This window comes from Symphalangus syndactylus, chromosome 20, assembly GCF_028878055.3.
Source record: "Symphalangus syndactylus isolate Jambi chromosome 20, NHGRI_mSymSyn1-v2.1_pri, whole genome shotgun sequence".
NCBI classification, from domain to species: domain Eukaryota; kingdom Metazoa; phylum Chordata; class Mammalia; order Primates; family Hylobatidae; genus Symphalangus; species Symphalangus syndactylus.
In genome coordinates this window covers 25192618-25322892 of record NC_072442.2, presented here as the reverse complement: position 1 = coordinate 25322892, position 130275 = coordinate 25192618, and the positions used below count along the sequence as shown (strand labels likewise).

The window sequence follows — 130275 nt, the reverse complement described above, 5'->3', positions numbered from 1 at the left end:
TAAGAAAGTCATCATCTCTCTGGGCCTCAGCTTGCTCATCTATAAAATGAGGGAACTGATGTAGAAGGGTCCTTCCGCCTCTGCCCAGCCTGTTCCGCCCGGGAGAATTGCTTATTTATGTCCTGGCAGGAAGAGCAGGGGAAGGGGTGGAGAGGGGAGAGAGGCGGAGGAGGAGAGGAGGAGATCATTAATGGCTCCCAGGTTCTTGCCTTTGATCAGGTTGTCTGGAGCGAGGTAAGCGGCCAGGAGATGGGGTGCTGAGAGGAAGCAGAGGGCCAGGTGAGGGGTCAGGTGAGAGAGGCATCGGCCTGCGCTGGAATGGGGGAGGTCTTCCGCTCTGCCTCTCTCCACCTGGGAAGGAGCGCATGGGGGCTGGCCCCTGCCACCGCTCCATTATTCTAAGGGGGAACTCAGCGTTGAGACAGGGATATTCCTGTTCTGCGGGTTCTCCAGTCCTTGCTGCCAGAAATTCAAAGGCAAAGTGAGGGTTGATGTGCCTGGAGGAGAAGAAAAACTGGGCTCCCCTGGCAGACACCTGGTTGCCTGTCCATCCTACCTGTGAAGAGGAGGGGAGAAAGGAAATTAGCGCACGTTGAAATAAGAAACGGGCGGCCTTTTATGAGAAGCTGGCTTTGCGGACTGAAGCATATCACTGAATTAGTGGCCAGGAATTGGGAATTGTCCTCTCTTTAGGGTGGTAGGACTCTCCAGTGGGGAGACAGCCCTGGATATGGGGTCAGAAGGTTTCCAATCCTAACTGCTGGGATATGTTATTTCACTTCTCGAAGCCTCGGTGTCCTCATCTGTAAAAGGAGACCCAGGACACAATGATGACTGTGAGGAAGAATGAGGCCATCCCTATGTGTGAAGACATCTGGCAGATAATAGATGCCCGAGGCATGTTTAGGAGCCCTCTGAAACCTGTGTTTGTGCCCTGGTCCTGACAGTTGTCCTCAACCCAGGGTCCTAGACTTCAGGCGAGGAGGGGGCCAGGACCCTTTGATCTCCCGACAGCAGCATCAATGGAGGGCTGAGTGGGCTGGGCGAGGTGGGGGCACTGGCGTCTGGGCCTGATTGGCACAGACCCAGGAGTCCAGATTTCAAAGGCAAGCTTCAAAGGCAGGGTTACGTGAATGTGGCTTCTTTTGTACCTGCTCAAGGAAGGAAAACAAGCCAGTGCCCCCTCCTGCCCCAGGATGGCAGCTCAGATCCTGGGAGATACTCCCTACCCCGCCTTCCTGCCCCAGGACGGTTAGTTTGATCTCTTCATCCATCCGCAGGGTTTTTGTCTCATCAAAGCAGTAATAAAGGAGCCAATTGTGGTGGGCCCTGCCTGGTCTCACCTGTGGCCCAGGGCACCCCACGGTGGGGAGCCAGCACCAGCACCGGAGGTTATGGTGACATGGGGTGGGGGGAGGAATGAGAGAAGGAAGTCCAGGAGGTGCAGCTTTCACGGAAAGGGGAGCCGCAGCGGCAGTGAAGCAGAGCTAGCAGGGAGAAGTTTGAGGTTCAGGAAATTGACTGGGAATGTGGTGTGGGCAGTGCCTGTGGGTGCTGCTGGAGCCTGTAGGCAGGGGGGAGGCTGAGAGGCACTCCCCTCACCCTCTTCCTTCCTCCAGCTCTCAGAGTAGGCCAATTACCTGTCACCAGTCTGAGAGGGTCCCACCTCCCTCTGCTGGCTAGACTCACCCCTGCTGGCCCAGGATGGGGGGCCCTGCCAGTTCCTGCACCCCAGGGGTCAGCCGCCCCAGCATCTCTGTGATCTCAGCACAGCTCAACACTGCATCTAGGTGACCCCCCCGCCCACCCCCTCCCGTGCCTTGGCTGGGCCCCAGCAGGGGAGAGGGGTGAAGGGATGGAGAGTAGTCCAGCCCCTCCCACAGAGGAGCTAAAGCTCTTCCAGTGGAACAGGCCGGGGCAGGAGGCCGCTGGAAGATGAATGACACACTTATTCTTGTCAAGTTGCCCACGCCTTGGCCTGAAATCCTGGGGCCTCAACCATGTGGATAAACTTTGCCCCTTGAAGAAAAGCCTCCACTGCCTCACCTGCCTCCACCCTTCCCAGAAGTTTCAAAAGCCCAGGAAACTTGGATGACCAGGACTCTCTTGGGTTTGGTTTCCCGATCTTAGGTGTCAAAGTAGAGCACCGGGTATAAATTCATTCACTCATTCATTCACTCATTCACTCATTCATTCATTCAGCAACATTTTACTGAGCACCTCCATGTGTTAGGCATCCTTACTGAAAGTCTGCAGTTTAGGCTTTTTTTTTTTTTTTTTAAATTTTTGACTTTTTTTTTTTAATGAGGCCTCACCATGTTGACCAGGCTGGTCTTGAACTCTTAAGGCTCAAGCGATCCATCTGCCTCAGCCTCCCAATGTGATGGGATTACAAGCGTGAGTCACCGTGCCCAGTCTAGGCATTTTTAAATACTTGAGGAAATGGAGATTCCGAGAGGTTAAACCACTTGGCCGAGGTCACACAGCGGCTGAGGGGCAGAGCTCTTTGCACCAGTTTTTGCCCCTGCCCCACCAACTCCCAGCTGGAGGGTGAGGGAGGAGGGCTCTCCCAGCCCAGCTGGGAAGGGGCCTTTGTACTCCCTCTGCACCTGCGCCTGAGCTTGGTAGACCTGTTAGTGCCTGGAGTCTGTTGCGCTACCTAGGCAGGTGGTAGTCTGGGCTGTGCTGTGAGACACTGAGTGAGCCCTTCTTATGGGGTGCAGCTGTGTGTCGTTGTTACCTGGGCCACACTTCCTCATCGGCAGTGAGGTGGGTAGACTGGCTAGGTGGCTGCACTTGAGTATTTAAAAAATACGAATGCCTCTTCCCCTACCACTCCCACCTTTCCCAAGAAATTCTGATTCTATTGGTCTGGGCTGGGCCGCATGCCTCTGTACTTTCGAAAGTTTCTCTAAATGAGTTAAGTGTGCAGCCAGGACTGAGAACCTCTTGAACTAGATGATGTCTACTTCTGTGAGCTAAAAGTGGCAGCCCGGCCCCTTCCCCAGGCTTGAGACCATGGGCACAACTCTTCGCCATCGCAGCCACCCATGGCCTCTGAGTCTCTGTTCTCAGGGTCTCTTTAAGGAGTTGTGTGCTGGGAGCCAGCCGAGGGCCACACCTGCTGGGTTCTGATGGTCAGAGGGACTGGCCCTGTGAGGCAGGTGGCCTGGAGGAGGCTGTGGGGAGCAGGCGCTTTAGTAGGAGTCGGGGGAGGAAGGAGGAAGGGAAACTGTCTCAGGCCTGGGGCAGGCAGCAGAGGGACTGAGGTCCTCCTTATTCTGGAGAGAAGCTCCTTGGTCCGACCCCTTGGGGCCAGCAGGGGCAGGGACGGGTGTCAAGACCATAGTGCCTCTGGGGAAGGTGAACCTGGTGCCTTTGGCCACCTGCCTTCCATCCCTGCACACAGCATTCTCACACTCATGTGGGAGGGGAGGGAACTAGGGGCACCTTGACTCTCCTTCCAGAAAGATCTGCTGACAAAGACAAGCCCCCACCCCCACCCTCTCTGGCTGAGGCTGGCAGGCGCCTCAAGCGGTTCAGGTGAGGGAGGGCCCCTCCCTCCCGCCTTACCCGTACCCACAGCCACAACCTGTCAGGCCTCAGCTCTCCCAGAGTCTGTGTGCGCTGCTCAGATTTGGGGGCCCCAGGCAGCGGGAGGAAGGGGCCTTTGAGACCTGGGCCTGTCTTTCCTCTTCTCAGATTTCAGCTGGAGCAGGGTTTCTCAAACTGTGATGGGTGGACACATCACTCCCAGCGCCTGTTCAAGCAAATTCTGATTCAGAAGGCAGGGCCTGACACTCTGCATCCCTAGCAGGCTCCGCTGGGGTGCTGTACTGCCAGTCTGTGGACCATACTTTGGGCAGCAAGGAGCTAGAACACCCACACAGATGTTCTCTGAGCCTAACCCTCTCATGGGCCTGGCAAGCAGCTGGCACCCACCAGGGTAGGGCCAGGCTGGGCCAGGCTGGGTGGACAGCCACCATCCCCTGGTACTCCTAATGAACAAGTGGTCCTCACCAGCCTGGCATGTGGCACCATCGACGGCTCAGTGCCCAGAATGGGGAAAACATAAAATCTCATTTCAAGCCCCAATGATGGTTTGGTTCAGCTTTCCTAGCTTTTTAGGAACTTAATTCCATGCGTTTTTCTTAAATGCAAGGCTGCAAGGCACCTGCTTAAAATGATATTTTCCCCTCTACATTTGAGTAGAGACAGGCAGAGGGAGGGAAATGCTTTTTCTCCCTTTTTCAGGGCTGTGCGTCACTCTGTCTCTGCTGTGTCTGTTTTGAAGTCTGTCCATGTGGGCTTCTCTTATCTCTGTTTCTATTTTTCTCTGAAATAGTGCAGGGTTTTGCATCTGTACAGACCTGAGTTGGAGTCCTTCTTTTGCCACAGTTGATTAGCTCTGTGACTTTGGGCAAGTCTCTTAACTTCTTTGAGTCTCAGTTTCTTAATCTCTAAAATGGGCTCATTGTTAGATGGTTGTTGGAGTGGCTGTGAATATTTTTATTTGAAATCATACACACGAATGTCCTTTGTAAGGTGAAAAGGATTGGCCAAGGATACAGGATCATTATAAGGCCATGATTAAGAGCACATGTGAATCCTGACTTTACCAGGTATTAGCTGTGTTGAGTGAGTGACCTAACTGCTCTGAGCCTCAGTTTCCCCATTTATAAAAAGAGGATAATTATACTATCACCCCACAGGATTACGAACAGGGGTACACAAGATTACCTGTGGCTACTGCTCAGCACAGGGCCTCACACACACACACACACACACACACAGACTCCAAGTTGGGCTCATACTGCCTTTCCCCTTTAACACTATATTACGGACATGTCCCCATGTTTTTATGTATTGTTGACGCATATAGCCTATCAGATGAATGGATGAAAATTAGTGGACTGCATGCTTCATTGTTGGTCATTATGGTTGTTGGGCTGAGGGTCTGGAGTAAATATTTACAAAAAGAAAGAGAGCCTTATAACCATTTCCTTTCCCTTCTTTTTGGCCAAACAGACAAAAGGCCACCTCCCTGGACCAAGAGCCCCTCACCCAAGGCTTTGGCCAGTTGGCCTCTTCAATCAGTACATCCTGCTAGTTAGGAGCACAGAATCCTTTTCCTTCAGGGGGTTCCTTGAAGGAAACTGGCTGCAGCGCTGGCATTGGATGTTACAATTTGCCCATTGCTGTCAGAACTGGACAAGTGACCCAACAGGAATTCTTGGCATACTGAGGCAGACATGCTAGCAAGAAGGCCTTCTTGACATTGAGAAAAAAAGTGCAGGTAAGGATGAGTGACCAGGGTGCCCCAGGTGCTGGCAAGCCCTCGCTTCTGTTTCTGCCGGAGAGGGGCTGCCCAAAGGTGGAGGAGGTCCTTGGGGCATTAGGGTGAGCCCCAGCTGAGCAAGGAAGGCAGGTTCCCTTTCCACTCTTCCTCTCAGGAAGTCCCACCACTTACTAGGTTGGAGGAGACCTTAACTCATCTATCCCTCAGTTTTCTTATCTGCTCTAGGAGCATAAAAGAGCATCTATTTCATTGGGCAGTTGGGAGAATTTCATGAATCCACATCTTAAAACAGCACTTGCTGGCTGGGCGTGGTGGCTCACGCCTATAATCCCAGCATTTTGGGAGGCCGAGGTGGTGGGTCACTTTAGGTCAGGAGTTCGAGATCAGCCTGGTCAACATGGTGAAACCCCAACTCTACCAAAAATACAAAAATTATCTGGGTAGGGTGGCGCATGCCTGTAGTCCCAGCTACTGGCTGAGGCAGGAGAATCACTTGAACCCGGGAGGTGGAGGTTGCAGTGAGCCAAGATCCCGCCATTGTACTCCAGCCTGGGCAACAAGAGCAAAACTCCATCTCAAAAAACAAACAGACAAATAAAAAAAGCACATGTCCTTCAGTGAAGGTTCAAATAATACAATATTAGAAAATTTCGTGGTTCCCAGTCAGTCTATCTGTGTCCTCTCTTTGCCTCTTCAGCCTTCCCAGCATCTCATGGTCACCCACACCCCTACAGCCTTCCGCTCCAGGAAATCTAACCTCTCCAGGGAAGCTTCCTGAGCTGCAGGGCTTACTCTGGAATTATGTAAAGAGTCGCCACAAACCTACAAAATGCCACCCCACCCCTGCTGAAGCAATGTGTCCAGAGGCCACAGGGACACAGGATGGGGTGACAGAAAGAAATATGTCACGGCGGGCAGAGTCCCAGAAATTGGAGGTTCCCCAGCTTCAAGAACACAACCTTTGTTGTCGGGCGTGTTGTTTCCTGAAGGGCCATATGAAACAGCCTTCTACATCCCTAAAAGACCCAATAAGAGTCGGTGGATTAAATTAAAGCAGCAGAGATTTGAGTGGGATACAGGGAAGGCTCTCTTGATAGCCAGGGATAACACCCAGGAGAAGCTAGGGGAAGATGGCTGTGTTGCCCTGTCCCAGGAAGGGGGCCTGGAGAGGATTAGGTCTCAGAGCTAGCATGGGTGCTCAAGAAATGCTGGTCAAATGAAGAAACTGGTGCAGGAGGATGTGCGATCTTGTCTCTCCTGGTCTAGAACTCAATAATTTAATTTTGATGTGATTCCTAAATTTCCTTTAAGCTTAAAGAAAAAATAATCCATATGAGCTTGAAGGTGGCATTCGGCAAAGGGCTTCACTGACAGGGTCCCCCACCTGGACCCTCCAAGCTTCCCAAAGGCACGTTTGGCTAAGAGACAAGGTTCGAGGTGGGAAACCTGGCTGTCGATACAGTCAGTCTCTGCAATCAGGCAGAATTAATTGTGTGAACACCATTGATCAAACCACTTAATACTTACAGGGGCTGAGAAAGAGCTGAAATGTAATTTCATTACCAACCTGCTCACCCCTAATCAAACTCCTAATAACTCTCTAATTTTTCTTTTAGATAAGGGCTGATAGGTGGAAGTGGGAGTGGGGCGGGGGATAGACATGGAAACTTATTTTCTCTTCTTTGCTAGACTCTGTCTAGATAGATCCAAGTTAAATGCCTACTTCCAGAGCACCTTGTCGAAAGTCGCTATACGGGTTGTAGCCAACTTTGAGATTTATGCCTGGGATGGGGTGTGGGTGGGTGGCAGGGTGGAGGATGGGTGCAGATATCCTGAATTGCGAGTGAAGTTCACAAAAATCAGTTCTTTTTTCTTTCTCTCTTTTTTGAGATGGGGTCTCACTCAGTCATTCAGGCTGGAGTGCAATGGTGTGATCTTAGCTCACTGCAACCTCCACCTCCCAGGCTCAAGTGATCCTCCCACTTCAGCCTCCTGGGTAGCTGGGAACACAGGCATGCACCACCAAGCCTGGCTGCTTTTTTTGTATTTCTGGTGGAGATGGGATTTCACCATGCTACCCTGGCTGGTCTTGAACTCCTGAGCTCAAGCGATCCACCCACCCCAGCCTAACAAAACTCAATTCTAATTTGACTTAGGGTGATTATTCAGTGACTCAAGATCAGCAGATACCTTTTTAGGCAGGAAACAAAACACATATAGGCTCCCTTGGCCCACAGCAAGAGGTGGAGGTGGGGAGTGCAAGCAGAAGTAGTCACAGGTTCAAAAATATCCAAGGATAGTAATTCCAGGAGAATGATTGCAAGGTAGGAGACTTGTCTCAAGTCCCGAGTGGGCTGGCGAAAGCTCCGTTGCAGGGCCCTGCACAGGCACACACAGACGCATGTGCACACTACACAGACATGTATCACACGCCCACACACATGTACACAGGTGAATGTCATGCTTGCTGTTTTGTCCTGTGTCCATAGGGTGTTTGAAATGTAGCAGACCCTCAATTGATATTTGGAAAATATGCTCAGAGCACATAGGCATACATACATATGACCTGCACACATACAGGTGTGTACACACATGCGTGCACATGTGGTCTCCCACTCTTTGCTCTCTGGGAGGGCAGGGAACCTGGCAGTTTTATTTGCCCCTTGTCTCTGGCACATAATGGGCACTTGGAGGCATCTGTGCAAAGAAGAGCTGGAAGCAACAGGCCTGGGGCAAAGCTGCCTCCTCCGCTGCCACGGTTGGATCATCCCTTAATTTAAAGCTCTGCTCAAGGTTCTCGTCTCCTCAGAGGCCCTGCCTGCTCTGCGGCATTCTCCGGGACCATCCACACACTTGCATGATGCATGTTCACACCGGTGCTGTGGGCGTCTTTAGTGTGTACCTCCGTCATGTTCACGCCGGTGCTGTGGGCGTCTTTAGTGTGTACCTCCGTCATGTTCACGCCGGTGCTGTGGGCGTCTTTAGTGTGTACCTCCGTCATCAGACTCCTGTCTTCCCAGACCACCTCCCGTCCCTCACTCTATGTCAGGAATTTCTTTAGAGGAGGGACGCTCTTCCCTATCAAAGTGGGAGCCCCTGGATGGCCCTCCCGTCCCCTATCAGACCAGAAGTCCCCCTATTTGAGAGTTCCAAAGGCCACAAGCCTCCCTCATCAATTCTTATGAGAGGTAGGTGCCTCCCTTCATTTTTCTGGGTTGGTGAGATGACAGCTCCTTCTTGTTTAGTTTCTGCCTGACCCCCTGAAGTCCCCCTGTGCCCAACAGATGCCAGAAAGCCTGCCCAGTGCCCAGGTGCCAGGGCTGAGCTCACAGGGTGTGTATGTAGGCAGGTGAGGGGAAAACAGCATAAATAACTCGATCTGGAGAAGTGTACATGTGTACATTTGTGTGTCCGTGTTTGTTCCTGCGTGCAAGAGTGCGTGTGTGGAGGTAGGTCCTGCCTTCCTGGACTCAGCCAGTTTGGGCAGTAAAATCATTTTTTATGACCCAGCCCACCATGCTCTGCCCAGGGCTCCCCCAGCCCAGCCCCAGCCCACCCCAGGGAATTGTGGCCTTGCAAGGATGTAGGAGGGCATCCCCCGCCAGCCAGGTCTTCACTCCCACCTCTCCACAGCCTTCTTTCCTGTCCCAGCTACTTTACCTGGCTTCTGAGACCTGTGAAGGAGGAAAGTAGGCAGGGAGGGGTGGGGTGAAAGGTGGGGGCAGTGGAGGGTAGTTATTTACAAAGCCTGTGCCCTGGGGACCCTTGTCCTGGACAACAATTACAGCCTCTTAATTAACTGAAATGCAGTCCGCCTGTCGATGGAGGCCTGTCCCCCACTGAAGTTAGCTGTGCCTGCCGCTGTCTAGTACTGGTTAATGAATATAAATCAGATAGTTTATAGTTAGCGAGCACGGAACAGGCTGGCAAGGGCCTGAATTCCAATGCAGAATGCCCGAGGATAGGAACATGGCCTCCGTGGGCATGGGGGCCTGGACACCCACGGGGGTGGCACCGGGTGGGGAGGGGAGTGGGCAGTAAGCCAGCCTACCTTGCACTTGAGCTGTGAGTGCACACACAAGTATGCGGCGCACACATGAGGCACACAGCACAGGCTTTCTTTGCATATGCAACATTACATACCCACAAAAGTGAACAACATAGGCCCTCTACAAGATACACGGAAACACGGAGTAAGCACAGCTCCCAGAAAACCCTGGCTCCTGCCTCTTCTGAAATCCGCAGAGCCTTGGCTCTGAGCAGCTTCTCTCTTGCATGCTAGAGCCTATGCTCACTGCCCCCTGCAGGAGACAGATGCAGTCTGACCCCCAGGCCAGCTCCCCACCTGATTCTGGGGATCAGCCCAGGTCCAGAATGCTGACTCAGTTTCCCCTCCCCAGGCTGGAGTCACTGGGCTGACTGCTGTGGTGGGGGTGGCAGTGGCTATGGAACCCTGGTACCAGGCAGGGAGGCTTCTAGAATGTGTGTGGGGATTTTACCCAAGGTCTTCACAGCTGCAGAGGAAATAGATTGACAAGGTCCTAGCCCAGGGCCAGGTTCATGGGCTGGTGATCTGTGTACAGAGCCCTGCGGTTAGAAGGTTTAATGGTTTAATGCCCTTCTGTCGCTATCTTGAAAGCCTTAATAATGTCTGAACAAGGGGCCTGCACTTTCATTTTGCATTGGGAACTACAAGTAGTAAAGCTGGTCCCATTCTCACTCCAGACATAGGGCCAATGGGAGAAGGCTGTGTGAAAAGTGTGGGTGTGGGGTTGTGGTGTTTACAGGGTCTCTGAACAGAGATCTAGCAATACAGGTCACTTGTGGAAAGCACACTTTACCCAGACCTGAGGGTTCCTCCTGCTGGCCTTGTCACCTGGGGAAGGTCCCTCACCTCCCTGGGCCCCAGGTTCAGCCTTCCAAGGAGATGGCCTTTCAGCTCCCTTCTAGCTCAGCCTCTCCTCCCTGGGAAGAGTCCAGACCTCCTTGGAACCTTGGTTCACACACACACACGCACGCACACACGCACACACACGTACACACGCACACACATGCACACACCCGCACACGCACACCCGCACATGCACGCACACGCACACACACGGGTAGACACGCACACACACGCACACACGCACACACACATGCACACACACGCACGACGGAGCCAAATCTGCAACATAGAGTTGCATTATTGCCTCTGGAGAGATGGAGTGGGGGTGTCCCCACCCCCAGACAAGTCCTCACAAGCAGCTTCTAAAATCCAGAGACCAGCCACACCTCTCCCTGGGTGGGTTTGTTTACTCCTCTCCTATCGGAGAGGGAGGGGATGGGGGTCCAGCAGTGGGGTGGGGCGGGGCGGGGGGGAGGTAATGGCTTGGTGGGGACAGATAAATAATTGTCATCCAGGGCTCACTGACACCCCTGCGTTCTGCCTGGCTAGTCTGGGCTGGGAGGGGCGACAATTATTTGCTTCTCCTGGGCTCCCCTGCTGGTAGAGCTATGGGGAGGAGGGGAGGGTGTGCAGGTTCTGGAGACAAAGGAAAATGATCCTATGACCATGGTGTGAGTGGTGGCGAGTGGGGCAGGGCCCAGGATGAGACAGTGTGGCCTGGATACCAGGCAGGGTGGCTGGGGGCAAGGGGCGGGGGGGCGGCATGCACAAGCAGAGCCCCCAAGTGGCTGAGGCTGGGTCCTGGTGCTGCGGACACAAATGAAGGCACCTGTCATGTGGTGGGGGGGGGCTGAACGTCTGTCGCCAAGGGGTCCTCTCACACCTTGGGTGGCAGCAAGGGCCCCGCAGCAGGCTAGCTCAAGGCTGCCCACAGCAGAGGTCTCTGGGTGGTGGCATAGGGCACTTCAGCCTCTCTTCTTGTCTGACAGCCCAGGAGAGGAGCAGTCACTTGCTCAGGCAGCTCTTCCATCTTGATGGCGCCAAAGCAGGAGGAGGGAGGTGGTGGATGCTCAGCTAGGCCAGAGCCTCAAGCCTCACGGAGTGGGTCCTTCAAAGAAGCGTCTCTCAGTCCTGGCTAAGCTACTGTGAATACACCCATTCCATAGACGGAGAAGTAAAGAAAGAAGGCACTCACTCCCTGGAGACCTACAGTAAAATGAAGGTTAAAACCCAAGTGACTCCTCCCTGACTCCAGATTGGGGCCCTGCTAAGAAAGTAAGCACCCCAAATCATGCCCAGTCCTCCCCAACAGACTCATCACATACACATCACATACACATACACACATACACTCATCACATACACCCAAGATGTGGACAGGAACTCCTTGTTCCTATTAGACTTGAGAGAGGAGCCTGGGAGCTCCAATTCTTTGACAAGATTCCCCCTAACAATGTGTCCTGATAAACCCTTTCCTGGGTGCGGAACATCTGCTGATCTTCACAGCCCCTGGGTGAGGAAGACTGGGAGGATGTCAGGAACTGAATTCACAAAGATTGCAGCCAGAGAAGGGGCCCGAAGGGGTTTGCGCTGTGACTTCATTGGAGGTGAAATCCACCTTGACTCCCAGCCCAGAGCACTCCCATACCTGAGACACCCAGAGGATGCCCCAGCTTAGGAAGCTCAGCTCCCCGAGTTGGGAGTGGGGGCAGGCACAGGCAGGAGAGGTTTTTGTTTGTTTGTTTCAGCGAGGATCTGGCCACCCTCCCTTCTGTGATAGAAAGGCCCAGTCCTCAATTTGGGGACACCACCTAAGATCAATCTCTAAGACACTCTCAGATGCTAAGGACTCTGTGGTCTTAATCAGGGAAGGCTTCTCGGAGGAGGCAAAATTGTAGGATGCTTTGATCAGGGCAAGGACAAGCCTGGGCAGAGATAGAAGATGTGTGCACAAGTGGCCAGCCCCTCGCTTTCCGCAGTCTCTGGGCTCAAGGGCAGCAGGCATGAAGCAGCCTCTTACCTTGATGTGAAATGAGGAATTGGGAGCTCAAGAAACCCGTGATCCTGTTGAGGATCACTGACAGCCGCCCATCAGACAGCAAGACGGATAGCATGGGAGGCCCGTTCAGGCTCATCCCTGGCTCAGACTAGCAGACACAGGATGCCTCGGACAGGCTCCACCCAGGGCATCTGTGGGCACTGCCCCCTGGCTGAGGGCAAGCCAGCTTCGGTTCAGGCCCTTCCATTCTTCTTGGGAGCGTGGCTTGGCGCTCACTTCTTCCCCAAGGCCTCCTCAGACAACCCCAGAATCCGCCCCCCACCCAAGCTTCCACTTCGTCTCCTCCTCCCAGGATGCAGGGAGGCCGGGGGTACCACCAAGACTCCCAGGCCATATGTGAATTCATCATCTTCTTCGTGTCCTCTGTAGAACGTGGGAGAGAGGTGACGGAGAGAGAATGAGAAAGAGGAAGGCGCTCGTCCACCCAGGTGTGCCAGGTAGAACTTGACGAGCCAAATTCCCCACCTGTGGGCTGGACAGAGCAGGACAAGCAGGACTGGAAAGCAGAAAGCCTAGGTTGATGTCCAGCCCAGCCACCCTGTCACCCGGAAAAAGCACCGTGACCTCAGAGGCTCTCAGTTCGCCCCACTGTGCTGAAGCCCCCTGGGCAGGGATGTTGGGAACCACAGAGATAATATAGGGGAAGAGCCCGGCCATGGCCCTGGTTTATTATTAATTAGTTCTAATCGTAGAAGCGTCTGCTTACACATGGCGGGAGTGAGGCCCTTCTTCGGGCCATGCAGGTCCACAGTGCGATGCCAGCCCAGCCCAGCCCACCCTGCGGAATGTGTGTTTGGAGAGAGGCAAGGGAAGGGAAGGAAAGGTTGACTGCTTTTTTTCCCCTCCCTCCTTTAGCATGGGTGACACTGGCGAGAAGCGAGCAGCTGACCCGGGTTTGAATTTAGAGTGTTCATTAATACGATATTATGCCATATGCTCCGCACACTGTCTCCCTCGAATACAGCCGCCAATTTGCTGAGCAGCCCTAATTAGTAATGGTATAATGAGAGTATTCAGAGGGTAATGTGGTGGGTGGGGATGGAGGGACGGGATTGAGCCTGGCCACTGGGGGAGGGGCAGGTCTGGCTGCAGAGGGCTGGGGGACACTGCAGGAAGGTGTCAACTTGATCCAGGGCTGGCTGAGGCCCAGGAGATGAGATACCTCCCCTTCCTTCCCAACACCCACTCCGTTCCTCGGGGAACAGAGGCTCAAGGTTGTGGAGTGGGGTGTGTGGTGAGGGGGTGGACAGGGTAGAGGGAGAGGTGAGAGAGCCTGGGTGAAGGAGGAGGCCATGGGTGGTCCTTTGTTTTCAAACCAGAGGTGGATGACAGAGGAGAGGTGATGGTGGGGCATGTGTGTGCCTGTGTGCGTGTGTATGTGGTGTAGACTCTAAATCCCCTGAGTCTTTATCATGTGCCAGGCATTCTGCTGGCCCTTCAGAATTACCCAGCCAGGTGGTATAACTAATGCTATTTTTCAAATGGGGAAACTGAGGTTTAGGTAGGTTCAAAGGTCAGTCAACTGGTGAGGGAGCAGAGGACTGGCAACAGGACTGGCAGCTTCCAGAGCTGGCTAAGCTTGCCTTGGCCGTCACTGGCTGCTGTGGCCACGGAGGGGAAGGGCGGAGAGCACAGCGTGGGGCTGGGGATGGGCACGGGGCAGGAGCGAAGTGAGCCTCATGCTCCTCATTCCTCCCTCTTCCTCTGTGCTTACTTGTCCCTCCCTTCCCTTCTCAGGCTGTAGCTTCCCAGCCGCCGTCCCCAGGGGGAGACAGTTCCCAGGACTCTTATTTGAGAGGCCACTATATGTGAGGACCAGGACATATTCCACACCTGCAGCCATGTCATGCCAGTGGCACCTTCGGCCTGGACATCTGAGTGTGGGTTCGTGGGTGCGCAAACCTCGGAACCTCAGAACCCTGGTATAGTTCTGTCCCCTCTCCCTCTCAACCTCCCTAAGCCTCATTTTCCCCATTTTTCATGCATCTCTGGGCTCAGGAAAATGTCTACGCCTCGCCACAGGTGAACCCCAACGAAGGACTGGGAGCCCCACGGGGCACAAAGTATTCGTGCTTCAGATTCGGGCTGCCCCGACCCCTCTGAGCCTCCCAAGGCCAAAAGTGTCGGCAGGAGCAGGTGGGTGGACCCTAAAACCTGCCTCCTTCAGAGCCTATTGCCAGTGCCCCTCTCAGCCCCCCTTCTTTCCAGGCACAGCTGGGCAGCGCCCCCTCCCTGGGGGATCACAGCTCTCCCGCAAACCCATGCTCAGGAGATGAAATATTCATCACATACATATTGGCTCCTCCAGCGGCTTTTAGGGAAAGCAAATGAGACTGACTCCGGGAAGGAAATGAGTGTGAGGTGTGGGGGTTGTAGGGGGTGCGGCTAGGACAAGGATGGGCGGTGCCTCCTAGCCTCCCTTCTCTGGAATCCAGCTTCTGGGACTGGGCTGCGCCTTGCATTCCTGGTGCCCCCATCCTACCACATCCCTGCCTTCCAACCACCACATCTCTTCTCCTGGAAGACAGGAGGTTCATAGTTTTCCTCTCTAACACACCCAGGCAAAGCTGCAAGGCATGGATCCATCCATCCAATAGTCACTCTCAGCCAGGTCGTTCCAGAGACCTGGCTTATAGGGCCAGACAGGCAGCCAGGAACCCCTCAGGGAGGACACAGGCAACCAACAGGCCACAGACATATGAGACCGTGTCAGGTGGTGTCTGAGGGAAACGAAATATCTATTTTAGCTTGGTGGGCAAGGAAGGCCTCTGAAAAGGTGGCATGGGAGCTGAGATCTGGATGGCGAAGACAAACTTTCCAGGCGGAGAAAATAGCAGTGCAAAGGCCTGGAGGAGGGAATGAGCTTACAAGTTTCAAGGGGCAGCCAGAGTCCAGTGTGGCTCTGATCCAGGGGGGCGAGTGAGTTTGAACAAGATCTCAGGGGCATGATCACACAGTCTCACAGGCCACAAAAGGCTTGGGGTTTATTCTAAGAGCAAATGAAAGCATTTGGGGGCAGCAGAAAGAGCACTGGATTTGAAGCCAAGGACCTTGGTGTGAGCTTGATCAGGTCACTTAACCTTCTAGCCTCAGTTTCCTCATCTGTGAAATGGTGATGGGGAAGTGCAGGCCGCAGGGCTGTTGCGAGGATTAAATAACATCACTTATGTGAAAGTCTGTCACTCTTCAATGTTAGTAGTGAAGCAGTTCCTTCTGCCTGTCCCTGGGTAATCCCCCAAATGTCTGCCTGGACAATACCAAGTTGCAGAATCTCAGAACCCTGACATAGAGCAGGACTTTAGAAGTCTGTCATTCAGTGAGTATTTATTGAGGAACTATGTGCCTTGTGCTGTGCTTGGTGCAAGATGCAGCGTGAACACGATAGATTCAGAATGTGGACTGGAGAGATCTGGACCAGCCCATTTCATAGACAGGCAAGGTCAAGGCCACATAGTACTGACCAGAAAGAGAAGCCAGGCCCCCCGATCACCAGTCCAGTGTTCTCCCCAAGATGCAGACAATGGGTGCCCTTCCTTTCCTTTGCCTGACATTTTCTCCCACACTAGGGCTTGCCTGGGAGAGAAGGCACCTCCCTGTCCCCCGTGGCTTTGCTTGGATGAGGAGGAATTCTGAAGGGCCCAGGATCGGCTGTGATGGGCCTTGAAGGATAGATGTGATTTGGCTGTGAGTAATGGAAGGACACTGGGCAGAAGGGACAGCAAAGCCCTGGAGACAGAAAAGTGTTGACCTGCACGTTAAATAGCAGGCGGGTCTCTCAGAGAGGAAGAAGAGGCCAGTATGCCAGATCTGGAAGGGCAGGTGGGTGCCATTTCTCCAGCAGTGGGGGCCGCTGGAGCTGTAAGTCAGGGAGTGGTGCTGGCAGGATGCTCCTGAGACAGCGCTGGCAGCTCAGGGCGACTGCATCAGAGGCAGGAAATGGAGGTAGAGGGACCTCTGAGCAGCCTAGTGCAGTGGCCCACGTAAGTGCTAGCAAGGACTCCACTAGAGCAGCAGCAGGGGCAAAGAAGAGAAAGGAGCCATTCGAGAGGCTTTCCAGAGGAGGAGGCCACCAGCCGCCCTGATGGAGTGTGGGGAGCAGGAGGGAGGGAGGAGACAAAGAGCTTTCAGAAGATGGGAGATTTAGCTATCCTTTATTGATTCCACGAACATTTCCTGAGCACCTGCAGAGGGTCAGGCCCTGTGCCATTCAGGTGGGAAATTGAGCAAAATTGTGCAAAACCTGAAGGCTCGTGATTTGTGCTCTTGTTGGGATGGGGGAAGGGGAAGTGGGGACGAGGGGTTGTTAGGCAGCTGGCACCACTCTCAGAGCCTTGATTTTGCTCTCTGTGAAATGGACAGCTCTGAGGGCCAGGGAAACACCAGCAGGGCTGGGCGCTTCAGGAAGGTGCTTCTGGATAGATACTACCGTGGAATTCTGGGGATTCAGCTTATGGAAAGGAGAAGGGAGTGGGTGAGGAGAATGGGGCTCCCCTTTGAGGCTGGGGAAGCAGACTCACGTAGGGGAGGGAGGAGCCTTGTTGGGGGTTGTGTTCCTCTCAGGATTGTGGGGATGGGGTCTCAGGGCCTCTCACTTCCCACCTGGGGAAAAAGACCCAGAAAAAGAACACCCCAGGAGCAGGGAATCTGGCAGTGATTCCTTCAGTGACAGCAGCAGCAGCAGTAGCTAATGTTTCCTGGATCTGTTACATGCATTAGGTCAGCCAATCCTCACTGTGTCTCTGGAAGCAGGTGCTGATAGCGTTCCCATGTTCCAGACGAGGACACTGAGACCCAGACTGCTGAGAATATTCACAGAGCCAGAACTAGAACTCAGGCTGCCTGACTCCACGTTAGGCACATTAGCTCTTCTCAGATCCCCTCTTCTTGTTCTTTTTTTTTTTTTTTTTTTTTTTTTTGAGACGGAGTCTCCCTCTCTCACCCAGGTTGGAGTGGAGTGGTGCGATCTCGGCTCACTGCAACCTCTTCCTCCCAGGTTCAAGCAATTCTCCTGCCTCAGCTTCCTGAGTAGCTGGGATTACAGGTGCCCACCACCATGCCTGGCTAATTTTTGTATTTTTAGTATTTCACCATGTTGGTGGGACTGGTCTCGAACTCCTGACCTCAAGTCATCCCCCTGCCTTGGCCTCCCAAAGCACTGGGATTACAGGCATGAGCCACTATGCCCAGCCTCAGGTCCCCTCTTCTGATAACCCATCCAGGACCTGCAGCCCACCTGCCCTGCCATCCTCTTTAGTAACCATCGAGCCAGTAACCGCACCTTCCCACTGCAGTGAGAGGGCAGCAGAATCCAAGGCGCCTTTCTGGGAGCAGATAGCTTTGAGGAGAATGCTGCAGGAGAGGTCAAATGTGAACTGGCCACGATGGGGGCCGGGAGGGGATCCCAGGAGTGCCTTTGCACCACCTGAGAAAAAGTGAGAGGTGTTCCCTCCCTGTACACTGGGGCTGGGGGCTGAGCCTGAGGGGCCCCCTTTCTTCTCATCCTGTTACCAGTTTTCCAGGAAGTTGGGAGTCTCCCCCTGCCCTCCCCCACCTACCAGGGTGAAGGTTTGTGGGGAATGTTCTCCCGCAGAACTCGGCATGAAATAAATTCCATTCTTACTCTGCAAATGACACTGCACATAAATATTCAGTAAATTAGCAGCATGCTTTTATAGATTTATCAGTCATTGCAGGCACAAAATGACAGGCAATGTTGTAGCTGAAATATTAATGCTGACAAATTAATGATTTCTGAGTAAATGATGTCATTTTTGCACCGTTTCATTAAAATTTACTCACTTCTGCTTCATTTCTGGACCTAAAAAAATTAAAATCATTTCCTTCTCTCTTTCTTCTTTCTTTTTAGTGTGGGATTGGTTCCCAAACCTGAGAGGGATATAAATTTTCCCCAGCAGCACCCCAAAACAGAGGTGGGGAGCCAGGCAGGGCTAGCATTCCTTACCCCAAGCTCTAGGGAGGGGCTGGGGAGGGACCCCCTCTGGGTCCCAGAGATGGTTCTTGGGCCTCCACCACTGTCTAGCTGGAACATAGCAAAACAGTGTCTTTGGGTCAAGCCTGGATTGGGGTGGGGGGTTGTAGGGGGAAGTGGGGAGGAAGCTTGGGAGGGGGTGTGTCCTGGGAGGGCACCTGGGGGAAGAGGGTGTGGAAGGAAGTCATGCTCCTGTCTTGGAAGCTCTAAGTGCCTCCATCATCCTCATCATACTTGGCCTCCTTCTTGCAATAAATGTGGAGAATAATCGATTCTCGCAACCTCCCATAGTAGGTAAAGGGGAAGTGCCAATTGTGTAAATATGCCCGACAACCCCCCTCACCGAGGCTCTAGGGAATGGACAGATGACCACTTACTCGCAGCGTGACCTTGGGCGAGTACTGTCGCCTCTCTGAGCCTCAGTTTCCCCTTCTTTGCCGATCTCATTTCTCGGGGTTCTTGGGAGGATGAATGTAATGGCATGGACGAGGCACAGGACAAGTTCCCCAGTCGAACAGCCCCTCCAGACGCAGCTCCCAGCTGCTCCCCGCACACGGTCCCCGGGAGGGCGAGAGGGGCTGCCCGGGAGGAGCAGCGAGGCCCCTGCGCGCCAGGATCGGCCCAGGTGACCCGGCCGGACCCTGAGGAGCTGGGGGCACCAGGAGCAGACGGGTCCTGGAGCCCCGCGCCCCCGGCCGCCTCGGTGTGCTCAACCTGGCCAAAGGCAAAGCACTTCGCTCTGCCCGGGCCAGCGCCGGGGGAAGGGAGCGCTGCGAGGCCGAGAGGCGAGGCGGACACAAAGGAGAGGCGAGCGCACGGCGCCGGCGCCCGGGCCGAGGCGTATCGGGGCAATCTCCGGGCTAATTCGTGTCAGGGCCGGCCTCCTATCTCCCGCCCGGCTCCCCGGCCGCTGATAAAATTGAAGTGGAAATGAAGTTGGATGCTCTGGAGCACCCGCGCGGCGGTGGGGGTGGCGAGGGCTCCGTCCGGGGCAGCTGCGCCCTCCGCGGGCGCCCTTGGCGCTGCCCTTGGCCAGGCCGCGGGGATGGAGCGGGAGAGCCGGGCGGGGAGGGGAGGACGCCGCCGCGCAGACCCCCTACTCGGCGGTTCCCGATCCTGTCCCCGTCCAGATGAACATTTACCCAGCAGCGGGAGCGGGGTGGAAATGCGGGGAGCGGCCCGAATGCGGGAGACGGCAAGGCAAGGACACCCTCGTTTAATGAGCGCTTATTAAGTGCCAGGCTCGGCGCCAGGTGTTTAAAGTGAGTTATGCGCTCAGTTACCCCTCCCCCCACCATATGAGGTGGATCGAGTGATTACTTCTGTTTTTACGGGTGCTGACTTGGAGACCCAGAGTCTCAGGCGGCCCAGGGACAGCTAGCAGAATGGCTGCATTCGCACCCAGGCTCTGGCACACTGCAGCTGCGGCGCGTGACCACCACACTAGCCCGCACGTGGGAGCGCCCCAAATAGGCAGAGAGATGACACAGAAGCGGGGCGGGGCGCTGGCTGTTCTGCAAGCCCGTTAGGACGCAGGCCTTGCAGCCATTAGGTCCGTCCCCTGAGCTCAGAACCGCCTGAGGGGTGGATCTTACTCCCAAGTGAGGAACCTGGGGCTGAGAGGTGGTGGAGGGAATCGAGCTGGGAACCAGGGGAGGCGGACTGCACTGGCCCGCTGAGTTATCTTTCTGACCCCCAAAGTCCAAATCAGCCCGGGATGAAGTCTCTGCTGCGCTGTACTTTCTTGAGGGAGGCCAGTGGGGGCCTGGAGGTGATGACTGGCTCTTGTAATGCTATTCGGTTTTTATTCACGTATATTATTTTCCATTTTATTTATTTATAAATTGGCCTCTGCCTACTTCACCCCTATCAGTGTCTGCCTGCTCCTGCCTCTCTCTGGCTACAGCCTCACCTCCAGTCTAGGCTTTCAATGGCTTCTTTCTGCCTCAAAGCCTTCACACGTTTTCTTCCTTCAGCTTCTCTCCTGGGCAGCTTTTTCATCTCTTTATTCTCATGTCTTTTTAATAATCCTTTTAATGGCATTGATATACATTGATATACCAAAATGCATAGACTTTATTTTTATTTAGTTGGACGTGGAATGGTAGCCCAATGAGGACAATTATTAGGTCACAAGAGACGTCTTAAAAACATTCCAGAGAATTACCATATACAGAACGTTATGGTTCTCAGCCCATAATGCAATAAAATTAGAAATCAACCACCAAAAGAGAGTTACCAAAACCCTACATGTTTTGAAATGAAAAACTTCACCTCCGCCAGGCACTGTGGCTCAAGCCTGTAATCCCAGCACTTTGGGAGGCCAAGGTGGGCGGATCACAAGGTCAGGAGATCGAGACCATCCTGGCCAACATGGTGAAACCTGTCTCTACTAAAAATGCAAAAATTCGCTGGGCGTGGTGGTGGGCGCCTGTAATCCCAGCTACTCTGGAGGTCGAGGCAGGAGAATAACTTGAACCCGGGAGGTGGAGGTTGCAGTGAGCCGAGACCACGACACTGTACTCCAGCCTGGTGACGCAGCAAGACTCTGTCTCAAACAAACAAACAAACAAACAAAACTTCACCTCAACATTATCTGTGGGTTAAAAAGAAATCAACAAAAATTATTAAATATTTAGAGTTGAATGATAATGAATGCACTTAATGTCAACATTTACAGGGTGCAGTTAAAGCAGTGCTTACAGGGAAATATATAGACTTAAGTGCATGTGTTGTGATCATTAGAGCTGTTACTAGCTCTGCATTCTGTGCAAATCTAGAGTAGCCTTCTTCTGTTATTTTTTTCTTTCAAAGCTCTTGTCACACGTACAATTCCCCTTGGTATCTGTGAGAGGTTGGTTCTAAGACTCCCCTCGGATACCAAAATTCAAGGATGCTCAAGTCCCTTGTATAAAATGGTGTAGTATAATATTTACATATAATCTATGCATAACCTCTCTTAGACTTTAAATCAAGTCTGACTACTTATAACACCCAATACAATGTAAATGCTATGTAAATAGTTGTTATATTACATTGTTTTTTAATTGCTGTATTATTTTTATTTACTTATTTATTTTTGAGACAGAGTTTCACTCCATCGCCCAGGCTGGAATGCAGTGGTGTGATCTTGGCTCACTGCAGCCTACACCTCCCAGGTTCAAGTGATTCTCCTGCCTCAACCACCCCAGTAGTTGGGATTACAGGTGCATACCACCATGCCTAGCTAATCTTTTTGCATTTTAACTAGAGACAGGGTTCTACCATGTTGGCCAGGTTGGTTTTGGACTCCTGACCTCAGGTGATCTGCCTACCTCGGCCTCCCAAAGTGCTGCGATTACAGGTGTGAACCATTGTGCCCGGCCTATTCTTTTTTTTTTTTTTTAAGAATATTTTTGATCCATGGTTAATTGAATCTGTGGATGCAGAACTTGCAGGTACAGAGGAGCAACTGTATGTATTTATTTATTTATAAGCATACTTCTTAGTGTCTGCCCCCTGACTAGACTGTACACTCTATAAGGGTAGGAACTGTAGCCGTTTTGCTTGTGACTGTATTGCCAGCATTTAACACAAAGCTACACACATAATAGGTGTTCAATAAATATTTGTTAAATATGTGTTTGTCTAAGAAATATGTGTTTATTATTAATGAAGTCACACCCTATTCTCTTTAAAAATGGATTTGAGATTGTCTGTAATAAATACATATAACATGTTAGGCCAGGCACAGTGTCTCACACCTGTAATCCCAGCACTTTGGGAGGCCGAGGCAGGCAGATCACCTAAGGTTAGGAGTTCAAAACCAACCTGGCCAACATGGCAAAACCCCGTCTCTACTAAAAATGCAAAAATTAGCCAGGCATGGTGGCAGGTGCCTGTAATCCTGGCTACTTGGGAGACAGGCAGGAGAATCACTTGAACTCGGGAGGTGGAGGCTGCAGTGAGCCGAGATCGCACCATTACACTCCAGCCTGGGTGACAGAGCAGGACTCCATCTCAAAAGAAAAAAAAAGCCATATAGGATGTCAGTTAAAAGGACAGCTTAGCAGCAGGATGAGCAAATTGGGAGAAGAAGTGGGAGAGTCTGTAATTGAGTGTGGATTGTGGGGTCGGGGGGCAGCAATGGGAATGCTAGTTCCCAGGTAACCTTCACTCCTGCCAGGGCCAGGCTTGGAGGCAGCTGAGAAGGTGGCAGGAGGAGGGGGATAAGATACTGGTTGAGAAGTCAGACTGAAGAGGTTGAGTAGGTTCCCTGCAGATAGTAGAGGAGGGATGTTGGGGGTTGACCTTTGGGAGTGGAGAACCAAGTAGGTGGGTGGTGGGGAGAAAGGTGGAGGTGAGCAGCAGAACATTTTTGTTCATTAATCAATTCATTAATTCATTCCACAGTCTGAGGGACTATGTGAATAGAGGCTGCAGAGCTGGGTTAGAATGGACCAGTGGCTGCACTGGCTTTGAGCTCCCAGCACCAAGGTCTGGTGCCCTCTGGGGTAGCTGGATGGGCCCCTTCTGTGCTCAGCAAAGGACAAGCGTCTAGTTCCACAAAACACCCAATTCAGTTTTAGCTTAGCTCAACCGTCCACCTAGCTTGACTTTCTGGTCCTCAATTTCTGTGTTCATAATAGCTCCTTCTTGAGAGGACACTTGATACTATTCTTCTCACTGAGCGGGACAGCTTCGATGAGCCATTTTTATGGCTCTTTTTAAGTGCATTGCCAAAGAGTTATTTTCAAAGAGAGGTTTACATGAAGAAACCTCCACCTGGAGTGAGAAAACTAGTATTGGAGTCCTGGCTCTGTCACTTTACAGTTGTGTAACTTCGGACAAGTTCCTTTCCCTCTCTGAACCTCCGTTTTCAACTGTAAAAATGGGTATAAAAAGAGTAATATCTGCCTCACAGGGTAAATAGCATAAATATAGGTAAAAAACAACGAACTTGTGTGTGTGTGTGTGTGCTAGGAGGGTGTGTAAACTATAAAATCTTACACAAATATCAAATTTTAGTATTATTCAAGGTCTCCCCTTTGCCTGTAGTTCCTCCCTGTGTCCACCCCCTTGAGATCCTTTATGAATCCCACCATAAGCTTTGCATACCCTCTTCTCCCCCGGCTGAGTCTAAATTAATTTCTCCCAATGGTGTCTTCCAGCCGCACTATGTATGGACCTCTCTGGGGCCCTCTCACTAGGTGCCTTGTATAGGAATTCCTTGTGCTTGGTCTGCCCTTTCTGAACTACATATCCATGACATTTAGAGTTAGAAACTGAAGAAAGTGACCTTGACTTAGCATTTCTGGATCCCTAAGATCTAGCATGGTGCCCTACACATAGCAAGAGCTCAAAAAGTGTCTGTTGGCCGAGTGTGGTGGCTCGAGTCTGTAATCCTTGCACTTTGGGAGGCCGAGGCAAGAGGATTGCTTGAGGCCAGGACTTCAAGACCAACCTGGGAAACATAGTGAGATCTCATCTCTACAAAAAAGTATAAAAAATTGGCCAGGTATGGTGGCATACATCAATAGTCCTAGCTACTTAGAAGGCTGAGGCAGGAGGATTGCTTGAGCTCAGAAACTTGAGGCTGCAGTGAGCTATGATCATGCCATTGCACTCCAGCCTGGGCAATAGAGTGAGACCATGTCTCAAAAAAAAAAAAAAAGGCTGTATTACTAAATGCTCTTAAGCCTTTGTTAATTTATCCAAACCAATATTTTCCAGGATAAACAATTTTTAGAGTTTTGTGAATTACAGAAACAGTAAAACACATTAAATACAATTTTGAGGTGAGAAAAAAAATTATCTAGAATCCTACCACTAGTAGTCAATGTTTATTTTCATTCTTGTTTATTCTTTTCCAGTCTTTGTTTTTGTGCCTGAAGATTTTACATTGCTGCTAATATCACATGTGTTTCGTGTTCTTTTTTCCATTTCACATTATCTCAAACATTTGTGTACTTTCTACATTTTCATAATGATGTTTTTAATGGCATAGAGTAGATGTACCAAAATTTATATGTTTTTCTCCAATCACACATGGAACTGTTACTAGAATTATATATTAGATCACAGAGGAACTCTCAAAACATTCCAGAGAATCAACATTATACAGAACATGTTTTCAGACCACAATGCAATAAAATTAGAAATCAGCCACAGAGAAAGCAAGCTAACAAAACCTTCTACGTTATGGAACAAAAAACCCCCCAAACTTCTAAATAATTCATAGTTAAAGAGTAAGCCAATGACAATTAATTAAATATTTAGAATTAAATGATAATGAGGCCAGCAGTGGTGGCTCACGACTGTAATCCCAGTACTTTGGGAGGCTGAGGTGGGTGGATAACCTGAGGCCAGGAGTTCAAGACCAGCCTGGCCAACATGGTGAAACCCCATCTCTTCTAATATTACAAAAATTAGCCAGGCGTGGTAGTGTGCACCTGTAATTCTAGCTACTCGGGAGGCTGAGGCAGGAGAATTGCTTGAACCTGGGAGGCAGAGGTTGCAGTGACCTGAGATTGCACCATTGCGCTTCAGCTTGGGTGACAGAGCAAGACCCTGTCTCAAATAATAATAATAATAATGAAAAGGTTAGAAATTCGAAACCACTATATATGTATACTGGAATTGAACTTTTTTAACCTTTATTTTAGGTTCGGGGTACATGTGCAGGTTTGTTATATAGGGAAACCCATGTTATGGGGGTTCGTTGAACATTTAAGTAAATGGATGGGACCCAGAGTTTCACTGCCCCCAGCAAGTGGTTGTAATGGGAGGTTATACATAATTAAAGCATTGAACTTGAACTTGAATGATCCATGTGGTAATGGATGAGAGTTGGAGACATCAGATGAACTTATGCTTAGCTTAATAGAAATACAGATGATTACATATAGAATTTTGTATAGATATGTGTGGATAAATGGTCAGTATACACACATATATTTCTTCGCCTTGCCAACTGAGGGCCTAGAAGCAATGACCACCAGTAGCAACAATCACACCTAGTGCTCAGATCTTGGTTTCTAATACCATTCTCCAGTGAAAAGAATCAGGGTTCTTGGAAAAACGTCTGATTCTAGGACTAGACAGGAAATATACAAGATGAGACTGGAGCATCTTTTAGTGCCAAAAAATAAGGAAATGTTCAGATATAAAACAACTCACATTGATGAGGGTATGTCTAAGACACACAGGAGCCCACCAAAAGTGCTCCCAGTGGCCAAGGCTGGAATAATTTGAGCAACAAAATAAATAACACAGTATTGGATTATAATCCAAAGTAAATAAATATCCATGAATCCATACTGATATAAATACATGGTTGAATAAATAAATTAATGGGGAGAATAGACAAGCCTCCTGTGCAGAGGAATTTCAATTATGTAGAGGCTCTGCCTTCCAGAAGGTGGAACATAACTTCCTATTCCTTATGTGTAGGCTTAGCATAGTGATTTTCTTCCAAAAAGTACATTATGGGCGGGGCGTGGTGGCTCATGCCTGTAATCCTAGCACTTTGGGAGGCCGAGGTGGGTGGATCACTTGAGTCAGGAGTTCAAGGCCAGCCTGGCCAACATGGCGAAACCCTGTCTCTACTAAAAATGCAAAAATTAGCTGGGCCTGGTGGCAGGTGCCTGTAATCCCAGCCCCTTGGGAGGCTGAGGCAGGAGAATTGCTTGAACCCAGGAGGTGGAGGTTGCAGTGAGTTGATATCGCGCCACTGCACTCTTGCCTGGGTGACAGAGCAAGACTCTGTCTGAAAAAAAAAAAAAAAAAAAAAAGTGCATTATGGAAGGGGTGATGGAGGAGGAGTAACTTTATGGTACAGAAACCTGACAAGCACTGCCTCAGCTGTGTGATCAAGGTTAACATCAATAGCGATATCCTGTCGATAGTATAAGCCCTTGGTATGACGTCATGAGAATGGCACTTTACTTCTGTGATCTCCCTCTCAAAAGAACCATAACCTTGTGGCTCACACCTGTAATCCCAGCACTTTGGGAGGCCGAGGTGGGCGGATCACCTGAGGATCACCTGAGGTCAGGAGTTCAAAACCAGCCTAGCCAACATGGTGAAACCCCATCTCTACAAAAATAGAAATATTAGCTGGGCGTGGTGGCCAGCACCTGTAATTCCAGCTACTCGGGAGGCTGAGGCAGGAGAATCACTTGAACCTGGGAAGCAGAGGTTGCAGTGAGCCGAGATCATGCCATTGCACTCCAGCCTGGGTGACAGAGCAAGACTCCATCTCAAAAAAATAAACAAACAAATATAACCTCAGTGTAAACATGAGAAGAATATCAGATGAATCCCAGTTGAGGAACATTCTACAAAATACCTGACCAGTACTCCTTAAAACTGTTAAGGTCATGAAAAACAAGGAACACCAGAGATACTGTCACAGACAAAAGTGGCCGAAGGAGACATGATGATTAAATGTAATGCAGCATCCTGGATGGGATCCTGGAATCGAGAAAGGACATTAGGTTCCTTCAATCCCATCCATGTTGTTGCAATTGACAGGATCTTCCCGAGGCAGGAGGGTCATTCTTTTTTGTGGCTGAATAATGTTCCATTGTGTATATATAATACATTTTCTTTATCCATTCATCTGTTGATAGACACTTAGGTCGATTCCATGTCTTGGCTATTGTGAATGGTGCCACAATAAACATGCAACTGTGGATGTCTCTTTGAAATACTGATTTTCTTTCTTTTGGATATATACCACTAGGGATTGCTGGATTTTACATTGCTCCTTTCTCTCCTGGATCTCATATAATAAATAAAATAATAAATATTCCAAAAAGAAAAAGGAAAAGGACATCAGGTAAAAACAGAGGAAATCTGAATTAAAGTACGGGTTTTAATTAATAATAATGTATTGCAGCTGGGTGTGGTGGCTCACGCCTGTAATCCCAACACTTTGAGAGGCTGAGGTAGAAGAATCACTTCAGTGTAGGAGTTCAAGACCAGCCTGGGAAACATAAAGAGACCCCATCTCTTAGCCAGGTGTGGTTGCATGTGCCTGTGGTCCCAGCTACTCAGGAGGCTGAGGCAGGAGGATCACTTGGGCCCAGGAGGTCAAGGCTACAGTGAGACATGATTGCACCACTGCACTTTAGCCTGGGTAACAGAGTAATAATAATAATAATAATGTATTGTGGTTCATTAATAATGACAAATATATCATACTAATATAAGATGTTAAGTAAGGGAAATTGAGAGGGATTATATGGAAACTTTCCAGCTCCTATCTTCACAATTTTTCTTTAAATCTAAAACTATTACAAAATGAGATGCTTATTTTAAAATGATAATGAAAGCCTTGGGTAAAATTTCTAAGGAGCAGTTAAAGCCATATTTTGAGGGAAATTTATAAACTTACAATGCATGTGTGTTATAGTCATTAGGGCTGTTCCCCAAACATTCCCAGCTCTTTGCCTTCTGGCACATGATAGGCCCGCATTTCCTGGTCTCTTTCAGTTACATGAGGCCAATGAGTTGTGAGCTAAAGTGATGTGTGTCACTTCTAGGAGGACACATTTAATGATTGGTACAAGACCATCAAGCGCTCTCTTTCTCTCTGCCATGGCAATCACCAACATTTCAGATAGTGGCTGCTCCATTAGCTGAGGTCCTAGCATGGACATGACAAAGAGCACAGCCCCTGGTCAACCTATGATGGGCCAGCAGCATGAAGGAGAGGCTCCACGGAGCAGAGCTCACCTTGCAAGGTTATATGCATAAAATATAAAATATAAACTTTGTCTCTTAAGTCACACGATTGTTGGAACTCTCATAATAGCAGCTTGAGTTCTTAACATCCTAATTAACACAAGAATAGATAAATAAACCAATAAAACAGATCAGAAAACCTAAGAACAGATTCCTATCTATCTATAAGAACATAGCATATGTTAGAGCTGTCACCACTAATCATTAGGGAAAAGAAAGACTATTTAATAACAGAGCTGTGACATGTCATTAACAAATGTAAAATATAGATGTTTTAGTGACCTAAACATGAAAAATAGTCAGAAGAAATTATAGGAAAATATTTTTCATGACCCAGGATAGAGAATGATTTCTCAAACAAGAAAGACACAGTAAGAACATCCTCCCTTCCTTCCTTCCTTTCTTCTTTCTTTCTTTCCTTCCTTCCTTCCTTCCTTCCTTCCTTCCTTCCTTCCTTCCTTCCTTCTTTCCTTTCCTTCCTTCCTTCCTTCCTTCCTTCCTTCCTTCCTTCCTTCCTTCCTTCCTTCCTTCCTTCCTTCTTCCTTTCTCTCTTTCTTTCTTTCTTTCTTTCTTTCTTTCTTTCTTTCTTTCTTTCTTTCTTTCTTTCTTCTTTCTTTCTTCTTTCTTTCTTTCTTTTTTTTCTTTCTTTCTTTCCTTCTTTCTTTCTTTCTTTCTTTCTTTTCCCTCTCTGGCCCAGGCTGCAATCTACTCGGCTTGCTGCTGCCCGCGCCGCGAACTGCCTGGGACTGCCGGCGCGCGCCACCGCTGCCCACCTTTTCTCCTTTCGCTGCAGGCACGCGTTCGCCATCTTGGCCACGCTGGTCGCCAGCTCCTCACACCGAGTGCTCTGCCCGCCTCAGCCTCCCAAGGTACTGGGACTACAGACGGAGTCTCGCTCACCCAGTGCTCGGTGTTGCCCAGGCTGGAGTGCGGTGGCGTGGTCTGGCCTCGCGGCAGCCTCCGCCCCCCAGCCGCCTGCCTTGGCCTACCAGGGTGCTGGGATTGCAGCCCCTGCCCGGCCGCCGCCCCATCTGGGAGGTGGGGAGCGCCTCTGCCCGGCCGCCCACCGTCTGGGAAGTGAGGAGCGCCTCTGCCCGGCCGCCCACCGTCTGGGAAGTGAGGAGCGCCTCTGCCCGGCCACCCCGTCTGGGAAGTGAGGAGCGCCTCTGCCCGGCCGCCCACCGTCTGGGAAGTGAGGAGCGCCTCTGCCCGGCCACCCCGTCTGGGAAGTGAGGAGCGCCTCTGCCCGGCCACCCACCGTCTGGGAAGTGAGGAGCGCCTCTGCCCGGCCGCCCACCGTCTGGGAAGTGAGGAGCGCCTCTGCCCGGCCGCCCACCGTCTGGGAAGTGAGGAGCGCCTCTGCCCGGCCGCCCACCGTCTGGGAAGTGAGGAGCGCCCCTGCCCGGCCGCCCACCGTCTGGGAAGTGAGGAGCGCCCCTGCCCGGCCGCCCACCGTCTGGGAAGTGAGGAGCGCCTCTGCCCGGCCGCCCCGTCTGGGAGGTGAGGAGCGCCTCTGCCCGGCCACCCATCGTCTGGGAAGTGAGGAGCGCCTCTGCCCGGCCTCCCATCGTCTGGGAGGTGAGGAGCGCCTCTGCCCGGCCGCCCCGTCCGGGAGGAAGTGAGGAGCGCCTCTGCCCGGCCGCCCCGTCCGGGAGGAAGTGAGGAGCGCCTCTGCCCGGCCGCCCCGTCTGGGAAGTGAGGAGCGCCTCTGCCCGGCCACCCACCGTCTGGGAAGTGAGGAGTGCCTCTGCCCGGCCACCCACCGTCTGGGAAGTGAGGAGCGCCTCTGCCCGGCCACCCACCGTCTGGGAAGTGAGGAGCGCCTCTGCCCGGCCACCCGTCGTCTGGGAAGTGAGGAGCGCCTCTGCCCGGCCACCCGTCGTCTGGGAAGTGAGGAGCGCCTCTGCCCGGCCTCCCGTCGTCTGGGAGGTGAGGAGCGCCTCTGCCCGGCCGCCCCGTCCGGGAAGAAGTGAGGAGCGCCTCTGCCCGGCCGCCCCATCCGGGAAGAAGTGAGGAGCGCCTCTGCCCGGCCGCCCCGTCTGGGAAGTGAGGACCGCCTCTGCCCGGCCACCCCGTCTGGGAAGTGAGGAGTGCCTCTGCCCGGCCACCCATCGTCTGGGAAGTGAGGAGCGCCTCTGCCCGGCCACCCACCGTCTGGGAGGTGAGGAGCGCCTCTGCCCGGCCGCCCCATCTGGGAAGAAGTGAGGAGCGCCTCTGCCCGGGCGCCCCGTCCGGGAAGAAGTGAGGAGCGCCTCTGCCCGGGCGCCCCATCCGGGAAGAAGTGAGGAGCGCCTCTGCCCGGGCGCCCCGTCCGAGAAGAAGTGAGGAGCGCCTCTGCCCGGCTGCCCTGTCCGGGAAGAAGTGAGGAGCGCCTCTGCCCGGCCGCCCCGTCCGGGAAGAAGTGAGGAGCGCCTCTGCCCGGCCGCCCCGTCCGGGAAGAAGTGAGGAGCGCCTCTGCCCGGCCACCCATCGTCTGGGAGGTGAGGAGCGCCTCTGCCCGGCCACCCATCGTCTGGGAAGTGAGGAGCGCCTCTGCCCGGCTGCGCCATCTGGGAAGTGAGGAGTGCCTCTGCCCGGCCACCCATCATCTGGGAGGTGAAGAGCGCCTCTGCCCGGCCACCCATCGTCTGGGAAGTGAGGAGCGCCTCTGCCCGGCCACCTATCGTCTGGGAAGAAGTGAAGAGCGTCTCTGCCTGGCCACCCCGTCTGGGAAGTGAGGAGCTCCTCTGCCCGGCCGCCCCGTGTCTGGGTAGAAGTGAGGAGCTCCTCTGCCTGGCCGCTCCGTCTGGGAGGTCTACCACGGAGGCCAGAAGCAATGTGGGGGCTGGACGTGGTGGCTCACGCCTGTGGTCCCGGCACTCTGGGGGGCGAGGCGGGTTGATCACTTCGGGCTAGGAGTTCGAGACCAGTCTGGCCAACTTGGCGAAACATGAAGAATACAACAGACAAACCAACCAACCAACTCAGTGACAACAAAACAGGTCTACCCTGGAGTCATACTCTAATTTTTTCTATTTTCCTCCCTTTCTGATCCTTTATCCCACTTTCTTTTTCTTCCTCTTCCTTCTCCCTCTTCTTTGTCAAATAGAGGATTGAGTTATTATCACTGATCCATATAAAGTCCCTCTCTCATTTATTTTAACTCCCACCCCCCATTTCTATTCCCTGACTTCCCATGTGCAACCTTCCTAATATGTTTGATACGCATCTTTTTGTTTGTATGTATTTTTAGAAAATGTTTATTGTTTTTGTATGCAAAAATTAATAAAAAAAATTAAAAAAAAAACATCCTGTAAAATAAAAAAAAAAAATAGATTACTTAACTTTGCTAAAATTAAGTCTTGTCTCAGGCAAAATATACCATGTACAAGATTAAAAGGTGAACAATTTACTGGGAGATATTTGCAATATATAATGTATCTATCAGAATATATAAAGAATTTCTATAATCTGTAAGAAAAAGACAACCCAACAGAAAAATGAGAAACATATGAACAGACAATTCATACAAAAGAATATTCAAATAGCCACTAAAGCCATGAAAAGAAAAGTGAGGTATTATTTTTTACCCATCAGATTGGGAAAAATTAAAAGGCCTAACAATATAAAGTGTTGCCAGATGCAGGGGTTCATACCTGTAATCCCAGCACTTTGGGAGGCCGAGATGGGAGGATTGCTTGACCCAGGTGGTCAAGGCTGCAGTGAGCTATGATTGATTGCACCATTGTACTCCAGGCTGGGCAACAGAGCAAGACCCTGTCTCTAAACAATAAATAAATAAAGTGTTGATGAGGGTACGAAGAAAATGATAGCATTATTACAAATAAGCAGCATCTAATAACATTTAAAAATGTACATCCTTGCCGTGATCATGCCACTGCATTCCTGCCTGTGCGACAGAGTAAGACCCTGTCTCTAAAAAAAAAAAAAAAGAAAGCAAGCACATCCTCTATGAGCTATTCAGAAAATCCCGTTTCTAAATATATTCCCTGGAGAAATTCTGTCATACACATACGCAGGATGTATATTGCGTCATTATTTGCAACTGGCCAAATATTGAAAACAATCCAAATGATCATTTATAGGGGAATGAATTAATAACATACGATATGTTTATATGATGGGATATTATACAGCAGTTTAAGAGAAATTAACTAGATCTATACATATCCACATGTATAGTTTCAAGTTATATAATGTTTGGTAGATAGAAAAAAGATTCAGAATGATATGAAAAGCATATCACTCATATACATTTTAAAATGTAAAAACAGCATGTGTTATTTGTAGATACATATGAATGGATGGAAATATTTTTAAAATATAAGGATTTACCTCAAACTCATAATAATGGTTCCCTCTTGGAGAAAGGGTATAGAACCAGGGATGGCCATTAGAAGGGACTTTAGCTATATCTGTAATGTGTAATTTCCTTAAAAGAAAAAAAAACAAACAGCAAGCATATGTGACAAAAATATTAACTTTGTTAAATATATCAGTCAAGGTCCAGTCAGGAGATAGAAACCACACAGAAAAAAAGTAATATAAAAAGCAATTAACTGAAAAAATTAACTAATAAAAGGTGGTTACCAACTAAGAGGGGAAAAGGTAACTTTAAAGAAAGGTAGCAGACATCGGGGGCAGTTACTACCTCTAGGGCTCAGGAAGCACACCCAAGGAACCATGGCACTTGGGAGAAACCCCCAACCCATGCCTGGGAGTCAGACCTTAGAGAGAGTGGGGCTGTGGACTATGTGGAGAGGTTCACCGAGGTGCTTCAAGCCAAAGCTGGGCCACAGCTGACAGGCCAGGGCTGGCAAGCAGAAAGCCAGCCACAGGGGTGCCAGTGTAAATTGCCAGAGGGTAAGCACCACTGGGCCTCCCATACGCTGCCAGCAGCTGTGTCCCGGGAGCAGGAATTGAACTCAGGAACCAGGAAGAGAAGCCCATTCTCCTGCTGTGCCTCGTGATGTTCCTCTAGAGCCCTCTATCCACAAAACCAGTGTGTGTGGAGGAGAAGTGTTTACAGGGTCCAGCTGCAGTAACATGAAGCAGGCAAATGATCGCAGGTTTGGTGCCAAGAGGCAATACATCGATTACCGGCACATTAATGATAAATGGTAAGAATATACGTGTTGCTTGTATTATTGTTTATTTCTTTAGAGCTCAAGACTCTCAAAATAAAATGTTAAATGATTACAAGTTAAAGAATATTTTTTAAAAATATTCTTACTGGTTAAAAAGTTAACCAGTAATGGAATAAAAACTTCTTCCAGGCTGGGCATGGTGGCTCACACCTGTAATCCCAACATTTTAAGAGTCCGAGGCGGGTGGAACACTTGAGGTCAGGAGTTCAAGGCCAGCCCAGCCAACATGGTGAAACCTTGTCTCTACTAGAAATACAAAAATTAACCAAGCGTGGTGGTGCACGCCTGTACTCCCAGCTACTTGGGAGGCTGAGGCAGAAGAATCACTTGAACCTGGGAGGCAGAGGTTGCAGTGAGCCAAGATTGTTATCACTGCACTCTTGCCTGGGCGACAGAGCAAGACTCTGTCTCAAAAACAAAACAAAACAAAAAACTTCTTCCAAAACACTAGAGAAGAAAGGTAGAAGGGACAGCAAAGATTAGAAGATCAGAATCATTGAAAGCAAGATTAAAAGTCAACCAGGAGGTAAAACTAAGGGTCGTTTGTTTCTGCCAAAGGAATTCTTTCCCTCTGTCTATCAATAAGGCAAAACCAGTTAAATGCAGAAAAAAATGTAAATGGACAAAACCTACATATTAAAAAAACAAAGACTTAAAGATTGAGACAAAAAACTAAAGTCAAATCTTGTGATATTTGTAAGAGACACCCCTAAAACAGTGACAGAAAAAATTTATCCTAGTAGGATGAATCTCTCCATGACAAGTCTATCTTCTTTGGTGCCCTTTCTTTCTTCCCTTCTCCACCTATCGGAACCCTTCTAATAGATAGATGTATTTGTACATGCCTGGAACCTCTCTTGAAGAATAAGCAAGAAGCTGATAACATTGGTTGACTCCAGGGAGGTGAACTGGGTGACTGACTGGAGGATAGAGGTGGGAGGGAGATTTCACCTTTTGAATTGTGAGTTATGTATGTGTATTACTTTTTTTTTTAAAGAACAAGCCAAACAAACTAAAAATGAAACCAAACTGTATGATCCTTAAGTGAAAGCCATCCCCTTTCCTCAAAAAATTAAAAATAGAATTATCATGTGCTGCAGCAATTCTGCTTCTGGGTATATGCTCAAAAGAATTGAAAGCAGAATCTTGAAAAGATACTTGTGGCAGGGCGCGGTGGCTCATGCCGGTAATCCCAGCACTTTGGGAGGCCGACGGGGGCAGATAACTTAAGGCCAGGAGTTAGAGACCAGCCTGGCCAACATGGTAAAACTCCATCTCTACTCAAAACACAAAAATTAGCCATGCATGGTGGCAGGCACCTGTAGTCCCAGCTACTCGGGAGGCTGAGGCAGGAGAATGGCTTGAATCTGGGAGGTGGAGTTTGCAGTGAGTTGAGATCGCGCCACTGCACTCCAGCCTGGGTGACAGAACAAAGCTCCATCTTGAAAAAAAAGAAGAAAAAGAAAAGATGTTTGTACAGCCATGTTCACGGCAGCATTAGTCACAATAGCTAAAACGGGGAAGCAATGCAGGTATGTATCAAAAGACGAATGGATAAGCAAAATGTGGTAGGTGCATATGATGGAATACTATTCAGCCTGAAAAAGGAAGGAAATCCTGACACATGCTACAACATGGATGAGGCTTGAGGATAGTGAAGTAACTCTGTCCCAAAAGGACAAATACTGTATGATTCCATTCATATGAGGTACTTAGAGTAGTCAAATTCATAGGGACAGAAAGTAGAATGAGTTGCCAGGGCCTGCGAGGAGGGTGGGGAATGGGGAGTTGTTTAATGGGTGCAGTTTGGGAAGACGAAAAGAGTTCTGTGGGTGGATGATAATGATGGTTTTACCTAATATGAATTTACTTAGTACCACTGAATTATAAGCTTAAAAATGGTTAAGATGGTAAATTTTATGTTATGTGCAATTTTGCCACAACAAAAAAATTGAAAAAGAGGCCAGGAGTGGTGGCTCACACCTGCAATCCCAGCACTTTGGGAGGCTGAGGCAGGCAGATCACTTGAGGTCAGGAGTTTGAGATCAGCCTGGCCAACATGATGAAACGCCATCTCTACTAAAAATAAAAAATTAGCCAGGCATGGTGGTGGGCGCCTGTAATCCTAGCTACTTGGGAGGTTGAGGCAGGAGAATCACTTGAGCTGGGAGGTGGAGGTTGCAGTGAGCCAGATCATACCACTGCACTCCAGCCTTGGTGACAGAGTGAGGCTCCGTCTCAAAGCAAGAAAAAAAAAAAAAAGGAAAGAAAGAGGCATAGTTGCCACCTTCCAAGAGGACCCCTTCCCACACATCTCCCTCTTCTCTGACCCTGTGTTGCTCTTAGGAAAGTTCAGCCCGTCTCTAGGCATGTTAGTTTCCTGGCAAAACCACAGACTCAGATCCTTGAGGACAGGCCTCTTTTATTCTTTTTTTTTTAAACAAACAAACAAACAAACAATCAAACAAACAAACAAAAAACTATCCCTCCATACTCCTGGACAGCAAAGTATTTAATGAATGCTTGATGGAATTGGCATATTTAGCTTCCTAGGCTAAATCTACCCTTGGAAAGCATACTTTCTGGGGTTCTGGAAATAGGAACACTGCCAACTTGACCACTGTGCTGTGGTGGAAAGAGCTCAGGCTTTGGAGTCAGCTGACTGGGATTGAAATGCCAGCTCAGCCACGGTGGCTTCCGGCAAATAAGTACACCACCCCGGCCTCAGTTTTCTTCACCAAATAATGGGATAATAATGTGTGCATAAATACAATGTGGTTCTTCAGAAGGATGGGTTTGGTGAAAAATACACATAATGCAGACCATTCTTATCTGTTTTCTACATGGAGAGAGCTTGTGGATCGAGTGCTTATTCCTCTCCTGACTGTGCCTTTTCCTATCTCTATGTCAGGAGACAGACAGAACTCTGCTGAGGGAACAAAATGCTTTTTTGTTTGTTTTTCCTTTTTATAACTTTTGTCTTTTGAGGTCATTGTAAACTCACATGCAGTTGTAAGAAGTAATAGAGAGAGATCCCATATACCCTTCATCCAGTTTCCCCCAGTGGTAACATCTTGCATAGCTAAAGTACAACGGCACAAGCCAGAGATTGACATGGGTACAACCCATTGACCGTATTCAGGTTTCACCAGTTTTACATTCACATGTGTTTGTGCGTATGTGTTGAGTTCTATGCAGTTTTATCCCACGTGCAGATGTGCAGATCCTCAGGCTACCCTTTTATAGCCACAGGTCTTAGTTCTGTTTAAGGGCTCCTGTTTCAGAAGGATATTTATCCTACATGCATCATTGAGGTTTCCTTCAAAGACTCCAATCTTCACAGCTCCACGACTGCCTTTATCTTTCTTTTTCTTCCACATCTTAAAGCTTCCTTAGAGAGTTGGAACAGGCCGGGAGTGGTGGCTCGTGCCTGTAATCCCAGGACGTTGGAAGGCCAGGGTAGGAGGATCACTTGAGCCCAGGAGTTTAAAATCAGCCTGGGCAAAATAGTGAGACCCCACCTCTTAGAAAAAAGAGAGAGAGAGAGAGTTGGAACAAGTAACGGGTGCATCAGAGAATTCCCAACTCGTCTTCATTAAAATGTGTCCTACATCCCCTGGAGCCCCCTAGACTTGAGAAGGGCCCCTATTCCAGTAGAGGCCTTTGGGTGGCAGGCCACCCATATGTCTTCGGACATGCACTAAACTTGCCCCCTCCCGTTTCACCGTGACCCAGTGGCACTGAAGAGAAGCCATCATTCCTGTTAACTTATTTGAGGGCCAGTAGGCTCCTGAGAGCTGGATTTACCACCTGATTAGTGGGTGAGGTCCTGCCTTCCAGCCTGGGCCAGTGTGGGCTCAGTGTTCCCACCTTGGTGAGCTCCAAACCTCCTGAATTACCTTTCTCTCCCTTCGCGGGGGTCTTCCTTGGAGCTGCAAGTTCCAATTCTGGGTCTTTTCATCCTTATAAGGCAATACAGTCCTTGGGTGCTTGGGGGTGTGCCAAAGGAGCAGCTGGCGAGGTCAGGGACCCAGAACTCTCAACATGTTCCCATCAGTTGGACTTGTGCTCATTGAAAAGTGAAAAGTGGATCCTATCAAAGGTGCCCCTTTCTTTGTTCCCTGGGATCCACTTTTCAGATATGTGCTTTGTGGCCTCAATGATACTGGTGATCTAATCTCTCTGGGCCTCAGTCTTCCCATCTGTGAAATGGAACCAATAGGCCCTCCCAGGGCTCTCATTGATGCTTCAGTGAGATAACGGCTGCAGCAGGCCCAGAGCGTTGAAGGCAAGTGCTCAGTGAAAAGAGCTGTCAGATGCCATCCTATTTGTCATGCTTCTCCTCTCCCCAGTCACCCGCCGTACGTGTCACTCCACAGGGCTGGGTATGCCACCCTCATCCTCCCATATCTTTGTCTAGATTAATTGTCCTAAGAATTGAGTCTCATCTCGAGGGTGGGAGGAGAAACCAAAACAGGTGATGTGTAATCAGGGACTTAACGTGACTCAACTGTACCCTGGCTGCATCCCCTGTTTCCCAGGCTTAAGCCGCTTCCAATTATACAAGATTAACTTGCTTGCTAGGACTCCCAGAGAAACCTGAGGTCCCAGTCTCTGTCTCTCTCTCTGTCTCTCTCTCTCTCTCTCTCTCCTCTTTCTCTCTCTTCTTCACGGCCCAGGACAGAATAACTCAGAGCTTCCCTTGAGAGGGTGCTCAGCACACACAGCGAGAGGCAGAGCTCAGATCTTGCTTCTTTTCTTCCTTGGCCTCTCACACCCCTGCCGCCAACCCATGAAATCCTGCACCCTGGGGCGTCCCTGGGGGGGCAGTGGCCCATCTTTCTTTGCAGGGAGGCAGGATTGGCAGGATTTGGCTAATAAGAACCAGCTGTGTTGTTGGTGGGTTTTATTCTGCCCCTCCCTTGCCCTTGCTCTGATAGCTGTGAGAAACTGATGACAACCTGTTTGACCTCTGATCTCCGAACTTGACCCGCTGCTAATACCTCCAGCTGCTGATTGCTGGCTGAGCCCTTTGTCTCCGGTTGTTTGGGAGCCAAGACAGACAAATGATTTCTATTTGTCCTTTGGTGCCGCGGACAGAGCTGATCGATAGGAACCGCGAATGATGTCAAGGATTTGTCACCATGGCTTATGAATGACAAAAACGCTCCTCGACTCCCCCCTCTACCTTTTCCCCCTCCCCAGAGAAACACCTTTTGGGGGAAAAAGAATGAAAGCCAGAGAAGGCATATTGATTTTTTTTTTTTTTTTTGCTTTCTTAAATAGCAGCTCGAGCCACAAAAGAGAGAAAGACAACACTTTTCTGTGCTAAAATGCAGCAAAAAGCTTCCCAGAGAACGAGACTAGTGATTAGATCAGCTATTGCATTTAAGTACCACAGCCCGCCTCACAGCACAACTGCTCAATTTCGTCTGCTGAACGCTGTACCATTTCTCCCCCATTTCTGATCATTCCAGACACAAGGGAGGCTCCCGGCAAGAAGGCACTTTGCTCTCTCTCACTTCTTCATCTGCCGTCAGCTTGGTGACCATCTCTCTCCCTTTTTCTCCTTCAATCTCCTTCTTTTTCCCTGGTTGGGCATGGGTTGGACACCCTGGTGTGTGAGTCTGAGCTGTTTCCAGCCTTTAGCTAGAGCTTATCACAGCCTTTGAATTTGGATGCTTATTTGGAAAAGAAAAGACAGAAAGTGGAGATGTGATCTCAATGGCAGGGGACACACAGCTTGGGAAAGCCCCTCTCAGTCTCCCACACAGGGGTGGGGGCAAGTTTCAGAGGGAGGCTGGGGAGGCAGCCCATTCCTCTGGAAAGGTGGAAAGCCCCAAAGCAGGGAGGGCAGCAGGGCGCCCCCTCCTCCCACTTCAACATCTGATGCCTTCAGTGAGAGCCTCTCTGTGCTGGCACGGGACCACAGGGAGAGAGAGATCTGTCTGCTCATCCTTGGGGAGCTCACCCTCTAGGACAGATGAGCAAACCATGGCAGGGCAGCCAGATGGATGCATGCTGGGGCAGAGGGGAGCAGGGAGTGGGGAAACCTGATGTGGCAGCAAGGGTTTGTGGGTGGGGGTTGGGATCACTAGAGGAGGGGACACCCTTATTGAGCTCGGACAAATAAGCAGCAGTAGAAAGAGGGCCACTGCATTCCGGGCTGTAGAGACCAAGGACCTCATCCAGCCTGTGGTGTGGACTCTAGGCTATGCCTTTTCAGAGTCCCCAGAGTGAGCAGCCATTGCATGAATGACTCAGAGACTCCATTTTCTCATCTGTGAAATGGATATGGCAATGACATCCCCCTCATAAGGTTGCCAAGAGTATTACATGGGATAATCCACGCAAAGTGTTGATACTGTCTTGCTATACATGTGGCTGTTCCTGTTTTTATTCTTTTTAGCAGTTAATATTTGAAGACTTGCTTCCAATCTGGAGATTCCTCAGTCAGGCTGACTAAATGAGGGTGGAGAGAGACAGCTCCTACTTCCCACACACCCTAAGTAGAACCACGACCTGGGTGTAGCGGGGAAGCCAAATAAATGGGGCTCTGGCAGGACGAGGCCGCTGACCAAGGTCAGAGCATGGCTCTGGAGAAGACCAGAATGACCTCTCTCCTCAAGCACAGGCTCTGGGCATAAACAGCAGAGAATGCCTGCTCCCAGATGAGGCTTAGACAGAGTAACTACAAGGGTGCAAGGCTATGTAGGACTCAGTACTGATTGCTTGGACGATTGCAGTAGCCACCTACCTGGCCTTGGGTCTCTCCCATCCGCTGTCTACACCACCATCAGGTTGACAGTCCCACCTCAAACCTGGTCATGACACTTCTCTGTTTGGATCCCTCCAGTGGCTCCTCATTCTCTCTAGGATAAAGCAAAAACGTCTAATATCAGCATTCAAGGCCACCCTGTAGTCACCTGTTTTGCATCACGCTAACCACAAGAATCATACATCCTGTGTGGCTCTACTACCTGGCCTTTGCTCAAGCTAGTTCCTCTACCTGAAACGCCTCCTTCGCCTCCATTTTAGTAGGAATTCTCCTTTCTTTCTCCATTTCTTCCCACAGCACACTGTTCTTCCATTCTAGTACTTACAGCCCTTGATCAGAACGATTCTGTTCACTTCTGTCTCCTGCCTAGATTGAGGACTCTGAAGGCCACGAACCATGCTGTGCAGAGGCCATCACACCAGATAACTGTGTACTGAACAGAATATTTGGAAAGTGCTTGAATCTTAGAGAAAACTTAGGAAGTGGTGAGGGGTGGTGGCATGGGAGCAGGAGGTGCTGCGCTTTAACAAAAGACAATGGTAGGCAAAGTATTTACTTTTCAGATTGATAAATGTGAGGTGATTAAAGTCAGGGTGTTTGCCATTGGTGACTCACTAATAGCTGCTCAATTAAAATGTTTGCCGGGTCCGGTGGCTCACGCCACTCAACACTTTTTTGGGAGGCTGAGATGGGAGGATTGTTTGAGCCCACGAATTCAAGACCAGCCTGGGCAACATAGTGAGACTCCATCTCAACAAAAAAATTTAAAAATTAGCCAGCCTTGGTGGTGCACGCCTATGGTCCCAGCTACTCAGGAGGCTGAGGTGCAAGGATGGCTTGAGCCTGAGAGGTCAAGGCTGCTGTGAGCTGAGATCGTGCCACTGCACTCCAGCCTGAGTGACAGGGCAAGACTCTGTCTCAAAAATTTTTTTTTGTAACACTGAAAATACAACATACTTATTATGGAATAGTCAAGCAATATGGAAAAGTAGGTCAAGTTCAGTGGTTCATGCCTGTAATCTAGCACTTTGAGAGGCTGAGGCCAGAGGATCACTTGAGGCCAGGAGTTCAAGACCAGCCTGGACAACATAGTGAGACCCTGGTCTCTAGAAAAAATAAAATAAATGTTAGCTGGGTGTGATGGCATGCACCTGTAGTCCTAGCTACTTGGGTGGCTGAGGTTAGAGGATCACTTGAGCCCTGAGTTTGAGGCTACAGTGAGCTATAATTGGTTATGCCACTGTACTCAAGCCTGGTCAACAGAGTAAGACTGTCAAGCAAGCAAGCAAGCAAGCAAGCAAGCAAGCAAGCAAGAAAGAAAGAAAGAAAGAAGGAAAAAAAGAGAAAGAAAGAGAGAGAAAGAAAGAAAGAAAAAAGAAAGAGAAAGAAAGAATTAAAAAATTTTTTAAATGAAAAAAGTATAAAAAGGTAGCAAAATCCTCTTAAAATCCTCTTGTATTGATTAGAACTATTTCTTCTACCCGTGGTAGAAAACAGCTCAAACTAGCTTAAGTATAAGGGGATTATTGGCTCTTGGGACAAAGGAGCGTGGTCAGGCTCAAATGATGCCCTCTGGATCTGCTCTCTCTCTCACACTGTCTCGCTCTCACTCTCTGGCATCCCTTGGCTCTCCTCCATGCTGGCTTTATAGGCAGGCTTCCCCTTCATGATTCCAGGGCAGCTACAGCTATTCCAAATCTCACATCTCTAAGCTTTGGGTCCAGCAGGGAAAAAAGACTGTCTATGACAGATTGTCTTTTCTGTAGAAGGCCACATGATATCTCCATCTTACATGCTCTTCTGCAATGTGACCTTGTAACTTCCCCATGAAGAGGTGGGGTCTAATTCCTCTCCTCTTGGATCCAAGCTGGCATGAGTGACTCATTTGCAACCAAGAGAATGTGGCAAAGTGGTGCTGACATGGTTTCTGAGGCTAAGTCAGAAGCCTTGCCCCTTTTGCCTTGGCCTCTTAAAATACCCTCCAGAGTCTTCCCTCTTAAAGATGCCACCCCTGGGAACCGGATGCCAAGCTGTTAGAAGTCCAAGCTACATTCAGCCCACGTGTAGGTGCTCCAGTCGACAGCTCCAGCTAAGCCCAGCCTTCCAGTGACTCCAGGTCTGAAGAGCTCTCCAGCTGATTCCTGGTCAAGTCATCTGTAGCTGGAAGTTGTAACTTCCCAGCTGAGGCCCTGGATATCATGGGGCAGAGATAAGGCATTTCCAGTTGTGCCTTCTCCAAATTCCTGACAACAGAACTGGTTATAAAATGGTTGTTGTTTTACACCATGTACTTTTTAGACACCTTTGCTATGCAACACAGTCTTTCTCAGGATCTCTAGAATAATCCATGCTGATGTCCCCTGGTCAATCCCCCTGAGCCTATCCAAGAGCACAGTCAGTCATCCTAATCCCAGGGCAAGTCAGCTCCGTCAGAATGAGAACTGGGACCACGGGGCACACCCAGATGGCCACTGGGCACTGGTTACCTATAGAAGGCACAAACCACAGAATCCACTTCCTACCACCTAGAAATTTTGGAGACTACTCTTCCAGACTCCTTCCTGGGAGTACCCACTTAGGTATACAATTCAACACAAATGAAGCATACTCTACATGATCTTTTGTAACCTTTTTAAAATTTAATGGATTATGGGGCTCTGTTGACGTCAATGGATACATACATCTTTTTTGTTTGTTTTTTTGAGACAGGGTCTTGCTCTATTGCCCAGGCTGGAGTGCAGTGGTGCAATCATAGCTCACTGCAGCCTCAAACTCCTGGGCTCAAACGATCTTCCCACCTTAGCCTCCTGAGGAGCTGGGACTCCAGGCATGTACCACTACGCCTGGCTAATTTTTCTATTTTTATTTTTTGCAGATACAGGGTCTCACTATATTGCCCAAGCTGGTCTTGAACTCCTGGCCTCAAATGATCCTCCTGCTTCAGCTTCCCAAAGCTCTGGGATTACAGGTGTTAGCCACTATGCCCCAGGCATCATTTTTAATGGCTGCATATGATTTCATTATATGAGTGAAGCATAATTGATTCAACCAGTTCTCTATGTATGGGTTATTAAGTCATTTCCATTTTTTCCTATTATAAATAGTACTGAGATAAACATCATTGCACATATACCCTTGGGCACATCTTTCCGTGTTTCCTTAGGATAAATTCCAAGAAGTTGAATTGTAGATTCTAAGGTTATACACATTTTCCAGGCTTGCCAAGGGTTTCCAAATTGCCTTCCAGAAATGTCTTTCTTTCCTTCCTTTCCTTTCCCTTCTTTCTTTCTTTTCCTTCTTCGTTTCTTCCTTCCTTCCATCCTTCCTTTCTTCTTTCTCTTTCTTTGTTTTTCTTTCCTTTCTTTCTTCTTTCTCTTTCTTTCTTGCTCTTTCTTTCTTCTTTCTTTCTTTTCTTCTTTCTTTTTTCTTTCCTTTTCTTTCTTTCTTCTTCCCTCCCTCTCTTCCTTCCTTCCTTCTTTCTTCGCTCCCTCCCTCCCTCCCTTCCTTCCTTCCTTCCTTCCTTCCTTCCTCCCCTCCTCTCTTTCTTTCTTTTTGAGACAGGGTCTCACTCTGTTGCTCAGGCTGGAATACAGTGGTGTAATCATGGCTCACTGAAGCCTCAGCCTCCTGGGCTAAAGTGATCCTCTCACAACAGCCTCCTGAGTAGCTGGAATTACAGGCATATATTAGCATGCCTAGTTAATTTTTAAATGTTTTGTAGAGATGGGGTCTCACTGTGTTGCCCAGGCTGGTCTCAAACTCCTGGGCTCAAATGATCCTCCCACCTCTGCCTCCTAAAGTGTTGGGATTACAGGCATGATTCACTGTGCCCGGCCCAGAAGTGTACTTCTTTACACTGCTGTTGTCCCACCATCAAAGCACAAGACTGGCCATTTCTCCTCATCCTCGGTAACATGAAATATTTGCCAATGGGAAAAGTGAACAAATGATTCCTCATTGCCGCTTTAATTTGAATTTATTTGATTACTAGTGAAGTCAAGTACCTTCTCATATCTATTTCTTCTTTTGTAATATTGCCTGTTCATGTCCTTTGACCAATGTTGTTGTTGCAGTGTTCATATATTTTATTGCTGATTCATAAAAACTTTTTGCATATTAGAATGTTAACTTTTGTTGCTCATATGTCTTAGAAACATTTGTTTGTCCTATAAGTTTGTATGGGGGAGGCACTTCTTTTTTTTTTTGAGATGACATTTTGCTCTGTTGCCCAGGCTAGAGTGCAGTGGCACGATCTCGGCTCACTACAACCTCCACCTCCCAGGTTCAAGCGATTCTCTTGCCTCAGCCTCCTGAGTAGCTGGGACTATAGGCATGCGCCACCACACCCAGCTAATTTTTGTATTTTTAGTAGAGACAGTGTTTCACCATGTTGCCCAGGCTGGTCTTGAACTCCTGACCTCATGATCCACCCGCCTTGGCCTCCCAAAGTGCTGGGATTACAGGCATGAGCTACCACGCCCAGCCCAGCACTCTTAAACTAATAAGCAAAGCCCTCAAACAAGACAGAATCTAAGCCTTCAAAAGCAGTTGGCACCTGGCAAGAGACTTAAACCATTCTTGTCAGAGGCATCAGCCGCCTAGAGAAGAATCCAGGGTGGGGGAACTGGAAAGGCCAACAGAATTGACCTTCCTGAGAAGAGGCTCCAATATGTACACCAGAAGGAGGCAGATGTCCCAGGAAGCTCAATGCCAAAGCAGCAGACAAAAGTCAGAACTGGGGAGGAGTGAGGCAGAGGAAACCAGGAGGCCAGGGACTCTGCCCTTGTCCAAGACAGCCCCAGGCTCCATCCCAGTGCAAGGCAGCTCTCTCTGGTTGGCTCCTGCTTTAGGGGCCCTGTGGGAGCAGGGGTACCCTTGGGAGCAGTGCTAGAAGTAGGAGGCCCTTAGGGTCCCCCAAGCTTGGAGAGGCATTGCTAAGCAGCCAGAGGGATATAAAGATGATTTAGCCCTGGGATCATGGAGGGAGTCAGGCCATGGCAAAGGAAACAATGGAACTGAGTATTCAATCTGAAGGGCAAGGCAAGGAGCCTGTAGCTGACATTCTGCCCAAACCCTCCTTGCTGCTGGGCATGTTAGCCATAATGGCTCTCAGCTGCCCCCATCTCTGGAGAATTGCACTGGCTGAATGGGAGCTGCCTACCCTGAAAGGTTACACATTCCTGGGAAGCCCATAACCAATGACTGATTGACATGAGGGGAGGAGAGTGCAAAAGGCTGGCCCCCTTGCCTCAAGGAGGGACCAACTCTCTGGTGCAGCTGATGCTCCAGAGTGCCCCGTGATATCACGCTGAACCTGGCTGAGGGTGCATCCTCGCTCATCTCTGCCCTTGCCTAATTCTGCTTCTTTCATACCCTTTCTCCTGGGACCACACCCCTGATGAATCACATGTGCCCTAATCCTTGTCTCAGACTATGCTTCTAGGGACCCTGTCCTATGATGGAGCCCAAGCTGCAAGTTCAGGAGCAGGATGGGATGAGATGAAAGGAGAGGGGCAGAGAGGGTGACTCGGAGCCAGAGCTGGGCTATTTGAATGGGGACTGGGGCTCTCCTTGTTGGGGTGGGAGGGATATTGTTGTTGATTGCCCAGCACTCACTGCCCCGTCTACTAAAAACTGAAGCCCAAATTCCTTTTGGGAAACTACTCCTTCTCCATTCCCTAGGTGATCTGGTGGGATTATACCACCCACAGCTCCAGGGATGGGCTCTGGGTTTATTCAATCTTCACGTCCTCCACCCTCTCCTCCAGTCATAGTGAGAGCTCCAGAGCATATAAACCAATCACAGCCAGTGAAATGCTGGGGCTTCTGGGAAGGGAAATTCCCTCTTTTCCACTGGAGTAGGCGAGTACGTATCTTAGTGTGGCACAGCTATTTCTGCCAGTCACAGAGCTGAAGAATAGAGATAAACATAAGCAACTGAGCTGAGAGATGGATTCTGGTGATGTCATTTGGGCCCTGTATCAAACTTTACCCAAAGCCAGACTTACCCCAGAACTATTCCATTATGAGAATCAATAAACCCTCCCTGCTTTCTGAAGCTGAGGAAGGTTTTCTGTCACTTGCAACCAAAAGTCCTAATAGACATGTATGGTGTGCACTGAATGGTTCTTGCAGGGATCTAAAGGAACCCAGAAAGCCCATGCAAGTTAAAGCCAGGAGAGTGACCCCTAGTCTGTCTTTCTTCACTCCTATTCCAGGCAGCCTGCTCCCTCCCCAGGGCCATGTTGATTAGGGAAAATTGGCCGGAGTGAGGCCAAGTCAGGACAAGCCCAACACTGTTGTCATCATTCAGCATCCGCGGCCAATTCCTTCCACAGTGGGCCTTCAGATTCTTTCTGCAGAACTGCCTCCCCCAGGCAGTTCATTGCTTCTTCTCCCCTCTCTGGAATGGAGCAAAGGGAGTCTATTCTAGATGAGGAAGAACGAGGCTGTTTCCAATGCCACATCAACGGGGTGGTGAGGGAGCTTTCTTTGTTGAGTGTTTCCGCTTCAGACTAGGAGGCAGGGAGGTAAGTGGGTATGGGAGAAAGACCATGTGCTTTGGAGCTGGATAAACTTGGGCTCTGGTCCTGGTGCTTCCAGCTGTGTGGCCTGTTTGACTTCTCTGTGCTTCAGGTTATCCATCTGTAAAGCATGGAGAAGCATGTCACCCTTACAGGAGCTCTAGAGCACAGAGCTGATGAAGCAGCTGACTAGGTCCGGGCCAGGCCTCCCCGAGGTGTACCATCAGGGGTCGGGAGAGGGAATGCAGATCCCTAGACCCGAGAGAGGCAAGGATAAGTTCAGTTCCTGGGATTCGCAGTGGGAATGCCTGGAATTTGGCCAAGAGATAAGACAAATTGGGGCCCAGTGCACCCTCTCCCCAAGCCAGTGCAGGGTCCGGGGCTCATGGCACCTGCAGTGGGAGTTTAATGGCACCCTCTGGGGATGGGAAAGTGGTCCAGGCAGGCTAGGCACTACTCTTTGCCCTCCTTCTTGATCAAACCAGTCTCCCAGTCACCTCTGATCCCAGCAGCTATAGTATCAAGTCAGAAGGAACAAGGCCCCAGGGCTGGAGGCACGGCAAAGTCTTCCCTCCACCCCATACCTAGAGGGAGAGCCCAAAGTGGCCAGGACCTCAGCTGGAAGAAGGGGCCCAGTACAGCCTCCCTGAGTAGTTTCTGCTGCCCTGGGTGGAGTAGGTGGACGCTTTCAAGCAGATCTCCTGAAAAACATAAGAGAAGGCCCTCAAAGGACAGTCCCAAGGGAGAGGGGGAGGATGTGGAGGAAGCAGGAAACTAGTGTTTACTGAGCATCTAGTAAGCACCAGGCCTGGAGCTTCAAGTCTACAATCTTAACTAATGCTCATGGCAAGCTGGGGAATAGAGATTATTCCCCTTTTGCATATGGGGAAACTGAGTCCCTTTGTCCTGAAGTATCTTGCCTGAGACCAGCTGAGGGGTGCCAAGGCCAGGATCCCAGAATCGGTGGGTTAGGCTCCCCGGAGCTCCTGCTTTCCCAAGTGGCACAGCGGCACCTCCATGGTGGCCCTTGGAGGAAGCACACTGCCCTTCCTGGAGGAACCCCCTGCAGCCTTCTGAAAGCCAACGCCTGATGTGACATCTGGAATTGGCCTGGAGCCAACTGGACTGAACCCAAGAGACAGCCCTGGCTCAGCTGCTGCAGGAGAGGAAGAGGGGAGGATCCATGGGAAGTCAGGAAAGGCCCTCAACCGCGGTAACCTCCCTCAACTTCAGCACCAGCGCCTCTACTCCCTGGAGAGCTGGGCCTTGTGAGGGACTGGGTAGGGGAGCTGGCCTGTGAGGAGATGGAGGTGTGCCTCCTTCCAGGGACCACTTTCTAGGGATCTCCCTCTGAATTCCTGAGTCAGTCAGGTTGAATGGAAAGAGAGCACAGAGATGGAGTCACACAGATCTGGGTTGACCCTCAGTCCCACCATTTTCCATCTGTGTCCACAGGCCCACCACACAAACCTCTCTGGGCCTCAGATTCTTCAGATGAAAAATGGGAATGATGCCTACCTCCTGGCATCCTTGTGAGGACTGAATGAGGAGAAGCACATGGAGATGCCGAGTACCCTGCCTGGAACAGAGCGGCTGCTCAATAAATGTTAGTTCTTCACGGAGCCAGCCATGGTGGCTCACTTCTGTAACCTCAGTGCTTTGGGAGGCAAAGGCAGGTGGACCGCTTGAGGCCAGGAGTTTGAGAACAGCCTGGGCAACATAGCAAGACCTCTGTCTCTACAAAAAAAATGTTTTAATTAGCCAGCTATGGTGGTACATGCCTGTAGTCCCAGCTACTCAAGAGGCTGAGGCAGGAGGATTGCTTGAGCCCAGGAATTAGAGGCTGCAGTGAGCTGTGATTGCACCACTGTACTTCAGCCTGGGTGACAGGTGAGACCTAGTTTCAAAAAAATAAAATAAGAAATAAATGTTGGTTCTCACTCTCCATCTGAAATTCTCATGACAATGAAATCTCATCTAGCCCATTTACGTAACTAAATTATAAATAATATCTAACATTTATTGAATACATACTATGTGCCAGACATTGCTCTGAATGTTTTAATCTGTTACTTCATTTAATCCTCAAAGAGTCCCATGAGGCAAATATTATCCCTGTTTGACAGATGAGGAAACTGAGGCACAGATGTTAAAGCAACTTGCCCAAAGTCACACGGCTAATGAGCCGTGGAGTCAGGATTTGAATTCAGCTCAGCTTGGCTCTGGATTCTGGACTGAGAGCATGCCCCCTCCTGCCTTCCCTCTTCCCATGCCCACTGCATGCTCCTAAGCCCCTTCCATGAGTAAGTGCCATGCTGGGGGGCAGGGGGAACTAAATGAGATACTCAAGGAGTTCCTGGTCTAGGGCAGGAGATAAAAGGCACAGAAACGCAAGGTAAGAAGGGGGCAAATGTCACAAGAGGAAAACTGAGTTGCAAGTTGAGACGAAGGAGGGATCAATGTCAGAGACCAACAGGGTGTGAGGTAGGCATCCCAGGCAAGGGCAATCTTCTCCCCCCACCCCTGAGATGGAGTTGCACTCTTGTTGCCCAGGCTGCAGTGCAATGGCACGATCTCGGCTCACTGAAATCTCCGTCTCCCGGGTTCAAGTGATTCTCCTGCCTCAGCTTCCTGAGTAGCTGGGATTACAGGTGCATGCCACCATGCCTAGCTAATTATCTTATTATTAGTAGAGACAGGGTTTTGCCATGTTGGGCAGGCTGGTCTCGAACTCCTGACCTCAGGTGATCTGCCCACCTTGGCCTCCCAAAGTGCTGGGATTACAGGCGTGAGCCACCATGCCCAGCGGCAATATTTCATTTTTTAAAATAGAGATAAGGTCTTGCTCTGTTTCTCAGGCTGGTCTCAAACTCCTGGCCTCATGTGATCCTCCCACCTCAGCCTTCAAAATGCTGGGATTACAGGCACAAGCCACTGTACCTGACCATCCCAGGCAAAGGGAACAGCAAGAACAATGGAGTCGAGGTGGGAAACGTCTTTGAGGTATGGGTGCTTAAAGGGGAGTTTTGTGGTCAGATTTAGGAGGGTAAGTTGGGGACAAATAGTGAGCGCCTGCTTGGGAGTTTAGGCTGTGTACCAGCGGGGAGAGGATTGAAGGCTTCTCTGAAGATAAGTGACACCAAAATATTTGTGCCATATAAACACAGCTCTGCCAGCAGTGAGAAGCTGGCATGGGACTGGATGAAGTTAGGTACAGAGGCAGTTTGGGAGGCAGTTGTAATGGTTTGGTTGAGCACTGATGGGGGTCTGCACTAAGGTGGAGACCATGGATGAGATACTCCATATCTCTCTCCCTGGGGGAGCTGTGGCTAAGAAAGGTCATTTTTATCTGGACAGCAGCTGGTGCCTCCTAGCTCCCACTGGTCAGCTCAGTCTTGGCCACCTGTTCCCACCACCCAGTGATGTGGGCGGCAAGGATCATTAACACAAGCCGTGGACTCACCCTCCCTCCCAAAACATCTGGCCAGATAGATGTCCCTCCTCTACTTCCATCCCCCACTCAAGGGTAGGAAGAAATGGCTTTCAGACCAGCTGAGCATTTCCCTCCCTACAGAAAGGCCAGAGAAACACACCTACCACCATCATTATATTAATACTGCCCACTAGAACCACATACATGTACCTCAGCCATGTGGCGTCACAGAAGAAGTGCTGGACTAGGAGTTAGGAGGTCTAGGTATGGATCTCAACATGGCTGCCCATGAGCTCTGTGACCCTCAGCAACCTATTTATGCGTTCTGAGCCTTGATTTTCCCATCTGTGGCATGGGGATAAAGTGCCTGCCTTCCAGGATTGCTTTGTGGACTGAAAGAGTATACATGAACATCTTCTGCAAACCTCTGGAGTGCCATTTAAATGTTGAATTTTGTGTATATTCGTTCATCCCACCAATCTCTGTTGGGCTCTGACTCTTTATAGGTGCCAGAGTGTGAACACACCTTTGTACTGCCACATTCATGGTCCATTCCAACCTTGTTGCCTTCCTGTGATGAGGAATAACTTTGCTTGAAACACAAGCTGTCTTCACATCCGGTGTATGACAAATGGGAAAATGGCTTAAATTAAAGGAGGAAAGATTTGATCAGGACTAACTTCCCAATGCAGGAGGCTAGTTGGTTCCTGGAAATCTTCCCAGAAGAAGAGAATCAATTAAGTATTTTGCCCAAAGTAGACACCAAATCAATTGTTGAGTGGAATTGACTCTGTCATATCATTTGCCAGGAGACAAGAAAGTTGATCCAATGACTTAGGACCCACTTTTCTGTCTGACTTTCCATGCACCATATATACATGCTTGCATGTTTGGTGCAGCGGAAAGAGGCTTAGGCTGACACTTAGCAGACCTGCCTCAAACCAGCTGTGTGACCTTGGAAAGATCTCATGCCCTCTTTGAGTCTCTATTGTCTCTCCTGAATGCCAACCAGAATAAGAAATACATCGAACCTCCTAGGATAGTGGTAGTGTCTGCCCTTGACATTCCACCACAAGTGTTTGCTAAATGAATGAATGAATGATGAGTGAATGAATGAATGGCACTCAGGAAGGTACATGATTCATGAAAGATCCTCTTTCTTCTCCTAGGCTGAGTGTGCCAACCTGGCAGATGTGGGCATTTGGTTGCCTGTTTCCAGGTTCCTTAACAGTTCAGGCTTCTGTGATCTGCCTCTGTGCTGGAGGAGGGCAGCTGGGGGATTTGGGATTTACATCTTCACGCCCAGCAGCTCAGGCTGCCCTCCCGTTTCAGGGCATGGACAGCAGGTATGTGCTTCTGTTCCCACGGGGCTGCCTGGCTTAGCCCGATGCTGCCTTTGCTGGGAGAGTAGCCTGGGCTGCAGCCCTGCACTGACCTGCTCTTAACCTCCAGGAAAGTTACACAAATTCCTCCACGCTCCACTGAGAGCTGGGTTGCACAAGGTGGGGGCATGAACAATGCTTCCCCTTGTGCCCTCCGCCTATTCCACTTCAGCACACATGGAGGAGGAACACAGGAGGCAAGCTGGTGGGGGCACCCAGCTCCGGTTTCAACCATGCATGGAAATTGGATATTCCTCCCTGGCTGGAGCTCTCTGGGCCATGAAGTGGGGCTGGAGCTCAAGTCTCAAGAGAAACCCACTCTTTCCTCCCTGTGGTTTTCCCTCCAAGACCAGTCCTGTGCCTCAGTCTGTGCAGATCTGTGCAACTCCTTAGCACTGCTTATCCTTTCGGTAAACACACCCCAGTTCTGAGATGTACTGCATGAAGATGGTAGGAAGGAAAGGGTCTACCCTGGGAACTAGGAAGCCTATGTCTGGTTCTGCTGTGGCCCAGTAAGATACCAAGAATTGGACTAGCCAGGGGCTGAAAATACAGGATGTGGAGCCAGGCTACCTTGGACCAGGTATCTACTACTTTGACACTCCATTTCCTCATCTACTATGATGGCACCTATCTACCTATCTACCTGGGTTTGTTGTGGGGAATAAATGAGTTCTTATGCACAACATGCTTGCTTAGAGCAGAGTTCAACAAATGCCAGCTGTATGGTTTGCTCTCCACACAGGTTTAGTGGGAATTAAAGGCATGTGCAGTCTTTCCTCAACTTCCAAGGGGAAAGCAAATTGTTCAAATTGTCTAAAACAGAATAGAACTACTTGAAGTACACGAAACTAGCTGTCAAAATTGTGAACCATAATCACAGTTTTGATTGCTTTCTGACAGTGTAAAAATTGCAAATTTTTCATCAGGCAAGAAAAGAAAAACAAAGAATAACTACAGTCAACCCCATTCCCCCTCCCATTTGTGTTCTCCGTGCCCATCTGAATTAGTTTGCTCATGTTGACACATGCACAGCTTTGTATCATTTGAGACACACGTTTCTTATTCTTCCTCAGTCATTTCATATTTAGGCTATAGTTGTAGAGTGGTTGGTTTCTTTCCAGGCAACCGCCATTGTTTGAAAACAATGTCAAAACAAAAGTCTCTCTTCTTCTCCCTGACAACTTGTCACAGCTATGCCTCTGGACAGCTTCTGCCCCTGTGCCCCTCTCTGTCAGTGACCTGTCTTCTGCCCCATGACCCCCTCTCCTCTTCCTTGATTCAGAATTCCTGGAAGAGAACAAACAGGAATCATCAAGGTCCCAGAGAGAGAAAAATAATGACTTGGAGTGTGGGAAGTTTCAGGACCATGGACAACAGCACACACGCCCTCAACTTCTTGTTTCCCCGACCCCCAAACATTTCGTTTATGTTATGACAATACCTCTCTGAAACTTGTTTGCCTCTTCTATAAAAAGGGCATGGTGAGGGCTGGGCACGGCGGCTCACGCTTGTAATCCCAGCACTTTGGGAGGCCGAGGTGGGTGGATCACTTGAGGTCAGGAGTTTGAGACCAGCCTGGCCAACACGGTGAAACCCCATCTCTACTAAAAAAAAAATACAAAAGAAGAGGGGACAGGGGAGGTAACTGGGAGCGTTGGAGGTGGACAAGGTCATCTCTAAGACTTCCTACAGCTCTGTGACCCTAGGGATCTTTCTTTGGCTTTATGCTTGCCTTCCCTTACCTTTCTCCCTTTCTCCCTCCCTTCCTCTCTTCCTTCTTTCCTTCTTTTATCTTTTTTTAAAATAGGGACCTTCCATGCATTTTAATGGGCTGATAGCCATCACCCAGGGAGAATGGTGAGAGACAGAGCTTCTTGTGAGAGGAACAGCAAGCTGGCCCTCAGAAACCCTCAAAACTCGACATTGAGGAGTCACTTGATTTTCCCCTTGTGTTCATTATGGCAAAAGGCTGTGCTGTTGTAAGAAAGGGTCCACTGGCAGAAAGAACAGAAAGGTTTACTTTGTTCTCATGTAACAGGGTGGGTATGAGGGCTGCTCCACCCCACACAACCAAACAAGAGCCTGGCTCCCTCCATGAGCTTTCCCCTATTACCCCTTGCTGATGCTCTGGTCTACATGGTCACACTGGGTCACAGGCCTGCCCACGTCATGTCTTCAGAAAGAATCAAAAGTGGGAGGAGCATATGAGTTGTGTTTTAAGAGCCAGGCCTGGAAGTTGCAACACATCACTTCTGCTCCCATTCCATTGGTGAGGACTTTGTAATGTGGCCACCCCGAGCCACAAAGTGGCTGGAACATTTATTTCTTTATTTAATTTTGACTTTTAGGTTCGGGGGTACATGTGCAGGTTTGTTATCTAGGTAAATTGCATGCCATGCGAGTTTGGTGTACAGATTATTTCATCGCTCAGGTAATAAGCATAGTACCTGATGGAGAGTTTTTCAATCCTTTCCCTCCTCCCAACCTCCACCCTCCAGCAGGCCCCGGTGTTTGTTGTTCCCTTCTTTATGTTCATATCTATGCAATGTTTAGCTCCCTCTTATGAGTGAGAACATGCAGTATTTGGTTTTCTGCTCCTGCATTAGTTCACTTAGGATAATGGCCTTTAGCTCTATCCATGTTGCTGCAAAGGACATGATCTCTTTCTTTTTTATGGCTGAGTAGTATTCCATGGTGTATATGTACCAGGCTGGAGTGCAGTGGTGTGATCTTGGCTCACGGCAACCTCTGCCTCCTGGGCTCAAGCAATTCTCATGCCTCAGCCTCCCGAGTAGCTGGAACTACAGGCATCTGCCACCATATCCCGCTAATTTTTCTGTATTTTTAGTAGAGATGGGGTTTTGCCATGTTGGTCAGGCTGGTCTCGAACTCCTGACCTCAAGTGATCTGCCCCCCTCGGCCTCCAAAGTGCTGGGATTACAGGTGAGCCACTGTGTCTGGTCTACATTTTCTTTATCCAGTCTACTGTTGATGGTTGTTTAGGTTGATTCCATGTCTTTGCTATTGTGAATAGTGCTGGAATAAACATATGTGTGCATGTGTCTTTGTGATAGAATGATTTATTTTCCTTTGGGTGTATACTTAATAATGAGATTGCTGGGTTGAATGGTAATTCTGTTTTAACTTCTTTGAGAAATTGCTAAACTGCTTTCCACAATGGCCAAACTAAATTTATATTCCCACCAGCTGTGTGTAAGTGTTTCCTTTTCTCCACAGCCTCGCCAGCATCTCTTACTTTTTGACTTTTAATAATAGCTATCTGACTGGTGTGAGATGGTATTTCATTGTGGTATAGATTTGCATTTCTCTAATGACTAGTGATGTTGAGTAGTTTTTTGTATGCTTGTTGGCTATGTGTATGTCTTCTTTTGAAAAGTGTCTGTTCCTGTCTGGGGCTGGGAAATCTAGTTCCTAGCTGGGCAGCCTCTTGCTGGGCTATGACTTCACTACTTGGGTTCAGCATTCCACCACAAACATTATCCTCCATTTAATGGATGAGGTAGAGACGTGGAAGTGGGAAATTTTGCTCAGGGAAAGAGAATTTATTGAGTCAGATACCATGCTAAGTACTTTCCTGTACACTTAAAACACCCTGGGGTCTCATTGCCCAGATGCCCAATCTCATCCAGTTACTTCCCAGCCTTTGCTTGTGCTGTGTCTTCTGCCTGGAATGCCTTTGTCTTTGGATGAGTTGGTCCCACCTTTTCCTCAAGCTCAAGAACTACCTCCTTGATCATAGAATTTTAGAGCCAGAAAGAGCCTCAAAAACATTTAGGTCAGTTGGGTGCCATGACTCATGCTTGTAATCCCAGCACTTTGGGAGGCAGAGGCAGGAGGAATGCTTAAGGCCAGGAGTTCAAGACCAGCCTGGGCAACATAGCAAGACCCTGTCTCTATATAACAAACAAAAAACACATTTAGGTCAATGATTCATTTTGTAAGTGAAGAAACTGAGGCCCAGAGGGAAAAATACTTGCCCAAGGCCACATAGTACGGCATCTATATATTAATAGCTGCATGGCCCATAGCTAGGGCTCAGGACTTCAGATCTGGTGCTCCTTTCAGCCCTAAGAAACCACTGCCTGCCCCACAGGTCTCTGCTCTGCCTTCGTGCCTTTTGCTCTGTGACTTTGGACACATCTCTCAGCCCCTCTAACCTCCAGATTCTTAAGCTATGAAATGAAGAGCTTGGATCAGATTATCCCTAGGGGTCCATCAGAACATAGACCCAGTTCCTTCCTAGACTTTCAAATCTTGGCCCCTCTCAACGATGCTGAGACATCACCCAGAAAAAATGGTGCAGACCCATGTTCACTTCCTCCTGTGGGCAAGTTCACAGTTGAATCAACAAAAGGCCTCCTTTTTTCTCACCCCCCTGGGAAGCAGGCATGGGGCTGAGCACCTTACATGCTGTATCTTGTTTCATCACAAAGATCTCCCTGGAAAGTGGGTATTATTATCCCCCATTTTTTTTAGATGAAGAAACTGAGGCTGTAAAAGGTTAATGACTCTTTGGAACAAACAGATGAGCCTTGATCCTGGGATCCCCAAAGTGGGGAGGTAGGACAAGTAGGGGAGGATGCAGGGAGACTTGGCTTGATGCAATAAAGAACTTCCTGCTGGAACTTCCTCCAGAGAGACAGGCTGTCTTGGAAAGGGGTGATTTCCTGGTCACTGGAGGTGCGCACACACTGGGTGAAAGATCAAAGGATTTTAGCACCAAGGTAGAGGTAAGGGTGAGGGAGTGGACTAGATCAGTGATTCCCAAAGTTTCTTTCAGGTGCTACGTTGACCAGCATTCAGTAAGATTGCTTACACGGAAAAAAAGTTACTCCTTGAATTATTTTTCAAGCTTTCTGATTTTGACTAGGAGAAGGTCTTGGTTTGAGGCTGGTACAGCTTGCATACCTTTCTGCCACTTGTTAGTTCTTTTTCTAACAACAGACATTAAGCCTCAGGCTCAGAGCTCAGAAGCAGGTGGCAGGACTCAGCTAGGATGGAGTAACACTGGGCTTTTTTTTTTTTTTTTTTTTTTTTTTTTTTTTGTCAGAGCAGAAGAACTTGAAACATTGGGCGCCTTATTTTTAAATTTTTATGGTTACCTTCTGCTTTCCCCATTACCGTTGTGATATGAAGTTTCATTTTAACGTGAATACAGTATATTTTAAGAGAATGAACAGACAAGCCACAGACTGGCAGAAAGTACTTGCAAAACACTTATCTGCTAAAGGGATTGTTTCCAAAATGTACAATGAACAACTCTTAAAACTCAACAATAAGAAAACAAACAACCCAATTAAAAAGTGGGCAAAAGATTTGAACAGTTACCTCTTCAGAGAAGATATCCAGATGGCAAATAAGCATATGAAAAGATGCTTGACACCCCATGTCATTAAGGAACTGCAAATTAAAACAACAATGAGATGGCACACCCCTATTAGAATGTCTAAAACCCCAAATACCAACAACACTAAATGCTGGCGAGGATGGAGAGCAACGACAACTCTTGTTCATTGCTGGTGGGAATGTGGAATGGTATGGCCACTTTGGAATACAGTTTGGGAGTTTCTTACAAAGGGAAACATAATCTCACCATATGATCTAGTAATTGCACTCCTAGGTATTTACCCAACTCAGCTGAAACCTTATGTCCTCACAAAAAAAAAAACTGCACACAAATGTTTATAGCAGCTTTATTCATAATTGCCAAAACCTGGAGCTAGACAAGATGCCCTTCAATAGGTGAATGGATAAACAAACTGTTGTAAGTCCACACAATGGAATATTATTTGGTGTTAAAAAGAAAGGAGCTATCAAGCTATGAGAGGACATGCAGGATAGGGTAGAGAGGACATGGTAGGGCATGGTAGGCAAACTAAGATGATATTGTTAAGTGAAAGAAGCCAGTCTAAAAGACCACATGCTATATTCCAATTATATGGCATTTTGCAAAAAGCAAAACTATTGAGATAGTAAAAAGATCAGTAGTGGCTAGGGGTTTGGAGAGATGGGGAGAGGGAAGAACAGGGGATTTTTAAGGCAGTGAAACTATTCTGTGTGATATTATAATGGTGGACTCATGAAATTATACATTCATCAAAATGTATTCCCAACAGAAATGTGGTCACGTGTCAACCAAAATACATGAACAGGACTGTCCACGGTGGCACTGTTTTTAATAGCCTCAAACCAGAAATAATTCAAATGCCTACCAACAGCAGAATGGATAAATACATTGTGGTGTACCCATACCACTGAGTACTAGGCAGCATGAATGAGGAAAAACTATTGCCTTGCCCAACAACATGGGTGAAGCTCACAGATACGATGTTGAGTGAGGGAAGCAAGATAAAGAAGAGGACCTTCTGGATGAGTCAATTTATGGGAAGTTCAAACACATAAAACTAATCTATGGTTACTTTTGGGGGGCACTGAGTGGGAGGGGCTATGCGGGAGGCTTCTGGGTGCTGAAAATATTTCGTATCGTGACGGGGCAGACTGCACGGGTGAATACGCAAGTGAAAACTCATGAAACTGTGCACTTAAGGTACATGCAGCTTATTTTAAGTTTAACAATACAAAGGAACTTAGAAATGGCCAACATTATGAAAGCAGAACGCAAGTGACTAAAGCTTGGAAAATAGTGCGTGAGAAGTTCTTTCGAGGGTTTGCTGTCCTGAGAATGGGATCCTCTAACTGCAGCACCACCACCCGCTCCCTGCCCTGGGCCTCAAGGCCCTAAGGTCAGGGGGTGACCTGTGCCTTATCTGGCCTGTTGATCAGTAGAGGCACCAGGTTTAGGGGGTCAGACACCAGTTGCCACCTCCTGTCCCCAGGGCCAGCTTTGAGCCCTGAAACATGAGGCCTCAGGATCACGAGGGCAGATTCCTGCCTGAGCCTTTACAAACAAACTGGAGGCCTTTGGGGGATGCACGTGCTGCGGTCCCCCCAGCTGCTCGCCCCCACGGCGTGGTGAGTTCTCTTCTGGGCCTCTCCCGGCCTGTTGCCATCTTGCACTCAAGCATCGTCCAACATCTCCCCATGGGCACGGCCCCAGCCTCATCTTCATCCACCTGGTCTTCACTGGCTCTTCTGCAGATTCACTGTGGGACAGGTCACTTCCTTTTACCTCCCCACACCTCATTTCTATCTCTGCAAAGTGTAGGGACAGAGAGGATTCAGGAACCACTTGGCTAGAAACACAGACCAGCCCTTCCAATGGTGGGTTCCCTTCTGCAACACCCCAGGCAGTTACTCAATCTCTGTCTAAACGCCTCCTGTCACAGGGAGCTCACCCCTGGCTGATGGAAAGTTCTTCCTAGAAATAAGTGCAGCTAGTATGGACCTCTTTTTGCAAAAAAAAAATTTAAATGATCTATCATCTACCAATCTAAGTATCTAAATATGTCTATAAATATATAAACACATATATGCCTACTATGCATAGATAAGTTCTCTCTGGAAGGCTATACAATAAAAGAAGCAAGATGTACTCTCCACTCTGACCCATTTGCACCTTTTGAATTTTGTACTAGGTGAGAACATTACCTAGTAAAAGTAGATAGAAGATGTCTGAAAAAAAGCTCTGGCCAGGCATGGTGGCTCACACCTGTAGTCCCAGCAGTTTGGGAGGCTGAAGCCAGATGATCACTTGAGCCCAGGAATTCAAGGTTACAGTGAGCTGTGATCGTGCCACTGCACTCCAACCTGGGTGACAGATCGAGACCCTGCCAAATAAAAAAGAGAGAGAGAGAGAAAGAGGAAGGAAAGGGAGGGGAAGGGAGGGGAAGGTTGAAGGGGAAGGGGAAGGGGAAGGGGAAGGGAAGGGAGGCAAAAGTTCTAGTTCTTACCCTCCTTGGCCACACCTCAACCACCAGTCCACCGGCTTGACTTGGGTGAGATTAAGGCTTTGAAGACAGATGTTTGAGCCTCCATCCCCCTCTGTCAGTACTTGTGAGACAGTGGCAAATTGCATATCTTCTCTGCACCAAGGTTTCTTTGCTTATAAGATGTAAGACTAACAATGTCTGCCTGCTAGGTTACTGTGAGCTTTCAGTAAGGCAATGTCTGGCTCAGAATAGGTGCTTGCTTAATAAAGTTTAATTATTGTTATTTAATCTTGTCCCCTTATTTTGCTTGCATGTGTCTACCTTTTGATTTACAAACTATTCTATTTAACTCTCATGAAAGGCAATGTTGGGAGTTTTTTTGTTTGTTTTTTTCTTAGACAGGGTCTCACTCTGTCACCCAGCTGGAGTACAGTGGCACAATCACAGCTCACTTCAGACTCAAACTCCTGGGCTCAAGTGATCCTCCTGCCTCAGCCTTCCAAGTAGCTGGGACTATAGACATGTGCCACCATGCCCAGCTAATTTTTTTTTTAATTTTTTTGAGACACAGTCTCACTCTGTCACCCAGACTGGAGTGCAGTGGCACAATCTTGGCTGGCTGCAACCTCCGCCTTGCAGGTTCAAGCGATTCAGCCTCTGGAGTAGCTGGGATTACAGGCGTGCTTTACCATGACCCGGAAATTTTTGTATTTTCAGTAGAGAAGGGGTTTCGCCATGTTGGCCAGGCTGGTCTCAAACTCCTGACCTTAAGTGATCCATCTTCCTGGGCCTCCCAAAGTGCTGGGATTACAGGCATGAGCCACCGCATCTGGCCTTTTTATCTTTTTTATGGAGACAAGGTCTCACTCTGTCACCCAGGCTGGAATGCAATGGCACAATCTCGGCTCTCTGCAGCCTCCACAGCCCTGGATCAAGTGATCCTCCCACCTCAGCCTCCCTGGCAGCTGAGACTATAGGTAAGCACCACCAGACCCAGCTAATTCTTTTTTAAACTTTTTGTACAGATGGGGGTCTCACGATGTTGCCCAGGCTGGCCTCAAACTCCTGAGCTCAAGTAATCCTCCTGCCTTGGCCTCCCAAAGTGCTGGGATTACAGGCCTGAGTCACCGCACCTGGCCACAATGTTGGGTGTTTTTAACCCCATTTTACAGATAAGAAACTGAGGCTCCGTGACTTGCCCAAGGTTACACAGCTGATAGGTTGCCAAGCCAAGAATCAGGCCTCCAGATGTCTGTGGCACTCTTTCTTCCTCCCCAGGCTACCTCTGGGTCTGGAATCTTTGTTCGGCATCTTAAATTATTCTCTGAGTGCCACAGAGGTGCCTCTGCCCCTTTCCCTTCTCCCCTCACCTCTGTTGCTCCAGTAGCATCTTTCCTGAGCCCTTGCCCTGGAAACCTGGGTATTCTGAGAAGTCAGGGAGGAGAGGGGGATAGGGCTTTCTCCATGTCCAGACGGGGCCAGGCTTTACCCTAGAGAAAGCTGGGGCCCCTGAGACTTGGTTGGAAGAGACCAGCAGAAGAGATCAGGAAACTCGATGGTCCCAGAGCCGTATGAAGATGTCACCATGAGAGGCCAGAACGGGAAAGGCAGCTGTAATTAAGACCTCGATGGAGGTCAGCGTGGGCCAGGAAGGCAGCTCCCGGGCCTCACACCTGGCCCAGACACTGGAGGGCAGTGATTCCTCCAGATTCCCTCCGGCCGTAAGGAATCAGCAAGGAGGCTCACCATCCCCAGGGAGGATGTGTTTGCAGTTTATTCCATTAAAGTCCATCTTGCCCCTGGGCTCCAGAGGGTTTGGCTCACATCTGTCATGCTCGGCAGCACCTGGCACAGGCAAAGCTGGCACATGCAAGGCGCCTGCTATTTGTCAAACGGCTAAGTGGTACCCCATAGGTTATCCCATTCGCCCCGGCCTCTGCACATTGCTGCCTCTAGCACTCACCCACTTCTGTATACTCAGACCATCCCAGTGTCTGGGACCTTCTGGCTGAAGTCTCTCCTGCATCCTCCCTGTGATAACCTCACCCCTGCTCCTGTGAGGTCAATGGAGCCTCCGGAGGGGGGCATGGGTAATACGGACAAGGAGCCGTGGCAGAGTTACTACAGCTCCCTCAGCCCCCAGCCTGGAGGAGAAAATCACCACTGTAAATTTCCCCAACAGCGCCCCGCCCAGCTCCTCCTCCCTGATTCCAGACCCTTAGCTCATGATTTATAGCAGGAGCCTCGGCGGCCACCTCTGCAGGAGGAAAGCAGGCACCTGCAGCCCACACAGAGGAGTCGTCTCACCCCAGGCCTGGGGCAGGGACCCCAGACGTTCACCAACACCCCCATCCGCTGCCCCCAGGCAGGGCTCTTCTGCCTCCCAGCGGGCATCCTCTGCTACAGTCCCCATCACCCTGCCCACCACAGTGTGGCTTCCCTGAACCCTGAGACCTCCGGAAGGGGAAGCCAGGAAGCTGCACCTCCCACAGCGGCTCATTCCACAGCCACTCGCCTTAACCTCCAGTTTTGTCCAATGGGACACTGGGGGATGACTGAAATGGCCATGGGGACCCAGACTGCACAGAAAGGAGACTGTGGAGTTCCGGCCTTATTCCACCACGTGGTGATGGGGAAAGAGCACTGGGCTACGAGCCCAGAAGTCTGGATTCTGGTCCCGGCTCTGGGTAACTGTCTGGCCCTTTCCAGGTGTCAGTTCCTTCGTCTGTAAAATGGGGGCTTGGGTCAGGTGGCACCTAAGGGTTTAGGAGGAACCTAAGGGGGCACCTCTCCCCACCTGTGCCCCCTGGACTTGGCTTCACATCCAGGCTTCACATCATTGTCTGGCTCCACAAGTAGCACTCTGCATTCGAGTCATGTTAGGCTTCCCCTCTCCTACTCCCCACTTCTGGAGGAGGCCAAGAATGCGGCTTGCTATCCTAGACCCATTCATTCGTAAGGTAGAGGGGGTGGGTGGTGGCTGACACAGTGTCCCTGTCCCTCCTGGGGCTGTCCCACAGCAAAGGCCCCCTCCCCACCTCAGCCTGAAAGCACAGGCTCCTGGAAGGCCTCCTACCACCAGCAGCAGTAAGACTTTGCCTCTGCCTCCTTGTTCCCTCCCAGATTTACCCCAAGGCTGAGGCCACCCCCCTCCCCAAGAGCCATTGCCCAAACCAGGCTAGGTTTCCTCCAGCTCCGGCAGGAATCTGGGAGCCAGGCAGCTTCTGAGAGGTTTGGGCTGGGGGCATATCTCTTCTGCCCACCCCCAGCAGCAGGTAGGCATCAAGGTTACTCCCTAGATCAGGGTCTCAGGGATCAGAAAGAGGACTGGGTGATAAAATGACCGAGGTGGGGGGACAAGACCTGAAGTTCCTGTAAACATTCAGTGAGCTGAAAGCAGTTCCTCCAGCACAGGGCTCGGGACAGCACACTGGGCCTGCTGGCCCCCGTGAGCCAAGGGTTCTCTAAGGCCCTTGTTTACTAGTAATGTCATCAGTAACAGGACACAGAGGATCCAAACGTACTTCAGCCAAGTGATGCATGGATTTTTGCCTGCAAATATCTTATTCTTTCAATGCCCAAACTCCCCAGGACAGGGTCTGTCCTTTTCCATCAGATTGAGGAGTTTCCAAGGCAGAGCTGTATCTCTGCCATCTGATTGTGGGTTCTCCTAAATAATAAGAATGACAGCCACACCTACTGAGCCCGGCCCTGCTGTGCGCACCTTACCCACAATATCACAACAACCTTAAAAACTGTGTGCTGCTGTCATCTCCAATGTATAGATAAAGAAATGAAGTTCGAACGGGTTGAGCTACTTGGCCAAAGCAATAGATCACAACCAAGCTCAAATCCCTGGTGGCATGGAAGCCCGAGCTCCACCCATGCTGCTTCTGAGAGTTGGAGGTGGGGGGCCCACACCTTTGATCTACTCCTTTTGCAATACAGAGACCCAGAGACAGGGGAAAAAATCCCCAAGTTTGCACAGCAGGATAGAAGCAATCTTGATGCCCAAACCAGGTTTCCTGAGGGCCTATCCTGGATTCTAGTCCACGTGCAGCCAGACCCTACTCAGCCTCAGGACAGAGTGGCTCTCAGCACCCAGAAAACTGACAGCATGTCCTCCCCTCCCCACCCCCAGCTTCCTTTTGCATAGAGAAGCCAGGTCTCCTTCATGTATGTGGCCACTCCATGGCTATTTGTCAGTGGTCTGTAAGCTCTTCCCGTAACACATACCCATTTGCAGTTCAAGTCATCAAAAGCCAAGTACACAATTTTTCATTTTTATATCAATGCGTGTTCTTAGACATCAGTTTTACCCTCCTGAAACTCAGCTCAGCTGATGGTGAAATCATTTCCCTTCCCTGAGATCTTATCTTGCATGAGAGGCAGGGGGATGTCCTGGATTCCCTCAGCGTAGGGGACCCGCTGGCTCAGGGAGTGGTTTGCCTCAGGTATCAGGACATAGAGGATCCAAATCCACTTAAGTCAAGTTATGAGTGAACTTTTGCCTGCAAATATCTTATTTTCTCAATGCCTATAAGCGCCCAAGGACAGGGTCTGGTTGTTTTCCGTCAGACTAGAGGGTTCCCAAGGCAGACTTGTACCTCTCCCATCTGATTATGGGTTCTCCTAAAACAGGAATTCAGTCTCCCCTATTAGACTGAGGGCTCTCCCAAGCCAGAGCTGTGACTCCTTCATCAGACCGGTTATTCCCCAAGGATAACACTGTCTCCCCCCTCAGACTAGCTAATCCCTGAGGATAATGCTATCTCCCCCATCAGACTGAGTAGAGTCTATATCCCCTCCAGCAAGTCCCCATCCTGGGCATGGCTGAATCTATACCATTTGGCACAGGGCAGCTTCTCACAGAAGAAAGCTTTAGATGGCAGGAAAACTCCCCTCTCCCTCCCACCCCATCCCCAGGGAGCCAAGCCAATAGAGGCTGCTGTGAAGGCTCCTGGGGGCCTGTCCCAGACTAGCGAGATCCAGTCAGGCCCACAAGCTCCTCTCACTGCCTGCCACCCCCACTGGGCAGCCCAGCACCCCCTGACCTCATGGCCTTCCATCATGGGAGATCTATAACATTTACAATCCCAAAACAAAAGACCCTGAGAGCCGAGGACAGAATTCATCTTCCCAGCTGACAAGCCCCGTTAATTAACGACTTAGAAATCGATGACGAGAAGGGACAGGCGGCAAATGACACCTCATCGTGGGCCAGGAAGAGGGAGGGAATGTCCGGGGACTGGTGGACATGCACCGTGGGGCTGGCCGGGCGCCTGGGAGAGCCACCCTCCCATCTGTCACTGTCACTTCAAACGCGGTCGACTACCTCCCAAACCAGAAATTCTCATTTCCCACCATGGCGGACCCCCAAGAAAAGTGGGGAGAGATTGTGCTAAAAGAGTGAAGGGAAGGTAATTTACGGAGCACCTTCCATGTGCCGGGCACTGGGCTAGGTGCTTCTCATTCCTTATAACCTCTCACAGCAACTGGGGGAGGTAGGTTTCTTGATTCCCATTTTAGGGGTGAGAAAACTCAGGGGCAGAGGAAAGTCAACCTAAGGTTGACTAAGGTTGGGGTTGTGTTTTTAAATGCCTGCTACAGGTTGATGAAAACAGCTCTGCTTCTAAGGAGGCAACTTGATTAAAGCAAAGAGCTCTGGATTTGAGAGCAGAAGATCTGAGACTAAGCCCTATCTCCATCCCCACTGTCTGTGTAACATCAGACAAGTTGCTCAATGTCTCCGAGTCTCGGTTCCTTCATCTGTAGCAGAGGAAGAAGAATCCCTCACCCTTTCCTTACCACATAGAGGAGTCACACACTCTTGTGGAGGAGCTTGGGCTACCTAAGGCCTACACTTGGGTAAGGGAGCAGATGTTATTTTCTGTTCATCACCCCTACCCAACTTGGGGGCAAGATGTGGGATGAAATGGTATGAAAATCTAGAAGGGAAGGCTTGGGAGGGCCCAAGAGTGTCCATCAAAGATAGGAGGGCAGGGGCCAGGTGCGGTGGCTCACACCTATAATCCCAGCACTTTGGGAGGCTGAGGCAGGCGGATCACTTGAGATCAGGAGTTCCAGACCAGCCTGGCCAACATGGTGAAACCTGTCTCTACTAAAAATACAAAAATTAGCTGGGCATGGTGGTGCGCACCTGTAATCCGTCACTTGGGAGGCTGAGGCAGGAGAATTGCTTGAATCTGGGAGGCAGAGGTTGCAGTGAGCCAAGATCACACCACTGCACCCCAGCCTGGGCGACAGAGTGAGATTCCATCTCAAAAAACAAACAAAAAAACAAAACAAAACAAAACAAACAAACAGATGGGAGGGTGGGGCTGGAAAACAGGCCCCTTGGGCCCACCTGTGAGTTCAGTCTTTCTATAAAAACAGAGACAACAGGGCAGGCGCGGTGGTGGTTCACACCTGTAATCCCAGCACTTTGGGAGGCTCAGGTGAGTGAATCACCTGAGGTCAGGAGTTCGAGACCAGCCTGGCCCACATGGTGAAACCCCATCTCCACAAAAATACAAAAATTAGCCAGGCATGATGGCAGGTGTCTGTAATCCCAGCTACTTGGGAGGCTGATGCAGGAGAACTGCTTGAACCTGGGAGGTGGAGGTTGCAGTGAGTGGAGATCACACCACTGCACTCCAATCTGGGTGACAGAACGAGACCATCTCAAAAAACAAAACAAAACAAAACAAAAACAGAAGATAACAAAGGTGCGTACTTTGTGGAAGTTACTGTGAAGTTGAGACAGACAATGCCAGCAAAGGGCTTAGCATGGCCTGGGACATAGTAAGTGCCCAATACATGTCAGCAAGGGTCAGTGTTCTCCCATCCCTTCTCTCTCTCCCAAACCAATGTTTACAGAGATGTGGCAGAGTGAGGATCAAAGAAAATGCAAGGAGCACCTGCCTGACCCAGGGCTCCTTGCTGAGGGCCCCTGGGGATGGAGGGAGCACAGCTCCTGCTCTTGGAGAAGACCCTGACAATGGAGCTCACAGTTACTATCCATTATGAGGAACTCAGTGCTGGGACATGGACTGGTTCTCAGGGAGCCCACGGTGGGCGCTGTCTGACCTGGAAGAATGAGTAGGAGAAATCGTGGCAGGATGTGAGGAAAGGGACTCAGCGAGGTGGGCTGAGGGAGTCCTGGTGCCCCACACATAGCAGATGCCTCCCCTTCTTCTACCCAGTCCAGAGTCAGTAGAGTCCAGGAGATGTCTGGGAAATGTGGGAGTCGCAGGGGCTGCTGGGAGTGTGAGGGTGGGGGCGGGGCAGGATAAAAGCCTAGAGGGGCTGGGGCCAAATGGAGAAGGGCGCAGGATACCACAGCACGCTGGGGAGTGACAGCCTCAGCTTCTGGGTGTATCAAATGGGGCCAGGTTCCAAAGAAGAGGCACACATGGCAAACAAACACAGGAAACGAAGCTCCGCCTCCCTAAGCACAGGCAAATGCAAATCAAAACCACAGGAAGGTGGGCCGGGCACGGTGGTTCACGCCTGTAATCCCAGCACTTTGGGAGGCCGGGGCAGGCAGATCACTTGAGATCAGGAGTTGGAGAACAGCCTGGCCAACATGGCAAAACCCCATCTCTACTAAAAACACAAAAATTAGCAAACAGACATGTGATCTCAGCTACTCGGGAGGCTGAGGCAGGAGAATCGCTTGAACCCAGGAGGCAGAAGTTGCCTTGAGCCAGGATCGTGCCACTGCACTCCAGCCTGGGCGATAGAGAGAGACTCTGTCTCAAAACAAACAAACCACAGGAAGCTATCACTCCATCGTACTGGGATGGCTATAATTAAAACAGAAACACACAGAAAATAAGCATTGGAGAGGATGTGGCACCATTGGAACCCTTGTGTATTGCTGGTGTGACTGTAACACGGTGCAGCCACCGTGGAAAACAGTTTGGAGATTCCTCAGAAAGTGAAACCTAAAATTACCATATGATAGCAAGTCTATTCCTAGGTATAGAGCCAAAGGAACTGAAAACAGGGACTCAAACAGATACTTGTACACCCGTGTTCATTGCAGCATTATGAAGTGTCCATCAACCAGTGAATGGAAACACAAAATGTGAAACACAAAATGTGACATAGACATAGGATGGAATCCTACGCACCATTAAGAAGAATTAAGTTATGACACATGCTACAACGTGGATAAAGCTTGAGGACACAATGCTAAGTGAAATAAGCCAGGCACAAAAGGACACATATTGTATAACTCCACTTACAGGAAATACCTAGAAAAGGCAAATTCATAGAGACAGAAAGTAGACATTACCGCGGGCTATGGGAAGAAGAGAATAGAAAGTTATTGCTCAATAGGTACAGGGTTTCTGTTTGGGGTGGTGAAAAGTTTTAGAAACAGAGTGGTCGTGGTTGTACAACACTGTGAAACGTAATTAATGCCACTGAATTGTACCCTTAAAAATGATTGAAATGGTGTAAGTTATATATGTTTTACCACAATGTTTTAAAAAAAACTTTAAAAATCCAACAGAAAAAAAAATGGGGCTAAAGATCTTTTTGGCAAGAATTCGGCTTTGTCTTCTTAGGGACTCCTTCCTAGGGATCAGGGAGCCCTATGCTAGGGGGACCCTCTGAATTGAGGCTGGGAGGATGAATGATGCCACCCCCTCCTTCTTCCCATCTGCCCCCAAAACTCCCACCCCACCCCTTTCCCCCAGTCCAAGCCATGGGGGGAAAGTTGGCCAGGCCTGGACGAGCCTGGGCCTTCCTCTCAGAGCAGATGGCTTCACTCTCCTCCCCTCCCCCTGCCTTCTCCTCCACCCCCAGCCCCCTTAAAGAAGAAGAGACCTTTCCAGAATACGTCATCTCACCGGAGCCGTAAATGTCAAATTTAAATTCATACTTTGTACCACCTTTGATTTCAAAGCGGATTACACCTCAGTGGTGAAAGGCGGCCACAGCGCGGGGCCTGAGAGGTCTCCTGGGCCTCCGCTGGCCCCAAGCATTGTTAACTCCTTCCAACTCATTAGCTCTAATCCCGATGGCACTGAGTAAGGGGCCCTGGGCCGCACCCGGCACTCAGGACCATATGTGCCATTGTATCGCTCCTCGGCTAAGCCAGCACCCGTCGCAGGCACTGGCCCAGGGGAAAGGGACTGTGGCCACCCGCTCCGGCCGGGAGTGTATCCTGGCCCTCAGTGGGGGAAGGGGAGGAGGCAGGCAGGCGTTCAGCCCCAGAACCCCTACAGAGCCTTTGAGGATCAGGACGAAGGGACCACAGGGTGGGGAGGTGGGGACGAGGGTGCTGGGAGAGGTGGAAGGACAGACAGACGTCAATCGGTGCTGCGCCACGTTTTCTCTCTCCCAATATACACTCACTCACTATACACACGTATTCACACATCCACACTCACACTCCATCACACACCGGCACACTCACTATACACACCTACTCACACACCGGCACACTCACTATACACACCTATTCACACATCCACTCACACTCCGTCACACACAACACACTCACCACACACACCTATTCACACATCCACACTCACTCTGTCACACACCGGCACACTCACTATACACACCTACTCACACATCCACTCACACTGTCACACACCGGCACACTCACTATACACACCTACACACATCCACACTCACACTCCATCACACACGAGCACACTCACCATACACACCTATTCACACATCCACTCACACTCTGTCACACACCAGCACACTCACCATACACACCTACACACACATCCACTCACACTGTCACACACCAACACACTCACTATACACACCTACACACATCCACTCACACTGTCACACACCAACACACTCACTATACACACCTACTCACATCCACACTCACTCCATCACACACCAGCACACTCATTATACACACCTATTCACAAATCCACTCACACTCCGTCACACACAACACACTCACCATACACACCTACTCACACATCCACACTCACTCCATCACACACAACACTCACTATACACACCTATTCACACATCCACTCACACTGTCACACACCAACACACTCACTATACACACCTACTCACATCCACACTCACTCCATCACACACGAGCACACTCACCACACACACCTACACACACATCCACACACTCTGTCACACACCAACACACTCACCATACACACCTACTCACACATCCACTCACACTATCACACACCAACACACTCACTATACACACCTACTCACACATCCACACTCACACTCCATCACACACCAGCACACTCATTATACACACCTATTCACAAATCCAAACTCACTCCATCACACACTGGCACACTCAGTATACACACCTACTCACACATCCACACTCCATCACACCAGCACACTCACTGTACAAACCTATTCACACATCCACACTCATATACACACCTACTCACACATCCACATTCACACTCCATCACACACCGGCACACTCACTATGCACACCTCACACATCCACACTCACATTCCACCACACACTGGCACACTCACTATACACACCTATTCACACATCCACACTCACACTCTTACACACCACTGCAGTCACTATACACACCTATTCACACATCCACACTCACACTCCATCACACACTGGCACATTCACTATACATACCTATTCACACATCCACGCTCACATATACACACCTACCCACACATCCACATTCACACTGCATCACACACTGGCACACTCACTATACGCACCTATTCACACATGCACATTCACACTCCATTACACACTGGCACAGTCACTATACACACCTCACACATCCACACTCACACCATCACACACCAGCACAGCCACTATACACACCTATTCACACATCCACACACTCCATCACACATTGGCACACTCACTATACACACCTATTCAAATATCCACACTCACATATACACACCTATTCACACATCCACATTCACACTGCATCACACATCAGCAAGTCGCTATACACACCTATTCACCATCCACATTCACACTCCATCACACACTGCCACACTATACACACCTATTCACACATCCACACTCACACTCCATCACATGCTGGCACACTCACATATACACACCTATTCACATATCCACACTCACACTGTCACACACCAGCACAGTCACTATACACACCTATTGACACATCCACACTCAAACTTCGTCACCCACCAGCACACTCACTATAACTCACTATACATACCTATTCACACATCCACACTCACACTCCGTTGCACACTGGTACACTCACATATACACACCTATTCACATATCCACACACACTCCATCACACACTGGCACACTCACTGTCATACAGCACCCTGCACCCACAGCAACACCTATGCACCTACACACCTTACACACACACATGCAACCACACCTGTACACACAATACCAACACCCAGAGGCACACCTTGGCACCTACACACACATTCATGTACCCTCAATACAGCCGCATTCTCACACACTCATGTCTACCCATCCACACACATGCACACACATATCCATGCACTTGCAGACACCCAGTCCCCTCTGCAGAATGTCCCTGTTTAAAAAAATAAAAGAGCTCCTGGCATTTTTTTCCCCTGACCTTTCCAATGTCCAGAATGTCAGAGCTGGAAGAGACTTTAAAGAGAACTGAGCCTGCCCATCTCACTTACGGTGGGTAAACTGAACCTCAGCTGCAGTGCAGCCCGGCCCGTCCCAGCCTGGTGACGTCACACAATTCTCTTAATGCCATGAAGGCCCTGCTTCCTCTGCTAACTAAAAAAGTTCAATATTCTAATGAATTTGAAAAGAAAAAATAGAGTATAATAGCACCTGCCCTGCAAGATTCTTATCAGGATGAAATAAGACAATGTACATCCAAGCGTTTTATGAATGCAAAAGCACCCTAAACAAGTGTGTAAATGTCATAAATGGGTTCCTAGGACCACTCGTGAATAAGCAGCAATGGAAGACTAGAAGCTTAGAGCTTTGAGCTCTGTGCAGGTGTCCCATGGTCCTCAACTTTCCAAAAGAAAGACGGGGCAACAGCCCAGACCCGGAAGGCTCTGGGTAATACAGGAAGAACAGGCTACAGCTGGGGCTGGTCGTGGCACCAGGCTGCTTACTCAGGCCCCACCCACACAGTGGTCTCAGGCTTAGGAGAAATCAAGTTGCCAGCTGAAAAAAGTAAAAACTAGGCATGTCTGACCACTGGTATCTACCCAGGCCTGGGCTCCAAGCTCCCAGCGCTCACTCTCTGAGGAGAACCTGCTGGAACAGTCTGGCTGAAAGTGACATTTAGTTAGGATAGGGGGCAGGGGCCAACATGTCACTGATCCTATCCCCAAGAAAGGGGACAGACACATGCAACACCGTAGGCTAATCATATGCAGAGGTACTAGCACAGCACCATCCGTCTGCCAGTCTTTCTGTCTGTCTGTCCACATTTAGGGGTGTGGAGGGAGTGAACAGAGGTTAAAGCTGGTAGGGGAAGGGTTGGATCTGTTTCTTCGGATTTTTCTCTTAAGCTAAGAAAATACGTGTACACATATAGATCCCAAATGAGTTGGGACTCATTTGAGGGAGAGGGTGGCCGAGACACAATACAGACCAGGCAGGCAAGAGCCTTTGGACTTCAAGCTAGAGATGGGAGGCACCACACCTACTCAAGGTTGGGGAGAAAAACTGACATTGACCTCCATGAATAGGGGCTGGAGGGGTGCGGGCCCAGCTTGGGGGATAGAATCAGAGAAGCAGCAAGCTCCCACCACCTAGGGAAGATGTTCCTGGTGAACGTCTGGTGGTGTATTGGAGCCAATCGTGGTTGTCTCTTTCCAAGGCCATGTTCAGTGACACCAGGTTAGTAATTTGAAATTCACCATGGTGAGTAGTTACACCATGGAAATTGGCAAACACTTCAAATCAGGACTCCCCCCCATTCCTCAAATCGATTGTTAAACATTTACTATCACAGCACTGCACAACATATGTTCCCTGCTCCCCACTGGGAAACTTACGCCCCTTGAACTTTAAACCCAGGTACTTTAAGTACCTGAACTCTCCCCTCCAGCCAATGCCTCGCCATCTTCTTCACCATCAGAGGCTCAGCTTCCTCAACCATAAAATTAGGAGAATAATGATAGCATCTGGAGCAGAGCCTCTTGAACTTCAATGTGCACACGAATCACTGGAGGACCCTGTTAAGATGCAGAATCTGATTAGTCCGTGTCTTAGTCCACTTGTGCTGCTATAATGAAAATATCACAGACTGGGTAATACATAAATAATAGAAATTTGTTTCTTGCAGTTCTAGAGGCTGGGAAGTCCAAGATCAAGGCACTGGCAAATTCTGTGCCTGAGAGGGCTGCTCTCTGCTTCCAGCACAGCACATTGTTACTGTGTCCTCACATGGCAGAAAAGAAGAGGGGCAAAAAGGGCCTAGTTAGTTCCTTCAAGCCCTTTTATAAGGATGCTAATCTATTCATGAGGGTGGAGGCCTCATGACTTAATCATCTCCTACGGGCCCCACCTCCTAATCCTGTTGCATTGGGGATCTGGTTTCAACATGCATTTTGGAGGGGACACAGACATTGAAACCATAGCAGTCAGTTCAGGATGGGACCCAAGATTCTACAGTTCTGACAAACTCTCAAGTGGTGTTGATGCTGCTGTTCCATAGACCACACACAGAAGAATAGGGACATCTTTATTAACATCTCATTAGTGCAAGGTAAAGGTGTTAGGCTGCCTTGAATCTTTAACCTCTGGCCTGACCGCTTTCCTCAGCCCCAGACCCCCGCCTGATAGCTTGTCATCTCTATGTGAATGCCCCTCTGGGACCTTTAAAAAAGCTAAAGCAAAATGGAAAATACTTATCCCTTCATCCCAAACACCTCGCTCCAGACTGTGATTCTCCCCAGCCACCCTCTTTTTCTTGCTCATGGCCAGTTGGTAGCAATGACGTCACCAGGAACATCTTCCCTAGGTGGTGGGAGCTTGCTGCTTCTCTGATTCTATCCCCCAAGCTGGGCCCGCACTCCTCCAGCCCCTATTCATGGAGGTCAGTGGCAGTTTTTCTCCCCAACCTTGAGTAGGTGTGGTGCCTCCCATCTCTAGCTTGAAGTCCAAAGGCTCTTGCCTGCCTGGTCTGTACTGTGTCTTGGCCACCCTCTCCCTCAAATGAGTCCCAACTCAGTGCTGCCACTCACTGTTTCCAGGAAGCTCAAGGGCATCCCGCTGAGATCTGCCCTCTACTCCTTCAAGGTCAGAGGGACAGCTCCTCCCCCTAGGACCCGCCCTCCCTTCTCTGGACATCCTCCTTTGGCACTTAATCTCTGTGTTACTCAAAGAGCCCAGGGACTGTTTTCTCAAATTTGTGTCCCTTCTTTTTTTTTTTTTTTTCTCTTGAGACAGAGTCACTCTGTCACCCAGGCTGGAGTGCAGTGACACGACCTTGGCTCACTGCAACCTCTGCCTTCTGCGTTCAAGCAATTCTCCTGCCTCAGCCTCCGAGTAGCTGGGGTTACAGGTGTGCACCGCCACACCCAGCTAATCGTTTTTGTATTTTTAGTGGAGACAGATTTCACCATGTTGGTCAGGCTGGTCTCAAACTCCTGACCTCAAGTGATCCGCTCGCCTTGGCCTCCCAAAGTGCTGGGATTACAGGTATGAGCTGCTGCGCCCAGCCTCAAATTTGTGTCTTCTACTTAATTCCCCAGTCTGACCAGGAGCTCCCCCAGGGCAGTGATTGTATCTGCAAAATCAGACTGGGGACATCTCCCAGGACAGGGGCTGTATCTCCTGCAGGGCTCAGGGGATCTTCTGGCAGAGCCCCGGTTTCCTGCAACAACCCGGAATAGGTGACACTGTGTTTCCTATTCCTTCTGCAGCTCTGGCTGTGGGACTTGGGCCTCCTCCCGTTATCCCACCATTTCCCAGGCATGGCTTTCCTGGGCCCAGCCAGACAGAAGAGAGAAAAGCCACTGCAATCACTCTTGGGCAGGGGGCTCTGTCCAGGGAAGGGTCAGCCTACAGTCTATCTCCTTCGCTGACCCCCATAACTCCCCCGACACCTGTTTGCAGTACTGTTCCAGCATGCCAAAGGAGCTCAGGACTCCCAGAGCCATGAAGCCAGTTGCTAATTAATTGCACTAATTAGCAGGGATGAGGCTGGACATCTGGACCCTCTCATGGGTGAGTTCAGACCCTCGGCAATCTCAGGTTGAGGACAGCTGCCCGGCAGGGACATCGTCTCCAGCCTGCCAGACCTGGGGCCCCCTCTTGAGGCACAGAGCACCCCACATACACTCTGAGCACCCCATATACACTCCAGGCACCCCAAAGGGAGAGGAGAAGCCAAAGCAGGCCAGGGGCAGGGAGCCTGAGACTGGATTCCTGCAAAAGACTTCTCGCCCCAGACTCCTCTGGAGTGACGAAGGGAGGGTGGAGGTGCTCTGCCGGGGGCAGGAAGGAACCCCTTTCGGGGAGACCAGCTGTACCCCCTCTTCATACCCTTGTTCACACACCATTTACCCCTCAGCCCCCTTTCTCCACAACATCCAGGGGCACTTATTGTTATCTCTATGCAAACACTTCTCTAGGATCTCAAACGTGATGGTTCTAAAACAAAAACAAAACCATAAAGACTCGTCACCCCTTCTACTCATTCATTCATTGATTTACTTAGTCATTCATTCATTCACTCAGTCATTCATTCATTCACTCAGTCATTCATTCATTCACTCAGTCATTCAACAAATATTTACTGAGCACTGACCATGAGTCAGGCACTATGCCAGGCACAGAGCATGCAGTTGTAGCCAAAATATTGTGTGTACAGGTGATGGAATATTATTCAGCCATAAAAAGTAATGGAATTTTGATATATAGTACAACATAGATCGAACTTGAAAATATTATGCTAAGTACAGTTAGCCAAACACAAAAGGACAAATATTGTAGGATTCCACTTATATAAGGTACCTAGAATAGGCAAATTCAGAGACAGAAAATAGAATAGAGGTTACCAGGAGCTGGGGGGAGGAGGGATGGGGAAGTTATTGTTTAATGGGCTCAAAGTTTATTTTGGAGATGATGAAAAAGTATAGGGTATAGACAGGGATGCTTACACAACAGTGAGAATGCATTTAATGCCACTGAATTGTACTCTTACAAATGATTGAAATAATAAGTACTATATCTACATTTTACCACCGTTAAAAACCAACAGCCCAGGTGTGGTGGCTCACTCCTGTAATCGAGCACTTTGGGAGGCCAAGATGGGCAGATCACTTGAGGTCAGGAGTTCAAAACCAGCCTGGCCAACATGGTGAAACCCAGTCTCTACTAAAAATACAAAAAACTAGCTGGGCATGGTGTTGTACACCTGTAACCCCAACTACTCAGGAGGCTGAGGCATGAGAATCGCTTGAACCCGGAGGCAGAGGTTGCAGTGAGCTGAGATCGTGCCACTGCACTCCAGCCTGCGCAACAGAGCATCACTCTGTCTCAAAAACAATACAAAACAAAACAAACAAACAAAAAAAACAGAAGTCCCTACCCACATGGAGCTTAGCTTCTAGAGGAAGGAGATAATAAGCAAAATCAGTGAAATAGATGAAAGATGGTGGCACACGCTATGGAAAGAAATGAAGTCAGAGAAGGGAAGAGGGAGCGCTGGGTGGGGCTGCAGATTGGATAGGGTCAGGGAAGGCCTGGCTGGGGAGGACCTGTGAGCAGAGCTGTGGAGAAGCCAAGAGAGCACATGGACATCCAGGATAAGCAATCCTGGCAGAGGGAACAGAATGCCAAGGCCCCGGGGAGGACTCACTTCTGGTGCACACGAGGCACTGCCAGGGGGCAGTGTGGAGCTGGCGAAGGGGACAGGAGTAGGAAAGGAGGTAAACAAGGTGATGTGCGTTCACCAGAGAGCCCTGAACACCTAGAGGGCTCATCACGCACCCAGCATATATGCTGCAGTGCCCAGCGCCTCGCCAGAGTACCTGCTGCGCCCTCTACCAAATACTTACCAAGCACCTCATCCCTCCCAGACCCATCCCTCAGCTCTTCCCAGGGCCCACCTCTCACACCCCGCCCTCCAACCCCACACCCTTGACTCATGCCTCATACCTTGACCCCACTCCCTCTGCACCCCCTCCCCCAACCCAGGTATCTAGAAACCTTCTTGAACCTCCAGCCCTCTCCTAGCTTCATGGCAACAATATCCAGGCATTCTAGCTCCTACCCGCCTAGCCCTTAGCCCAGCCCAGGGTTCTTCCACAATCCTCACGCCCATTTCTCAGATGAATACACCGAGGCTCAGACATATGGAAGGGCTTCAGCTTCTTTTCTTTTCTTACTTTCTTTCTCTTTCTTTCTTTCCTTTGCTTTCTTTCTTTCTTTTTTTTTTTTTTTTTTTTTGACAGAGTTTTGCTCTGTCATCCAGGCTGGAGTGCAGTGGCGTGATCTCGGCTCACTGCAAGCTCCGCCTCCCAGGTTCAAGCGATTCTCCTGCCTCAGCCTCCCAAGTAGCTGGGACTACAGGCACACACCACCATGCCCGGCTAATTTTTGTATGTTTAGTAGAGACGGGGTTTTGCCATGCTGGCCAGGCTGGTCTCGAACTCCTAACCTCAAGTGATCCGCCCGCCTTGGCCTCTCAAAGTGCTGGGATTACAGGCGTGAGCCACGACACCTGGCCTCCTTAACAATTCTTCATCAGAGGAGGGTGGCCTTCATGCAATCACATAAAACGGGATCGAAGCTCTTGGAGGCAGCCCATGCACACACGTACATGTGAGTGTGCGTGTGTGTGCACATGCCTCCCTTACAGCTCCCATGCAAGGCCCATGCTGTAGTAGAAATGGCTGCCACAGAGCTCCAGGGAGCAGGAGAGAAGGGAACTGGAGGGTATAGGCTATTGGAGACAGCAGTCCAGACATGTTCTGTACAAGAGAAAGGCACTGGCTCACAGCACACTCAGAAGCAGCCCATCCTAACCCCTCCGAGCCTCATCGCCCTTGACTCCTTTCTTTCTCACTCAACCCCACAGCCAATCCATCAGCTAACCTGGGTAGCTCTCCCTGCAAAATTCATCCGGAATCTGATCACTGCTCTCCACCACTGCCTCTCACCTGGGTGACTGCAGTAGCCTCCAAATGGGCTTCCACCCTTGTTCCCCCACAGCCTGCTCTTGACCAGTAGCCAGAGGAACCTCGTTCTAAGTCATACTGTGTCCCTGACCTGATCAAACCCTGCCTGGCTCTCAGCTTCCTTCAGAGTCAAAGCCCTTGCAATGGTCTGTGAGCACCGCCCCATCTGGCTCCCTTGGCCTCCTCCCCGTGACCTCACCTCCTACCATGCCGGCCTCCCTCCTTCCACTGGCCTCTCTGGCCTCCTCGCCTCTCCCTGAACTGGCCAGGCCAATCCTTCCTCAGGGCCTTTGTGCTGGCTGTTCCCTCTGCCCAGGAGTTCTTTCCCCCAAAATCAGCAGAGTTTGCCTCAGTCAGGTCTTTGCTCAAATGTCACCTTCTCAATGAGGCCCTCCTTGACTACTCTCTTTAAAATTGAACCCATTCCCACAACACCCTCTATGTCCCCTTTCTGCTTCATTCTGTATAGCACTTATACAAGCACTCAAACACTTAAATAACTGATGTAATTTGCTGTCTGTCTCCCTCCACTAGAGTGTAAACCCCCTGAGGGTAGATGCTTTTGTCTGTTCACTCCTTATCTCCAGTGCTTAGAACAGTACCTGGTACTAAATGGGTCCCCTGTCGAATGAATGAATGAGTCCACCAGGAACCACAGTGAGGGTGAAGCTCCCAGGGAGGGGGCAAGTAGCGAAAGGAAAAAGAAGAAAATGGACATTTGTCTTAGCCTTTCTGAGAACTAAACACTTCACATTCAGCAGACTGACGCCCAGAGAGGTGAAGTAACTTGCCTGTAGTCGCACAGCTTGAGAAGGGGCGGGTCAGTAAGATGTGTGTGTTTGCTTCAAAATCTGTTTAATTTACCCTGTGCTGCCTACAAAATTTTGGCATCCTGACCTTCTGGATACTGTTTCCACCCTGATTGTTCCCCCAAATGCTGTTTCTGACAGCTCTCCCCCTACCTTCATATGGCAGCAATCACAGCCCTCCCTTTCCCCAGCCACACCACACCCACTGGGAATCCTGTTCTGGAAAACCCTGGTGCCCAGTGGTCTGGGTTCTATTACTAAGAACCCCTGTGACCTTGAGCAAGGCTGGTTCCCCTCCCTCCACACCCCTTCACTCCTCACCGCCCCATGCCCGCCCCACACCACACACTCACTGGGAGCATGGAGCTGCACTGAAAGATCCCAAAGATTCCTATGAGCCTGCTTTAAGTCCCAGACACCTTCTGTACCTTTCTCACAGAGCGCCTAGGGTGGCTGAACTCCGGCGGAGAGGAGCTGCTGAGATGAGATGGGGCTGGGCTTACTGAACTCCCCACTACACGGCACAAGATCAATGAAGCTTCCTTAAACTAGTGAATGAAGTGAATAAACCTGAGCACCACAGGCCTCCTGGGGTCTTGCCAGGAGTCTGAGGGCCAGTCATTTGCTTTTTCGGACGGGACCGCCCCTCTTTGGCCACACCCACTTTTCAAACCCTAAGTCTCTGCAGCTCCAGAGGAAGCCTACCTGGATTTATCCCTCTGGTCTGTCTCCCTTAGGTTCTGGGTCAGCCTTGACAACTGTTCCGTGGAGCTGTTGCGTGGATTCAATTAGATTAATCTATGCAGAACACCCGCCCAGTGCCTGGAAACAGTAAACAGCAAATGTTAGCTAAGGTTGGTGATGATAGGAGGGGCTCCCCAAGGGGCCCGTCTTCTATCCCTCCTTCCAGATTTTGCAGGCTCAGCAGAAAGGACAGAGATTGGGGTTCTGAGGTGGAAAGAAGCTGAGTCTAAAAAGTTAGGCTACGTGGAGAGAGTAAGGCTGGACAAGGGAAAAGATGTTTACTGAGCAACTATTATGTGTGGAGTCATCTTCTTTCTGCACTCTGAGCCTGTGATGCCATTGCCTGCCTCCTGCTGAATGTCCGTGCACCTCTGTCATAGCTCACACCAAATTTGCAAGTATTTCTTTCCCCTTCTGTCTTTCCTGTCATGGAACTCCTTGGAGGAAGGGCTGGGCTACATCCTCGTGTGTGTGCCAGAGCCTTGGAAGCATGCAGGCAGGGCAGCTTTACCGTTTTCTAAATCAGGAAATGCAGATGTAAGGAAAGTAAGCACCTTGCCCAGGGTCATGCAGCAGGTGAGTGCAGCAGCTGCGTTGGGCTGTGTGACTCTGCACAGAGGAGTGGGTGAGGAGGAAGAGCCACTAAAGACAACAGAGCTGGAGGGGCAAGGGACCTAGCGGGGCACTGGGGACGAGGAGTCTGGCCTTATAGCCTCCGTGATGTAGCAGCAGCAGCCACACTGTTGCTGCGTCCTCTGCACTTGCTGTGTCCCCCGTGCCATGCTGCCATGCTAAGAGCTTCACACACGTGATCTCATTTCATCCTCCCAGGTGTCCTGGGAGGTAGGTCCTATTTGCTCATCCCCATTGTATAGGTGAGGACACTGAGACCCCAGAAGGCAAAGTGACCTGCCATCAGCCACACGGCTGGAAAGAGAAAGAGTCAGGATTAGAATTCAGTTCCTCCTGACTCCAAAGCCCATGTTCTTAACTGCTACCCTGTTTTGCAGACTTTAGAATAGGCAGGAGCCACCCCATCTCTCCCAGAATGGCCTAGTTCTCACCATCTCTATTTGAGACTCATTGATTGATTATTGATGGATGTATTTGTGGTCTGGCTCTGGGGCCTCTTGGCCAGGCCCTGGGCAAGGACAAGAATGGGGATGAGGTGGGGGTCTTCCAACCCCAGGAAAGGCCCTCAGGCTGCCTCCGCCAACCCCCAGCATCCCTGCTTCTGGCCTCCACCACTGCCAACTTCCCTCCGCCCCTGGATTTAAAGTCACAGTGACAATTAATCACCCAGTGACATGGAGGGCAGGCTGCAGAGGAGTTAATTAATTAGGGAAATTTCTCCCGGCCCTTTGAAGGTGAAATGTGTGGGGAGGGGACAGGGCCAGGGACAGTTATTATTCAAGCTGAACAAGTTGACTCTGAGAGGCTTCGAGAACAACTCCAGGGGAGCTTTGAAAGGATGGAGACCTCACCAGGGTAGCCTGGAGTCCACCCAAGACTGCCCCTCTTAGCCCATCTCGAGGTTTCAGACACAGTGGGATGGGGTCCTCCTGCGCCAATGGGCTGGGGCAGACCTGGAGGCAGAAGGGCCTCTAGGAACCCAGGGTAATAAGAAGCCACAGCTGTTACCTACATTCCCTCATCAAATCAAAATAGCCAATAACGCTGCATATGCCAAAACCCCTGGAGAATGATTTGGGTGTCCTTTGTACAGCTTGGATGCTCCAGACACACAGGCAACTGGGAGAGGACCCTATGAGACCAGCGCAGGCTGCAGCGGGGGAGGGAAGGGAAGGTGTGGGCTTTTCAATGTCCTCCTTCCTCCTTCTGTCACCATAGCTTGGAGGGGTTGATCCTCTTGTGCTGGCTGGGGTTCACTGTTACCTGCCAGGTGGCCAGCTGCCCATTCTCTCCCACAGCTGGAGCAGGCAGTTGACTTGGTCATGAGATTTAGAAACAGCAGGACGCTCCCCCCGACCATGCACAGGGTATCATCCTTCTGCAGTGCCAAGACTCGGAAACTAGAGAGGTATTGAGGTGACAGAGATGCTTAGGACCTGGACTCCACCTTGAAAGCACCCACAGACCCTCCTACACCATTGACAGATGAGGCAAAGGTCTGAGTCCCAAATGTGGTAGATGTGAAGCTCCATGGGATCACAAAGGAGGGCTTCAAGGAGGTGGTGTCATCGGGGGTGAACACCTGGGAAGAAAGCTGAAATTTCAACAGGCATCCATTCCAAGCAGAGGGAGCAAAGAAGAGGAGGTAGCAGTTTGCACAGCGCATGTGGGGAAGGGTGAAGCAGTGGACGAGGTGGGCTCAGTCTACGGTGGGTGGACAGGAAGCCTGAGGACGGGGCATGAGGCAGGAAAATTGAGGTGGACGGTGGTGGAGGGCCATAGAGGACGGGGCTGGACACTACTCAAACATGGTGGGACGTCAGCTGGAGTTCTGAGACAGGGCCTGTCTCAACGGAGGGCTCTGGGCTTAGAAAGAGCCTATGGCAGCTGGGGACAATAGGTTCTTTGGAGAGGGGTGAGGTGAGGTGGAAAACAGCGGGAAGCCAGGTTTCACAGTCCAGGAGAGAGATGAGGATGGCTTCAGCCAGGAGACAGAGCAAGGGGGAAGGGAGCTCTGGTTCACAGTCCACCAACTCCGTGCTGGGCACCACACCAGAAGCTGCACATTCACCTTCTCCCTTGGATCTCAGAACCTTTATTATCTCCAGGGTTCCTGGGCACCTAGGGGGACTAATGAAGCTGGGTGAGCAGGTTCTGTACACCTGTGCAGGTATCTTTTCTCCATTCCCTCCTCCCTGCTGCCTCTTGACATCTCCTTCCCACCCTGAACAAGGGCGAGGTGCCTGGACATACTGCCGGTGCCCAGCTCAGGGCTCCTCACAGCGAAATCGTGGAAAGCAAGGCCATGCGGCCCACGCCACCCCAGCCTCCTCCCCCATCCCTGCCCCCTCCAATCATTTATGACAGGAAGAGAACCTAATCCCGAATCTGAAAAACTATGTGATGGAGGATTTACAGTATTAGAAGGCAAACAGTGGCAGGTGTAATTAGGAGAAAAATTTGTCATGCTCTCGACTCGGGGAAGAGAAGGGAAGGTCTGGCATCACAATCTCCCCAGTGTTTACCCAGCATGCGCACACACGCGGGGGAGCGGGCGCTGGCCACGGGCAGATTAATATTTGATGCAAGGAAGAGAAACGCATGCTGTTCATGTTTATTTAGGATATTGTGAAATACAGTGAAATTTGCAATTTTATTGGATTTGGGGGGACGGTGTTTTGGAGAAGTCTTAAGCCGCATGGTAGGACACGCACATCTCTCTGGAGCATAGAGGCACCAGCTTTGGTGGCGAGCCCCCTCTACCCCCCTTCCCAAATCCAAACTCTGACTTCCATTCCCCTCCTGAAATGAAAGAGGATTGGCCCCAGGAGTACAGGTGGAATAAGACAGAAATCTCAGCTGGGCCTCTTAATTTGGAGTTTAGTGGCATGTGGCTGGCACAGAGAGAGGCCATCTCTTAGGGAGGGGGGGAATTCTTGTCAATTACACAAGGGCTGGAAGCCAAGGCTGGGCGGCTTTAAACACTGGTGACCCTGGCCCAGCTTGTGGGGCGCTGGGAGGGAGTGGGGAGAAATGGGAAGAACGCAAGATAAAGAGAGCTGTTCTCTTTGTATCCAAGAAACTGTTTCATGGAAAGGGCCTTAGACGGCATGAGTGTAACCTTCCTCCTTCAAGGAAGGGCCCAACTCTCCCATTTTTCTTTCCCTAAGTGGTCATCTAGCCTGTGCCTCCACATCCCCAGTGTTGAGAGCTCATTAGCCCATTTCATTGTCAGATATTGCCCAATGGAGAACTTTTCCTCAGAAACAGCTTCCAAGCTACGTAGTTAGGTTGGGATGAGGGGAGGGGAAGCAAGGATCGGGGCACATGGTATGCTCATATTTGTGTTAAATAAAGGACAGATCAACAGAGAGAGATGCTTGCACGCACAGTATATTTCTGAAAAAACACATAACAATTGGTAACAGTGGTTGTTTCTGGAGAAGGAAGCTGGATGATGATGAGCCGGGGGAGCCTGGGCAGCCAGAGAGAGAGACCTACTTTTCACGGTACACCCTTTGACCAATTAAATTTTTCATCATGTGAACTTAGTATTTTTTCCTCAATAAAAATCTGATGTTCATTTTTAAAAAGAACATATTTTCTACTCCAAGAACAAGCTGAGATAAAGAGAAAATAGTATGGTATGAAAAGCCATAGGATGAGCTATAGGGAGTAGAGGAAAGAAAGGGCTGCAAGGAGACAGAAGACACAGCAGCAGAATGTACGCCACACATGCTGGTAGGCGGGCGCACGCACGGAGAAATCACACTGATTGCTATATTCAACCAAAAGTTGTCTGTCTCCTTGCAACTTCCACCACTTTCCCACTGTCCTAGCTCTACCAACTGGGTCATGCAGAGGAAGTCCTTTCCCTCTGCCCCATGGCAGCCCTTCAGGTGTTTGAAGATAGAATGAAATTCCCCTAGAACTGTGGCTGGCACCTATAAATATCCAAGCTGGCCCTCTTGCACCAAGACTTCTCTCCCCTACCACATCTTGCCGCTCCTTTTCTCCAGCACATGACTTCTCCTGCCCTCATGAGGCCTGCCCCTGAGGTCAAACGCTTCTCTTAGGCTGGGAGCTCAGAGCGAGGCCGAGATGCCTCCAGATTGGGGGCGTCTCTGCAGTTGTCTCGTACTCTCTGACTTGGACTGAGGCGCCACCTTCTTCAGCACAAACTGTGGACATCTGGAGCCTGATGGCCTCAGAGACCATCCAATTCCCACATTTTACAAATGGGTAGGCCGGGCATGCGGTGGCTTACGCCTGTAATCCCAGCACTTTGGGAGGCCAATGCGGGTGGATCACCTGAGGTCAGGAGTTGGAGACCAGCCTGGCAAACATGGCGAAACCCTGTCTCTACTAAAAATACAAAAAAGCAGCTAGATGTAGTGATGCGTACCTGTAGTTCCAGCTACTCGGGAGGCTGAGGCACGAGAATTGCTTGAACCTGGGAGGCAGAGGTTGCAGTGAGCAGAGATCGCACCACTGCACTCCAGCCTGAGTGACAGAGTCAGACTCCATCTCAAAAAAAAAAAAAGAAAGAAAAAAAGAAAAAGAAAAGGAGTAAACTGAGGCCTGGGACAGGCCACGGACTGGCCTGAGGTCATGGAAATGAGATCTTCCTGTGTCTACTTCTCCTTCCTCTTGTGAGCCTGTGGAAGCTCCCAGCAAGACGGAACCTTGGGCAGGCCCCTGGGAGAACTGGGAGCAAAACTAGCCAGCCTGCTGTTGGAAGTGGCTCTGCTTCCAGGATAGACAGAGAGCAACAGAACCCAAGAGAGGGCAAGCCAGACAGGGCGTGAGGTTAACTTGGGCTTGCAGGAAAGACAGAGGTGAGGCAGGCACCAGCATGCGGTGTCAGTGGGAGGGTGGCTATGCTGATGCTTGAGTGTACCGGTGTGTGTATGTGTGTGTTGTGTGTGCACATGTGAGTCCATGTGGTGTGAGGTATGTGCCTGTGTAAGTGCAGGGACTCTGTGTGCCTGTGTGTGCACATATGAGTACTGGAAAATATGCACACTGACAATGACCAGGGTGTGAGGGAGTGTACCTCTATGCTCTCTGCCTCTGCTACAGCCCTCAGCACACTGACTTGTCTGCATTTGTTCCTAAAGCTACCTCTTCCCCTGAGCTATAAGCTGAGATTCTGTCTTTTCAAAAAAAATCTCAGTAGTCCCAATGCCAAGTACAGCACATGGCATATAATAGGTGCTCAGTCAGTGTTTGCTGGACTGACCTGGATTGAATTGAATTGAACCGAACTGAACTGAATTTCCCCAGTGTGTCTCTGTGCATAGGAGTCTGTATTGGGGAGAGGGAATGAATCTGTGCCATGTGGGCAAATGCTCATGGAGTGTCCGTGCATGCGTGTCTGGGGTGAGTCTTCACATTTACATGTAGGTCTGTGTGCATGCTGTGAACATGCCCTGGCACAAGCGAATTCAAACCACATGGAGGGAATGTGCATACGTGTGTATGCATATGTGTGTGTGTGAGTGTGTGCGTGCACGTGCCCACTCCCACAGCCTTCTCATACATGCAGGCAGCCCGCTGGCACCCCAGCTTCAGCTCAGCTAGGCTTCCTCCCCATAAACCCGGAGTAGCTAAAATTAGTATGAAAATGGTAGTGTTCGGTTAAAAGGAAGGGGGGTGGGAAGAGATGAGGGTGCCCATGAGTGCTATTTTATTTCTCAGTGAGAGGATAAAGTGATTTTTTCTACATAATTTTTGATGTAGAGGCTAAATTAAGCCGGGGAAGAGGGACAAAGCAACTTTCGCCCTCATTAGTATTCTGGCCGCGTTGGCCCAGGCACGGCAGTTATGTATTTTTGCAAGTATGCATATAATTTATTGTGGAGAACACAATTTACATGGTAGTCGATGCCTGTTTTATAGCCTCACAAATAGATGTATGAACTCAAGCATATAATGGCCCAACCAGCAGGCGCAAATACGTTCTAAATCTTCTAAATGTGCTTCACAAAAATGTAACTGAGGAATATAAAACAGATCAATTCTTGCATGTTATATATTGGTTTTTGATTTACAAATCTAATCTGGGACATTTCTTCAGAAATGAGGGGATTTTTCCCCCACTCTTTCCCCTCCTCTTCTTCCACCAACTTCTCCGTGCACAGACCTCGCCTGCTGGTCAGGTGCCAGCAGGCATCGCCACTTCTGGGATAGGCATAGGTGCCCGTATGTGTGCTCATGTGTGGGGGGCACACTCTTTCCTGTCTGCCTGGGTGTGCACTCATATGAGTGTCAGGAATCTGCAGACCTCGGGTGGAAGGGAGAGAGTGGTTTCTCTCCATCTGTGTGACCTCCCCGATTTGAGACTGAAAATTTGGGGAGAAGGGCTGATGAGAGGACCCCATGGGGGTGTGGGCATCTATCAGATGTGTTCCCTCTGGGCTCCTGCTTAAATGGCCTATTTTCTTCTGAGACCCAAGCTGTCTTCATGACTTATTGGAGCAGAAAAGGGAATGAGGGTCCTAGGGATGAAATTAAACTAACGTGTTGAGTTGCATTTTAAATGTGCATTTTATCAGAAATATTTTAGTCAACCTATCTTTAGGTACATGGCTTTTTAAAAAGCCCATTCCATCAATAGTTGAATGGACACATAAATGATGGTGTACTCATAAAATGGAATATGATACAGCTAAGAAAATTTGAGCCAACGGTTGCTTCCTACAACAGCATGGGGAATCTCACAAACAGAATGTAAAATGCAAGAAGCCGGACCCAAAAGAGGACCTGCTACATGATTGGATTTATCAAGTCCAGAGCATGAACTGAACCCAACTATTGTGTGTAGAGATGGCAAAACTATCAAGGAGAGCAAGAGTATTTGCCATAAAAGGCAGAATGGTGGTGTCCTTTGGGGAGGAGGATTGGATAGAGTAGAGGAGGGGCTTCTGGGGAGGTGGTAATGTTCCCCTTGACCAAGTGGTGGTTTCATGGATATTCACTTGGTGATACATTACTGAGCGGTACTTTTAAAAAGTCCACTTTTTTGTATGTGTCTTATATTTTGCAATCAAAGCATTTACAAAAATAGCCCTTAAGGACTTATAATAAAAAGCAGGCACCCCAGCTCCACCCTCCCCAGCCCTGTTTCTCTGAAGGCAACTACTGGCAACCATTTCCGGATGTTCTCTCCAATCTCTAGGAATGTCGTGGAGCTTCTTTCAAATCTCTCTATCAGTGAAATTGTATAATCCTTTTTATTTCTGTAAGGTCAGTAGCAAGGTCTCCACTTCCATTCCTGACTTTAGTAATTTCAGTTTTCTCTCTCTTTTTTTTTTTCTCAGTCAGTTTAGCCAAAGGTTTGTCAATTCTGCAGATCATTTCAGACAACCAACTTTTGGTTTTGCTGATTTTTCTCTATCGTTTTTCTGTTCTCTGTTTCATTTATCTCTGCTCTAATTTTTTTATTTGCTTGCTTTGGATTTAGTTTGCTTTTGTTTTTTCAGTAAGGTGGAAGGTTATTGATTTGAGATCTTCTATTTTAATGTAGGTGTTTACAGCTATACATTTCCCTCTGAGCACTGCTTTTACTGCATCCCGTAAGTTTTAGTATGTGTGTTTTTGTTTTCATTCATCTCAAAGTATTTTCTAATTTCCCTTGTGATTTATTTTTTGACCCTTTGGTTAGTTAGGAGTGTGTTGTTTAATTTTTACATATTTGTGAATTTTCAAATTTCCTTCTGTTTTTGACCTTCTAATTTCATTCCTCTGTTGTCAGAGAACATATTTTGTGTAATTTCAATTTTTCTAAATTTATTGAGATTTGATTTGTGGCCTAAGATATGATCTATGCTAGAGAATGGTCCATGTGCGCTTGAGAAGAATGTGTATTCTGCTGTTGCTGGGTGGAATGTGCTCTTCAATCGCTGTTAGAAAGCAGTGTCTGTTAGGTCTAGCTGGTTTACAGTGTTTTTAAAGTCTTCTATTTCCTTACTGATCTCCTATCTAGTGTTCTATCCATTACATCGATGAAATTTTTTATCTCATCTATGTGATACTTATAAGGTACAAGTCACAGCCCTAATTTCAAGAGGTTCACAATCCAGTGGGGGTGGGGGAGCTTCACTTCCACCCAGCTGGGCCACCCCATCCCTGATCTCTAATATGGGGGGATCGCCCTCATCCCCATACTGTCCTGCAGCCTGGGGTCTTGGGCTGTGCAACTCCCCATCAGCCTCAAGTATCTCCGTCTCTCCCATTCCCAGGCTTACTAAGCCTGGTGCAAACAAAGCAGAACTGGAAGAGGTCTCGAAGACCACGTGGAGGTCAATGCCCTTGTGGTACAGATAGGGAAACTGAGGCCCAGAGAGGGGCAAGATCTCGTTCCAGGTCTCCTGGAGAGCCAGGCCCAGTGATGTCCTATCAATCTGCTCAGCCCACAGCACCATGATCCAGTGGCTATGGAGAAAAAGGGAACTGTCGATGTCACCCTCTGTGTCATTTCCATTTGTAGTATGGGGTGGTGGCAGACAAGGCCAGTATTAGAAGGAGTGAGGGGGCTGTGTTGAACGCACATCCCAGAGCACTTAGAAGACCCACGCTTCCATCCTAGCTTAACCACTCTGAGCTGTGTGAGCTCGAGCAAGTCACTCTCCTGCTCTGAACTTGTTTCCTTATGTGCAAAATAGAAAATATCGTAAGCACTACACCATTCATTGAGTCCCTACCAAGTACCCAGTACTGTACTCATACAATTTCATTCAATCCTCCCGACGGCCTTGGGAGAGGTCAGTACCTTTGGCATAGGAAGAAAGGGAGGCCCCATAAAGCAAACCACCCACCCAAAGCCACAGGTATTCAAGCCTCACCCTCTTAAGGCTCCAAAGCTAAAGCACAGAAGCTGCCCGGCCACATGGCCCTCCATCCACCCTTGCAGTGTGGGTTTACATATTTACGGGAGGAGGCGGGGTGCAGTTAAAGAGGGACTGAGCGTCAGCTGACACTCACCATGGGATTACTGTTCATTTCCTCAGGTGTGATCCTGGCATGGCCAGTTAGTGACAGGTACTTACTGAAGTCATTCCACATGAAGTCACCTGATATCTGGGATTTGCTTTCAACTACCCTGGCAAAAAAAAAAAAAAAAGAGGGGACAGATGAAATGAGATGGACAAAGCTAATAATTGTTGCAACTGAGTAGTGGGTACTCGGGGTTCATTAAATGCTCTCTCCGGCTTTTAATGTCTGAAATTTTTCACAAGAAAACATTAACGAAAACCCTCACGTGTCCTGACTCCAGGTAGAGCCCACCTCGGGAGAGTTGGTGGTTTTCACATAAACTTGCCCCTGCGCGGGGACCCACCCGAACCTCTCAGCGTCCCCGATGCCAGCAGGAGTCTGGTCTCTGGGTGGGGTTGGCTGTACGGTCTGGAACACAGGTGTGGCTGCGTAACCACATGTGTTTCCCTGCCTGCCCTGGTCACCCAACCACAAGGGGACCCACCATTCCCCAGTGTCGGGACCATCAAGACAGCCATTTTCTCCCTTGACCCAGGACAGCCCTCCTGAGGGAAAATGGAAGGAACGGAAGCCTTTGCTTTAAATAATGGGGGTGCGTGGATGGGATGGCTCTGCAGTTCCCTTCCCAAACACACCCCAGCTGGGGGTCTTCTCCTGCCAGAAAGGGGAGGCTTGAGCTGGACTTCTAGGCCTGTATTCACAGCTAGCATCTCCATGGCAACAAGCCAGTTAGAGGGGCCTCAGTCCGGCCCCTGGAGCCACTTATCTGCACCCACCTCAGGAGGGCGGCATTAATAGGCTGGTGCCTGCTCCCAGCTCTCAGCTCCCAGGCCTCCCTATGACTCCCACCCACACCGCACAGACACTGTCCCTGATATAAGGAGCCCAGGAGACAGAGGTCCCCCTCCCTGGCCACACATTCACACACACACACACACACACACACACACACACACACACACACACACACCACACACATTCTAACTCTCTTTCTCTCACACATACACATACACACTCGCACTCTGTCTCACATACACACTCAACACATACACGCACAGAAGCATACCTTCCTCTCTCACAGACACACACACTCTCACACTCTCCCCCGTCTCTCTCCCTCTCTCTCACATACACTCCCACAAGCACAGTCTCTCACACACATTCTCTCACACACTCTTCCTCCTTCGCACACACACACTCACACTCTCCCTCTCACATACACACACACCCCAGCACACACTGTCTCACACACCACACACGCACAGCACTCTCTCACACATGCATACACGAACACACGTACACACACACGCATGCACACACACACTACACACATTCTCATACTGTCACACATACACATACACACACTGTCACACATACACACATACACAGGAGTATACCTTTCTCTCTCACAGGCACACACACGTCCCCCATCTCTCTCTCCCTCTCTCACATACACACCCGCAAACACACACACATTCTCTCACTCTCTTCCTCTCACACACACATACACACATTCTGTCTCACATACACACACCAGCACACACTCTTACACACACACACCAGCACACACTCTCATACACACATACACACGTCAGCACACACTCTTACACACAAGCAGTCTTACACACACACCAGCACACTCTTACATACACATACACACCAGCACACTCTTACACACATACATTTACACAAGCACACACACCAGCACACACTCATACACACACCAGCACACACCCTTCCACACACCAGCACACACGCTTACATACACACACCAGCACACTCTTACACACATACATATACACCAGTACCTTTTCTTATACACTAGCACACACACTCTTACACATCGGCACACACTCTTACACACGTACACACACCAGTGCATTCTCTTACACACACACCAGCACACATTATTACACACATACACCAGCACACACTGTCACACACCAGCACACACTGTTACACACCAGCACACACACACACACACACCCTGCGGTCAGTTCAGTGGGAGGAAGGAAGAGGCAAACACTGACCCCCTATTCATACACGTGCTCCCACCCACTCAGTCACACCGCAGTGCTCTAGTCTGGGAAGCTCCTGGCTCTTGTGTCAGATGCCAGATGCCCCAGTGTGGGCAGCGTGGTGCTACCATGCAGCAGTAGGTAAGCTACGGAACCTCTCTGCCTAGTTTCCTCATCTCTACCTTGAAAATAATTAGACCAACTACCTATATCAGGTGTAAAGCTTAAATTTCATCATGAGAACACAGTAGATGCCCACCCAATAAATACTTCCTCCTTCCTCCCACTGAATGTGGGAAAATTCTGTTGTTTTTGGAAGACTCTGCTGGGCTCTGGCTTAGTGAGGTCTGGGAGTCACACAGCTCAGCAGGTGTGCAGGGCTCTGCCGTGGACCAGGGGCCTGATGTGAGCAGCCACGTGCTTTCTCGGAGCCTCAGTCTCCTCCTGTCTGGGGCCATAAGGACTAATGAGTTAAGAAGTCATTTAGTGCCATGCTTGGTATGTCCTCCATGTTGGTAGTATTGTAGGAATAAGAACAATGACAGAGCTATGATGCTGAGAAAGAGGCTTACTGTGTCCCCAGCTCCCCACTGACACATGAGCTCGGCTGGTCCTCAAACGTCTATGTGGGAGCTAGAACATCCCGATTTCAGATGGGAAATGAAGGTTTGGAGACTAAGAAACTCATTCAGGCCACAGAGCTAGAAAGTGGTGGCGTGGGGATTGGAGCCCAGGCAGCTGGCTCTGCGCCGATCTCAGGGCCACAGTGCAATCAATGCTCGGGAAGCAGTGATACTGTCATTATTAATTAGAGAGAGCGGATGGATCACAGACCTGCTCAGCCGAGAGCCAGAGCCCTCACTTGGCAGAAGACAGGCATGAGGGCCTAAGTGGGGCAGCCCCTCACTGAGGTCACCCCTGCGGTCAGCAGAGCTCTGGGCACCACCTGGTCACATGCCTGACATCACAGGCCCAGTCTCGTGTTCCTAGAGTGCCCTCCCCCAGATCAGGCTGCTGAGGAGAATTTAGCATCTGCAGTTGACTGGGATGGCAAAGGGACTGGGGGGCCTGAGTGGGCTCTCGGTGGCAGAGACCCCTGAATCCTCCCATAAATCCCCCCATATAGTCTTTCTTTTATCCCTTCCTCCTCCCTCCCTCTCTTCCCTCTTTCCTTTCCCCTTAAATAAGTTTGAATGTTTCAGTTCCTTGTAAGCGATCTCTCACCCTCACCAAGACTGTGCCCCTACCCTGCCCCATTCTTCAAGCTGGACAGCACAGGGGGGTACCTCTGCCACTTCTGCAGAATCCCTGGCCTGGCCCAAGGAAGCCAACCCCCGCAACTTCTTCGTTTCCTCCTCTGTGGAATTGGGGTATTGAGTCCTAATTCACAAGGTTGTTGTAAGGACTAATGGAGAGAGCTTAGAAAAGCCCAGAGCAAGCTGGGCACGACGGCTCACACCTGTAACCCCAGCACTTTGGTAGGCTGAGGCATGTGGATCACCTGAGGTTGGGAGTTTGAGACCAGCCTGGCCAGCATGGTGGAACCCCATCTCTACTAAAAATACAAAAATTAGCCGGGCTTGGTGGCAGATGCCTGTAATCCCACCTACTTGGGAAGCTGAGGCAGGAGAATCGCTTGAACCCGGGAGGCGGAGGTTGCAGTGAGCCAAGATCGCGCCGCCACTGCACTCCAGCCTGAGCAACAGAGTGAGACTCCATCTCGGAAAAAAAAAAAAAAAAGAAAGAAAAAGAAAAAGAAAAGAAAGAAAAGCCCAAAGCGAGGCTGGGAGCAGTGGCTCATGCCTGTAATCCCACTGTGGGAGGCCGAGGTGGGAGGTAGCTGCGACTACAGGCATGCTCCACCACGCTCAGCTAACTTTTTATTTTTTGTAGAGACAGGGTCTCCCTATGTTGCTTAGCTTGGTCTTGAACTCCTGGGTTCAAACCATCCTCCTGCCTCAGCCTCTGGAAGTGCTGGGATTATAGGCAAGAGCCACTGTGCCTGGCACAATACTATTAATTACGGCCCTCCTACTGTGCCATAGAACACCTCCTATCTAACCATAACTTTGTATCTGTTGACTAATCTCTCCCCATCCCACCCTCACCACCCCCAGCTCCCTGTTTCTGGTAACCACTATTTTACTCTCTACTTCTGTGAGAACAGTTTTCTTAGACTCTCCATATGAATAAGATCATGCAGTATTTGACTTTGTGTGCCTTGCTTATTTCACATAACATAAGGTCCTCCAAGTCCATCCATGTTGCCACAAATGACAGGATTTCATATTTTCGTGGATTAATACTGTTCCATTGTTTCTATGTACCACATTTTCTTTTTCACTCATCCACCAATGGACACTTAGGTTGATTCCATATCTTGATTATTATGAATAGCCCTGCAATAAATATAGGACTGCAGATGTCTCTTTGACATACTGATTTCATTGCCTTTGGATCCAGTAGTGGGATTACTGGATCATAGTAGTTCTATTCCTTCCTGGATCATAGTCCTTTTCTTTCCTTTTTCCTTTCTTTCCTTCCTTCCTACCTTCCTTCCCCTCCCTCCCTTCCTTCCCCTCCCTCCCTCCCTCCCTCCCTCCCTCCTTCCTTCCTTCCCTCCCTCCTTCCTTCCCTCCTTCCCTCCTTCCCTGCTTCCCTCCTTCCCTGCTTCCCTCCTTCCCTCCTTGCCTCCTTGCCTCCTTCCCTCCTTCCCTCCTTCCCTCCTTCCCTCCTTCCCTCCTTCCTTCCTTCCTGTCTTTCTGTCTTTCTAGTCTTTTCTTTCTCTTTTGAGATAGGGTGTCTCTCTGTTGTCCAGGCTAGAGTGCAGTGGTGTAATCATGGCTCATCACAACCTTGAACTCCTGGGCTCAAGCAATCCTCCCATCTCAGCCTCTCAAAGTGCTTGGATTACAAGCTATTTTTAATTTTTTGAGGAACCTCCATACTGTTTCCCATAGTGGCAATACTAATTTACATTCCCACCAACAGTGTATAAGAGTTCCCCTTCCTCCACAACCATACCAGCACTTGTTATTTTTTGTCTTTTTGATAATAGCCATTCTAACTAGGGTAAGATGATATCTCATTGTAGTTTTGATTTGCATCTTCCTGATTATTAGTGATGTTAGGGCCAAATGAAGTGGCTCATGTCTGTAATCCCAGCACTTTGGGAGGCTGAGGCAGGCAGACCACTTGAACTCAGGAGTTTGACACCAGCCTGGACAACATGGCGAAACCCTGTCTCTACAAAAACTACAAAAATTAGTCAGGCATGGTGGCACACATCTGTGGCCTCAGCTACTCAGGAGGTTGAGGCGGAAGGATGGCTTGAGCCTGGGAGGCAGAAGTTGCAGTGAGCCTAGATCGTGCCACTGCACTCCAGCCTGGGTGACAGAGCCAGATCCTGTCTCAAAAAAAAAAAAAAGTGATGTTAAACATCTTTTCATATACTTGTATACTTGTTGGCCATTTTCATTTCTTCTTTCGAGAAATGTTTATTCAGGTCTGTTGCTTGATTTTTAATCAAATAATTTTTTTTTTGTTTTTTTCTGAGACAGGGTCCCAAGCTGGAGTGCACTGGCATGACCATGGCTCACTGTAGCCTCAACTTCCTGGGCTCAAGCAATCCTCCCTCCCCAGTCTCATGAGTAGTTTTCTGCTACTGAGTTATTTGAGTTCCTTACATCTTCTGGAGAGTAACTCCTTATCAGATGCACAGTTTGAAAATACTTCCTCCCATTCTGTACCTCCCTCTGCTGATTGTTTTCTTTGCTGGGCAGAAGTTTTTCAGTTTGGTGTTATCCCACTTTCTTCTTCTGCTTTTGTTGCTTGTGCTTATGAGGTCTTATCCAAACGACCTTTTCCCAGACCAATGTCATAAGGCATTTCCCCCATGTTTTCTTCTAGTAGCTTTATAGTTTGGGGTCACGTGGACTCTTAAAGCTAGAAAGGACCTTAGAAATCAGCTTACCCAACTCTTCACTATCCAGATGGAGAAACTGAGGCACAGGGAGGGGTGTGCTGGAAGTTACCAGCATTTAGGTGGCAGTGTTGCTGGTGAGATCTCCCAGCACAATCCTTGGATTGAGGGGCAAGGATGGGTGATGTCCTCTCATTGTTCTAAGAGGTTGCCAAAAAATTGTGCTGGGGACAGGTGAACCAAGATACTGAGAAACGGGCAGCATTCGTTTCCTAGCACTGCTGCAACAAATTGCCACAAGTTTGGTGGCTTCAAGAGACAGAAATGTATTCTCTCACAGTTTCAGAGTCCAGAAGTCTGAAATCAAGGTGTTGGCAGGGCTGCTTCCTTCTGGAGGCTCTGAAGGAGAATCTATTCCTTGTCTTTCTCCCACCTTCTTGAGGCTGCTGGCAATCTTGGTGTTCCCAGGCTTGTAGCTGGGCATCATTCCAATCTCTGCCTCTGTTTTCACATGGCCTTCTTCTCTATGTTTCTCTGTGTCTCAAATCTCCCTCTTCTGTCTCTCATAAGGAAACCAGCCATTGGATTTAGACCCACCCTGAATTCAGGATGATCTCATCTCAAGATCCTTAATTACATCTGCAAAGACTGTATTCTAAATAAGGTCACATCAGGGGCACTGGGATTTAGGTTTTGGCCATATCTTTTGAGGAACATAGTTGAACCTGCTCCGAGAGCTCCCAGGGTCACCATGGAGAAGGGGAGAGCAGTAGCAGCCCCAGAGGCAACCCTCTCGGTGATGGCCTATCCTCCCAGGCTGGGGCCTGCCCTCCTTTCTCATTCCTGCCCTGCAGATGAGTAAATTCAGACCTGCTGCTGGCTCCTGCTACTGGGGCCAAGGCCAGATGTGTATTGGAGCGCCAGATCTTTGAGGGACCTTTTCGCGTCTTCCCACTTGAGGGGCACTGTGCTGGATGCTGGGGAGGAGCCGAGTTCCTCTTTCTGAGGCTCTCACAGTCTCCCGAGGGAGCCAAACCCAAACTCCCACATGGAGGAGTGAGACTGCGGGGCAGAGGCCAACACAAAGCTGTGGGGCTGCTGAGGGGACAAGGAGGAGATGCAGGAGGGACAGGAAGTGAAGAGAAGGATTTTGAAGGAGAGAAGTGGGGAGGAGGTTCCCATGTGAGGGCCAGGGTCCTAAGAGCCCTTGGTTCAGAGAAATGCTGCAGCCTGTGTGATGCTGGGGGCGGGTGACTGGAGGACCCTCCGCTGGAGTGCCCAGGCTGCCCCAGGGGATTCTTATCACATCTGGTGTCATGGGCTGACCCCTCTGCCAGGCGCTGAGCTCCCGAAAACAGAGGCTAGGCATTCCATCACAGCATCCCCAGCACGAGGCCTGGCGTGCCCCTTGGGAACCTCAGAGTAGAGGACCACCCACCAGTCTCACTTCCGACACATTATTACCCCATTATTACCCATTATTACCATCAGTGACTGACTCCACAGTGTCTTTCTTTTCATGCTTGTGTTTTTGTTGTTGTTGTTTGTTGTTGTTGCTTCTGATAAGGTTTTGCCCAGGCTGGAGTGCGATGGCGTGATCATGGCTTACTGCAGCCTTGGCCTCCCAGGGTCAGGTGATCCTCCCACCTCAGCCTCCCAAGTAGCTGGGACTATGGGCATGTGCCACCCGCCCAGATAATTTTTTATTTGTTATAGAGATGGAGTCTCCCTATGTTGCCCAGGCTGGTCTTGAACTCCCAGGCTAAGTGATCTTCCTACTTTGGCCTCCCAGTGTGTTGGGATTACCAGCATGAGCCACCTCGCCCAGCCTCTTGGTTTCTTTATGTACCACCATGGATATACACACGCACGCACACACACACACACACACACACACACACCCTTCAAGGATTGGAGGCAGCTTGCAGAAAATGCACAACAGGGTAAAATAAAATTTAAATAAGTGGAAGTGAAATTGGGACCAAGGGAAAATGTGGGCGGAGATACTAATATCGCCATCATGTGTTGAGTGCCTGCTGTATGCAGGATGCAAATTGGTGCTTCCAATTTCTCAGGGGAGGAACGGAGCCCAGCAAGGGAGGAGACTGGTCATCTCAGGCTCCCAGAGCTTTAAATTTGGAAAAGCTCCTGGAAGTGCCTGAATTCAGTCTTCTACACAAAGTGAAATGCTCTCTACTTCATTACTTCATTGCTCATTTGTTAATTTATGCAACAAATCCTTATAGAGCACCTACTGTGTGCCTGCTGATAAGCACTGGTCAGAGCCAATCCTCGCTCTTCCTAAAGTTCTCTCCGTCGGTGGTCTCTCTGGTGCCACTTGCTCTGTTGCTCTGTTCTGCTGCAGGGAAGATGGACACAGGTGCAGAGATGAGGCCCAGCCTGCCAGGGCCTCTTAATAAGACAGACAGTGGAGCCCAAATCCACCTAGGTTTTCTGGAATGGGAAAGACATCAGTGCTGGGCATTCTCCTACATTGCCTTTCATTGAATGTGTCATAATGCATTGCGATTGTGGGCTGGAAGCTCAGCTTCTCTGTGCCTCTGAAACCTCATTAGTAAGGTGGAGAAATGTACCAATGTTGGTTTCTTAGTTTTGACAAAAATACAATGCTGGCTGCTGACATAAGATGTTAACAGTAGGGGAAGCTGGGTGGGGAGATTATGGGAACTCTCTGCACTATTTCTGTGACTTTTCCATATATCTGAAATTATTCTAAAGTGAAAAGTTTATTTAAACAATTAAAGGACCTGTCTGACACATTGGCTGTGAGGAAGACTTACTCAGAACACTGTTTTGTTTTGTTTGGTTTTGTTTTGTTTTTGAGATGGAGTCTCACTCTGTCGCCCAGGCTGGAGTGCAGTGGCGCTATCTCGGCTCACTACAACCTCTCTCTCCCAGGTTCAAGTGATTCTCCTGCCTCAGCCTCCCAAGTAGCTGGGATTACAGGTGCACACCACCAGGCCCGGCTAATTTTTTGTATTTTTGGTAGAGACAGGATTTCACCATGCTAGCCAGGCTGGTCTCAAACTCCTGACCTCAGGTGATCCGCCCACTTCAGCCTCCCAAAGTGCTGGAATTACTGGCATAAGCCACCGTGCCCAGCCCAGAGTCTCACTTTTCTTGCCCAGGCTGGAGTGCAGTGGCACAATCTTGGCTCACTGCAAACTCTGCCTCCCGGGTTCAAGCAATTCTCCTGCCTCAGCCTCCCAAGTAGCTGGGATTACAGGTGTGCACTACCACACCTGGCTAATTTTTGTGTTTTTAGTAGAGATGGGGTTTCACCATGTTGGCTGGGCTGCTCTCAAACTCCTGACCTCAAGCAATCCACCCACCTCGGCCTCCCAAAGTGCTGGGATTACAGGCATGGGCCACCATGCCTGGTCAGCACACTGTTAAGCATTGGTCATTGTTACTGGATTCTCACAAACTATTGTCGTGGAGATTTCTAATTCCCATTTTTCAGACTAGCCTCAGAGAAGTTCTGTGACTTGCCTGAGGTCACACAGATAGCTTCAGGCAACATCTGGATTTGAACTCAGGCCTGACATGCTCCAAAGGCCATAATTCTTCTACCACACTGTGCCCCCTCTAGCATCTTAGTGCTTTTAGTGACAAGGACGTGACCACTTTGCCTGGAACAGTTCTGTGAGGTGGGAACTGATCATTATAGTTAGAAATGATCAAATGTGCCTTCCTGTACATTTCATGTAGGGATATTTTCCTGTAGCTTTCATGGGTTGATCTTGGCTCCACTGCTTAGGACTGCATACAGCACATCTCCATCCTGTGCCCCATGCAGCCCTCAGGTGTGTTAAGCAGAGTCCACATTCTTTGCTGAGGTCAAGCTCCGTGGTGTGCCCCCCCACCCATAGCACAGCCAGAATGCATTGCTCAGGCCTCAGTTCCAAAGACCAAATGGAGGTCCACCTCCCCCAACCCTAGTCCCCTGAGCAGGCCCACCTCATTTGGTCAGCTTCCCTCTTTAAGTGAGGGGCTCAGAGCAGACCCAGGGCTCTGGGTGAGGCCCCCTCATGCTGAGCCATTCTCTTCCTCAAGGGATCTGAACGTCTTGGTTCTGCTCCTGCAACCTGGGAGTAAGGTAGCTTTGGAGAATCCTTCTCTTGCTACCTAAATGAGGTAAGAAGAGCATGATCCAGGCTGCTGCAAGCCACAAGTCAGAAGACACAGTGTTCAGTCCTGGTGTCTCTGTGCGGTGGTGTGGTCTTGGGCAGTCCTTTAACTCTCCTAGGCCTCAGTTTCCTCATCTGTAATATACAAAGATCAATAACAATACTTCTTGTCCCCTCCTACCTCCCAAGCGAGCCTGGAATGAGACAGGGCACCCAAGCTTTGGCCCTCCCACAACTGTTAATATTTCCCTACAGATGAGCACATCCCACGAGGGACCCTAATGCCAGTTTTCTTGCATTTTTCCCCAGGAAGTGTGTGGTTTCTTTTGGGGCAGCAACTCTGTTTTATTTACCTTTAGATTCCCCACTGCCTAATAAGATTAACATCAGAAAACACTTATACAGCACTTAGTCTGGGCCATGGTCAATCTTGTGAGGTAGATCCCATTATTACCCTTATTTTATAGACAAAGAAGCTGAGGCACAGAGAAATCCCCAGTGCTGTACCTGGCACAAACACGTGTCCAACATCTGGCTTTGTTAGATGGATGCAAGGGTGGATGGGTGAATTAATGAGGGGACTGGTGGATAAGTAAGTGGATGAGTGGGTGGATGGGAGGATAGATGGATGGACACATGGGTGGGCAGAGGGATTAGGAAATAGATGAGTGTATAGGTGAGTGGGTGAGAGTGGGAAGGTGTGTGGAAGGATGAACGAATGGATAGGCAGATGGATGGGGGGATGAGCAGATGGGCAAATTGATGAGTGAATGGATGGATGGATGGTGGCAGGTGGTGGATGGTGGCAGGTGGATAGATGGCAGATGTGTGGATGAGCGAGTGAATGGATGAAAGAGTGGATGAGTGGACTGGTGCATGGTTAGTGGTTAAGTTCTTGTGTTATCAAGTCCTGAGAGTGGGGAGGTAACTTTGGGACCATTTAAATGGTGCAGGCATTTAGAAATAGCAAAGGAAACCTCTTCACCCTAACAGCGAGAAGACCCTAGGAGCAGGAGTTCCCCTCCCATCCGACCCATCCACCCAGCCCAGATCCCTAGGCAGGCAGCCATCTCCCTGCAGATCTCTTCTCCCCCACCCCTGACACTGCCCCCGGGCAGCCCCCCATGCCTGTGGATGAAAGGTTGGCAGAGGCAGCGGGTGGGCGGGCATCTTGTTCCCTCATTGTCAGTGGTAACCTTCCTCCCAGCTGCTTGTTCTGCGTAATGTTACACTTGTCTTCCTGCAACACTTGGATACCCGAGCCAATTTTGTCATGCAAATGAATTCAGCAATTCAGCCCATTGTAAATCCCGAGGAGTGGGTGCGTGCCTCGCCAAGACAGCGGAGGCGGAGGCGGGGCTGCGCTGGGATGTGAGGCTTTCCTGCTGCCCCTTTCAGGGCACAGAGGAAGGGCGTTACAGACCTTGCTGCGGACCTCTGGCCCATTCCTCCTAGAATCCGAGACCATTAGAGCCAGAACAGGCCTTAGAGATGGATGCCCTCCCCAGAGAGGGCCAGTGTATTGCCCACAGCCACACAGCCCATTAGCCAGGGTTCAGCCAATTTTCCTGACTCTCAGGAAATAACTCTCAGCCATAACTCTCTCTGTGAGGTTGAGCTGAGCCTGCCACCCTGAATCTACCCCTGCACCCAACCCAAGCTGCAGGGGAACCCTGAGACCTTCCACGGTCCAGAACCTCCCAGAAGCTAGCTGTGTTACAGGGCACGGAACTGACATGTGGACTAGGGACAGGTCTGACCTGGACAGCCAAAAGGGTCTAGGGAACAGTCTGTGGGTCTAGGCAGGTGTAGGTCACATCTAGGGATGTTGGCAAGGCTGGGCTGACAGGTATTACCGGTTGGGGGTGAGGGTGGAGTGAAATGCCAGGTGTTCTGCCAAGGAGGACAGGCTGGGACCAAAGCCAGGACATCATCGTCAGCAAAAGCAAGGGAGACAGTGCTTGGGGACAGGGCAGATGATGAGTGACAGCCCACAGGGCTGCCTGTAGGCTAGCGTTGCCTGAGGAGGGCAAGGACAAGGTACCAGGACACACTGCCCCAGCTGGAATGCTGGCAGCGTGTAGTGGGTGGGGGAGGGAGAACTGGCATTTGTTTCAAGGTTGCGTCATGCCAGGCACTTCACACCATCCCCAGATAATTCTCATAGTTATGCTTGGAGACAGATGTTGTCCCCACTTTATAGATTAGAAAACTGAGTCCAGGGAGGTTACATGCCTAGCCCCCAAAGTCACACAACCTGAAATGGAGATTTAACTTTAAATCCATGAGATGCAGGCATTCCAGAGTCTATGCTCTTTCTGCTCCACATTCTGCCACTCCTGCCAGACTCTGCCATCACTTATCAGCCCCTTATTGAGTTAGTGACAGCTGGGGACAGTGGGGGGCAGGGAGTTGACAAGGGCAGTGGTCACTGGTAGAGCCCGGTTTTCCAGGAGGTGAGCATTTCCAGCTATTTGGAACACTCAAGGGACCCCATTGATGCACTGGATAAAGCCCTGTCTTCTTCCTCTGGCATTTGAGGTTCTTCCCAACATGCCTCCCCCCCCCATGCACACACCCACCTCCTCACTGTTCCCACTCATCCCACACTCTTCTTTGCCTCCGGGTCTTTGCACAGGCTGTTCCCTCTGCTTGGAATGTCCTTCCCCACCGTGTCCACTATCTAATCTTCAAGTCTTGACTCTACTGTCTCCTGGACTCTCCATTCCCCACCCTGGACCAGGCTGGCTCCTCCCTCCTCTGTACTCCTATAGTTTTCTCATTCACTGCACTGGTTGTTTGTAAGAACTTATATTGTGTTGGTTTTCCCCACTAGTCCTACAGGGCCAGAGTGGCTCCTGTGTTCATACTGCAGATTCTGTGGTCAGCGACCCCCAGGCTGACCCTCTAGAGGAAGCCCCTCTTCCAGTCTGTAGTGCATCTCCCCCTCAATCACTAAATCCCTGTGCTGTTGATGCTGCCCCTCTCAGTTGGCCTGAGTCAAACCAAATGCAGATCAATCGACTGCTAAAAGCACTGGCATTCCCAAGCCTGGCCCAGGTCATTCTGAGGAGGCAAGAAACCAGAACAGCCTCAGATATAGGCTCAGGGTCCCTGGGGCTGGTGGCAGGGCCTTGGGTCCCCTCTTCCTCTGACGGCTGCAAGCATGCACCAGTACTCTCCTGCCTGGCCAGCCTCCCAGGCAGAAGCAACCCAGAAGGCAGGATGCTGCCAAAGAAAGCATCCACGGTTTTCCCACAGCTGTGAGACCCGGTCCTTTGTCCGGTTCTGCCTGGAGCCTGCGGCGTGCCCTGAGCTGGGCCCTTTCTTCCCTGGGCTCAGTTCTCATCAGCCAACTGACAGGAATGGACTCGAACAACGCCAAGGCCTCCCCTCTATGGGAGCATGTGACAAGGATAAAACATTCACTTACAGCTCAGATGCCTTTCCCTGGAGGCCCCATCCTGGGTCAGATGAAGGAAGCAGTACTGAGCTGTCCAGAAGGTCCTTAGGGCCACCAGAGGAACAATCATTATAAAGATAACAGCAGGCTTACCGAGCACTTAGTGTGTCCAGGCAACGTGCTAACGAACCTTCTATAAACTACCTCATCAGTCCTTTCAACCACCCTATGAAGTGGGCTACGTTATTGTTCCCAGTTCACAGATGGGAAAGGGGCCAGAGAAATGTCCTCCTCCCAGGCTACACAAAGCCCAGTTCCGCTGACCCAGCCTCTAGTCTTTCACTGCACAGCTTGTCCCCATCTGGCCTTAGGCTTGGCCTGAGGACACTGTGAGCCTCTCTGCCCAGGTCTGCCTGCCCCCTTTGCTGGAGAGGGTGGTTCCATAGTAGATGGAGGGAAGAGGATGGCTAGGGGGAGGTTACACACAGTGCGCCCGTGACCAGAGTGCCCGCACATTCCCCAGTGCCTGGCTTCTCATGGGCACTCCAAGAAAATGTGCTGGAGGAAGGGAGGGAGGGAGGGACCGACAGGTAGCTGGTATTAACAGTATATGACCCCTCCACATCTCCACATCTCCACGTGGACAGTGGGCTGGGTTATGGGAGGCTCCCATCTCTCAGCCACTGCACAGGCGAGGCATGGATCCGGATAAAGACCCCAGAATCACAGGAACCTGCTCTGCCCTCCCTCAGTGGGAGGCCCCAGACACACCCCTTCCCCTCTCCACACCTCAATTTCCCCCTCTGTGCAATGTCAGAATGGAACCAAAGAACTGCCGGCACTGCACCCCCCTTCATTGCTCTGCCACAAACCCCCAGAGCTCAGGGAGCCCCTGGGTGCCCCCGACTGGCACCCCTGCAGCAGACCACGCTGCGGGCACCATCCAAGCACTCCTCTCGGCCATTCATCCAGGGCTGCGGGGTCCTCCAGCTGCCCGCACTCATGCCGCCGCCTTTTGCTTTTGCTGGCATAATGTATGCCCCGTGCTGCCGCCCCAGTCACTCAATCCCGGCCGGTCTGCGGAGGCAGAGATAGTCCTTAATGAGAAGAGCCTGGGCTTTATCTGCTTTCTACTTCAGCCATTATCTCCCCCAGTCTATAGACACGCAGTTACCTCTGACAATAACGCTCAGAGGCAACAAATGCTGATGAGTTTTCTATGCAGTCCGCACAATAAGTCTATCAAAACAACCTCGGAAAATTATGAACCCCCATGACAGACAAATACAACCGGCTTCGGCGTGAATTTAGAGCCCCAACGCTACGTTTCTTTTAATTCTTCAGGCTTCCCTTATCTCTGCTGTTCCTCTTCTGGTGAAGAGATAACAGTAATTCTTCTCTGTACTGGATTTTTTTTTTCTTTCCCTGCCCCCCCTTGCTTTTTTTTTTTCTTCCACCCACTGAGTGAGATGTTTTCCATGTCTTTCTGCTTGCTAAAGATAAAGGGTTAAAGACCAACTTATGTTGGGTGCTGGGGAAGGGGGGAGGGGGCAGGGGAGAGGGGAAAAAAAGTAATCAGCATTCAAGAGATTGCTATCGGAGAAACCGCGCAGAGAACAGTAATTTTGCTGGCTTCGGCGAGGGCTCTCTCCACTCCCCCCGCTTTTTTATGAATGCACATAATGCCTGGAGTGTTGGGGGCAGATAAAAGAATTAGCAGCAGCCAGGGGGACGGAGGCCTGGAGAACAGGGGAGAATTAGAATGTCTATCTTTGTCTCTTCCGGCTCATCCAACCAGCAGAGGCTCCCGGCTCGTAAACAATTTAATCTTTTTGCTACAGTTAAAATACAAAGACAGCAAGCTTCCTTCTTCCAAATGGAAAAGGGAGGAGGAGCAGGACAGGAGGAGAATTGGGTTGGGGGCTTGTCGGGGGACAGGGTGTGGGATGAGGGACAGGGAGCTAGAAAAGGGCTGACACCACAAACTTTCCTGCTGCCCGCTTAACCCCTTGGCCCTTGAGACCTCAGAACTGCCAACACTGTCCCCGTGGGGGTCACATACAACCCCAGCCTGCTTGGGTCCAGCCGACCTCCGGGGCAGGAGGCTCAGTCACTGGGGGTGGGAGTCTTGCTCCTGTCAAGGGGCCCTGGTTCCTGTCTTCCTGGGAGGTGGCAGCTGTTGGCTGTCCCAGGATTCTGCCCTTGGTCATCCCACTGTCAAGGTCTGTCCTTTTTTCTCCTCCTCTTCCTTCCTGTCCCACTGGCTTGCTCTTCTCCTGATCCTAGGCTCTGGTGAGAGCTCTCAAGTCACGCCTTCTCTTCCCCACCAGGATAGGGACTCCTGTGGCGACTCTGCCCACATGCTCCCTACACAGGGCAAGAGTGGGGCTCACTGCATAGGATGGGAGCTCCAGCTCTTCAGTTACTGCCCAAGACCAGCCACGGAGAAAGGCTGAGATGGGATATAAGCATGCATGTGTGCCTCCATCTCTCTTGCTGTCTTACACACACACACAGTGGGATGGACAGAACTCGAGGGAAGAACACCACTTAGAAGGAGGTGGAGCCCTTCTGAAGACAGATCATTTGGAGGGACCTGAAAGTTAACCAGAACAAAGAAACCTCCTGAGGGGCCCTGTGGATAGAGGATTAGAGGAAGGTGCACCCTTCCAACACAGGAAGGCCGGTGGCCCATGCAACAGATCTGCTGGGCATCCTCAGGGTAGCTTCTACCCTCAGTGCTTAAGATACCCCCAGAGTATGGGTGGTTTTAGCCATTCTGGTTGGACCCTTGTCATGTGCAACATGAAAAGTCCAGTTTTCACAGGGCCAAGTTGGAGGCTGGTTTCTCTTCTCTGCCCTTGGAGCGCTGAACCCAATGTATTGGCCTTGAATGTACTGCCCTCTCTTGCTTGGGAGCTCCGAAAGGTTTTCCTCACCTCGGGACACCCGAGCCCAGCACAATGCCTGGCCGAGCCTGCTGAGTGCTTGCTAGGTGATCTGGTAGATGAACAGACGAGCGAATGAATGAAGTTAAATCAAACAGGGCAGGTGGTAGAGGCGTGGGTGAAAGAGGAGCTTCCTGGGGCACCAGACACACACTTGAGGAGGGACCACTCAGGAAAAGGATGGGGGCGGAAGCAACAAGAAAGGAAAGCTGTGGGACCACAAGGAGAAGGACGGGGTGTGGTCCAGGGAGCTGGTTGGTCTCTTCACCCCAGGCTCCATCGGCTGGAGCCATTCCCTGGAAGGCATGCGGGAAAATCATGAGCCTTGGGGTCAAGGGATCTGGGTTCTGAGCCACAGTTCCCCATCTGTAAAATGGAAATAGTCATGACCTCCACCTTACAGGGTTGGATTGACACATAGCAGGGACCCAGCACATGTTGGTCACACTAAAGAGACGATGTAGTTCCTTGTAATGACAAGCATAGCAGACACAATAAACCAAGGATGTCAAAACCACAAACCATCTCGAAGCTCCACAGAGATGCTTTCATTTGTTATTATTATTTTCTTAGTTATCCTTCCACTGCCCTTTACTCCTTGGAAAACAGGCTGGGCTGAACCACAAAGTGAGGGATAAAGCTGCTTCCTCCAGCTCCTGTGTCTCCTCTCCAGGCTGGGGAGTGGGGAGTTCAGGAGAAGATCTTTGAGGACTCCGTGGAGGTGGAGTTCCGGCCAAAGGAAGTGGATGCAGTAACCAGCTCTTTCTATAGCTTTGCAGATCATGCCCGGCCTTCTCTCTTTCCCTTTCGGTTGCTTCATGTCTGTGATCTGGGCCAAGCTCTCCTTCTGGTCCCAATTCCAAGCCCTACTGAGACATGCACCCTTCCTCACCCCCAACTCCGATATTCCCCCCATGTGGTTAAGCAGACATGGGAGTGGAACATGTTTATGAACACAGGCTTGTATAAACAAAATATTTAAATTATAATTGAATGTTTAACATTTATATCCTACAATCTGATATCAATTATTTTCAAATGTACATTAAATATTTATCATCTTGATCATATCCTATGCCAGGATATCCCAAATTGTCCACATATCAGAGTCACTTGGGCAGCTTTAAAAAACATTAGTTCTGAGCCCAAGCCTGGAGATTCTGATCAGTATGTGTGTGTGTGAGACAGAGAGAATTTTGGATTTGAGGGGCAAGAAAGTAGATTTCTAACAAGATCCCAGGTGATTCCATTGAGAAGCCTGGTTTGGGATCTGCTGTCTTTAGCCACAAAGAAATGGGCTTCATTTTCTGCATTAATTCGATAAATACTTTCTGAGCACCCGCTATTTGTCTTCATATGTGTTGGGAGTGAAGTGAGGGGAGATAAAAAAAAGAAGCATGGAGTACAATAAAGCAGTCTATAGAAAGCTCGCTATAGATCACCACTCCCCAGCCTCAATCCAAAAACCCCACCCATCAGTGATTTCTCCCCTTCTGAAATCCACAGGGCTTGGTGCTTGTTCTCTAGTTGGGAATAAAGCAGGAACACACATTAATTAGGATCTACTAAGTGCCAAACACTACACTAAGGATTTAACTATACATATGATCACATTTAATCCTCACAAAATCCTTAGTTGGTAGCCATTATTATTTGCATGTTATTAATGAGGAGATAGAGGCACAAAGAGGCTGAGGAACTCACATAAGTTCCCAAAGCTAAAATATAAAGTGCAAAGGTCATCTCCACCCTCCCTGTTCCCCTAAAATTGTATACTGCCTAAGCACAGGGCTTGTAATTCTATTTCTTTGTTATTAATCACAGTTCCTAGCATTCAGTCATTCAGTCATCCATTCAGAAAAACTGATAAATCACCCACTTTAGTGCAAGGCACTAAACTGTGGGAGATAGTTATATAAGACCCTGGCCTGAAGGAATGCAGAGTTTAGGAGGGAATGCAGGTAATTGCACAAATAACTCAGAGGCAAGGAGAGAGGCAGCAGCAAGTGATCGGAATTCGGTAGAGATTCCTTCCAGCTTTAGGGACTCAGAATCTCAGAAATCCAGGGTCCTTGGCAAACATTAAGGTCATATTTCATCAGAGAGGTGAAGCACCGCACCCAAGGTCACACAGCTGGATGCGCCATAAATACGTGATGAATTGAATGAGATTATTCACCAACTCCAATTACATCTTAACCACTAATAACTTGGCTCCGGCTCACCTAATGGGATTTCCTCCTTGGACATCAGCCTTCCCTTCCCCCTTCCATTGACATTGGCCAATTAGAGAAGGGCAGGTGCTGTGATTGGGGTCACAGTGAGAGGAAGAGAGGGAGAGGACCACAGCTCACTCCCATTCTAGGCTGAGAAGGTGATCAGTTTCGGGTACTCACAGCCTCTTATGACGGAGAGTCTGGGAGAAGCTCACCCAGGTGGAGAGGGGGCAGATTTGGAAGTCCAATTCCCCCGCCATGAATGCCCAGGAAACACCTGCTTTGGATTCAGCACCCATCATACTCTGAAACCAGCAGGCATGGGGAGAGATGTGGGGCCACATGCAGAGACATTCAGGCACATCAACAAACCTGAAACGGACACAGACAAGGAGAGAAAAACTACCACAAGAAATACACATATGCATGGGAGTAAATCAGGTATACCCCTACACAGAACCACAAAACTAGCTTCTGAGAGTCACAGAGACCCAGAAACTCAGACAGCCAGAGACACAGACACTAAGGGATTCTTACGCAGAGCCAGATCTCCATTCATTTACTCCATAGAAATGTACTAGGCTCCTACTATGTGCACACGTGGGAAGACAAAAGACAGTCTTTGCCCTCACAGAGCCCATGGTCTGGTAGGAGAATTCCAGTGTGGAAATGGATATTACAATACAATTAGCAAAAAACACAAAGATGAAAAGACGAGGCCTAGAGAAGCGCAAAAAGTGAGCCAGGATTAGAAAAAGACACACAGACACCCAGAGGTGCCAAGACACAACAAGGCAGAAGCAGAGACACACAGGTGCTCAGAACGAGAGCCACGGACAGATGTTCACAGATGCGCACATGTGCAGACACACACGTGCACATGCCAACACCTCTGCTGTACAGGAGAACAGAAGAAGGTCCCTTCCCGGGACCCTCCCTCAGCAGATCTCAAGCTGTCCCCTGTGGGAATGCCGCGGTTGGAGATAGCTAAGCTTTCTTCTTGAATGGTACACAGGCCCATGTGGGGCAGGAGTCAGGCCCTGATGCAGGCAAACAGATCTGGAGACTTGTGGGTAGATGACAGGAAGATGGCAGCTACTGGGGCTGCCCTCCATCTCCCAACTGTCCTGGGAGCCAAGGCCAAGGGCCCTGCTCCTGCAGACTCTGAGGCACAGCCCAGCTGTGGCTATGATGGCAATGCTTGGGCCAGCATAACCCTCCCTCAACCCAAGAGCCCCTCTGCTGGCCCCCTTACAGAGGAAGGTACTCTCCCAATCTTAAGCAAGTCCTTAGAGCTCAAATTCTGCGGGTCTAGCTTAAATCCCTCCCCCTGCAGCTTAAGTTCAACTCCAGTGTAAGAGTGTTGGAGCTCAAGGCCCCAGAATAGGTGCTACCGGGAGAGATGCCAGCTTCATGGTGATGCCAGCTCAGGAGCCTGGCCTGCTGGAAGGTACCTACAGCAGCACTCCCTCAGAGAGGCGCTGGGCCCACCTCCACCACACTGAAGCTAAGTCGGGTGCGGGGATTTGCTCAAGATTCCACAGGGGTGGATTTGGAAAGGGTCTTGACTCCTCAAGCCACACGGCTTCCCCTGACAGCACCCGACCCCTGGTTCCTAGTAGAGTGGGGTGAGCCCCTAGGGCACCTGAACACAAGAGGCTGACCCCTGCCACAGCCCACACACAGGGGGTTGAAGAGGGTTTGGGTGTGGTCCTGGGAAAGAGGAAGGGGATGAGGACGTGAGCCCGCCCTGGCCACCCCACACTAGCCTCCACGCCCCCAACAGCACAGGGTGGGACACCCAACAAGCTGGCCACACCCCACCTGCCACCCCGCCTGGCTGCCTCTTCTCACCACCTGAGCCCCGGGTGGCCTACTTTCCTCCGCCTCCTCCCGCACACCGTTTCCTTCCCTCCAATACATTTGCTTGGGGGACCTCCTCACTTAGCTCAACACTGAGCTGTGGTGGTGACAAAAAAAAACCACAAAACCTTAGCTGGCGGGCTGGCGAAGGAGGGGCGAAAGCGGCCGACCCTCAGCAAGTAACCCCACCAGTGGCTCCATCAAGGGCAGACAGGACTCGGAGAGGAAGAAGTCGCGCCGCAGGGGCTCCCCCGTCCCCGTCCCCCGTCCCAGCGTGGCTGTCCCTTGACCCCGCTGGTCCCTTGACCCCGCTGACCGCCCAGCCCCTAGGAGCTGGCCTCGGGTCCACAGCCCCACAGGCCGCCCTGCAGAGAGCGCGTGCGCGCTGGGGCCCTCCGGGCGGGGGCGCGCGGGTGGGGCGGGGGCGCGCGGGTGGGGCGGGGGCGCGCGGGTGGGGGCGGGGGCGCGCGGGTGGGGGCGGGGGCGCGCGGGTGGGGGCGGGGGGCGCACTGGCGGCCTCCCGAGACAGTGCACAGCGCGCCCGGCGTGCACTACGCACCGGGCCTGCCCCCCGGATGTTAAGTGCAGGGCCCACGCTTAAGTAGCAATTAAGGCTGCCAGGGAAGAAAGAGAAGACCAAACCGCCTGTTTATTTCCCTCCCTGACCTCCCCCATCACACATACCTCTTAGTTGGAAGAAAAGAGGGAAGGAGTGAGAGAGAAAGAAAAAAAAAAAGTAAACCAAACCTCACTGCAATTAGGAGAGCGGGCTGGGGAAAAAAAGATATGCATTAAATGGATGTTTCTGCACAAAAACCCCAGGCTGACAACATCTCTGGCCTTGTAAGGGGGAAATGACTGTGCCTCGGTGTTTACATAGCCGAAATCAGGGGGAATTATGCTGTCATACTGACAACTGTAGGAGGACAATTTTAAAATTACACCGTTCAACACCTTTAATGATTTGTAACAGAAGAGGTGTGGCTACTCCTATTAAATGTGTTGCCAAATCAATAAAAGGGATAATTGGAGTTGTTAGAGCAAATTATAGCAGCGTCTCTTCTGTTGCTGTACAATGTTCCCTTGTAAACTGCTATTACAGGCAGCGCCGTATTTCTCTCTTATTTGGCCGCTTTGTAATGAGTTGGCATTTTGCAGCATAATAGTTCCACTTTCTTTTATGGAGCTCTCACTTTAACTTTTTCTCCTTTGTGCAGCCTATAATTTCCTTGCCCTCCCTGCCTCCCTGCCTGTTTTCAGAGGTGGCCACACTGCCTGTCACTAGCCTCTGGGTGATACTATATTATTTCACATTATTTTCAGGCCTTTTCAATTGGCAGTCAGAGGGGGTTGAGGGGTAGATGGGTCTGAGGGGATGGGGATACAGAAATGGGGGAAAGAGGAGACAGGGTTAGGAGGAGAACTAAAAAGATTTACAGAAATCGAAAGGAGAGGGTACAAGGGGGCACGAGGTTGGCTTTGCTCTCAGGGGTGGGGGCCTGGCCCTTTAAACATACGACTTTCAAGAGCCTTCAGAGCAGAGACTCTAGCTGTTGGTTTAGCTGTTGGGGTGAGGGGGTGTATAGTGCCCTGCCAGACCCCAGATTCACTCTCAGCACCCCAGAACCTCTGACTCTCCCTGCTCATAAAAACAAAACAGTTAGGCCAGGCACAGTGGCTCACGCCTGTAATCCCAACACTTTGGGAGGCTGAGGCTGGTGGATCACCTGAGGTCAGGAGCTCAAGACCAGCCTGCCCAACATGGTGAAACCCTGTCTCTACTAAAAACACAAAAATTAGCCAGGCGTAGTGTCATGCACCTGTAGTCCCAGCTACTCGGGACGCTGAGGCAGGAGAATCACTTGAACCCAGGAAGCAGAGGTTGCAGTGAGCCGAGATTGTGCCACTGCACTCTAGCCTGGACGACAAAGCAAGGACTCCGTCTCAAAAACAAAAAACAAAAAAACTGATAAACAGCTCAAAACTAAGAAGCTATTGATTCTCTCCATTCCCTCAGGCACCAAGAGCTTAGGCAGGGCCACAGGAAGGGTGTGGGGCTGCACCCCTGGGAGCATCTTGGGACTCCCAGATGGATGGATCTTAGGGGATGGACAAGGCATTCCCACTGCAGACAAAGCCTGAAGCCACTGGGAATGCTGAGGCACCGTGGTCCTGGCCAAGGCAGGTGATGAAGACTATTATAGGCCTGTTCCTGGTGATGTATCAGCTACTCTAAACAGAGCACTGGGCCAGGAGTCCAGAAGCCTGGTTCCAGACTTGAAGGAGCCTCCTCGCCTCACCCATCTTCAGGGCTTGCCCCTGACTGGAAAGGACAGAACCCTTGGGCAGCTGGAGAATAATCTGGCTGTGTATATCATTCAGTTCCTGAGACAGCAATAAAAGCCCGGGCCCAGACAAACTTCACTCAGTCAGTCCCTGTGCTGGGCTGCAAGACAATCAATCTGAATTACCAAGAGGTCTCAATGAGAGACAATTGGAAAAGAAATGCCATTTTATTACTTCCACGGAGCTGCCATCCCTGGAACCCATCTGCTCCCAAGCAGTGCAGCGGCAGGACCCGCCACGATGAGCAGATAAGACTTGATGGTGGACAAATAAGATTCATTTGCAATGAGCGGCAGCAATTTGCTTGCCAACAATGAGCAAAGCCCTAATTCTCTTTGGTAGGTTCCTTGTGGCCTTTTGAGTGTCCTCTTTTTTCCATCCTTCATGATTCAAGCTAACTTTTTCCCAAGGGGGAAAATGAAAGTCGACCTGCCTAAGTGCAACTAGAGGAAGTTTGGGATTACTGAGTTACAGTGAATACCATTTAGCATATGACAGATTTCCAGGTACCAGTCACCAGCTTCTTAATTTAAACAATAATCAGTCCCATAAAGTCCCAGCAAAATGAAAACATATGAACAGTTCCATAGCACCTGCTTTTAAAAGGAGCTGACATTTTTCTTTATACTAGTCTACGCCAACAATGCTGCAATTCAACCAGTAGTTAACTGTCAATCCCACCAATGTGTCTCCTCTGTTCCAAGCACTGTACTGAGGTGCTGGGATCTAGTGGAAAATGAAACACCATTGCTGCTCTCCTGGGGCTGACATTCTGATGGCCACCCGATAATAATAAGAACGACAATAATCATAACACAATCCTTACACTAGAATTGTGTAAAAGCAACAGTAAAATGTTTTCACTCATCATCTCATCAAAGGCATTGGGGTATGGTGAAAAGAGCATTGAAGAATCAGGAAATGTGGCTTCTAGCTCCAGGTCTGCAACCTTAGGGCACCTTTCCTCTCAGAGCCTATTTCTTAATTTGTAAACTGGAGGTGTACGTGTTAGTCCGTTCTCACACTGCCATAAAGAACTACCTGAGACTGGGTAATTTATAGAGAGGTTTAATTGACTCACAGTTCTGTAGGCTATACATGAAGCATAACTGGGAGGCCTCAGGAAACTTACATTCATGGAGGAAGGTGAAATGGAAGCAGGCGCATGGCAGAGCAGAAGAGAGAGAGAGCAAAGGAGGAAGTGCTACACATTTTTTTTTTTTTTTTTAGACGGAGTCTCACCTTGTCACCCAGGCTGGAGTGCAATGATGCAATCTCGGCTCACTGCAACCTCTGCCTCCCTGTTTCAAGCGATTCTCCTGCCTCAGCCTCATGAGTAGCTGGGATTACAGGAGCACGCCACCACGCCTGGCTAATTTTTGTATTTTTAGTAGAGACAAGGTTTCACCACGTTGGTCAGGCTGGTCTGGAGCTCCTGACCTCATGATCCACCCGCCTTGGCCTCCAAAGTGCTGGGATTACAGGCATGAGCCACCACACCTGGCCTGAAAGTACTACACACTTTTAAACAACCAGGTCTCATGAGAACTCTACCATGAGACAGCACTAATCGTGCTAAACCACTAGAAACCACCCTCATGATCCAATCACCTCCCACCAGGCCCCTCCTTCAACATGTGGAGATTACAACTTGACATGAGATTTGGGTGGGGACACACCATATCAGTGTATTTACTTATTCAACAAATATGTACTGTGGATCTACTATGTGTCAGGTACTACATTAGGCACTAGAGATGCAAAATGAGCAAGACAAGTGTAGGGCTTGCTCCTATGGATCTTACCATCTAGTAGCAGAGACAGACATCAATCAAACAATCAGCATATAATTACAGAATGTAAGATAAATGCTGGGAAGGAAAAGACACGAGCTTTTGTAATAGCTAAAACCTGGAAACAACTCACATGCTCAAAAGAGACCAGAGTGGCTGAAGTACAAGGGACAGAATGGTCTTAGATGAAGCTGGAGAGGCAGGCAGGAGTCCTGGGAAAGCAGGAACAGGTCAAGGATTTGGCCCTTGATCCAAAGGGCAAGGGAAAGCTATAGAAGGGTTTTAAGCAGGAGAGCAACAGGACCCAAATGCTATGTTAGGAATACTCTTTGCTGCAGCTGTACTGGACAGAAGGGATTGGAGAGGCCCAGAGCAGGAAGAGCGAGGTTGGGTAGGAGTTCTGCACAGTGACCCATGAGAGCATAACAGTGGCTTGCAATAAACAAATGAAAGGATGCCCAACATCATTTATCATCAGAGAAACGCAAGGTACAATCCCCATGAGATTCTACTACAGACCCATCAGAGTGGTTAAATTTTACAAGACTGACCAAGAATACCAAGAAGGGTTGATGAGGTTGTGAAGCACTTGAAACTCACATACACTGCTGGGGGGAATGTAAATCAATGTAACTACTTTGGAAAAAAAATATTTGGTAGTACCTTTTAAAGCTAAAAATAAATGTAGTCTATGACCTAGCATAATGTTCACTAAAAGACACAAGCTTTATTTGTAATAGCCAAAAGCTGGAAACAACTCAAATGTCCACCAGTTATAGAATGAACAAATAAATTATGGTCTATTCACATAGTGGAATATTATGCAGCAGTTAAAAAGAACAAACTACTGATTGATGCATGCTACATGGGCGAATCTCACAAGACAAGAGAGGACATGCTGCATGGTGCTATTTATATGAAGTTCAAAAACAGGCAGAAGAAGTCTGTAAGAATAGCAGTCAGGATAGCTGTTATCCTTGGGAGGGATAATGGCTGTGGGGAGGTAGAGGAAGCCTGCTATAAAGCTGGGAATGTATAGCTTGATCTCAGCAGTGGTTACCTGGGTGTAAAACTTCATCCAGCTGTATGCTTAGGATTTGTGCACTTCACTAAATATAAACTATACCTTAGAAAATCTTAATGAAAAGAATTGACAGTGGCTTGGACTACGAAGATAGCAGAGGTGATAGAGAGATACAAAATAGATTTGAAAAGGTAAAACAATGCTTGCCTACCTTGCCTCAGCAGAGCGTAGTAAGGATGGAATGAGGTAATGTACAGGAAAGGCTGATGCCCCAGTGGCTTTCTTGCTGTGAATATTCCAACTAAAACAAAAATGGCCGGCTGCGGTGGCTCATGCCTGTAATCCCAGCACTTTGGGAGGCCGAGGTGGGAAGATTGCCTGAGCCCAGGAGTCTGAGATCAGCTTGGGCAACATACCAAGAACCCATCTTTACAAAAAACAAACCAAAAACCCCACAAAAATTAGCCAAGCATGGTGGCATATGCCTGTAGTCCCAGCTACTTGGGAGGCTGAGGTGGAACCAGGAAGTTGAGGCTGCAGTGAGCTATGATGGTAGCATTGCAGGTCAGCTTGGGTGGCAGAGTGAGACCCTGTCTCTGAAATAATAATAATAAATTGGCCGGGTACCTTGGCTCACGTCTGTAATTCAAGCACTTTGGGAGGCCGAGGTGGGTGGATCACTTGAGGTCAGGAGTTCGAGACCAGCCTGGCCAAAATGGTGAAACTTCAGTGGTTTCACTAAATGGTCTCTACTAAAAATACAAAAAAATTTTATCTGGGCGTGGTGGCGGGCACCTGTAATCCCAGCTACTTGGCAGGCTGAGGCAGGAGAATTGTTTGAACCTGGGAGGTGGAAGTTGTAGTGAGCCAAGATCGTGTCACTGCACTCCAGCCTGGGCAAGAGAGTGAGACTGTGTCTCAAAAATATAAAATAAAATAAAATAAAATAAAATAAAATAAAATAAAATAAAATAAAATAAACAAAACAAAAACAAAAACAAAAATTCCAGGCTCAGAGCTAATTTATTATGAACAGCCCCGCAATTAACACCAACCTCACCACACCCCAAAGGAAGAGCATAATGAAAATGTTTGCCGGGAATATGGGCTATCTGGCTTTAAAGAAGGCGTAGGGTCATCCAGGAGGCCCAGTACCAGCATCCTGACTGACTAGGCTGAAGGACACCCCACGCTTCCTGGTAGTAAAGAGGCCACTTGCTTTCCAGCTGCAGTGTAACCACTGGTGGTAGCCCCCAGGTCCCTCTTTATCCTAATTGCATTGAATCACAGCATTTTCATGGGATAACGGGATTTCCACGGGTGACATGGGGTTGCAGCTAAGACTGGATGAGGCTGCTGCTAGTGAAATAGGATGACGGATCCTTAGGGGAAGTCACCAAGAGCTTACCAAGTGCCCTCCCCACAACCGTGTGAGGCAGGTATGTCTAACGGAGGACACCAAAGCTCAGAAAGGGGCAGTGGGTTTCTCAGTCCAGGCTGGTAAGAGCAGAGTGAAAACTGGCACCAGACTTTGCAACTAGAGCACAGTGATGTTCACACCACATCTCAGCCACCTGGCTGGTCCACTAATGTGGCCCCTCGCTACCCCACCACCCAAACTCTCTCTGACAGCATCAACCATGGCAAAGCCAAATTCACTGTCCTTGCCAGGCAGAGGCTCAAATTGGCAGGGTCACTGGTAAGTGACTTCATTCAGCAGACCCCCTTCTTTTTTACCCCCTGGGGGGCCATTTCATGGCTCATTCCTTTTGAAGGTCCCCCAGGGAGCTGTGCTGCTTAGAAGGAGAGAGTCCACCAGGGCACTAATGATGCAGACATAGGCAACTCGTCATATCTGCTCTAAAAGTTTTTCAGGCCAAGATCGTTCTTTCCATGGTCAATGGTGTGGAATTCTGGGTCTAAATTAGGTTCCTGGGCCAGGTGCAGTGGTTCACACCTGTAATCTCAGCACTTTGGGTGGTTGTGGCAGGAGGACAGCTTGAGCCCAGGAGTTTGAGACTAGCCTGGGCAACATAGTGAGACCCCATCCCTAAAAATAAATAAATACATAAATAAATATATATATATATATATATATATATATATATATATATTTAATTAGGTTCCTGTTTGAGAGTGTAATGGGTCCAAAAATACCTTGGGAGGAATCTTTAAGTTTGCCAACAAGGGGGCCCTCCTGGCCACCTCCACACACAGAAGGGGAGACCTTCCCTGTGGGAAGAACACCTATCAGTCTCCGTAACTTTGGCCTCAGGATGTTTGTCTGCTTTTCCGGGTTCCAAACTCCGAGTACCTCCCTGCCCTCAGTAGGTGGCTTAGAATTCCACACTTCCTTCCACATGCTCACAGGCCAGTGCCACCCTGAAATGTGTTTCTCCAGCCCAGCAAATGCCCAGCTAGGGGCAGTGTAGTGAAAGTCTCAGTCCAGAGACTCTTATGATAAAACATTTTTTTCTTTAATGCAATTTAATTTCCATTCTGAGTCCTTGTGCCACTGGCAGTGGAAAAAAAATTCAGTCTCAGTGATTTTTGAATTTCCTCGGAGTTCTCGTCCTTTCCCTAGACTTCCATCTAAGTCTGGGAGGGCTTCTGTAGTGCTGGGGGCCGGGTGGGGAGAGTACCACATGATCCTCCATGTGATCTGTTCACCCAGGCGCCCTCTAAGAGGATCTTCTCTCTTGTCCAAGGGGCACTTTCAGTTCTGTGTCCTTCCGGGTCATGATGGAAGGCACTTTAGGGGGTCTGCTCCTCCTGTCAAGGCACTAGATTCTCCACGAAGCTATCTAGATGCCACCTCTCAGCCACACCCTCTTGGCTCTCAGGGGTCTGCCTGGGCTCAGGCCTCATACTCTGAGGTCCTTTGAGGCAACCGTACCGAGGGGTAAAAGGAAGGGATGTTATAAAGGAAGAAAAAAATCAGTATTTCAAAAATTTCCCACCATAGAAGTGGTATTTAGGAAGCACCTGTGTGTAATAATAAACATTTATTGAACACCTAGAATATGCCAAGTACTATGCTGGTGTAAAGAAATAAAAGAGGGCCAGGCATGATGGCTCATGCTTGTAATCTCAGCACTTTGGGAGGCTGAGGCAGGTGGATGGCTTGAACTCAGGAGTTCGAGAACAGCCTGGGCAACATAGGGAGACCCCACCTCTGCAAAAAAAAAAAAAAAAAAAATTAGCCAGGGGCGATGGCGCATGCCTGTGGTCCCAGCTACTTGGGAGGCTGAGGTGAGAAGGCTTGCTTGAGCTTGGGAGGTCGAGGCTGCAGTGAGCTATGATCCTGCCACTGTACTCCAGCCTGGGTGACAGAGTGAGACTCTGCCTCAAAAAAAAAAAAAAAAAAAAAGAAAAGAAAAGAAAAGAAAGATAAAAGAGGCCAGCACAGTGGCTCATGCCCATTCCCAGCACTTTGGGAGACCAAGGCAGGAGAACCACTTGAGCCTAGGAGTTTGAGACGAGCCTGAGCAACATAGCAAGTCCTAGTCTCTACAAAAAAAAAAAAAAAAAAAAAAAATTAAAAAAATTAGCCGGGTGTGGTGATACATGTCTGCAATCCCAGCTACTTGGGAGGCTGAGGCAGGAGGATTACTTGAGCCCGGGAGGTCAAGGCTTCAGTGAGCCGTGATCACACCACTGCACTCAAGCCTGGGTGATCAAGCAAGAGCCTGTCTCAAAAAAAGAAAAAAAAAAAAAAAAAGTAAAGAAAGAAGTATTAGAAAAAAAAAATAAAAGCCAGTGAGGCCAGGCACCATGGCTCATGCCTATAATCCCAGCATTTTGGGAGGGTGAGATTGAGGATCACTTGAGCCCAGGAGTTTGAGACCAACCTGGGTCATAGTGAGACCTCATCTCTACAAAAAATTCAAAAATTAGCCGGGCATGGTAGTGCGTGCCTGTCATCCCAGCTACTCGGGAGGCTGAGGCGGGAGGATCACTTGAGCCCAGGTAGAGGCTGCAGTAAGCTACTGCAGCCTAGGTGACAGAGAAAGACCCTGTCTCAAAAAAAAATTTTTTTAATAAAAATTAAAAATTAAAAAAAAACAAACAAAAAACAATGTGCTGAGTAGGAGACCGGAGTGTAAAGGAAAACTGGAAGTTTGGCTGCAAAACTGCTGGTCCTAATCACATCTCTGTCGCTCCAACCCTGTGACCCCAGGCAAATTCCTCCATAACCTTTCAAACTTTAGTTCCTTCATCCATGAAATGGGTTCAACATATGGCTTAAATCCAGTAATATTTTTTAAGAGTGGCTTGTACACAGTAGGTGCCTAATAAATGATGTCACTAAGCAAAAGAAACAGTGAGAGCTCAGAGGAGGAGTGAGTGGGTTTCAGGTTACACAAAAGCAAAAAAGAAGGACTAAATGATTTTGTAAACTTTAAACATATACTTAAATATAGAGTAAAAAGTAACAGCCACCCATAGTCCCACCACCTAGAATTAACCACTAATTAGCACCTTGGCACAGCTGGGCATCTCAGCCCAGATTTTTTTTTCTAAAGTAAAATCATCCTACTGTTTTTGCAAGTATAAGCCATACTTATTATAAAGAGTTCAAACAGTGATTAAAAATTCTAAGCTGAGTGCAAACAAATTCACCCCAAATCCCACCACTTAGATCACTGATGGATTTTGAGCTGGTGGAGTGTTGGGGTGATGATCAAGTCTGTGTAGCAGAGAGATGGCTGGCTCTCAATGGAAGAGAGTCCAGGAGAGAGACCAGAGAGGAGGCAAAAAAGGACAAGGACTCACCCTAGGTGGTGGCAGTGGCAAAGAAGAAGATGGACTGGATTTCAGAGACAGCTGGGGCAGACCTTCCCATGGGCATTCTAAACCCCTTCCTTGCTTCAAGCTAAATCCCTAGAAAGCCACATACCAGGATTACATAGGTTGGACTCCTGTAGTATTGCCTCCATTGAGTTTGAGCTTTAACATAGTGCCCTCAGCTTTTATTGAGGGCAGACACAAGAAACAAGCACAGGAAGACCACGGCTGCACTTGCTGTAAATCTGCAATCGGAGGCTTTGTCTATTATGCTGCTCAGAGTCCCTGTGTGACTGCCTTGTGTGATGATGACCTGCTTGAATGTAGTACCAAGGAACAGTTTGTCTCTCTTAGAAAAAAAAAAAAAAGTAGCACACATTTTTCTCCCAGATAGTGGAAATTATGTAATCTAATATATTTCCCTTTTTGCCCTGGTTGCCAAGAAGCTCAGAGCCTAAATTCATGTTACACAGATTCTATGCCTAAACATGTTTACTTCTTTCTCATTGTTTTTCATTTAATTTCAGTAACTTTGTTGTGGTTATATGTTTTGAGAAAATCCTTTATGAAAAGAACTCTCATCTCAGAGGCTGTTGAACAATAGGTATTCAGTAAGTATTTGATAGATGAATAAAGTGGTAAATTAAAAAGACAGATTTTAATTCTGCTTGGCAGCCAAGCAGGGCAGTTCAGAGACAGACACCTCGAGTGGCTGTAGGCACAGCCCACAGGAAATGGGGCATTTGAGGAATTAATGGAACATACCTTCTGCACTGAGTGAGCAAGCCTTACTCCCGCCCTCTCTAAGCCTGAATACTGTTCAGAAAACACTGAACCAGTGAAGAGAAGAAACAAAAACGTGGTATGAGTATATATGTGTGTGACCATTGGAGTTATTCTCAGCAATAACTACATTCTGCCTATCAAATTTCTACTCATCTTCAGAGTGAAAGGCAAGTCACCCTAGATCCCCCAGCCCGTAGTTATAATCATCGCCATTGCATGTATGCAGTGCTTTATAAACTGTATACACACACAGCTTCCCATTCAATTCTTGCAACAATCCTACAAAGTGAGTGATATTAGCACCATCCACATTTCACAGGTGAAAAACTTGGGGCTCTTGAGCTGTATTGTTTCTTAAGGTAATCCACTAGGCATATGTAGCAATTGAACACTTGAACTTGACTAGTCCAAATTGAGACGTGCTCTAAGTGCAAAATATACAACAGATTTCAAAGATAGTATCCCTCCCCAAAGTGCAAAAATCTCATTAATAATCTTTATACCGATTATGTGCTTATATATTAATATCTTGATATTATTAAGAAAATAAAATATATTCTTACAACTAATTTCACTTGTTTCTTTTTACTTTTTAAAAGAGGGCTTCCAGGACATTTGAAATGATACACTAGTGCTACTCCAGAGCAGTGGGTGCATAGGTCAGCAAATGTTTTCCATAAAACATTTCTGTAAAACTGGGGCTGGGCACAGTGGCTAGTGCCTGTAATCCCACCACTTCGGGAGGCCAAGGCAGGCAGATTGTTTGAGCTCATAAGTTTGAGACCAACCTAGGCAACATAGTGAAACCCTGTCTCCATAAAAAAATACAAAAAATAAGCCAAGCATGGTGGTACGTGCCTGTGGTCCCAGCTATTTGAGGGGCTGAGGCGGGAGGATCGCTTGAGCCTGGGAGGCAGAGGTTGCAGTGAGCTGAGATCACGCCTCTGCACTCCAGTCTGGGTAACAAAGTCAGACCCTGTCTAAAAAAAAAAAAAAAAAAAAATTCTATAAAACCAATTGTAAATATTTTAGGCTTTATTGGCCATCCTGTCTCTGTCGCAACTGCTCACCTCTGCCATGGTGCAAGAGCAGCCATAGATGATAGTAAACAAATGGGCGTGGCCAGGATCCAATACATTTTATTTACGAAACAGTCAGCAGGCTGAGCCGTAGTTTGCTGGTTCTTGCTCTAGAGTCATAGAGAAGCAGCACAGGGCAAGAGCTCAGGATTTGGAGTAAGAGAGGTTTGAATTCTGGCTGTGGCTGTTGCCAACTATGTAACTGGGTGGGTTACTCAGCTACTCTGAACCTCAGGTTTTTTGTCTAAAACACGAGGATAAGTCCAGTAGAAAGTGGGCAGAAAACATGGAGAGACAATTCGTAGAATACAAATGGCCAGGAGAAGTGGAAAATACGTTTAAGTTCCCTGCAAGGGACAGTGAAGATTAAGACAATAAAGAGATACATTTACCTTCCGATTAAAAAGTGTTTTTTTTTTATTGTAAAGTGTGCAGTTAAATATATGTCCCTTACATGGTGAATGGGGATGGAAATCGATGTATCCCTTCTAGAAAGTAATTTGGCAATATGTATCAAAATCTTTAAAAATGTATACCCTTTGATCTAGTAATTCCACTTGAAGAAATCTATCCTAAGGAAATAATCAGAGATGTGGACAGAGATTTATGTACAAAGATGTTCACTGTAGCATTATGTATTATATAATAGTGGAAAACTGGAAACAGCCTATATATGTCTAGCAATTAGAATAATGATTAAATATTAACACATCAATTGGATCAATACTAAGCAAATATAAAAATAGTGTTTAAAATATTTAACAACATAGGAAAATGTCCCCTTTATAGTGACAAGTGGAGAAAATGGTCCAAGGCCATATATACCAGGCTATGCTAGGAATGGAGGTAGAAAGTACATATATTGGGCCAGGCATGGTGGCTCACACCTGTAATCCCAGCACTTTGGGAGGCTGAGGCAGGCGGATCACCAGAGGGCAGGAGTTTGAGACTAGCCTGACCAACATGGAGAAACCCTGTCTCTAATAAAAATACAAAATTAGCCAGGCGTGGTGGTACATGCCTGTAATCCCAGCTACTTGGGAGGCTGAGGCAGGAAAATCGCTTGAACCCAGGAGGCGGAGGTTACAGTGAGCTGAGATCGCACCGTTGCACTCCAGCCTGGGCAACAAGAGCAAAACTGCATCTCAAAAAAGGAAAGAAAGAAAGTACATATATTTGCACAGAGAAAAAGAGTGGCAAAAATGCACCAATATGATGCCAAGTGTTATTTCTGGATGGTGAGATTATGTGTGACATCCATTTTCTTCATTATTTTTTGTGTTTTCTGATGTTCTTTGTTTAACATGTATTACTTTAATCATCAGGAAATTAATATTATAAGAACCTTAAACCCTCAACCCAGTCAAGAAATGGGCAAAGCATATGCATCGATGGGATATAAAAAGAGTAAAGAAGACAGAAAAAAAGGCAAATAAATATAAAGTTCCCCAGTCTCAGTAGTAACCAGGGAAATTAAAACAATGAAGACTTTTTTTCATATACGAGTTTAGCAAAAATGGAAAAAAATATGCATAATAGCCATTAATGGTAAACAGATCAGGAAATGGGGGTCCTCCCATATGCCTTGGGGGGAGCATGCAGGCTTTTTGGAGGACAGTTTGGCAACAACTAGAAAAATATTAAAGGCACATTCTGTTCCATTCAGTAATTCCACTTCTAGCTGCTGAGCACATGTGCCTGAAAAGCCAGTATTAGAATACCCAAGGAAGCATTGCTCATTGCATTCAATATCAAAAAATCAGAAATAATCCACATGTCCGTCAATGGGTGAATTATGGTAAGCCCATTCTCTGGAATATTAGGTAGAAGTTAAAAGAATGAACTAGGTCTACATATATCAACATGAAAGGTGGGAAATCTGCAGAACAATACAACAGAATGATCACATTTATGAGGAAAAATCCCTCTATGCATTGTCATACATATATAAAGGTTCTGGGAAAATTCTACCTGAAAGTTCTTTGAGGGGGAGGAGGAGAGCGTGACTGGGGTGCAGGGAAGTGATAGGGAACTTCTCCCTCGGATTCCATAAGCTTCTCTCTCATGAAGAGTTTTGGGTTAAGAGCTCAAACTCTGGAGACGGACTGCCTGGACTTAAACCATTTTCCTGGCTTCACCATTTATTATGTGACTTCAGGCAACTGAAAATCTCAGTTTCCTCATCTGGAAAACAGAGGTGACAATAATATTACCCGCCTCACAAGGACGTTGAGAAAATGAGATGAGAGGCCATGTGTGGTGGCTCACACCTGTAATCCTGGCACTTTGGGAGGCCAAGGCAGGAGGATCACTTGAGGTCAGGAGTTCAAGACCAGCCTGGCCAACATAGTGAAACCCTGTCTCTACTAAAAATATGAAAATTAGCTGAGCATGGTGGTTCATGCCTGTAATCCCAGCTACTAGGGAGGCTGACGCAAGAGAGTCCCTTGAGTCTGGAGGGCAGAGGTTGCAGTGAGCTGAGATTGTGCCGGTGCATTTCAGCCTAGGCGATAGAACAAGACTCTGTCTCAAAAAAAAAAAAAAAAAAAAAAAAAGATGAGGTAATGCAAACAAAGCATTTAACACAACGCCTGGCACATAGCAGGCCCTCAAACCTCACTACCAAGACATTTAGTAGTTACTGTCATTATGGTTAGTAACACAGCACTTAAAATACTCTCATTAAATACTTGTGCAAAAATAAAAATTACAAAAGGGCCAACACATTTATATACACCTAAGTGAGCATGAGAATCCCAAACTTGGAAGAGAATTGTGCAAAGTGGGTATCTGGCACACAGCAGATGACAAATTTGAGGGCGTCACCTCTGGAGTCAGTCTTGGTCCCGACACAGAATCTTCCACTAGCAAGTTGTGCAAGTTCTGCACATCTTAACTTCTCTGGACCTCAGAATTTCATTTACAGACCAGTGGGTAATAACAATACCTGTCTTATGGGGTTGTGGAATAATGTTCTTGGAAAAGTGCCTGACACAGAGTAAGCATTAGCTATTGTGGCTGATGTTATTTATATTATGAGTAGTGGCACTACTACTACTACTATTACTAAATGTCTTATCTCCCCCAAGTGGCCTCCAGACTCCTCCAGACCAGCAAAAACACCTCATTGTTGTGAGCCCCCATGGGCCCCTCATCAGTGTCTGACAGATAGTAGGCACTTAGATTTTCACAAGGTTGCTCTCACTGCTTTAGTTGGTATCATTTAAAAAATGGAGCCAGAGGCAGCCTGAAGAAACAGGAAGCCCATGAGCTGTGCAGTCAGTGTTCTTAAATCCCAGCCCTGGTTCTTACCACCTGGTGACCTTAGGTCGGCATATCATTGACTGAATCTCCCTGATCCTCAAGATCCTCACCAGTGAGATGGTTTAATAATATTATCTACCTCATAAGGCCATTAAGAAAGACAAATGAGGTAACGTACCTGACACCCCCAGCCCTCTCTTGGTACCCAACAATGTTGCATCCTTAATGATACCCCCATGCTGACTTAATAGAGATGGCAATGGCATTTGCCTACTAAGCTCTGCTGTTTGGACCACAATTACACATCACTGCACACCTATCGCATGGTATGCCACAACTCAGGCCAAATGCCTAAGAGGAAATAGCCACTTGGAATGCAGAATTTGCAAATTTGTAGAAGAGTGGTAACTCCACAGGGGTTGGGCTGCATGGGCTGGTGGCCGGGTGTGGTGGCTCACGCCTGTAATCCCAGCACTTTGGGAAGCTGAGGCGGGTGGATCACCTGAGGTCAGGAGTTTGGGACTGGCCTAGCCAACATGGTGAAACCCTGTCCCCACTAAAAATACAAAATTAGCCAGGTGTGGTGGCGGGCGCCTGTAATCCCAGCTACTTGGGAGGCTGAGGTGGGAGAATTGCTTGGACCTGGAAGGCAGAGGTTGCAGTGAGCTGAGATCACGCCACTGCACTCCAGCCTGGGTGACAGAGCGAGACTCCACATCAAAAAAAAAAGGGCAGGTAGGCATGGGTAGAATCAAAATAATAATAGTAATCATCACAATAGCAACAGCAATAGTGTTTGTACCAGGCACTGAGCTAAGCATCTTACACGGCTCCACTTCTTTATTCTTTACAACATTCCTATAAGGTTGCACCCCTAATATAATGAGCCCCAATTTACAGGTGGGGAAACTGAATCTGAAAGCAGGAAAGGAACTCTCTCAAGGTCACAGAGCAGGAAGTGGCAAAGCAAAGACCGTGTTTCTAGAACTCAAGCTCCTAACTTCTCTCGTTGGAGAGGGATAGGACATGTGCACGTGCGCGCACACTCCTGAGTCCTCAGTGAGCAAAGGTAGGCAGGTCTGCAGCACCTCAGGAGTATCCTGCCCCTACTTTGTCTTCTTTGGTGAAGAACAAAGAGGCATCACACAGCACATCTAGGCAGAGCTGAGGCCCTGAACCCAGGGGTCTGTGCTCCTGGTTCAGCGGGAGCTGCCATTTTCCTGGCTAAACACACAAAAGTGTCTACCCCAATCCTAAAATAATAATGCTAACAATATCTCTACTTTTCTGAATGATTAAACATTTTTACAGTAAAGAAAAAAAACTCTATACAAAAAAACAAAATAAAGGCTTCAAAGCATTAGGGAGCCAGGACTCAAGTATTCATGATCACTAACCAGTCAAAGCAGAGAAGACCCACCTGTGCTGCCCTCTTGGGGCCGGCAGATGGCAGGGCGGGGGCAAGAGGCCAGGAACAGAGAGGTCCCAGTCTGATCTAAGAAGTAGCCTTTATTCTCTCAAGACTTGGAGCACACACGTAGGCCCAGTGGTGACCTGGGCATCAGGCCCTCTGAACAGCCCCCTCCCCAGGCTTTCCAGACAGAGATGGGTTGGCTGACAGATTTCCTTTCTTGCAGGGTGGACGGGTCTCGGCTCTAGGCATGAGTGCTCTTGGTATCATTGACAGAGAAGAGAAACTGTGGCCAGTGAAACCTGTTCATCGCTTCCCTTGTTTAATCGCCAGAAGCCGTGCTTTGTGAATGGGCAAGTAATCAGAATCTGATGTGTCCTGCAGGAGGGACAATGCGAACTCAAGTGACAAAGCCAGCTTGTGTGTGCACAAGTCCATGTGGCTATGTGTAAGCACCTATCTGGGAGTATACAAAGGGAAGCTGGTCAGACACTCCTGCGGTAATCTTATAGTTTTTCTTCCAGACCCGAGAGCCGGGGTTTCAGTTTCAGCAAGTGAGAAGGAGTTGGAAGGTGACACTGTGCCTGCATTCAAGGGTGCAAGATGCAGCAAGGGAAAGCTTCATGCCTAAGAGTGTCACCAGGAGTGTGTGGCTTTGGGTGCCAGAGCCAGTAGGAGAGGCCACTGCTCCTTCCCTACCTAATCAAACCTCCTGGCATTGACAGAGGTGAATTGGGGGTGGAGAGATCTGCCTCACCATTATCTCTGCTCTCGTGGCACCTTCTCCTCCCTCTCTCCCTCCTTCTCTCTCCCTCCCTCCATCCCAGCTTTGCTCCTGCCTATGAAAAATCAGCAAATAAAAAGTTACATTAACCCCACCCTGACCTCGTCGACATAATACACTGCAGGCTGATGCGCTGCCTTCGGAGGCTCGCTGAGAACCTGTCACTCTCCAATGTCCCGAGCACAGCCTGGGGAGCATTTACCGGATAATTAATATATTAAATGCATGAAAAATAGTTACACAGACTTCCCCTCCCTGCCCAGGGAAGGGGGGTGCGATGCAAAAAAGACAGATTCAGGCTGTATACCATCAATATAAAAGCATCCCCCGAATAGCCATCATAAAAACTGTTCATAATTTTATAGCTTCATTCCTGTTGGAGCACCATAAAGCCAAGTCATATTTTTTACACTCAGGATGCCCCATAAAAAAAAAAAGAAGCGAATGAGAAAACGAGAACTTGGCAGGAGGCGCCTTCACTCTCACCTGAGGGTGAGGGACAAGAAGGCGCTCCCAACGTTTGTCCTCTCTGACCCCCTCCTTCCACCATTTTCTTGGCCCAGCTGTGAATTCTGATGAGTCCATCAGAATAATTATTAATTGGATGACTTTATGACTTTTTATTTGGCCTTTTTTTTCTTTTTGCTGATTCCATATTTGCCTTTTATGAGGATGGAGGTGAGGGTAGAGATGGGATGTCTCTCTGTGTCTAGGCCCTTCAACCCCTCTACCTTGCTTCTGGGAGGTGGGGGTACAAAGAGTGGAATGAGCAGGGTCTGGTTGGACCACCTGGATCTGTTAGGGTTCAGGTGTTAAGGGGTCCAAACCAGGTGATGGAGAGAAAGGAGGAAGGGCTGGGCAGAATGTCTGTAGGGCCCCTGATCTCCCCACCTTCAGCTGGCATGGGATGGGCCCCTCAGGGTCGTCCCCGGCAGAAGCCAGATGTCCCTGCACAGACTCACACAAGCAGTTCAGGATTGGGGAACGGAACGCAAGATCAGCTACAGACTCAGGCCTGACCCACCCAGGCGGTGAGCAGGGCATCCAGAGCCAGAAGGAAGATTTCCTCTCCTGATCATTCTGTACTGCAGTGCCCCAAGAAGACATGGTAGTAAGATGATCTTTTCCCTGCGACATCCCCAAACACACCCGCGGCGCGTGCACAGGCACACACACACACCCCATGCCTTCAGAGACACCTGACCTGCTCCCGCTGACCTTAACCCAAGAGGAAGCCTTGACCGCCTTCCTGATCCTGGAGTAGGGGATGAGGTGGAGGAAGTGTCCCCTCTCTTGGCAGGGTCAGGCTCGGGCGCAGCCGCTGTGCGAGAAAGACGCCAACACGCTCTCCCGACGCCTCTATGAGGAGCAGCGGACGCATGGGGGAGACAGATACTCGCGGAGACGCGCGGAGAAGGCACCCCACCGCCTCTCATACCCCGGTCGCCTGCCCCACCCACACCTCCAGCCCGGGATGCCGGTGGGCCGAGGGACACGCAGAAGGGCCGGGAGGCTTGATGCCAGCCCAACCTGGGGCGGGGCTGGGGCGCGTGCCTGCGAAGGGGCCGCTGACCGTGGTGCTGAAAAGGCGGGTGGTCTCCAGGCACTGAGAAAAAGCAGGCAGCTGGGCTTCCAGCCTGGCCGGACCAGTCCAGCTTGGCACGCCCAGCCTCCCCGGATATCTGTCACTCTGATGGGCTTGAGCCGATTTCTTCCCAGCTGAGCTGAACGGTTTGTGCCTCCCCTCTTTCAGGGTTTCTGCAGTCTGCCTGCCTTTACTCGCCCTGCCATCCCTGTAAGGGGTGGAAGCTGCCCCACCTTGGGTACCATGTCTTCCCAATAAGACCATAAGACCAGGGGATCTGCCACTGCAGAGAAGGCCTCCCCGATCACACTGGCATCCCCTGAGGCCAAGGGTTCTCTCTTCCCCAGTGGTCTGGGAGCTCCCTGACGGGCAGGCTCTGTTTTCTTCCATCAGATGGGCCTTCTTTAGGCCACCCTGTTCTCTCATCAGACTGAAATCTCTTGAAAGACAGACTCTGTCTCCCCAATTAGACTGGGATTTTACTATGCCAAGTGTTATACATCTCTCCCCATATTTAGGCTCCCATGGAGCAAGAATTTTTCTCTACCATCGAACTGGGAGGCCTTCCAGAACAGAGGCTGTGTCTCTTCTATCAGACTGGAGTTTCTGCCAGGGTAAGGGCCCAGTTTCCCCAACCAGATCAGAAGGCCCCCACCCTGATTGGAAGCTGGATTTCTCCCATAAGACTAAAATGCCTCTCAGACCAGGGGGCTGGAACTCTCATAAGACTGCAGACCTCCCCGGTGGAAGGCACTGTGGTTACTCCATAAGAATGGGAACCCTCCAAGGACAGGGGTTCCAGCACCAGACCAGAGCCCCTCTCAGATCAGAAACTGAGTCTCTTCCATAAGACTGGGGACCTCAGGTAGGAACATGACTCCTTCATGGGAGTCTGAGGGCCCCTGTAGAGCAGAGGGTCCCCCACTACACTGGAAGCTCCCACACATCACCCAGGGTGAGAGGCAAGTATCCTTTGTTCAACTCTGCACCAGAAAGAGATGCCTGGTTCTTGCTATGGTGGAGCCTGATTGCACCATCTGTGAACTGGACAAAAGGGACTAACATTATCAGCCCCTCTGTATGCCAGCCCCAGCCCCAGGCCCTTCACACCCGTTATCTCATGGCCTCACCACCATTCTGCAAGGCAGATATCCTTATCCACTTTCTGCACATGAGATGAGACTGACATACAGGACTCCCACTCCAACTCCTTTCCCCCAGTCCGGGCCTCCCCCGTCCCTCTCATCTTTCCTCTCCCATGGTTCCTGCCCAACCCTGCTGCACCATTCCTATAAAAGCAGCCATGTGGGCCAACCCAGGGCCATAATCTCAGGGCTTGAAAGGAATCAGGCTTCAAGCAATGAAGAAGCTGTACAGCAAGGGCCACTCTTCCTCTCCTTGGGTATTCAGGACTGTGGGAAGGGGATGATGAGGGCTGGGGCTGCAGATAATGAAGGACCTCTTGTTTTCTCTAGAAGCCCGGTTACCTTGGTAATTCTATATGCACTGGGAAAGGAGGAAGTGCATGCAAGAAAGGAGGATTACTGGGATACTCTGTAAATCAGATTTTTAAATTCCACTTTTTCTTTTCCTTCTTTGTGTTTTTCTCTTTTGCTAAATGTAAACCTATGCTCTCCACTTCCCCCTTCTCATACCTAACGCAGTATCTCAATATGTTGGGGTGAGAGTAGCTATTACCATCTCTGAGTTATATATTGTTCTCTCTCTCTCTCTCACTGTGTGTGTGTGTGTGCGCACGCACGTACATGCATGAGTGTGTTTAATGAAAATAGGTCCACCTCCTCTTCCAGACCAGAACTGAAATGGCGTGGGGGTGGGGGGATAAACATCCTCCTCCCCCAAAAGCAAAAGCATCAACTAATTTGAAAAATATTTAAGAAACTCTGGGTCGTCATCCACTCGCTTCTCCCTGCTCCATAATTACACTGCAGTGCCTGATATTTTCATGGGACATTAAACCAGGAGTCAGGTGATGGGTTCCTTCCGTCTACGCCTATCCGTTAGCCACCAGGCCCCTACGGACCTTGACATTATTAATAGTCCTATTCATTAAGTATTACTCTTGTAGAATGAGTAGCATAATATTGGCCTGGAGATAGGAACAGGCAGAAGGAATAAGTCAAATTAATTTTCCGGAGCAAACGCCCCGGTTCTGTAAATGACATTCTGTACGTTAGCATTTTAAATGTGGCACAAATGGCAGGAGACACAATTTGAAAGCAAAATACTAGAAGACATGGCTCAGGGTGGAACGTGGCAGCAGGAAAATCTAAGAGCATCAGGGACCTGGGGGTGGGAGGGTCTGGCCCATGCAGTCACAGGGAGGGGAGAATTTTTTTTAATGGGCATTTATATTAAATGCAGTTGAAGGAGGAGGAAGGGAGGAGAGTAGGCAGTGAGGTCTGTGTGTGTGACGCTGTGTGTGAGTGTGTGGAGGGGTATCTGGTGGAACAGAAAGGAGGAATCAA

General features: G+C 49.3%; 2 long non-coding RNA genes across 4 annotated transcripts; both read right to left on the bottom strand.

Moving 5' to 3' along the window:
- Positions 1 to 20318: 20318 nt before the first annotated feature.
- LOC134735208 (uncharacterized) lies at positions 20319 to 127570 on the bottom strand. Of its 3 annotated transcripts, none has more exons than XR_010118043.1 (4): positions 127406 to 127570; positions 39872 to 39986; positions 31603 to 31729; positions 20319 to 20786 (listed from the first exon to the last, which is right to left on the bottom strand). It is a non-coding gene; the product is annotated as an uncharacterized lncRNA (long non-coding RNA). The 3 variants fall into 3 exon arrangements; XR_010118045.1 differs by lacking the exon at positions 127406 to 127570 and adding an exon at positions 50376 to 50465; XR_010118044.1 differs by lacking the exon at positions 127406 to 127570 and having other exon boundaries at positions 39872 to 40680.
- Positions 56933 to 96732, bottom strand: LOC134735205 (uncharacterized). Its single transcript, XR_010118040.1, has 6 exons — positions 96601 to 96732; positions 88394 to 88511; positions 78737 to 78853; positions 72125 to 72269; positions 58804 to 58982; positions 56933 to 58407 (listed from the first exon to the last, which is right to left on the bottom strand). It is a non-coding gene; the product is annotated as an uncharacterized lncRNA (long non-coding RNA).
- Positions 127571 to 130275: the final 2705 nt, after the last annotated feature.